This window comes from Sorex araneus, chromosome 4 (assembly GCF_027595985.1).
Source record: "Sorex araneus isolate mSorAra2 chromosome 4, mSorAra2.pri, whole genome shotgun sequence".
Taxonomy (NCBI): Eukaryota; Metazoa; Chordata; class Mammalia; order Eulipotyphla; family Soricidae; genus Sorex; species Sorex araneus.
The window spans coordinates 125,492,496-125,636,674 of record NC_073305.1 but is presented as its reverse complement, the minus strand read 5'-3'; the positions used below and the strand labels follow the sequence as shown (position 1 = coordinate 125,636,674).

Here is a 144,179-nt window from a genome sequence, read left to right as displayed (position 1 = left end):
TCTGGACCAGTTTATATAACATAGAAACAATTTGTTCCTGGAAAGTTTGAAATAATTCATCTGTAAAACCATCTGGGTCCTGCACATTTTTGAGGAGTAATTCTGTAACAACTTTATTTTTTCCCATGAAAATTGATTTATTTAGATTTTCTACCTCTTCAAGGGCCAATTTTTATCATTTATATTTTCTTAGAGTAATGATCCTTTCTTTCATATATTACTCTTTAACTTTATTTTAATTTTTATAGAGTAGTTCATGATAATTTATTACATTCAATATTCCACCACCAATCCTACCAACAATACACACCTTCCCACCAAAATTATTTTGAATTTTTCTACCCCTACACAAGGCTGCCCCAAAGGCAGATCCTAAATAATTTACTCTCTAATGTTTGTTATGAATAATCAACTAAAAATGATCCCAAAAATTCCCTCAGAGGAAAATGTGTGACGATTGTTGTGTCTCAACCTGGAGACATTAAGCTCTTGTATAAGAGCTTACTAACATGCTGTTTACAGGTTGAGCCTTATGTGCTAGCTAATGTATATATATATATATATATATATATATATATATATATATATTTGTTATCTAGATAGGTTGCCTTCTTTACACCCCATCACATGTGGTGTGCTACATCATTGGCTTAGAGAATGTGATTCACAGCTGCACAACTCCAGAAATTCTAAAATTTTAAATAGGGTGATAGAGTTGGAGTTAAATTTTTAACTGGATGGTGACTTTGGGGTCTGGAGGCATCTCTGCAGCTTCTTGCTCTCTTCTAAGAGTTATTTGTGGGTCATGGCCATTAATGAGCTTATACGGTGCCAACAGCAGTCCACAGGTGTGACTGCCAGGCTCCTGAAAGTACAGAGAGATGGTGGAAGGTCACCCATTCCCAACCCCAGGAGAGCCTGTAGATTTCTGTCACAAGTCCCACATACATAGGTTTTTCAGCAAATTCATTCTCATGCATGAGGCTCATTTTAAGTGTGTGGAGATTGGCTGTGGGTTCTGGGGGTTTTGGCTGCTGAGGTTCTGTTGGGGAGGCAGGGTCTTTCATATTTTAATATTGCAGAGATGCAGAAAACGTTTCCTTAAAGTTATTTTTTCAGAGAAATTGATTTATTGATTTATTTTTTATTTAAATTTTTGAATTACCCTGAGATGCAAAGTTACATAGTTATTCATGATTGAGTTTCAGTCTCTTGAAGTTCTTTTACTATGTTTTTTTGCTCTTTTTAATTTATCTGTGTACATGATACTTCAAACAGCATAATTGGTTCTTTTTTAAAAAAATTTTATTGATTCACCATGAGATATAGTTACAAGATTTCATGTCTGAGTTACAATCACACAAAGATCAAACACCCATCCCTCCACCAGTGCACATTCCCCACCACTATCCCCAAAGTATACCCCCACCTTTCCCACCCTCCCACTGCCTCCATGGCAGACAGTATTCTCCATACTCTCTCTCTACTTCCAGACATTATGGTTTGCAATGCAGATACTGAGAGGTTATCATGTTTGTACCTTTATCTACTTTTGGCACATATCTCCCATCCTGACTGATTGGTTGCCTTGGATGAGATCATCATTTTCTTAATGATCCCTTTTCTATTCCAGCTGTCCTCTCCCCGCCCGCTTGTGAGGCAGGCTTCCAACTATGGAGCAATCTTCCTGACCCTTCTATCTACTGTCCTTTGGTGTTGGTCTTGTGTTATACTCCACAAATGAGTGCAGTCCTTCTACATCTGTCCCTCTCCTTCTGACTCATTTCACATAGTATGATAGTCTCCATGTTTATCCTAAATTTATAAGCAAATTTCATGACTTCATATCTCCTAACAGCTGCATAATATTCCATTCTGTAGATGTACCAAAGTTTCTTTAACCAGTCTGTTCTCAGGCACTTGGGTTGTTTCCAGATTTTGGCTATTGTGAAAAGTGCTGCAATGAACATATAGGCACAGGTGTCATTTTTACTGTGCGTTTTTGTAGCCTCGGGATATATTCCCAGAAGTGGTATTTCGGGGTCATATGGAAGCTCAATTTCTAGTTTTTGAAGGACTGTTCATATTTTTTTTCAAAAAAAGCTGGACCAGTCGGCCTTGCCACCAATAATGAAAGAACGTTTTTCCCCACACCCACACCAGCACTGGTTGCTTTTGTTCTTTTGAATGTGTACCAGTCTCTGTGGTGTGAGATGATATATCTCATTGTTGTTTTGTTTTGCATCTCCCTGTGATTAGGAGGTGGAGCTGTTTTTCATGTGCCTTTTGACCATTTATATTTCTTTTTTGAGGAAGCTTCTGTTCATTTCTTCTCCTCATTTTTTGATGGGGTTGGAGGTTTTTTCTTATATAATTCTACTAGTGTCTTGTACATCCTGGATACTAATCCCTTATCAGATGGGTATTGGGTAAATATTCTTTCCCATTCTGTGGATTCTCTCTGTATTTTGGTCACGGATTCTTTTGAAGTGCAGAAGCTTCTTAGTTTGATGTAGTCCCATTTGTTTATGTTTGTCTCTACTTGCTTGGTCAGTGGTGCTTCATCCTTAAAGATACTTTTAACTTCAGTGTCATGGAGGGTTCTGCCTACATGCATAGTTGGTTCTTTTTTTTTTCTTTTTGGATCACACCCAGCATTGTTCAGGGCTTACTCCTGGCTCTGCACTCAGGAATTACTCCTGACAGAGCTTGGGGGACCATATGGGATGCCGGAGATTGAACCCGGGTCAGCCGAGTGCAAGGCAAACACCCTACCCGATGTGCTATCATAATTGGTTCTTCTCAGACTGCATAATTGGTTCTTCTCAGACTTAGTAATCAAGTATTTTGTAGACAAATTCTGCATTTTATCTTAGCCAAAAGGCCGAGAAGCGATTGTAGACAAATTGTGATTGTCCAATAGATTCAATGTTCTAAGATTACTTTGCCTCTGTTCATACTATTAATATACCAGTGTTAACCACAGTACATTCAAGGAAAAGTAGAAACATGCTATTAACTAGAATAATATATATATAATTTATAAAAATGAATATTTAGAATAAATTAGAGATTATAAATATTTCTTGTATAAGGTTTGTTCTCAGTTGAAGTATGCTAGTTAAATTTCATTGTTTGGACTGAAAATTTTTTTCTCTTTCTTGAATGTTTCCAAAAGAAATGAAGATGCATTTTATTGATACAGTTAACGTCATCTGCCTTGGAAATTCCATTTTCCTAAGTTTTTAATGATGAATTCAGGGGAAGAATGATCTTTTCTAGTAATTCCATATAGTAAATAGTAGGGTACAAGGGGTAGAGAAGAATCTGGGGGAGCAGAGAGAGAGAGAGAGAAAAGGAGGGAGGGAGAGGGAGAGAGCACAGATCATAATATGTGTATGTTGCATACAATCTGTAGAATTTGGGGCTAGATACTTTAGGTACTTTATTAACCTGTGGGTTGCAACCATGTATGATATTGAGAGTTGAATGTGGGGTATACAAAAAAAGCAAAAGTAAAAGTTTTCTGAATATGCAACGGTAAATTTGTTTTTTTTTTTTTGGGTCACACCCAGCGTTGCACAGGGGTTACTCCTGCCTTATGAATTCAGGAATTACTCCTGGTGGTGCTCGAGGGACCATGCAGAATTCTGGGAATCGAACCCAGGTTGGCCGCATGCAAGGCAAACGCTCTACCCACTGTGCTATCACTCCAGCCCCGCAACGGTAAAAATTAATTCAAAATCAAAAATATAATCTAGGTGCTTCTGGCAATGCTTGTACATTTATATTTCTCAGGTAAAAATAAGTCATGAGGGCTGGAGAGATAGCACAGCGGGTAGGGCATTTGCCTTGCACGCGGCCGACCCCCGTTCAAATCCCAGCATCCCATATGGTCCTCTGAGCACGGCCAGAGGTAATTCCTGAGTGCAGAGCCAGGAGTAACCCCTGTGCATCGCCAGGTGTAACCCAAAAAAGCAAAAAAAAAACACCAAAAGTCATGAGTGGACAAAGTTTAAAAAACCCTGCTCTAGATATAAAAGATATATATATATATATACATATGTATACATATATACTATGAGATTAATATCCAAGGCCAGGATAGACAGAGGTCAGGAGGATTGGTCAATGGTTGGAAGCTTGCCACAAGAGTGTTGTGGGGGGGACAGGTGGTGAAGGGCAATTAGGATAGTAAAGGAACCAATTGATTGGAAATGATGATTTTGGACAGGAACTGAGTGTTGAAAGTAGGTAAAGAGATATACCTGATAACCTTTCATTATCTATATTGCAAACTATAAGGCCCCCAAATAAAGAGAAATGGGGGGGGTGGACACAGGGACAGGAGGAAAATTGGGACCAAGGAATAGAACACTGTTGAAGGCATGGGAGTTGGAACATTATATGACTAAAATTCAATGACCAACAACTTTGAAAATGTGTATGTCACTGTGATTTGATAAAAAACAAATTTAAAACAACCCTGCTCTAGACAGTGAAGAGCTTTTGGAGAGTTTTAATCATTTGTAATATGATCATATTGCATTTTATAAATATAACTTTAGTAGCAAGGTAAGTCACAGATTGCAAGGGGAGAAAGAGTAAAAGCAGAGATACTAGTAACAAAGACAGGATGTGTATTGGAGGCAGAAAAGGCAGATTCAAAAAATACTTAAAAGATAACATGCATGGATCAGAGTACTAGTACACCAGGAAGGGCATTTGCCTTGCACACAGCCAACCTGAATTCAATCCTTGACACCTCTTTTAGTCCCATGAGCCTGCCAGAAGTGATCCTTGAGTGCAGAGTCAGGAGCAAGCTTTGAGCACCACAGGGCATGAACCAAAACACCAGAAATAAATAAAAATTTAAAGCTAAAAATAAAAGGTGACATGCCAAATCAATTCAGTGTGAGGGTAAAGTAAGAAGAGACATTTAGATTGGTTTCCAGATCACCCGTGGCCTGAATGATTGGGTGAATGATGGCATCATTAATTAAGGTAATTTGGAAAGGGAATAGATTTTAGTCAAAAGATGATAAATCGCTTTGCACATATTGAATATGCAATGAATGTTGTATGAAACATTCAAGAGTTGTGTTTGGAAGTCAGCTTTATATACTAGCCTAAAGTTTAGCAAAAAGGCTTGAATTGGATTACAAGTTTTGGCATGATTAGAATATGCTGGCCAAAGCCATAAGATGGGTTTGCCTAGAGTGTTTTTGGGGAAGAGATAAGAGAGCCCAGAACTAAATCCTGGGAAATACCAAAATTTAAAAAGAATTATGTTTAAATCAATTCTCTGTCCCATTGGGTTCATCTTTTCAAATTTTCAGGTTGACCTTTAAAATATTTTTAAATTTACCAAAATTGTTTCATGCTGCTACCCCAATCCCTCCACCAGTGTGCCAAGATCTTTCCACCACTATTGGAGTCCCCTCAGGTCACAATTCAGTTGATCATGTCTCAGGATTCGTATCCAGTGGGGATTGCTTCATTCCTTTCTCTGTTTCTTTGTACTCCACATTTGAGTAAAATCATCTGGCATTTGTCTTTTTTTTACTTTCTGATTTTTTACTTTCTTTCTGATACTTCACTTAGCATGTCTTCATCCAGTTCCACACGAGTTGTAGCAAATTTCAGGATCTCATCTTTTCATTTCTTCTGTGAGTATTATTCCAGTGTGTGTGTGTGTGTGGGGGGGGGTGCTGTGATGATTTCTTTATCCACTAATTGGCTGGGATGTGGGTTGTTTTCAAATCTTGGCTGTTGTAAATAATGCTGCACTGAACATAGGTAGGCATATGTCCTTTTGGATTAATGTTGTTGTGTTGTGGGGGTAGATGCCCAGGATTGAAATTTTGAAATTGCAGGATTACATACTTTTTAATGTTCTGTATTATTCTGTGAAAGCAGGAGATTATAATGATACACATTTATACATTATGTTACATTATAATACAATGATACATGATACACATATACATATCCCCCAACCACCTCTCTAGATATGTTTATCCTTTCTGTGTTTCAGAAAGATTCATATATATTAAGTTTTTGAAACATTAATAATAATAAGCAAAATTTAATCTTCTTGTCAATACTTCTGCCCCTTTGCTGTAGGTAGAAGAGAGCGAAGAACAGGAACAGAAATAGAACCACATCATACTTGTTCCATTATCTCTCTAGTGCCTTGGGGCTGATTGTGTTTTCCACATATAATTCTGTACTTCGGGTTCTGTGTGTGTTTTAGAACTCTGCCATTTTTCTCCAAAAGTTCCAAAAGACCTTCTCTCATCAAGCCTTAAAAATAGGTAAGAGTTTTTAAACACTTTCACAAGTAGAATATGAAACAGGTGATACTATATGAGTTCCAAATGTCCAAAGGGAATACATGGGACAAATAGAGGTTCTCTTTGTTAATATATTAACAATTATATTAATTAAATTGTTAATTCAATATTAATATATGAAGTTAATAACAATTAACTTCATAACTCTGTTACCATTGAGTTAAACAATTTTTTAGCAGAGAGATACCATAGAAAAGCCCAAGTGGAGAGGACCCACTTATAGCCATTTTTCACTTCAAACCTATGAGTGAATGTATCTAATCAGTAACTTCCTTAGTAGGGAACTTCTACATATGTGGTTATAAAATACCTGATCCAAAAAACATGTGAACAAAATTAATTAATTTTTTTACCACTGACTTTTGGAGCAACTTGTTTTGCTGTCATCACTTGTATCACTTGTCATCCCGTTTACTCATCCATTTGCTCGAGTGGGTATCAGCAACATCTCCATTCGTCCCTGTCGTATGCTAGTGTAGCCCAATGGCGTCTGCTCACTCAGGAACACAAAGAACATCAAGGTGTTTGTTCAGGGTCTTGACGAAGAAGTCTGACCATCTCGTAGTTGGGCATTCTTTTGACGTCCTGTGGAATCCAATCAGTAATGGCTCTAGTCCAGCGGTCGTGTCCAAATCATATTACGTGTCTGGCCCATCTGATTTTAGATGCCTTGGCAAACAAAGCAGCATTGCTGTAATAGTATACAAAATAAGCTCTTTGGGCAAAAAAAGTAGATAAAGAATGTGGTGAATGCTCCTCTTCCCAGAATTTTGGGTCAGAAATAGGAGACAGTACAGTGGGTAAGAGATGTTGGTTGTATATCAGGTACCAAATGGCCTCCCAAGCATCCTTGGGTATGACCACTGAGGCACTTACTCACCACTGGGGTGGCCCCGGGTGGGGTTGAGGGATCCCTGGCATTTCAAGGCTTGAGCACTACTACATATTTAAGCCCTAGCATTCAACATCTGACCTGTTGAGTGAGTATTGCCAGAAATAGCTCCTAAACAACACACACAACACACAACACACACACACACACACACACACACCTCCACCCCACTCAAGTAAATGGATAAAGACCCTCCATTTTAGGATTAATTGATAAATGTTTCTTTTTCCTTTTTTTTGAGGAGTGGTTAGAGCCATACCCTGCAGATCCCAAGGGCTCTTCGCTCCTTAGTGCTGGGATGTGGAGGGTCTTCTTTCTGTGGTACTCAAGGGCACATGTATGATCAGGGTTCACACCAGGGCCTCCCTCAAGTATATTATCCCTTTTGTGCTATGTCCTCTGCTCTTGCTCAGAGTTTTTTCTCCTTTACCGGGTTTTGACTTGAATGTGGTAACTAGTGCCTAGCTTCTTAGTTTTAGCAAAGAGACTTTCACCCAGTGCCCTTTCACACCTCCCTGACCATCTTACCTGTGTATTGATTGGGTTTGTTGGGTAGTTGCAAACACACAATTCTATTTTGGTTACTACTTAACATTTCAATAAATGTTTTAATTTTAGTTATCTTGGGTTTTTTGAAGTAATAAAGTTATTGCGAATGTGTTCCTTAAAAAGCACTTCTGCCTTTTAATTTCTTCATGTATATCTTCATATTATGAAATTTGCTTGCACAAGAAAGGGATGTTTAAAAAAGGACAAGATACAGTGAATAGGAAAGAGGTAGGAGACATTTTGCTACTCAGCATATCTTTCATATCACCAACCCCCAACCTCTTCCTGTTTTATCAACCCCCACTAAAAACTTTTCTTCAGGCTCTCACCTTTGTCTGGAAATCCCTGGAGTTATAGCTGCTTTTTATTATTTTCAAGCTCAATTAAACATGTTAACTTTTTTAAGTAGCCTTGCTTAGTGGTAATCTTATCTACCTTTATGCTGCTACAGAATTTTGTTAATAATGTCGTTAATACCTCTTATCATGAGTAAGATATCCGTACACATGGCTTATGTCCTTGCACAGTGAGGCCCTTGTTAGTCTTTATTTCCTCTACAATAGTTAGTTAGTAATGCTTTTTGCATAATATAATTATTTCACATAATATATCCTCAATGTAAACTTACTGAGTTAAATTTCTATATGAAAAGGAATGGCAGGGCTGGAGAGGTAGTACCAGTTAGACACTTGTCTTGCATGCAACTGGTCCCAGTTTGATCCCAGGCATGTGGCTCAAACTCCTCCTAAAAAACTCCCCAAAAGGGAATGGTAAAGTGTTATATAATAAACCTATAATGACATAAATATACTACATACATATTATATTTTAATGAGCTTCAGAAATTTAAGACTAATTAGAGGTTATGACTAAAATCTAGGGTGTATGTGTGCATGCATCAATATATATATGTCACTGTCACTGTCACTGCCATCTCATTGCTCATCAATTTGCTCGAGCGAGTACCAGTAATGTCTCCATTGTAAGACTTGTTGTTACTGTTTTTGGCCTATCGAATATGCCACAGGTAGCCTGCCAGGCTCGGCAGTGTGGGCGAGATACTCTCCGTAGCTTGCTGGGCTCCCGGAGAAGAATGGAGGAATCGAACCCGGATCAGCTGCGTGCAAGGCAAACACCTTACCCACTGTGCTATCGTTCCAGCCCTGGGATACATGTAAATGTATTTATGTGTAATGTGAGTTAAAATATCATTTTATTCAATATTTTTATAAATTATTGTTCCCATTATTTGGAATTAATATTGTATATGAAATTAGAAAAGTCTCTGAGGATCTTTTATAGCAGAAACAAGATATTTAAGTGATAACAAATTAATCATACATAACTAATATTAACTCGTATGGGATGTATCCTAATTGTTTTGATTAAAGTTTATCAAACCATTATAGCTTCCAAATATGACAAGTTGAACATAAAAGGTGATAAAAATATATAAGAAAAGCACAAAAGAACTCTCAGTGTTTTAACATCTTTCTCAACACAAGTTAAAAAGTGTGTAAGAGGGCTGGGGATGTGGCTCAGTGATAGAGTGCTTGCCTTGCATGAGTGAGGCATAAGATTAAATCATTGGCCCCCCAAAAATCAAAAAGTATTAGTATATTTCTATTGCAAAATATTCTCCAGTTATAGTGAGTAGCTTGTACTTTGGAAGTGAAAAAGCTACATAAAATAATTGTTTAGAATAAATACATGAATGAATTATTCCTTACTAACAACATGATATACATCTTCCATTCAAAGATATTAATATCAAACCTTTCATTATGCAAGATTTTTTCCAGCTACAGCATTCCAATTAGCATACCCATCTATTTCCATATGAACAGGGATCTGTGCTAATTTTATACTAATTCCTAAGATGAATAATTGAGATATTGGATGCAACACCTCAAAAAACTGAATCTTGTTTGGTGCTTGAAGTAACAAGTCCTGAGCTATGAGTTAATCAAGAAAACTATACATAGGTCTTCATTAACATACCAAGAATCAGCCCACCAATAACAAAATCACTGAACATGCACATTTAATGGCATAAAATTCAATCACATTTAACTCAGCCTGAAAATATCAGTATCTTAATAATTCCTTGTATTTATGTAGACTAGAACCATTCCTGTGGAGAGAGAAAAGTTCTTTTGCATATCTTCTTTGATTAACCACATTTAAGAGCAGATGCCATTTTCCATACTTGACAAAATATCAAAAAGGTGAAGTAACTCAGCCAAGGTGACACTGCCAAAGAGAGATCTAAATCAGCTCTAGACAACTTGGCTGCAATTAGCACTCTCTTGAATCCAGAAATAAACAGGACAAAATATACTTCTAAACTTGGATACTTCCAAAATATTGTAAGTCTCAAATGGTGCTGTCACCAACCTCTGCTTTTCTCCCAATGTCATATGCAATGAGTTTTTTTTTTTAAAAAAAGGGGGTGAAAAGAAATGGAGGCAAAATGTCAGGCATTTAGAACCCTTAGTTCAGATCTATGTGTTAACTATTGTGAGATTTATTGTGGTCATAGACACATTGTGTATTTTCAGGGGCTGCTGTAACATTAGTGATCATTGCATCAGGCACAAAGCACTTAATAGTAAAACTGGTCACATTTAGAAATGCTAAAGGGCAAATGTTACTATGGACATGGTTCTGGGGAATACCAGATGCTGGCCAAAGAGGGAATAAGAGTGGAAGAGGCTTTAAGGTGAAAAAGAATTGGTAGACTTTTCTGTCCATCTTGACATGATCTTAATCCTTCCTCAGAAATAATTTTAAGGCCTTTTATTATTTGTATTTAGCGGTTGGAAAATAATTGAAAAATTAAAAAGAAATAAAGTGGAAAAAACCTTATAGAGTAGAAGAAGGTTGATCTGGACTGGAAAAAGAAAAATATCTGCCCTAATTCGTTTGCTCTGTGGCACTGGGATTATTACCCACTTTTCATCCTGGACTAGATGGTCTTTATAAATCCTTTTAATTGGTGAAGGAGAAATTACAGGGTTTAAGGTTCTTGTTGGGAATATGGACAACTCTGGTTTGATCCTTAGCATGTATAATTTTATTTTATCCCCCAAACTCAGAGCTGGGGATAGTCCTTGAACACCCCTGTGTGTGGTCCACTAACTATCAAAAAAAGAAATATTTCTAATTATGTCATTATCTTAGTCTGATTAAGTAAAGAGCTTTTAAACATTATAGGAAAATAAAACTTATTTCCCAAATGTTATACTCTAGTAGTTACTCTCCCTGAACACATAGAGGTATGTTTATTTTTTTAATAAATAAATAACTTTAAAAAAGTAAAAAATAACAAGTTTAATTCAATAGCAACATGTTAAAAAGAAACAGATATGTAACAACAAATCTCACAATGGAGACAGACGTTACTGGTGCCACTCAAGCAAATCAGTGAACAACAGGAGCACAGATGATAGTGCTACAGACAGTGCTACAGTCCTCTATTTAGATATGTGAACAGTATATCTCAAAAAAACTCACAGGAGAAGGTGAGTGGGTTGATTCAACATGTTTCCACAAGATGAAGGAATATCAGAGTCTTGAAGAAAATAAGACTGAGAAAACTTTGCCCATAAATCAGCAATTACTGGTAGGTAGTCAATATCTCAGGTTTGATAAAGTGCCAGAGCGCACTAATGGTAGGTATGAGAACATTAAGTCTTGGTCACAAAGTCACAGCAAGACCTTGCTCAGATTTACTTTGAAGCTGTCTGGGCTGAGAGTTGTTGCTGTGAATAACAAATTTGATGTCTTCTTCTGCCCTCATTTTCAGGCGCACTTGGTAAAAACAAAGTCAGATTTGAGCAGAGCACCAGCTGGAGACATGACATTACTAGTTGAGAACTTTGACACCTAGAACATTAAATTGGTCCGGCTCACGTAAGTCTTGGTATATTTTATCTCTAAAATGAATGGTGGTCGTTGGCTTTCTCAATAACTTTGCTAGATGGGCCAGGCACAGTCTTCTGAATTTAAAGGGTTTTCCATCTAGGTAGCTCCTCACAGTTTTCTTTTTTCAGTAAAATGAAAATAAAATATAGATTACCACCCTTTATTTTCAAGGACAGCTAAAATTATCTAAAGGAGTCAACACATATGTTTAACAAAATTTTATCCATTTATCTTGTTCAATTTTCAATTAAAGTTGAAGTACTGCTTTGTAGCATTCATGTCTATTCAAGATAAATCTCCAGATTTCAGTTATCCATTATTACCTATATTATGCAAGTGACTAGTATAAAACTCTCTACTCAAAGTAAACTATTTCAGCTTAGGGTTCAGAACCATCCTTATCACTTGGGAGATTGTTGTAAATTCAGAATACAGGCTCACCCAGATGTTTGCCATGATTCCCAGGAGATACAAATGCACAATAATATTGGAGAAGTATTGGCCTATTAGCTTTTATTGTTTTTACAATAAAAGGATTCGTCAAGCAGTGTAAGTAAAAGAATATTACTTAGGTACCTGTATTAAGTAATATTCTGTACTTGGAGGCACAGGCTAAATTTGAATAAAAGTGAAATCCAATTCTCAGTCCAAATGAACATAAATTTTGATTAGTGGAAGAATAAAATACTGCTATTGTTCTTACCTCAGAATAGCCCCTCCCATCATCAAAATATGACCTTCAAAGAGAGCAACTCAAAGACCCACTCTTCTGCATTTCAAGTACTGTGTTTGTTCCCTAAAGAGGTACTTTTGATTGATTGCATTAAGCCTGCTTTCTAGCTGCAATAAAAACTATGAGAATAAAATTCATTATTAGGGAAATAGGAAATACAAATATAGAACAAACTCAAGACCTCTCATCCTGTAAAATAGCTCAACACTATATGAATAGCTATGCACTTAGTAAATAGTAAATAAAGTGTCCTGTTCCAAAACAGATCGATCCCAACTGACCATCGTTAAATCTCAGCTGGTCCAGATCCAAGTTGTCTGTGTTGTCCTGGCAGCCACAGCATTCCCAGGAGGCAGAAGGCCAGGAAGCTGGCGGAAGTGGAGAGCTGCCAGCAGCCCATCCTGGCTTCTCAGCCTCTTCTCTTCCTGATTTGCTTTGTGAGTCATTTGATTAGGAGGAAAAGAACCCCTACTCTAAACCAATCAAATGTGTCACCATTTTTTTTATTATTGTTAACAATTGCTTTTAATACACACAAGAGTATAAACTAATTTTTGGATTTTTTTCCATTTTGGCATCCTATTGATTTTAAAAACTTACTAATTTGTAGTTAAGATACAGTAAATATTTGTTGTGCCTATTATGTCAATAGAAAATCACTGGAGACTTTTTAAGATAAAAATTCAGGAGCATTAGCATCATGTTTTATTGTATCTAAGTCCTTCATTTTTTAGAACTGAAGAATCTATTATTTAGATCGATAAATTTATACAACTGGTAGATTGGATACCAGGTATTTTTTTATCCAGATGATAAGTCATTTTGATGCACTTCTAACACAATTCTTTAAACAAAACTTTGTATAAATATACAAATTATCGAAATCTCCAGTGCTTGTGATATTTGACTTCTACATTATGGTAAATAAGGGGCATTTTCAGTTGTATTTAATTTTGTTTTCAATTTTTATATATTTTATTTTCATAAAAGTAGTTCACAGTAGTTCATTACAGATAATATTCAAACACCAGTGCTACCACCGAGCACCTCCCCACCACAATAAGAGGGCTGTGTGTGAAGGTTGTTGTATTTTATCCTCTAACCGTTTAAGCCCGAATATAAGAGAATACAAGCAAGCATGTTAAAACCAAAAATATGTGTGATACTTTTGGTAAGTAAGTGGGGTACTGTATAAGAGGTCTTAAGGCCTTGAATGCGGTATCGTGCTCCAGGACATTCTTTGGCGCTCTCTTCCGGGAGCTTTAGTTTATAGTCTCTGGGTCTTGGCCATTGATGAGATTACATGGTGCAGGGGGCAGTTTGTGGGTGTGACTGCCAGGCTGCTGGAAAACTGGAGAGCTGGGGCTGAAGGCCCAGCACCAATCTGAGCAGGCTTGGAGAACTCAGTCACGGGTTCCCGCATACCTGGGTTTTTCTGCTAGCTCCCTCTTGGGTGAGACTCATTCATTTTTTTTTTTTTTTTAGATATAGACCATTTAATTAAAAAGATTTTACAAATGGTTAATAAACCTTATTATTACTAGTTCTAATACATTAGTAGTTATTTTTTTTTAATTTTTAAATTTATTTATTTTTAATTAGAGAATCACCGTGGGGGTACAGTTACAGATTTATACACTTTTGTGCTTATACTTCCCTCATACAAAGTTCGGGAACCCATCCCTTCACCAGTGCCCATTCTCCACCACCCGTAAACCCAGCGTCCCTCCCACCCTCCCCAATCCCATCTCCCCCCCACCCCACCCTGCCACTGTGGCAGGGCATTCCCTTCTGTTCTCTCTCTCTAATTAGCTGTTGTGGTTTGCAATAAAGGTGTTGAGTGGCCGCTGTGCTCAGTCTCTAGCCCTCATTCAGCCCGCAACTCCCTTCCCCCACATGGCCTTCGACTACAATGTAGTTGGTGATCGCTTCTCTGAGTTGACCTTTCCCCAGAACGTGAGGCCAGCGGGTGAGACTCATTCAATCGTGTGGAAAGTGGCCTTGAGCATGGCAGCAGTTGGGTTCAGGAGGTTTTTGGCTGCTGAGGTTCTGCTTGGGGAGGGGAGGGAAACTCGACTCCCACCCCCATGTCACCAAAGAATACTATGTACAAAGGAGCTTTAACTTTCATGACATTTTGAGAACCCAATAACAATTTTTCAAAAGTTTGGAAACCTTCAACCAATTTATAAGCAGAATGAAGACAAGCTACTTTCAAATTAATTTTCTGTATTTATTTTTAAATTATTGAAACAGGTTTCCTCTCCAGTTCAGAGCCTGATAAATCTAACCCCCAAACTCCAGTTACAGTTTCACATGGATGATATTTAAGGTTGTACTTTTAGGAAACTGGGAAGATTAACCATTGTCCTTTTATAAAATGTGGCTCATTAAAAAAAAAAACAAGATGAAGAAAATACATTGTCAAAGGGTTTGGAGGCAGCTGTATAATACATTTTAATCAATTGCAAAGATTATACTTTAAATTATACATAAATTCTTAAATATTGTGTATTTACCCAGGTGTGTGGGACCTGGGGCTGAGACCTCCAAGGCTGCTCAGATAGGGACTGGGCCTCCTCCGCCCAGATTTCCCATCTCCCAGTAGCTAGGTGGTCACACCCAGGGACTGCCTCCTATGCCGTGTAATCCTGTCAACGGCCAGCATCCAGAGACTTAAAAGCCTGCTCCCAGAACCTATATCTTATAGCCTACTTATCCCTCTGGGCGAACCCAGTAAACTACTGGGAGTTTCCTGCCCACATGGGAGAGCCTGGTGTACTAGTATGCCATGGTGTACTAGTATGCCAAAACCAGTAACAAGCTGGGTCTCATTCCTCTGACCCTGAAAGAGCCTCAGGTATGACATCGTTGAAAGGACAAGTAGAGAGAGGCTTCTAAAATCTCAGGGCTTGGACGAATGGAGATGTTACTGAGACCGCTCGAGAAATTCGATGATCAATGGGATGATGATGATGATGATTATTATTATTTCTGTTAGTTGTGAGATATCTGTGTCTCATTAACAAAAAAAAATGGAATATAGTTCTTTGTGTTCAAGGTCTATAGGAAATCTAGAAAATCATATTCTTAATTTTTTTGTTTTGCACACACAGATTTATTACAATAAGCCATGCAAAGTTCTTCAAGGTGTGATTACTAAGTATTTTTTAAATGCTTCAATTCTATCAAACTTTCTAAAAAGGGAAAAATAATTGTTATGGATTGAAGATTTAGAATTATATGTTCAATCACTTGTATTCCTTGTCATCTCATTGCTCAGCAATTTTCTTGAGCGGGTGCCAATAACGTCTCCATTCTTCCCTGTTACATGCTAGTGTAGCCCAATGGCGTATGCTCACTCCAGGAACAGAAAGAGCCTCAAACCATTCGTTCACGGTCTTGACAAAGAAGTCTGACCATCTCGTAGGTGGGCGACCAGGCATTCTTTGAACATTCCGTGGAATCCAGTCAGTAATAGCTTTAGTCCACTGGTCCTCTCCAAATCACATTATGTGACCAGCCCATCTGATTTTCGACACCTTAGCAAACGAGACAGCATCCCTGATCATTGACGGAGGTTGGAACTCCGGATTCCTTCTGTCACTTGAGTGAAACGTGATATTCCAAGTATAGCTCTTTTGATTCCTCTTTGGGAGACCTGAATAATGTTCTTATCCTGTTTCCGTAGGACCCAGGTCTCTGAGGTGTATGCTAGTGCAGGAAGAACGGTGGAGTCAAAAATATGTGCCTGGAGCCAGAGGTTCTTTGTCCTCTTGACAACTTCTTTGATGCTCTTGAAGGTGTTCCACGCTGCTCTTTTTCCTGAGCAGCTCAGGTGCCAGGTCATTCGTTATGTTGAGTTCTCGACCTAGGTACATATAACTGCTGCATTCGGAGATGCTCATTCCATTGGGACCAAATGGAACATCAGGAACTAGTCCGTTTCTCATGAACGTTGTCTTATGAGATTCAGCTACAATCCGACCTTTCCACACTCGCAGTCGAAGTCAGCCAGCACTTGTGCCGTTTGGCTAATATTTGGTGTTATTAGAGCAATGTCATCAGCAAAGCAGAGGTGGAGTAGTTGCTGACGGTCTATCTTTACTGGCATTCCTTCCCATTTCAGTCGTCGCATGACGTTCTCGAGGGTGGCACTGAAGAGTTTCGGTGAAATGGTATTGCCTTGTCAAACCCTCTCTTTACATCAATGATCACTTCCTTGTAGAATGGTGAGATCCTGGTGGTGAATCCGTAATACAGCTCGAGGAGGATCTTCATGTACTGAGTTTGAATGCCCTGTTTGGCTAGGGCTTTGATGACCACTTCATTCTTAACAGAATCAAAGGCCTTCTTTAAATCGATGAACGTTAGACAGAGAGACATCTTGAACTCTCAAGAAACCTCAATGAGCTTAGTCATCATGTGGATATGGTCAGTTGTGCTGAATCTTACTTGGAACCCAGCTTGCTTGCATGGTTGTCCTTCGTCTAGTGTTCTGCCAATCCTATCCAGGATGATTGGTGTGAATAACTTGTAGACGACAGACAACAGGCAGATTGGGCGATAGTTGCTGATGTTGTGGATATCTCCCTTCTTATACAAAACTGTCCCACTGGTTTTCCATTGGGATGGAACCTTGCATTAAGACAGGTAGCATGTGAAGTGCTGAACCAGTGTATTGATGAGTACTGGCAGCAGATTCTCCAGGTGTTCAGGTCTGACCTTGTCCGGACTGGGTGCTGTATACTTCTTTACTGATGAAATGGCATGTTGGATTTCAGAAAGGGAGAACGCTGAGAATGACATATCCATCCTGCAGAATTTGGTATGTGGGCAGGTAGATATGGCTATCGAAAAGATCCGATAGAAGTTATGGATAACCTTTTCCATTGTCCTTCTGGAAGATATGATAGACACATCAGGATGTCGGAGGGCAGTCATCCTGGTCTTATAGTTGGCAAAGGACAGGTGAGCATTGCGAATACTTTTCCCAGCTTCTGCCGCATCAGCCAACACTGCTGCTCTTCTCTCTTTGAGGTCTTCTTTTATGGCTTCTCTGCACAGCTTTGCGAGCTTAGACGTTAGCTTGTGATTGCCTGAGGCTCAAACCAAACCACATTGGCAAATGAGCTCGAGAGTTTCTGAAGACAGATGTCTTTTTTGTGGATTTCTTTCTCTCAGCATTCTTTGCACAGTCATGGAGGTGCTGAACCAGTTGATCATATTCCTCGTCAATATTTTCAACAACAGCATCTTCCCATATAGCTGCAATAGTGCCAAAGAGCTCCTAGTTGGTTGTTGTTCTGGGAGTTCTCTTCTTAAACTTTGCAGTCTTTCTCCTCACTCCATGAAGTAGAATTTTGCATGAAGGAGACGGTGGTCTGATCCCGTTTGGAATTTTGGGACAACAGCGACATCGGTCAGGCAAAACAATCGATTCAATATGATGTGGTCATTTTCATTGTGGAACTGTATAGCGGTAGACTCCCATGTCCAACATTTAGATTCGGCCTTCTGGAACTGCGAGTTACAATGGATGATCTTGGTCAACATGATGAACTCAATATATGTTCAATATTAGTGTTTATTAGTATTGAAACTCTCATCACGTTTTGCTTTACGTACATGGACATAAAATCTTTAGAGTTTTTCTACCCATTTCCACATCAGTCTGTAAATGTATCATAGAAATGTACCACAGGTACATAGGAATTCTATCAAATAGGTCATCCCATTAGGGCTTAGGGTTCAGTAGTAGAAGGCATTCAAGTTTTGTCTCTGGCAGTACCCACAAATAGAATGTGACAACAGAGACATTGTTGTTTGGAATTCATAAACCATAGCAAAGTGTGTGATCTCCAGTGCATTGCAGCCAAGTATGTGTGAGCACCGCAACTAAAGGCGTGGGATACCTAGTGGGCACTGAAATTAAGTGTGTGACCACCCCAGTCATTGCAACAACATCAAAAGACAAGGGGGAGTTGTCATTTTGAAAAGGGAAAAGATAAAAGAAAAGGAAACTTGGGCCTTGTTCACAAGTTTTATTCTCATGGCAGCATATTTTTCCCATCATAGAATCGTAAGCATGAAATTACCTTTGGAAGTGGTACAATCTGCTTATTGACTCTGCATTACATTATTTAGCTTACATTATTTCTTACTACTGACATCTTTGTATTTTATTATTATTTTAGTAGAAGGTCACAACCTACTGGTTAGAGCTTACTCCTGGCTCTGTGCACAAGAATTACTCTTGGCATAATGCTAGGGAGAACGCATATGGTACCAGGAATTGAATGTGAACAGGCTGCATGTAAAGCAAGCACCTTTTGGCTGTACTATTACCTATTATTATGGGTTTGTTGTTATTGTTGTTTGTTTTTTAGGTCACACCCTCTGGTGCTCAGAAGTTATTGCTGACTTTGTGCCCAGAAATTACTACTGACTTTGGAGACCATAAGTGGTATCAGGGATTCAAATCAAGATTACAGCCAGCATACTAGCATGCAAGGCCGATGCCTTACTTCCTGTACTATCTCTCTGGCCCTACTGACAATTTTTTATTACTATTAAGGGGGGTTATTGTTGTTCTTTGTTTGGGACTTTTGGGCCACTCCTGGTTGTGCACAGAGCTTATTGCTGGCTCTGTGCTCAGGGGTCACTATTGGTGATGCCCTAGCAACAATAAGAGGGTCAACTGAGTGCAAGGCAAGCAAGCATCCTAGTCCAGTACTATTTCTTTGGCTCAATACCAAGTTTTTTAAATGGGGGCTGGAGCGATAGCACAGCGGGTAGGGCGTTTGCCTTGCACGCGGCCGGCCAACCCGGGTTCTAATCCCAGCATCCCATATGGTCCCCTGAGCAATACCAGGGGTAATTCCTGAGTGAAGAGCCAGGAGTAACCCCTGTGCATCGCCGGGTGTGACCCAAAAACAAAAACAAAACCAAGTTTTTTAAATGATTCAAGTTACAGAAAAAAAATAAACTTTAAGACCAAGCAGCACAGGGATTATTTTTTTTTAATATTTTTAAGCATAATTTAGGAGAATTTGGGGTTCGAGTGATACAGTTCAGCAGGTTTGGCTGTTGCCTTGCCCATAGAAAACCTGGGTCACCCCATATAGTCCACTGAGCACTCCCAGGACTGATCCCTACAGAGCCAGGAGTAAGCTCTGAACACCTCTGTGTGTGGTGTAAAAACAAACAAAAAAGACAAAATAAAAGTAATTTTTTTTTTCTTTTTGGGTCACACCCAGCAATGCTCAGGGGTTACTCCTGGCTTTGCACTCAGGAATTGCTCCTGGCAGTGCTTGGGGGACCATATGGGATGCCGGGGATCGAACCCAGGTCGGCCGCGTGCAAGGCAAACGCCCTACCCGCTGTGCTATCGCTCCGGCCCCAAAATAAAAGTAATTTTTAAAAAGAATTCAATTTATCACATACTAGCCATGTAAATACTGTCTAAGGTTTTTTCAGACTATTTTAAATTATTTTATTGACCTGTAATCAGAATTTATTTATCAAAGACTTTGTAAGTTATTCTTTAAATAAAGCTGCAAGTTAGGAGGCAAGAGAGATAGTATAGCTGGGAGGGCACTTCCCTTGCATGGAGCTGATATATTTTAGTCCCCAGCAATATGGTATCCCAAGGCCACCGAACTGATCCCTGAATACAGAATGAGGATTGATTAAGCCCTGAGCATCACTTGGTGTGATTCCTCCCACTCCAAAAACCCCTAAGAACCTGGGGGTGCGGTGTTGCCAGCAGATTAACCTCTACCCATGGGGCAAGTGCATCAGCAGCTTGATGGTGACTTCAGGCTTCCTGATACACCAAAATTGCTGCTGTGCCTTTGGCCAGACCCCAACAACTTGCGACCAAGTTTCCCGAGAAATTAAACAGTGAAAAATTAGGTGTGTGGGAGACACGCCCACAAACCACTTCTAGTTCAGCTGTACAAGCTCATTTATTTGTTTTGCTTTCAAGACCTATAAACAAAGATAAATCTTGAAAGAGATCAAAAACTGCAATTAATCTCAGACTCACGCAAGGCTTAACAGACCAGGTAAATTTGTCCAAGGAGAGCCCCTGACAGTCACTTGCTCTCACAACTCAAACTCACCATCATGCCTCTCACTAGACTTCACCATCTCAGGATGGACCTCACCAAGATATTAACTTTGTTGAAAATTCAGATAAGTGGGTTTTGTGACTGAAATTTCCTGCTTTATCAAAGTTGAGATAGGCTACTTCCCCCCATTTCCCTATACTCCTGCTAGCATTGGCAGTCACCCCCATGAAGCAACTCCAGCGCTATCGTGTAAACTCTTCTATGACCTTGCTTCAGAGACCCTTAAATAAATCTTTAAAAAGGTCAAAAGCCAGAGGGCTGGAGTGATAGCATGGTGGGTAGGGCGTTTGCCTTGCATGCGGCAAACCCAGGTTCAATTCCCAGTATCCCATATGGTCCCCTGAGAATCTCCAGGGGTAATTCCTGAGTGCAGAGCCAGGAGTGACCCCTGTGCATCACCAGGTGTGACCCAAAAAACAAAAACAAAACAAAACAAAAAGGTCAAAAGCCAGAGTTAATCTCAGACCCACACAAGGCTTAACAGACCAGGATAAATTGGAGGAGGGTGGGTCAGCCTAGTACCCGCCCAAACAGAGCATCCCCCTCCCCACCCCCGCCCAGGCAGCCCTTTTCTTCTATAATACAAAATTGCTGCCATGCCCCCAGCTGGACTCCCTGGACTCCCTGTCTCAAGACAGACCTCACAGAGATAAATCTGCTGAAAATTTGGGTATGCAGGTTTTGTGACTGAAATCTCCAGCCTTTCTTGGGGTTGGGATGGACTACCTCTTCCCACCTCCCTATTTCCAGAAGCCAAGGCAGTAATGTCCACAAACCAAAGCTGCCACCCAGTTAAAAATGTTACTCCAGTCTTACCTTCCTGATAAAAGTACTGAATGACCTAAACAAATAGTACCTGTATTGCAAACCATAATGCACAAAAAGAGAGTCAGAAAGAAGGAATGTGCCTGCCATACAGGCAGGCTGGGGTGGGGGTCATGGTGGGAGGGAAACAGGGAACATTGGTGGTGGGAAAAGTACACTTGTGGAGAGATGGGTGTTGGATCATTGTATGACTGAAACTCAATCATGAACAGATTTGTAATGGTCTATCTCATGAACATCCAATTAAAATATCTTTCAAAAAATTTTAAAAATAAAAAAGAAACGACAGCATATTTTCTGTGTGGCATCATTGCCAATTTTCTACAGCACAAGCAGGAATTAAAAGAGTGTCATACATGTGAATTTAAACACTTAAACGTTGTATGTGTTCTGTTTTAAACTTCTGTTTTGGGTGTTATCAAGAAAATGTTAATGAAAAAATATTTATTTTGGCAGAACAAAAATGCCACAAAAAACAAGAAAGAAAATGAACAAAATCTTGCAAGATAGGAGTCATACATTCAAGACTTTATTTCCCATTATCTGGAACTACTCAGTCTTCTTAAACTCTTTAACTGAGTTACATTAGAAGGAGCTTAAAGTTTCCATCCTAACATTTTGAGCTGAAAACTTAATTTGTGTTTTCCATATTTTATGAATAGTATAAATTCATGCATCTGCAAACTGCTTTATAACTCACAAAGTGCTTTCAAATATACGATCTATTTTAAATTTCTCCAATGGGACTAGAGAAATGTTACAGGGATTAAAGTGCCTGTCTGCATGCAGCCTACCCCAGTTCAATCACTGTCAATTCATATGGTTCCCTGACTGCTGCCAGAAGTCACCACGGAGCACAGAACCAATCATGGTCCCTGAACACCATTGGGCCTGGCCCCTATAAAACAAACCGCAAAATAAATAAATATTTCCTGAATTACGCACATTTATAGAAGTGAGAATAAGTTCAAAGAGTTGCTACTTATTAAAAATCACAGTTACTTGCAAGGAAGAGTTGGATAGACAAGTCTTCCTACACCTAAGTTCAATTTTCTTTCAACTACATTAAATTATTTCAAGATTATGATAATATGGATTAGTTAAGTTTTCGTTGAATCAAAGGACATGCTATCGCTTTTTAAATAATTTTCTGAATTTAATGTTAGAAAATGAGGTTTCATTGACAGTTCTGATATTCTCATTTAGGGAAACTATTTAACCTTTTGAGTCCCAGTTTCCTCATCTGTGAAAACAGAAGTTAGATGATATGACTGTTAGGCTTCTTTCTAATTTAAAATCATTCTTTTCTTTTTAATGGCCATGGCAAGTTCTAGATTAATATTTTGACAGAATAATACTGGAATTAAACTTTTTATAGACTGTAGGAGGTTTGTAAAAAAGTACAGTAAGCTAATATTTCTGTTCTTTGGGCACTGATGTGTTAAAAATCCTAGGCTAATATTATTGATTGAACAGCACAGTCCATCAAGCTAGTTAATACTTCAGAGGGGAACATGATTTTGGCTGCTTTATGGAGAATGGTAATGGAACTGCAATTTTGGAGAAGTCTTGATTTTAGAGTTAAGACCTCAGTCAGTCGTGTTCCCCTGCAGTGTTCTGAATGAGAGGTCTACCTCTGTGATATAGTATCTTGTTGTCATACATATCATTGCTCTGAATTGATGACATTTCTTTTTAAGCTGGAGGGGGAAAATTCACTTGAGAAAAGTTGGGAGTATGATGGTGTTTCAAGAGTTAGGGACAAAGAAGAGTTTTGAACCTGCTGCTTCTTTGTCCGCCTCTCTATTTGAGTAGAACAGTGTAACTTTGGAAGCTAACATAGAGGGATCATAACCAACTGCTGAGCTGGTGACTTTTCGCACAATTAAGCTTTGTTGGGACTTTTTAAATTTGTAATAGCACTATTACAGCGTGGGATGCTATTCAGTTCCAAACAACATTCCATTTAATAACTAGGCATTAGTTCATCCATTAAATCAGCACCATCACTTACTGATAAGTATCACCCTTTTCTTGGCCTTACTTGGCTCTTCTGCCTAGCAAACAAAGCATGGCTTGGCATGGCCCTTGAGATGGGAAGGTTGGAGGGTGGGTATATTGAGTAATAAAGACAAAAATTCCATCTGGTTAGGAACATGAAACTCTCTGTTACATTTTCCTTTCCTCACACATAAGATTATATTCTTTCAAAAAAGCACTCTTAATAAAAACAAGAAAACAAAACAATGAAATAATAGCACTGAGTACTATATCTCTTAGATACTGGAGATGAAAATGTATGGAGAGGTGTAGAAAAATATGTACCAAAATATATGAATAAGATGCGTCACAGCAGCATTTGTAAAAGGCAAAAGTAAAAGTTTAATTTTTATAAAGAGTAGAAATCACTTGTATCACTTGCATCACTTGTCATCCCATTGATCCTCGATTTGCTCTAGTGGGCGACAGTAACGTCTCCATTTGTCCCTGTCTCGTGCTAGTGTAGCCCAAATATCTGCTCACTCCAGGAACAGGAAGAGCCTTAAATCATTCATTCAGGGTTTTAATGAAGAAGTCTGACCATCTCGTTGGTGGGCGGCCACGCGGTCTCTTGACATTCCATGGAATCCAATTGGTAACAGCTCTAGTCCAGCGGTCGTCTCTGAATCGCATTACGCACGTGTCTGGCCCATCTGATTTTCGACGCCTTGGCAAACGATACAGCATCCCTGATTATTTTTGTTTTGTTTATTTTTTTGTTTTTTTCTTTTTTTAATTTTTTTAATTTTTTATTGACTCACCATGTGGGAAGTTACAAAGCATTCAGGCTTAAGTCTCAGTTATACAATGGTCAAACACCCATCCCTTCACCAGTGCACATATTCCATCACCAAGAACCCCAGTATACCTCCCCTCCCACCCCCACCCCCCCCGCCTATGTAGCTGATAATTTTCACTTTATTTTCTCTTTACTTTGATTACATTCAATATTTCCACAAAAACCTCACTATTATTGTTTGTTGTTCCCCCTCCAAAATCAGACATGCTGAAAAGGAAGCATTTGGTAATTTGTTTTCCATTGCTGAGAATGAAGAGCTATGAGGTTTTGGATTTCTGTATTTTAGTATTTTTAGTAACTAAGTCCAGGGAAATTTCTGCCAGAAATTGCATCATTGCAAACTCGTATCTCTCTTTAGTGGTCCTTATAAGATGGAGGTCACCATGCCTTTCCACCCCCCTTGTCCCCCCAAAGGAAAAGCGGAGAGAGAAGAAAAACCTTTCCCCTCCTTGGGCAGCATGGGGCCATGGCTTAGTTCACAGTCTAGAGACATTTCTGCAAGAAGCTGCCGGTACCAAAAGTAGTTTAGCTGGCCTCCAGGATCATGGTCATCCAGCAACAGAGGACACACACGTGTGGCCACTCGGGTCACATCTCGGCAGAGCTGAGTCCCTGATTCTTGACCATCGACAAAGGTTGGAACGCCGGATTCCTTCTCTCACTTGAGTGAAAAGTGATACTCCTAGCATAGCTCTTTTGATTCCTTTTGGGGATACCCAAATAACGTTTTCATCCTGTTTGTGTAGGGCCTGTTGGAATATTTCCCCTTTTCCAGCTGCCTTCTGGAGTTTTGTCACAGAAACCTTTTGTCACAGAAACCTAGCTGATCTTTGACCCGCAGATCTAAGGCTTGACTTGACATTGTAGATTCCAGGCTCTGGCCCAGCCTAGTCTTTGGGATGTAAATTTCAGGTGCTGTCTAGTTTGTAATTGACATGTAGATTCCTTGCTGCAGCCCAGCCTGGTCTTTGGGATGTAAATCCGAGTGCTTTCAGCCCAAAGAAGGCTTTGGTTTTGTTTTTGTATCTTCTTTGGGGGGGGGGGCCTAGATTAAGGGCCTGCAGATACAAGAGAATTATGTTGCCTCAATGTTCTTCCGGTAAGATCTTTTGGTGCTTTTGGTGACGTCAATGTATTGCGCCCTTTGGAAGGGCCATGATCAATAAAAGGGGGTCGGAGAGAAGGGGAGGGGGTGGAAAGTGGATAAGGGCGGAAAGTGGATAGGGGCGGAAAGGTGTAGAGAGGACGGAGAGTGTATAGAGGGAAGACTGGAATAAACTGCAAGTGAGACCAATCATCATGGCTCCGTTCCTTCCTTCGCCTGTCACATCTTCGCCATCAACCTCCCCGGGGTGGGGGAAGTGGCCGGAGGCTACCGAACTCAGGTGGCGGGAGAGACAGCTGCTGCCCTAGGCCCTGTGCCTGGCTCGGTGCGGTGAGGTGTCTCTTCCCTCGCCCGCGCCTTTTCTTTTTATTTTTATACAGGGCCCAGGTCTCTGAGGTGTACGCTAGTGGAGGGAGAATGGTGGAGTCAAAATGATGTGCCCAAAGCCGGAGGTTCTTCATCCTCTTAACAACTTCTTCGACACTCTCGAAGGTGTTCCATGCTGCTCTCTTCCTCCTGTGCAACTCTGGCACCAAGTTGTTCCTCATGTTGATTTCTTGGCCCAGGTACACATAGCTGCTGCATTCGGAGATGTTCATTCCATTGAGAGCAAATGGAACGTCAGGAACTAGTTCGTTTTTCATAAACATTGTTTTGCTGAGATTCAGCTGCAGTCCGAACTTTCCACACTTAAGGTCGAAGTCGGCCAGCATTTGTGCCCTTTGGCTAATGTTTGGTGTTATGAGAACTACAAGACCAAGATGACTGCCCTCCGACATCCTGATGGATCTATCACATCTTCCAGAAAGGTAATGGAGAGGATTATTCACAACTTCTACTCGGATCTCTTCGACAGCCACGTCCACCTGCCCACATGCCAAATTCTGAAAAATGGTTATGTCATTCCCAACGTCCTCCCCTCTGAAATCCGACACACCATTTTGTCAGTAAAGACACGTACAACACCTGGTCCAGACAAGGTCAGACCCAAACACCTGAAGAATCTGCCGCCAGAACTCATCAATACACTGGCTTGGCTCTTCACAGGCTACCTGTCTGAATGCAAGGTTCCGTCCCAATGGAAAACCAGCCGGACTGTTCTTTTGTACAAGAAGGGAGACATCCATGACATCAGCAACTATCACCCAATCTGCCCGTTATCCGTCATCTACAAGTTGTTCACTCGAGTTATCCTGAATAGTATAGGCAGAACACTAAACGAAGGACAACCATGCGAGCAAGCTGGGTTCTGAAAAGGATTCAGCACGATCAACCATATCCACATGGTGACCAAACTCATTGAAGTTTGGAGTGAGCTCAAGATGCCGCTTTGTCTAACATTCATCGATTTAAAGAAGGCCTTTGATTCTGTTGAGTTTGAAGCGGTCATCGAAGCCCTAGCCAAACAGGGTGTTCAAACTCAGTACATTAAGATCCTCCATGAGCTGTATTACAGATTCACCACCAGGATCTCACCATCCTACAAGGAAGTGGTCATTGACATAAAGAGAGGGGTTCGGCAGGGCAATACCATTTAACTGAAACTCTTCAGTGCCACCCTCGAGAATATCATGTGACAACTGGAATGGGAAGGAATGGGAGTGTAGACAAACTATACTTCACTAGGTGGGTCGGCAAGTACACCACCTCCACTTTGCTGCTGACTTCATTCTCATAATACCAAACATTAGCCAGAGTAGAATAAATAAATTTTATCATATCAGTGTACCACTACACGCAGTGATGTGAATAATAATCCTAATAATGAGAGAAAAGTCAAGCTCATAAAAGGGATATAACTTAAGCAAAAATAAGAGTAAAACAGAAATTTAGGAGAACAATGGTGGGGGTTGGCGGAACATTTTTCAAAGTGCTCATGTGTGACTACATTAAAGTGTTTTCTTTTTTTTTTTTTTCTTTTTGGGTCACACCTGGCGATACAGGGGTTACTCCTGGCTCTGCACTCAGGAATTACCCCTGGCCATGCTCAGGGGACCATATAGGATGCTGGGATTTGAACCTGGGTTGACTGTGTGCAAGGCAAACGCCCTACCCGCTGTGCTATCTCTCCATCCCCCTTTTCTTTTTTTTAATCCAACTTTACATTAATATTTTGTGTCCTTCTTTGAATATGCTATACTCCATTAAAAAGTCAATGTTAGACATGAGGAACTGTGGCCAGAAGCATAGTATAGCAGGTCAGGTGGTTACTTGCCTTGCATGTTGCAGGTCTTGGGTTCAGTCTCCAGCACCCCAGGCCAGAGCCCTGCCAGGAGTGATCCCTGAGTGCAGAGCCAGGAGTAAGCCCTGAACACTACCACATATGGCCCAATTTCTTTTCTTTTCTTTTTTTTTTTTAAGTTGAATTGCCATGTGGTTCAGTTACAGACTTACAACTTTCATGCTTACGTTTCAGTCATAAAATGATCGAGTACCCATCCCTCCACCAGTGCCCATTCTCCACCACCAATGTTCCCAGTATCCCTCCCACTATGCCCCCATCCCCAACCCCACTCCCACCCCACCTCTGTTGCAGGCGAATTCCATTCCCTGGTTTGCAATGCAAGTATTAAGTAGCCATCATGTTCAGTCTGTAGTCTACTTTCAGCACGCATCTCCCATCCTGAGCGGGCCCTCCAAGCATCCTTTACTTGGTGGTCCCTTCTCTATCTGAGCTATGGCCCAAAGTTTAAAAAATAAAAGTATTTTTAAAAACTGTTTTAATTAAGTGTCTACATACAGGCATCAACTTCCTTAAGTTTCACTGTTTACCTTGACAAGATTAGTCTTACTAATGGATTAATTTGTTTTTTTGTAATACACTTTTGTTACTCTTTTGGCATATCAAATATGCCACGGGTAGCTTGCCAGGCTCTGCCTTGCAAAATTCTGCATCGCTCTCTTCCAGGAGCTTTGTTTTATAGTCTCTAGATCTTGACCATTGATGAGATTACATGGTACTGGGGGGCAGTTTGTAGGTGTGACTTGCCAAGCTACTGAAAAACTGGGGCTCTCATTCTCCTGACCCTGAACACAACAGGGACGAATGGAGACATTACTGGCACCCGCTCGAGCATATCAATGAGCAACAGGAGAACAGTGATACAGTGATAGAGTGAATACACTTTTGATTTTAGAAAAGATTGGGAGTTACAAATGTTCCATGGTACAGTGAGTTCCTATGTAGTACTCATCCCTTTCCCCTTTACTGTTTAAGATCTTACATTACATTTGTATACTTGCTACAACTAAGAAACCAATACTCATCCATTACTATCAATGAAATTCTACTTTTATTCTTTCTGATTATTAGTTTTCCTACTGTAAATATCCTTTACACTTACTAATTAATCCACTAGTAACACTAATCTTATCAAAGTTAACAGTGCGACTTAAGGAAGTAGAGGGCTATATGTTGAGAAATAATTGGAACAGTTCTTCTAAAAAATATTTTAATTTTTTATAATATGCAGGATCTCATTCAAAATGCCACATCACAGTTAATGTCCTGTCTCCTAAATTCCCTCTTTTTTGACAATTATTGTTTTTTAATTTCCCTCTTATTATTTCCTTTACTTGATAATTTATTCGGAATTTGCAGGATATTTTGAGTTTTCTCTTTCTAAGTTTTCTGTTTTCCCTAGGGTAAATAAGGTTTATGGATTTTTGAGGATAAGTATCACAAGATTAAGTGCCTTTCTTTGCGTATCATATCAGAGTGCATTCTATCAATTTGGTTCATCAAGGATGGTATTAACTTTCATCTGATCAAAGTAGGGTAGACCAGGTTTTTCCTCAGTAGTTACTTTCTCTCCTTTCCACATATTTTGGAGGCAAATCACCAAGTGCTACTCACCTTTAGGAGACTCAAGGGTAGTGAGGTAATTCACTTAATTCTTTTTAAAAATTTTCATGTTGAATAATTTTATATCACACATCATATTGTCAGAGTGTGCTTATGTTCTTGTCTTCAGGTAGTCAAGATGGAAAGCAAAGGACCAGAAATGGCCAAATTCAGCAAAACTTGATCTGAGGAAGGGAACAGCAGGGTCTGCGAAGCTGAGCATGTGGTTTCCTTAAATAAGCCACTCTGGAAAGATTTCTATTCCTATATACTGTATTAGTGTCTACATCAGTTCTTGTGTATAATTTACAAATCAAGATCCTTACCATTTTAGATTTTTTTGGGAACTCCATTAAAGATTTTTTTATCTTAACGGAATCTTCATAACTAGATAAACATGATGAAAAGAGTGCTATCACCCTTCTCACATACACGAATTATATATAGGATCACATACGAATGATATAAAGGAGATCATGAGGGCATCTTCATTAGAGATAATAAAGGCTTTCATTAAAGGTTGGGAGAGAACCCAGCCTGCAGGAAGCGTCTGTATCTGAGAGAGAGGTTTGTAAACTTGGTTAACTGTGCTTTCGGAGCGCCAGTAATTTAGTTTTTACTTTTCTTCTGAGATTCTTTACCCTTTGACGATCCCTAATTCGTTCATTCTGGATTGAGGAAACCTAGTGGAACTACAATCCCGACCGCAGGTCAGTGGAAAAGTTCACTCCTACAGTGACTCTACAAACTGGGCTAGAGGAGGAGGAAGCAGCGATTTATAAAGCATTGGGTGGCTGCAAGGCGAGTAAGGAAGTTCCTCCCCTAGGCCGAGGAGAGCGATGCAGAAACCCAGAGGGCTTCCTGCGGGAGTCGCTCCAAGCCTCCCTGCGGGCCTGGCCCCGCCTCCCCAGGGCCTGACCCCGCCTCCTCCGTTTTGACCCCGCCTCCCCATGGGCCTAGCCCCGCCTCCCCATGGGCCTGGCCCCGTCTCTCCTCTCGCTCCGCCCCCTTCTCCCCGGCCCCGCCCCTCCTCCCCGCTTCCGCGGCTTCCTTCCGGGTCGCGCTGGGCCGGGCCAGCTCCGCAACGCGGGAGTCCGGGAACCGCCCCCGCAGTCGGGCCTCCAGTTGACGCCGGGTCGCTGGCGGAGCCCTCGGCGCGCGCCGCTCCTGACCCAGCAGGGTACGGCCCCTTCTTTTTTACTTCTCCCCTCTGCGGCTCTCGGTCTTCCTCCTTCGTCTCTGGGGCGGGGCCGGTCCAGGGCGGGGCGTCGGGCTTTGGGGAGCCGAGGCGCCCGGCCGAGAGGTCCCCGCTGGTCACTGTCGCGCTCGCGGAAAGGGACCCCCGACAACTGCCTGCCTGGGTGCTGCGGGGCCCTGCTTTTCCCGCCCCCGTCTTGGCCTCGGGGCCTTTGGGCGGCGGCGCCCCGGCGCGCGCTGCGCCGCAGGGCTTGTTTACACCTGGGCATCTGCAGGCCGTGCCGCCCCTGCGGACCCTCGTCTGCCGTGCCGCCCTCCCGCGTGCTTGTCGTCTGTGCGTGCTGCTCCAGCCCCCTCCACCTCACGACTTTGGGCCCGGCTCTGTGCAGGCCCGCAAACTGGTTTCTGTGGTCCGAGGTGGCCTTAGAGTGTGGCAGAATGACGACCATCCGTTGGGCCTTTTCTGTTCCCCCTTACTTACCTTGAGACTACTTTGGGCTGCCCCTAGTTTTGCAAATGTTCATTGCCACGCGGCTTCTGTATTGCATTCATTAATTGAAACACGCAAAGGATGAGAAAGTCAACAGATGAGCGAAACCTGTAGGATGGGAGCTGCGTCTGGCTTTATTCCCCGGGGGACTCACGGGCATCCGCCGAGTCTGGCCCTTTAGTGCAGTTTTTGGGGAAAGACACAAGGTACTTGTCTTGGGCAGTCTGCATCGCCAGGCACTCTCGTGTTTAATTCTTTCTTTCCATACTTTCTGATGACCGACCTTTTGAAGCTGTTTTCTCGGAATCTTGTTATTCTGCACTCTACATTTTCATGGGCTTCCTTTCTGTTGCTTTTACCAACTTGAAAATCAGAGGTCAGCTCGATATATAAAATGGTTAATTTCTTTTTAGTAAGTCTATGGTTGAGTAACGCAGCTGTAGCCCTTTGTACAATTGCATCTTGAAGTACTATTTTTCTGTAGCTCACAAATATGACCGATTACCGGGGGGTGGGGGGATTAAAGTTCTCTTCCCTTCTGTATGCTTTTAGTTTCATTGCCTTATTCACTTCATTTTTTGGTGATCAACTTTATTTTAACTTCGTCGATCTTAGGCCTTTTACTACATGAATTGTGCATAAACATCCACCACTGTTGTAATTTAAATGGACGTTTTATATTGAAAAAATGTTATATTCTTCATCAGTATTTTTGTTCTCAAAAGGACGTGAGGCTCCTTTCCCCTCCTCCCCCCACAAGTTGTTGGCCAGTAACCCATCATTTTTGGTCCAATATCATTTTCTCCTAATAATAACCAGTACTGTATTTACCTTAGACCCTGGTTCTTGGGACTTTTTCTGCATACCCTCACACACATGTGACTTTTGTTGTCATTATTCCCTAAACAATATAGTATAACAGATATTTATATAACATTTCTTTTGTATTTGGCACCTTAGGTAATCTTGAGATGATTTAAAATATAAACTATTTGTAAATATTATGCCATTCTATCTTACTGATTTGAGCATGGTGGATTTGGATTCCTGAATCCAATCCCCCAGGATACTTAGGATTGAACATAATGTATTTTAGTATCTAGTGATTTAAAGAGTATGGCCTATTGTGAATTTCACTAAGTATTTTTGTAATGAAACACTTAAGGGAAGTTCTTACTGTTTTTCTATATATGTGTATATATACATATATATAAATTACCCTCTATTTTACATATATACGTATAATTTTATATACACACACACGTCTCTGCCTTGCCTGCATTTGAAATTGTTTTAGCTTGCATTTCCCTTAGCCTATTGAATCATTATTAATAAATCCCATTCCTGACTTCTAGTCAGAACTTCCCATGTAGAGTTGATTCTCAGAGTTGTACATGGGAGAGCAGCTTGATCCAAAATCTACTTGTCTTTTGGTTTTACATTGCTAGATGTGGAGTGTCTTTCCTCATCAGCTGTGGTTCAACGTGTCCAGTTTCTGGTGTTAGCAGCTCTAAGAAATAAGTACTGAACTCTAGTAGCTCCAATTCCAGTTGTATTTCCGTGAACATCTTAAATGCAGTGACTTTTCCAGTGTTGCTATAATGGAAACTTTATTAAGTCATAAGATAAACATATTTAGTCTTTAAAGTTGGGCCAGAGAGATAGTACAATATAGAAGGTGCTTACCTTGCATGAGGCTTCCCAGGCACTACATACTGCCCCCTCAACCCCACAGAAGGGATTCCTGAGCACAGAGCCAGGAATAAGTCGTGAGCACAATTCATAGTGGCCCCCCCCCCTGCAAAAAATAATAATTTAAGTCATAATGCGTAGAAATAGCCAGTGGGGAGTGGGGACATGAACTTGTTTATCTGTCAACCCAGGAACTCTATTCTGCACAGGTCATCACTGCTTAGTCATTTTTTTTTTCCTTCCAAACATTGAACACACATGGATAATTCTACATTTGGACTTTTCATTCTAAGTGTCAAGGTACTATATATCCTTTTCCATAACTTCTGGTTAGTAATAATTGATGAAGGAATGTCATTCATTCTGTGTCAGTGATAACATTACCCTTTTAGACTTAGAGGATAGACTAATCCCATTGATACTTAAGCTGTTCAGAATGCATTTCTGTTGTAAACAAAACTGCAGTACCATCTTCTTAATGTGTATTTCTGCTTTTTTTCTTTTTTTGTAATTACTTAGATATAGAATTACTGGGTCAGTGGCTATATATGCTTTAATTTTGAATAGTGCTGTATTGTTCTTCAAAAAATTGTGTGAGAGTACATTTATATAACTTACAAGAATATAGCTGCAGCCATATTGCCAGGAATTGTCAAAGATCTTAGGTTTTACCCTACTGGAAATCCTATTTACAAGTCTAATGGATTCTTTAAAGACATGAGACTGACTCCTCGGTTAGAGACAAAGTTTGACAATAACAGTAGTCAAAGAATCACTTTTTTCTTGTCCCACTTCCTTGAGCTCCAATTTCCATAGGATGATAATGACCACAAACTAGATGAGTCTGGCACACAACAGGTTATAGTGAAGGAAAGGAACCCCTTAGTTTAGGGAACCTGAAACTTCATCAATAGACTGCAGATGAACCTGCCTAATTTTGGCTCTAGAGAGAAATTGTCTTTGTTTTGCCTGATTGTGTCTGTGCCTTCTGGTTCTTCAGAGGAAGACCTCTCTTTATGTTACAAAGGTGTTAGAAAAAAAATCCTTGGAAAGATAGTTTTCAATGTTTTACATTGTGGACTGGTACCTGTTTGTGGATTATTGGTTGAAAACCACTGGTCAGGAATAAAGGCTATCAGTGCCCCTGATTAAAAGATGTGCAGATGTGAGAGATAAGAATCATCTCAAAATAATCACTGCTAAATAAATATGCTAAATAAATAATCACTGCTAAATAAAACATGTCTTACATTCTGGCAGCTGTGGATTAAAGATACTACTTTATTACTATTACAGAGTTGAGTGTTTGTAAATATTTACTGGTCATTTGGACTGGAGTGATAGCACAGTAGGTAGGGCATTTGCCTTGCACTTGGCTGACCCGGGTTCAATTCGTCTGTCCCTCTTGGAGAGCCGGGCAAGCTACCTAGAGTATCCTGCCCACACGGCAGAGCCTGGCAAGCTACCCGTGGCATATTTGATATGCCAAAAACAGTAACAACATGTCTCACAATGGAGACGTTACTGGTGCCCGCTTGAGCAAATCCATGAACAAGGGACAGCAGTGCTACAGACAGTGCTGCTGGTCATACATATTCTTCTTTGTGTTTACATGTATTTGGATAGTCGTGGTGGGACCATGCTGGCCCTGCTCAGGGGTTACTCCTGCTGGGGCTTGTGGAACCATAAGAGGTTCTGGGGATTGAACATGGGTTGGTCCTGTGCAAAATAAGTGCCCTTTCTGTTTCACTATCTCTCCTGCTCCACTGTTTATATTCTTCACCTAATTTGATGTTGTATTACCATTATTGCTATCTTAGTTTTGCATGTACAGGTTACATCTTCATTGCCCACATATTGTCATTCTGTGTTGCTTTGCTTATTTGCCTTCCTCATAAACAAAATATACATACTTGGACTTTCGTTTATCTTTAAAATGTTCTCTTCTTGGAGTTGGAAGTTTAGTTCTTGCATTAGAAACAAAAAAAATTGTTATTGATTAATGTTTTTATTTTTGGTTTGGGGGCCATACCCAGTAGTTTTTAATTTAATCCTGACTGTGCTTGGGGATCATTTTTGTGGTGCTTGGTTGGCCATCTGTGGTGCTGATGGTCTATCATAGGTCTACAGTCTACAAGGCGAGTGCCTTAGCCCCTGTAGTGTCTCTTTGGCCCAATTAATTTTTTAATTTTAATATTCGATTCACATGATGTTATAAGATATTATACAGAAAGAACCTTTGTATACTTCACTGTGATTCCTTCTATCGAGACAAATTGTGTAACTTAGCACAATACTATACTCAGAAAATTGTCATTGGTTCAATCTACAGATCTTACTAAGATTTTATCAGTTTTCATGCATCTGTGTTTTTGCCTTTTGTTCTCTGCAGTTTTATATAGATCCACCACTAGTTGAAATATGGAGCAGTTTTATAACGCATATTTTTTGTGCAAAAGGTTTATCTTGTAATAGGAAAAAAATTTACCTGTTCATATTTACTTTTCTTTTTCTTTCCTCCTCTGTAAGCTTGGAAGTTCTAAAGCCATGTATAACTGATCTTTGACCTCATACCTCCATTTAATAAAATAAAAACTTGACTTCTGCTTTCTTTACATTCTTGATTTTTATTAGTTTGCTTTCTTTTGTAGTACTATTTTTTCCTTAAATAATCTTTTTCAAATTCACTAGTACTGTACATGTAATGATACAGATTTAGCTAGTTACTTCAATTTTATGTCTGTGCTTTTAAAAGATCATTTTAATTCTTTTGGTTTTTGACTGGAAATGTTTCTTGAGTAATTTTTTTTTAAAAAAAACCTTATTTGAAGTATAATTGAATTTCCAAAAATATATTTTATTTTTTTTTATATAATCAGTTTGAGTCACTATTTCCCCTTAGAATTTCTAAAATATTACATTATCTTCAAGCTTGACTTCAAACTTGAGTTCCATAAGTATTGGTTTCTTCTTAAATCCATTTTATGTAGTTATTAAGTTTCTTGTATCTGTTTTTTAGGTCATTTTTTAATTTAAATTTTGAATTCTAATTTGACCACCAATTTCCAAGAACTTAAATTTTTTTTAACTTTCTTTTTTCTTTCTTTTTTTTTTTTGCTTTTTGGGTCACACTTGGCGATGCTCAGGGGTTACTCCTGGCTTTGCACTCAGGAATTAGTCCTGGCAGTGCTTGGGGGACCATATGGGATGCTGGGAATCAAACCTGGGTCTACTGTGTCCAAGGCAAATGCCCTACCTGCTGTACCGTTGCTCCAGCCCCAACTTTCTTAATTAACTTTATATGGACTACATATCTATTTAATTCATACTAAAATTACTGTTTTAATATTTAAAAAAACTATTATATATTCTTTTAAACTAATTAAAAAAACTATTTTGTTTTAACTTTCATTGGAGACCATTTGCTTTAATTCATTGTTTCCCTTGCAATTTTTTTTTTTTTTTTTGCTTTTTGGGTCACACCCAGCGATGCTCAGGGGTTACTCCTGGCTTTGCACTCAGGAATTACTCCTGGCAGTGCTTGGGGGACCATATGGGATGCCGGGGATCGAACCCGGGTTGGCCGCGTGCAAAGCAAACGCCCTACCCGCTGTGCTATCACTCCGGCCCCTCCCTTGCAATTTAAGATCAAAGTCAACACTTTTTTTCCCCCTTACTCTAGCAAAAAAATGAATCTGTTTTTTTTTTCTTTTTTCTCTTTTTTTTGTCACACCTGGCGATGCTCAGGGGTTACTCCTGGCTCTGCACTCAGGAATCACTCCTGGCATTGCTCGGGGGACCATATGGGATGCTGGGAATTAACCCGGGTCGGCTGCGTGCAAGGCAAATGCCCTCCCCGCTGCACTATCGCTCCAGCCCCCAAAAGGGATCTATTTGCTCTTTTTATCTTTTGCTCTTTTGCTCTTTTTATATTTTCTAGAGTGTCCTATCAAAAAGATTGCATGCTGGGGCTGGAGCGATAGTACAATGGGTAGGGCATTTGCCTTGCACACAGCCAACCTGGGTTCAATCCCTGGCATTTCATGTGGTCCCCCAAGCACCACCAGGAGTAATTCCTGAGTGCAGAGCCACTAGTAACCCCTGAGCATCACTGGGTGTGACCCAGAAAGGAAAAAAAAAAGATTGCATACTAATCATCTTTGGGTATGGCTTTTTAAAATTACAAATATATTTCTAAGATTCATCTATGCATGTTGTCTAGCAGTGATTCATTTCTTTTTTTCTTTTTCTTCCTTTGTTTTTTGGCCCACACTGGGCAGTGCGTAGGGCTTACTCCTGGCGATACTCTCAAGGATCTATGGTGCATTTAGCTTCTAGTGATGCTGGGAGGACTGTATGGAGCGCTGGGGATTGAGCACGGGCCAGACTCGTGCAAGGCAAACACCCTCCACTCTATCCTATTGCTCTGGCTCCTCGTTTCTTTATCTTACTGAGTGCTGTTTGCCCTTTATCCCTATGGAAGACATCTTAGATGTTTCAATATTGGAATGCTTATGGCCAAATTCGTTAATGAGCATCGTGTCCAGGTTTTTGTTTGAATGTAGCCTTTCCATACACTTATGTAAAAACCTTGGAGTAGGATTGTTCAGATGATTTGATGAAGATATATTGAGCTTTATGATAAAAGGCGTGAATTATAGCAAAGTGGCTCTGCCAGTTTTCATTCCAACTGAAAGTATTTGTAGCATCCAATTCGGTATTATCATAAAATTTCATTCACCTGTAATTACTAACTCCCATGTTTAAGACATATAATACTATGTGTTCTTTTGAAACTACACATGATACTTAAGTAAAACGATTTTTTATTTAAAAATACTCCATAAAAGAAAAAGTGAATTCTTAAAAGATAAAGATAAGTTAAAGGGTAAGTTAAAGGACAAGCATAGACTAGGAGAATTATTCGCAAAACATATATGGTCAAGAGCTCATGTGTGTCGGGGCTGGAGCGATAGCACAGCGGGTAGGGCGTTTGCCTTGCACGCGGCCGACCCGGGTTCTAATCCCAGCATCCCATATGGTCCCCTGAGCACCGCCAGGGGTAATTCCTGAGTGAAGAGCCAGGAGTAACCCCTGTGCATCGCCGGGTGTGAGCCAAAAACCAAAAACCAAAAAAAAAAAAAAAAAAAAAAAAAAAGAGCTCATGTGTGGAATGTATAAAGAACTTTATAATTCAACAATGAAAAACAAAATCTTGTTTAAAAATGAATAGCTTCACTGAAGGTTCAAAAGGCAAATAGACACTTGAAAAGATTCTCTGCCTCTATATCAGAGCAATATTATATCACTCAGTATAATTCAATAAAAAGCAACAAACTTCTGATAATAGGGATATATCAAAGATAATAACACAAAAGACTTCATGCATATTTTTCATTTATATCTGATCCTGTGATAAAGTATAATTTGATTTATAGTGGCAGAAAGCAGAGCTTTTTCTCTCGATACAGGTCTTTTGGAAAGAAGGGCTGTTGGAAATATTTTGAATCTTGATTCTGGTAGTGGTTATGTTAGTATATATGTCTTTTTCAAAACTTTTGTCAAGCACAGCATGAATTGTACACTAAAAATAGAGTATTTTAGAATGTAAATCATAACCCCAGAGTTAATTTGACAGTGTCATATCATTTTACTTAATTGTTCTTTCAGCAGAATGGCTGAGGTTTACTGTGATCTTGTCATTGGGTTGTTTTTTTTTACCCCGAAGGCACACTGAAAATTCACTTTTTATTTTCTTAATTAGTTTTTTGTTTGTTTTGGAGTTATACTCAGGACTCATTCCTGGCTTTGTGCTCAGGGAAGCTTCTGACCTGGGCTGTCCACATGGTAGACAAACACCTTATGTGCTGTGCTATCTTTCCAGTCTTTAAATATCTTTTTATTAGGTAGAATATTCTTTAATTTGTGAAATGCATAACTGGTATTGAGCTGTAAGGCTTCTGATATCCACAATTTTTAATATTTTTGTTTTAAATATAATGAATATGTTCATTATATATCTGTGTAATTAGAAACATGTTGCATTTTGAGGAAAATCTTTAATCAGCTCTTTTAAGCATAATTTTTTAAAATTCCTTTCATAGTATTGGGAACTAAGCCTGCAGCATGTGCTCTATCATTGGGCCTCGTTCTGATTTTACTTTTTAGTTTTTAAACATTGACTCCTTAATTTCTACTACAGTTAAAGATTGTTTATGAAATATTCCTTAAATTTAGATATGCTTGCTAAGGTCCAGGGAGAGAAGATGGTCTGGAGAAGTAAGCATTGTCAACCTCTGGTTTAAATTCATTCTAAAACTCATCTATCTCTTGATTTCTGACAAGAACTTTTCAAGTTTGACCTTTTAGGCACTTCTTGCTTAGTCCTTGCCATTTATTCATAAATTCAGCAGAAACTTAGAGAGCCTACCCTGTTCCATAGTAAGTTGTATTTGGTGCCTACCTTAGTTCCTTGAGGAGAGAGGTACAATTTACCAATTTCAGGATTTCAAGACTTTTCCTCTCCTCACTCTCGCCTCACTCTCGTTCTCGCTCTTGCTCTCTCGTTTTTCCTGGCTTTTCTCTTTTTTATTTGCCTAGATTTTTAAGAAGCTGTGAATTTGGATGGGAGTTTGTTCTCCCAGTTCATCCATTTGATTCCATTAAGAGCACTCTCCATTTATTTTTTGTTGGAGCCTTGTTGATTAAGAATGTAATCACAATAAAAGTGTTCTAACTGGAGATGGATTTACTTAGAGAGAGAGACACACACACACATTAAGTAATAGACTGCATCCCTATTCTCTCCTTGCTGACAGCTGTTACTTTTTTTCAGCATGGTACATTGGAATGTAAATGATTATGTCATTGGAAATGGAATGCTTTTGCTCACATAGAATCCTTGCTCTTCTCTAGCATATTTAATACCAGAACAATATTAACATGTCTTTTTTGCCTTTACGCTGATACTGTTGCCTCTTTTGGCCTGTCTCTTCCCTCTTACTCTAAGGTTGTCTTTTTTTTTTCCTCTTTTAAAGCTTTCATTCAGTTTTTTTTCCAGTTCTCCATCATCATCCAGAGGTTTTAACATAGATTTAGTGTTATAAAAAAAAAATCATTATAGTTAAGAAAATAGCTTTCTTTTACCTCTCCAATCATCTCTTTCATGAATCTTTCTTTAATTTCAATCAGAGTTTCTTTGTGTCCAAGGTCAAGTCTCTTTTATGTATTCAGGGGCAGCTTTTATACTTACAGAAGTTACCACTTTTTTACATTCTCTTTGAACAGTAAAATTTCAATATATATACTATTCCTTATTGGATGGCTTCAAAGAAGTTCATACATTTGATTCTTACCTATTGTGTTTCGGTTTTTATTATCAATTCTTTTTCTAATATCAAGATACGGAACTTTTTTCCTGCTTTTTTGGGGGCAAGGGTTGGGGGGAAGTCTACATGTGCCTTAGTCACTGGTTTAATTTCTGTGTTCATTAAAAAACTTGTTTATTTTAATTCTCTTCTACCACCTACTCTGCTAGTCTTCGAAAAATAGAACAAATGTTTATTGAGCACATATTGGCATATGCTAGGCCCTAAGGGTGTAGTTATAATTAAGACACAGTCTCTGAACTTGAGGAATTCGTAGCCTCTTAAAGAAATAGCTTCACATGTAAGAAATGACACACAAAAAGTTAGAGTAAAGAAAAAGTGGGCTAGAGCTAAGGTGTGCACCTAACCTTTAAAGGAAGTAAGAGCATTGCAAACAGAGGAGTGAGAGCATTGCAGAACAGACCCACCTCCTTGGGACAGCTGAAGCTGCTGAAGTGCAAAAGCTTATGCCAGGTTTGTAGTGAAAGTGCTGGTTTTGTGGAAATGGAAGGGGTCAAGAGAGAGGTGTCTAGGTAGACGATATCATGTTTCCCAAAAGAGAGCCATGTATGGTAGCCATGTATGTTTGGGGAATGAAGAGGAAGGATAACAAAGATGAAGAGACATAAGAACAAGTGGTGACACAAAAGTCACTTCAAGACCTTTTTGATCAGTCTTTTCCCAGATGGGCAATATTCACAGCCACCGGCCCCACCCCAGGATGCTGGAATGACCTAAGGGAAATGTACAATTTAAGGCCACTTTTTTGCTTAAAGTCAGGGGATGCAGAGTACACGGGTGTTTTTGTTTGTTTTTCTGAAAAGTGGTGGGTCAGATAAGTTTGGGAGGCTCTGCTAGAGAGAACAGTTTAGAAAGGGAGCTTAATATGAGTTTCAGTTACTTCATACATTCAAATATAATTACAGTGTTTTTTGTTTATTTTGGGCCACACGCAGCAACACTCAGGCCTTACTCCTTGCTCTGTGCTTAGGGGTCACTCCTGGCAGGACTCCAGGGACCATATGTGATGCTGTGGATTGAGCACAGTCTGCTGCGTGCAAGGCAAATGCCCTGTCTCCTGTATTACCTCTCTGGCCCTGGTAATTCCACTCACTTGGAGTTTGTTTGGGGTGAGGGGTTGTTTTGTTTTTTTGGGGGCCAGATGCAGTGGTGCTTACTCCTGGCTCTGCACTCAGGGATCACTTTTTTTTTTTTTATTATTGAATCACCATGTGGAACGTTACAAAGCTTTCAGGCTTAAGTCTCAGTTATACAAGGCTCGAACACCCGTCCCTTCACCAGTGCACATATTCCACCACCAAGAACCACAGTAAACCTCCCCCCCACCCCTCAAGCCCCCAACCCTCCACCCCGCCTGTGTAGCTGATAAATTTCACTTTACTTTCTTTTTACTTTGATTACATTCAATATTTCGACAAAAAACTCACTATTATTGTTTGGAGTTTCCCCCCCTCCCCCAAAGTCAGACCTGCTGGAAAGGAAGCATTTGATAATTTGTTTTTCATTGCTGAGAATGAAGAGATATGAGGTCGTGTGGCCACAATAGTGGCCACGAGGTTTTGGATTTCTGTATTTTAGTATTTTAGTAACTAAGTCCAGAGAAATTTCTGCCAGAAGTTGCATCATTGCAAGCTCGTACCTCTCTGCTACTTTATATTCCACATATGAGTGCAATCTTTCTATGTCTGTCTCTTTCTTTCTGACTCATTTCACTCAACATACTTTCCATGTTGATCCACTTACATGCAAATTTCATGACTTCATGTTTTCTAACAGCTGCATAGTATTCCATTGTGTAGATGTACCAGAGTTTCTTTAACCAGTCATCTGTTTTGGGGCACTCCGTTTTTTTCCAGATTGTGGCTATTGTAAAAAGTGCTGCAATGAACATAGAAATGCAAATGTCATTTCTACTATACCTTATTCCCAGGAGTGGTATTGCTGGGTCAAATGGGAGCTCAGTTTCTAATTTTTTGAGAATTGTCCATATTGTTTTCCAAAAGGGCTGGACAAGTCGGCATTCCCACCAGCAGTGAAGAAGAGTCCCTTTCTCCCCACATCCGCGCCAACACCGGTTGCTTTTGTTTTTGTTTTTTTGGATGTGGGCCAGTGTCTGTGGTGTGAGATGGTATCTCATTGTTGTTTTGATCTGCATCTACTCAGGGATCACTTCTGATGGACTCTGAGGACCATCAGGTACCAGGGAAGCGACCATGGTACAGAGCACCCAAGGCAAATATCCACTGCGCTATCTCTTTAGCCCCCAATTCCACTCTTACTCATATTTTTTTCATTTCCCTGTATCTTGATTTCTAGTTTTGATCAGTCCTTTCTTCAAGTTAATGTCTCCTTCATTAGGATTCAGTAATGGTTGCACTCCTTAATTTGTTACCGTTTTATGCTCTCTGCCTATGGGTACTGTCCTGCAAACCTGTCTAACTTCTGTCATTTCCTACTACTTCATTGACGTCGGGGCCACTTTGCAAGTAAGTACTGTTATGTTTTACCTTCGGTATATGATTGATTGATTTTGTCTGTCCGTCCATGTTTGTCATTTCTTTTTAAACAGAAGTTGAGAATCCTTCTTTGAGTTTTCAACTCGTTTTCCAGGTTCTTTCATCACACTGTGAACCCAGCCTTTCATTGACTGACTCAAACTCATTCCAATTGCTTCCTTTTGTTTATATCGTGAAAGTCCTTTTCCTTCCTTCTTCCTCTGATGAAGCGCAAGCCTTCTTCTCTGCAGTTCCTGCCATCCTGCTTCTCTCCGCCTCATCGACTCCCTGTCTCACTTCAAATCTCAGTAGAAAACATATGTTCTCCCTTGTCTATACCTCTTAATTTCTCTTTTCCACTGTTATTGCTTCCTCTGTAATTGTATTATTTAACTTGGTTAAACATTTTATAATATGAAAGATGTGTTTGAAAATGACATCGTATTACAATAAAATCATGTCCTATATAGCAAGTTGTCTCCCAAGGAGTATGAAAGTCTCATGATACAAGTTAAAATGGCTTTTGATTTGTATTCTTTTATTGTGTGAGTATAAAGGTTCAGTGTGCTGCAGTTTCATATCTCATGATCATTTTGGTAAGTGATTAGTTAATAAAGATCACCCTGTTTTAATTCTGACTTTATTAAAAAGAAAATCTTACTTTTAACATGTTGTGAGCACCTTAAAAATTTTTGTTTTGAATGAAGTGGGGAAAAGCTGAAAGTTTTATTTAATATTCACCTTTCAAACAAATTTTGTGTACCAGAGTGTACCAGAGTAATATTTATATATTTGCACCAGGTGGGGAAACCATTTTGTCGTTGAATCCCATTATCCTCATAAAACAGAATTCTTGTATCTTTTTCATTTGGTTCAGTGCCCATTGAGATATTCATTGCTTATCACAAATTGCCTTCATGCTTTGGCAAAAGTCCAGACAGTACATGGACAATTTGGACTTCTGTGTTGGTCGTTGCTGCCCAAATGAGTCCTGAGACTAGGGCTCTATTCCCTTTTTCGGCTTCATTTCCCAGGGAAAAGTAGAGGGAGCTATCCTTTCTTCCCCATATGTTCTTGCCCATCCCTAAAACACTTGATATGTCATCTTGGTAGATTAGAAAGGAGTTTGGAATCGATGAAGGATGTTAACAGTGTGTTTGGGTTTGCACATTTCTCTTTTTTTATGTTGAAAGTAAGTTTTAGCTTCATTACATTTATGGGATAATATGCTGGAAAGAATACATGTTTTTAGTATACTATACATTTTTGTTCTTTATTTCACAAAAACTAACTCAAAAGAGGATTTTTATCCATGGAGGAAAGACCCAAAACATCCACATATAGTTCTCTTCTACAGAGAAGAAATTTTCAGTTTGTAACTTACCTTCACATATAGTATCTCAGTATAAATTTTTACTTAAATACAGCTTTAAATTGATGTTGCCTGTGTGACCATTGTTTACTTTCTATATTATCCCATCACCTACCATGGTAAAAGCTGCCTGGGATGGATTTACAGAGTTTGTTTAATAGAATTTGACTTTCACAATTTGAATCTTTTCTGTAGGAAATTATTGCAGTAGTTCCCACCAAAAATCTGACTTTTTGCAGATTTTTTTTGTTTTTATAAAATTTTCACTTTCCAATAAGTGCAGTTTTATAAAGAAGGTAAAGAAAAGGAGCTTAGTTGAAGCACTTTATAACCTGTAGAGCAAGAAGTAATGTCCTAAGATTGATGTTCAAAGATAATATGGTCAAACTCATCTAGCCACCTTAGCAGATGATTTTCTGTCACTGAAAATTTCCAGAAATAAAATCATTCAAATTAACTAATCTGCTCATTCAATTGTATATTTGTATTGTTCTTTATTTCCTAAATTTAATTTTTTAGTTTAAATTTATTTTTCAGAAGGAGAATGTGTATATACATATTCATATATTAGTAATATTATATATTGAAATTAGCACAGTGGGTAGGGCGTTTGCCTTGCACGCAGCTGACCCGGGTTTGATTCGTTCGTCCCTCTTGGAGAGCCCAGCAAGCTACCAAGAGTATCCTGCTCGTACGGCAGAGCCTAGCAAGCTACCCGTGGCGTATTTGATATGCCAAAAACAGTAACAACAGGTCTCACAATAGAGACGTTACTGGTGCCTGCTTGAGCAAATCAATGAGCTACGGGATGACAGTGATGACAGTGATACAGTAATATTCATATATATGTGTATATATATATATTTTAAATCATTCTCTTGATCTACCTGGTTTAACCTATTTCATAATAAAGTATATATGATAAAATGAATTGTATACAATTAAAATTTTGTGTTAATGTGAGATTTGCACATTTTATAAAAATTATTTTTATTTGACACAATGGCATGTTTGAATTAAAATGTAAAAAACTAGATAATTACTTTTTCCCTATTCTTACTGCATGAATTCAGCACATGTTGTTACTGTGTTCTGAAGTGAGTCATCAGTTCATTAAATATCAGCTCAAGCAACACACTGCTGAAGTCCCTTATTTAATACATGCTTTGTTCTTATTTAGATTTTTCTGTCATTTCTTGTTCTTGAAGTACAAATTCCTTCACTTAATGAGTCTGCTTCCTGATTGCTCCTCCTTTTGCACTTCATTTTCTCCCTTGGTCTTTGTGTCTTTTACCAGGTTACCTTCCTCCTAAGGTTTTAGTCTGACCCATGTAGAAACAATTCTGCAAATAGATTTTCTCCTGTTCCATATCCTAAACTTTTGCCGATTCAGAGTAACTTTTTCTCTGTTGATGTTTGACCTGGGGATTGGTAGGGCTATTAAACTATGATGACAGTGTGAATGTGCCTAAAGAGGGCTCTGGTTTTCCTCTTACGACTTCTGTTGCACTTGTGGTGTCTTGATTCCTCTGCCTCATGGCCAGTGAGCTAATTTTCGTATTCCTGGTTTCAAGGCTGGGGTCTTGATTTCTGTCTTTATAGAGGTCCTTCCAGATGTGACCTGTGGGTTAAAATAACCTCCAGCATGAAAAGGTCTGATGGTTCAGGCCTATCACTGACTGAAGGAGTCGTCATTGCTCCTGCTCTCACTCTCTGCTCTTTGACTTTCCTCTTGGTTTTTCACAGGTCTGGATTTCCCTTGTTTCAAGCTCAGTTCTTTACTCCCTGGCTTGCTGGTTGGACTTGACCAAGCGTTTCAGTGTGTGTTAGAATGTAGCTGGGGTTGAGAAACAGAAGTATGCTGTTATGTAATTCTAAATTATTTTAGGCTTTAGTATTTCTGTTTCTTTCCTCATTCCTTCTCGTCACTGAATGTCAGATATTTTATGCCTTCTTGTGTGCTGAATACTTTGAGAAAAGAAGATCTTTGGCCAGATCTAAACACTTATCCTTGTAGAACGAGGGTATATACCAGATACAATATGGTGGTACCACTCTGCCAGTAGCTACGGAAGCATGAAATAAAGTGGTTGGGAAAGGACTGAAAGAGGTAGAGACTTAAAGTAAAATATGAAGGGTGTTTAGACTCGACTGTGTTTTCTGGGTTAGATCAGAAGAAATCAATCTAGCCAGAGAAAATTCTTGAAATGGTCACTGTCACTGTCATCCCGTTGCTCATCCATTTGTTCGAGCAGGCACCAGTAATGTCTCTCATTGAGAGACTTATTGTTACTGTTTTTGGCATATCCAGTACGCACGGGTAGCTTGCCAGGCTCTGCCGTGCGGGCTCCATACTCTCAGTAGCTTGCTGGGCTCTCCAAGAGGGGCGGAGGAATCAAACTCGGGTCAGCCGCGTGAAAGGCGAATGCCCAACTGCTATGCTATCGCTCCAGCCCCTTGAAATGGTAATGCTAGGAATTCAGATTCTCTTACAGGTAAGAAAAAAAACAGTAGAAGGCATTTTGTATTTTTTAAATTTTATTTTATTTATTTATTTTTTTGAGGGTACAGTTACAGATTTATACATTTTTGTGCTCCCTCATACGAAGTTCGAGAACCCATCCCTTCACCAGTGCCCATTCTCCACTACAAATAAACCCAGCAGGCATTTCGTATTTTATAAACCCAGTTCTAGACTTTTGAGAGATTGTTTGCTTTCTAAACAGTCTTCTAAAACTCTACTGAAAAGATTGGTAAGTTTCCTTTCCTTTATTTAGGAGAAGTTAAACTTTAGACTTTACTGTTCATTCATACCCCTTCCCCCAGACCCCCGAAATATTTCCTTGTTTGTGTAGGTTTAAGAGGCCACCTACTCACTGTGGTGGGTCAGGACTGTGTTGCAAACTGCAGAACTGACTGGGAACAATGGCAGCCTCTGAGCTCAGGCCTTTTCTAACAGGGCTTCTCAGTTATTAAAGATTGCAAACTAGTCCAAAAATTTAAAAACATCACTTGGTCCCATAAAATATATATGCAGTCATAGTTTGACCCCCAAATGGTGGGTGTAATCTCCTTATATAGAAAGTTCATTAAAAAATTCTAACATAACATAAAAAGATATATTAGTTATTCAAAAATGTTTACAAGATTCAGGAAATGTGGCCCCATTGATTGGCTCGAAAGTTCTGTACCTCGTTAAAAGCTGCTTATCTATAGTATTTTTGTAGTATTTGACTCTAAGTTATAAATCTATTTTTCTAACTTTCTTGTATTACAGGTAAATATATGTCTCATTTCAGCATTAGCTACTGAATTCGACATGTAAATTTCAGGCCACATGGATGAGTGCCAACTTTGTATTTCCTGTGTGTATCCTGTGATCATTCTATTTTGGGTGAGTGATTTCTAACAGTAGTTGGCAAAAAAACAGATGCCAACCAGCCATGGACTGACCTAACAAATAATGCTAAGAGTTATAAATTAAACACTGTCTGGTGATCTGTGATGTGTAAAGTGGTTAATTTAGTTGGCTTGGATTAACTGTCAGCTTCGGAAAGCTGTATTCTCATAATGTGAAATCTGTACTTAACATGTTTGGAAGAGTAATTAATAGCAATATAACAAATGTCTAATATAGTACTAAAATAACTAGTAGAAAATACCAATAGTAGAAAATCATTTGTTGAAAGTAAAATTATATCAGTGTCTAATATTCCTTTTGGTATATAACAGTATTTCAGTTCACCATATATTTAAAATAATTTTAATCTTAAAAGTTCAAGGACTTAGTGTTTTCTGATGGTTGTTTATAATTTCATGTAAAATAAGATTTTTTGGACCATACATCTTCCATTGCCTTCGATCTGTTTGCGTCCCATTTAGCATAAAATTGTATGCATTTTCAATAAGATTTCTTAAAATTACATTACATGAGTATAGCTTCAAAATTACAGCTTAAAACTCATTTATTTTCTGTTTCATTCTGGGAAATTACATTGTTTAAAATGCCTGTTATCATGCATTATTTTCTGCTTATTTAAATTATTTTTTTTTTTCACTAAGCCATTCATTTTTTTAGAACATTCTTCAAAGAGTTCATGCATCTTGCTGAGGACACCTGACCTTTTGAAGCTTCATAATTCACATCTAGCTGTCACCAGTCTTTCCCATGTTAACAGTTTTGACTATGTTTTATTATCTATGCCTTCGGCGCCAAGCCAGGATAGCTACAAGAGGAGAAACGATGAACAACCGTAGAACTATAGAATCCAACAGCCGGACTTCTCCTCTCAATGCAGAGGTGGTCCAGTATGCCAAAGAAGTAGTGGATTTCAGTTCCCATTATGGGAGTGAGAATAGTATGTCCTATACCATGTGGAATTTGGCAGGTGTACCAAATGTTTTCCCAAGTTCTGGTGACTTCACTCAGACAGCTGTGTTTCGAACTTACGGAACCTGGTGGGATCAGTGTCCTAGTGCTTCCTTACCGTTCAAGAGGACGCCGCCTAACTTCCAGAGCCAGGACTATGTGGAACTTACTTTTGAACAACAGGTGTATCCTACAGCTGTCCACGTTCTGGAAACCTACCATCCTGGAGCAGTCATTAGAATCCTGGCGTGTTCTGCAAATCCCTATTCCCCAAGCCTTCCAGCTGAAGTAAGGTGAGACTCATTTTTTTAATGATCTAGTTATGTGGATGAAAGGTTTTGGTTGTTTTACTATTGGAGTTTTTTATTTTATTTATTTGTAGAGAGGTCGTCTCTCTCTCCTGGTTTCATAGTTCAGCTTTGTGAATTTTTTTTTAAATAATAATTGGACTAGGTAATACATACTTATATGAAACAATTGTCAAAGCTACATAATGCAATCTTACATGAAAAAAATCTCATTTTTCATGTTCCTAGAATCCATCCCGCCCTCAGAGAAGCCTCTAATAGCCACTTAATTTGTATTTTTCCAGAATTTCTTTATGTCGATAGAAGCAAATACAGTTGTTTCTATTTTCTTACGTCCTGTATGTATGTAGATTATAGATCTATAGATGCATAATATATAATTTTCTGCCCCCCTGCCTCTTTGAGAGGAAAAGCAGTACTTTGGGTAGGATTGTTTTTATACGAGAATTGATGTATTGGTCTCTCTCATTTCACTTTCTTTGTGCTATGGGAAGTTATCTACTTTTTAAAAGCGCTAGATGGATTTGGGCGTGAGATCTATGAAATATGTAATTTCTTTCCTCAGATCTAAAGTTTAACATTAATATAACTGATTTTGTGTATAAATCATATGTTTGGCTTATTAGCTTGAGGGTTGTAGTGAGTGTGATTAAAGAAAAACTTTATTTACACATGAATTTCTAACTTTCCTAACTTATTTTTAGCTTTATTCCATAGAAAATACCATTATTTTTCAGAGAAAAATACTCTGCTGAGCACATGTTATAGCAGTAAATTAAAATGGCCTTATTAGTTTCAGTGATTATGAAATCAACAAACGTTTCATTGTTTTTTAAAAAATGTTAAAAATTCACAAGAGAAAAATATACAGGGAAAAAGACTGCGCAATTCTTTGGCTCAGTTTCAGTAACTGTTAACCTTTTAATGCATTTTTTTTTTTTGACTGTCAGAAGCATTATTGAACTCAGTTCACTAACTGGGAGCAAAACATGGAGTCAAACATGGATGGTTCTTATTCTCAAGTTTGCAGGCCAGTCTGGAGGTGAATCATGTGATTTTAGGGCAGAGGGAAAAACTGCCCCATCTATGAGGCTCAGATAAGTCTTCCTGGAGGAAGTGACTTAACTGAGAGTTGATTGAGGCTTTATAGTTGGGTAGGAAAAGTGGAGAGACTAAAGCACGTGGGAATGCGAAGCTGTGAGTTAAGATCTTGGTGTTCAAAGAAGTGAGAGGAACCTGCAGCAAGCATCAGACTAATTCTTTTTTGTTTTTTCTTTTTTACCAAGGGGGCCTCACTTAGCAGTGTTCAGTTGGGCTTTCTCCTGGCGAGTCTCAGGGGACTGTATTGGGTGCTGGGGAGTAAACCTGAATCTGCTTTGTGCAAGAAATGGAAGCGCCTTACCCACTGACAGGAGCTGACTATCTGTCCAACTCCCAGAGTGTCATTCTTAAAGTCTAGACTGGTAGTTTTTAGTCTTTGAAATTACATAGACCTCTTAGATCCATTCCTCAGGAGCAGAGCAGACCTTGAGAGGTTTATTTCTGTGGTTAATGATTTACTATGAAGGTGCTTCAGGAGGAAAGCAGTCAAGGAGCGGTGGAGAATGTCTTGTAGGGAAGGAAAGTCAAGCAGAGATATGATTTCACTTGAAGTCCAAATCTGCCCAAAGGGTTCTCCCACTCCTGCACCCATTTATCTTGGAAATGAACTGAAGAGTGGGAAGGAAATGGAAATCCTCTGGCTGTGTCACTGTCACTGTCTGAATCAAGAGTGTCGGGGAGCCCAGGTAGTTCTCTGAAGAACTGACCAAGGCTACAGGTAGAAGCTCATGGGAACTAAGAAAGCACATCTGAGAATAAACACACAAAACTGATCATATACTAGTAGAGCACGGGTAGAAAAAGTTGATTGTGAGAAATTAGTAAACATAATCATAAGGGAACGAAGAGTATTGTCAGATTATTTACTTTGTCAAACAGATTAAAGACAAATGAAGTGCCAAGCCAACATCATTTATCATTACCATCATTTCATAAGTAGATCTCAGTTTATACTGGAAAATTGGCATACGAATTTTGAACAAGGAACTGTTGACAGTTTTACAAGAGATAAATGTGTGTGCATGTTTTGTAAATTCCTGCTTTTCCACATTTAGTTTTGGAAAGCTTCATCTCACACATTCTGTTTGAGAACCACTGCACTCTACTGCCATTATTTTAATTGAGCACAGTTTTATGCCGACCTTAGGAGTTAAACAAGAAAGTGTTATTGGGTGCTGGGGAGTAAACCTGAATCTGCTTTATGCAAAAAACGGAAGCGCCTTACCCACTTTATTTCCATGAAATGAACTTCTCGTTCCAATACTTCAGAATTTCAAAACAGTATTTTACTCATTTCTTCCTCCTCTATTTCTTTGTTCAATGAGTAAAATAGAAAAGTTACAGATAGTTCTAGTTGAGCTCAAAGTCTTCTAGTTTCTGGCATAGTGCCCTATTAAGAAGGAAAGGATAAAAGGTATATAGAATGTCCTGACCCTAAAGGTAAGATCTTAACCAGGATTGTGTAAGAGTCAGAAGTCAGGCTTGGTTGGGGTCATGCTTTAGAAGATACAGAGAAGGTAAAGAGGAGAAAATGGTAAATTGAGACCGTAGTAAAGAAACTCATTGGGATGTTATTTGGGTAGAAAAATTAATGGCACGGATTATGTGGGTGTTAAGAGTATTTTAACTACTTAACAGTGAAGTGAAGAAAATACAGAAAAAGGTGGTTAGCACAGAAAATTTATTGCTTTAGGGTATTGGAGTTTCTAAAGCCATACTTTTACAAATGTGTCAGGGTCTGATTTCCTTGACTTTTGTGGACCAAGAATCAGTGTAATTTAATTCAAAATTGACCAGACTCTTGTTTAAATGTTTTTCTTTTTGTTCTTTCAAAAGGAGGTGCTAGTTTGTTTCCACTTTGGGAAGGTCTGGGAGGCAGGAAATAAGTAGGTGTACATATCATATCAGAATACTTTTATAATGCATAGCTATGTATTACATGTTCATATTAGATAGCAGTCAGAAGCAAAAATGATGCATAAGTAGCATTATTCCTAAGGTGTTCAAACATAGTAAAATTGACACAGTATCTTGCCTTGCTTATTTTGCAAGATAGATAGAACTTTAGTAGATTAAATATAATTAAAATGAGTTTCTCCTCTAATTGATATTTCTTCCCTTAGAACTTCTTTACCTGATTCTTTTCTTTAAACTTGAATTTTTACTTTTATAATTTAATGTATATCATAATCCAATTTAAGTTGCACTTGAAGAGCATATGTTGTTTATGCATTTATTTATTGCAGAGCACCTGGAAGAGGTTGATTCCTATTTTACATTCCAATGTTTGTAGTAAGACTCAAATTCACTGATGGTGAACAGTAAAGTAGGCTGGTTTAGTCTACATGTAGTTTGAACCAGCATGGCAGTTATTTCACAGAGTTCTGAGTGGCCCTTATTTCTTGGACTTGAAGCATTCCTCCAGTATCAGCTGTTATATTGCAGTAACCAAAGGATAAGTTAAACCAAAGTTAGGATTTTTTCATGCATTCCAATATTTGCCCCAAGATTTTAGAAATATGTTATGCAAAATTAGGCATGTGTGTTCCCACGAAGAGGGCTTTTGTTTTCTCATACTTTTGTTCCTTTAAGCTAACTCTATAATTTTAATTTTATATATAGATGGATGGTAGAATGTTCAAATCAATGTTTGGTTAGGAATCTTCAGGAGTCCTCTTTCTTAAAAAAAAAAAAACGTACTGAGGCATCTTGATTTTCAATAGTACTAATATTAATGTTTAAGGTACACAGTGTTTAATTTTTGGGGTGGGGGCATACTCAGCAGTGCTTAGGACTTACTCTTGGCTCTGTGCTTAGGAATCACTCCTGGTGGTACTGAGGGGGTTTTAACAGGTGCCAGGGATCGAACTGGAATCAGCCATATGCAAGGCAAATGTCCTACAGACTTTTTTTCTGACCCCATGTAGTGTTAAATTTTGTGGTATCACCTTTACCATCTGAATACTCATATCTCTCTACCACTGCCACTAAGTCTCTTCATTCACCTCCTCCCTACATTCCCTCCACTTGGCAGACCCAGTTTTGTTGGCAGAACCCATTGGACATGTCTATTTCCTTGTTTTGTGTTTTTGTATTCTACAGATGAGTGAGATTATCCAGTATTTACCCTTCTTCTCTTTCATTTTGCTTACCATGGCATATCCTGGTTTTGGGCTGGAGTGATAGCACAGTGGTTGGGCGTTCGCCTTTCACACGGCCAACCCCCGTTCGATTCCTCCGCCCCTCTCGGAGAGCCCGGCAAGCTACCGAGAGTATCGAGCCCGCGTGGCAGAGCCTGGCAAGCTACCCGTGCGTATTTGATATGCCAAAAACAGTAACAATAAGTCTCTCAATGAGAGACCTTACTGGTGCCCGCTCGAACAAATCAATGAGCAACGGGATGGCATGACAGTGATCCTGGTTTTATCCAAGCTGTAGTGAAATGCAGGATTTCATCTTTTCTTTCGACTGAGGTGTGTTTGTGTGTGTGTCTATGTGTATGTTTTTCTCTGTTAGTGAGTAAAGGAAATGCATAATTTCTTTATCCACTAATCTATTGTTGGGCACTGAGTTGTTTCCAGATCTTGGTTATTATGAACAATGTTGTAATGAACATAGGTGTGCATATATCTTTTCAAATTAATGTTTTTTTATTCTTGGGATAGATGACAAAGAGAGGAAACTCTGGGTCATATGAAAGTTCTATTTTTAATTTTTGGAGGTGTCTTTATATGATTTTCCATAGAGGTTGAACGAGGTAACAGTCCTACCAATGAATAAGCTAGGGAATCGCCAAAAATCTTGCAATAAAGTTCTTAGCACACTTTTTAGGTTTAGACTGTCAACCCCAGATTTGCTTTTTTGCCATGTCACAGGAAAAAGTAGATTCCTAGCTTGCTTTCCTTCTTCTCTAAATCTGCTACAACCTATCATGTTCTTAAGAAGTCTCTGCTTCCCATAGTTACTTATTAGCTGGGACCAGTCTCTGCTCATGTTGTTTCTGATTATAAATCAACACTTACAGGCTCTTTTATTACTAATTTTCTGAGAGACCAGCAGAAGTTAAAAAAAAATGTGGGGTGATAACAAAGGTTCTGGAAACTGCAAACATTGCCATTATTGTGATTAGTCATATATTTACTAAAATCCTCACTGAGTTTCTACCATATGCATTTAATCCTAAAGCTAGAAATGACCACATTTTCCTTGACTTGTCTATAAAAATCAAGACAATTCAAGGAAAGTATATAGCACTGAGGTTAGTGCTATATGCCCCTATTGCCCCCAGGTTGATCTAGCAACAATTACTATATATATATATATATATATATATACACACACATATATATACACACACACACACACACACACACACACACACAGAACTTTTATAGTCTAAGTTCAGATTTCTCCCTTGAGTTGCATCCCCTCTTACATATTTCAGTTTTCTAAATGCCTTACCATAGCCAGATTTTTTATTTGGGTCTTTAAAAGCCTGGCAAGCTACCCGTGGTGTATTCAGTATGCCAGAAACAGTAACAACAAGTTTCACAATGGAGACGTTACTGGTACCCGCTCGAGCAAATTGATGAACAATGGGACGACAGTGCTACAGTGCTTTAATTTCCGAGTTTTACTATTTTTTAAAATTTTATTAAAACACTGTAATTGGTAAAGTTACTTATAGTTGAGTTTTGCACATTCAGTGTTCAGCACCGATACCACCACCAATTAACTTCCTTCCATCAGTCTTCCTAGGTTCCCCCCCCCCACCCCACCCCACCCCTGCATCTTGACAGGCACTGTTTTAAGTTTGGTTGCTAAAGTTTGAGTCTCATGATTTCAGTGTTGTTGACTTTGTGGTTTGGATATTTAGCTGTACCACTCCTTTACACCACTGAAGTATCCAGGTACCCTTGACTTCTTCCCTCCATTGTTTCCCGTCTGTCTCCTCTTTTCCCCTCTGCCCCTGATTTCTTTCACCTCCCCATACTCTGGGACCAGGTGTGATCCAAACATTCACCCTTCCCCGCTTAAAACATTGCATTCCCTCATCCTAATTATTCTAAATGTCATGTAAGTGAGTTTACCCTGTGTTTGCCTTCATTTAACATGATATTTTCAAGTTCCATCCATGTTAAAGCAAATTTCATGATTTCATCATTCCTTACAGCTGTGTAGTATTTCATTTTGTGTGTGTGTGTGTGTGTATCACATCTTCATGATCCACTTATCTATCCTTGGACATTTAGATTGATTTCATATCTTGGCTTTTGTACTAAGTGCTGCATTAAATTATGGTGGGCCTATGTCCTTTTGAAGAATGTTATATCCAAGAGTGAAATTGTTGCCTTAAATGGCAGCTCAATTCTAAATTTACTGAGAATTCTCTGTACTATTTTCCACAGGATTTGAACCAGACAACAACCGTATCCCAGCTAACACAGATTGTTTCCATTATTTTTGAAATGTGCCATTCTTACTGGTGTAAGATACTGTTGTTGTCTTGATTTGGATTTCCGAAATAACAAGTGATGATAAGCCTTTTTTTATGTGCCTGTTTGCCATCTACTGGACTTCCTTAGAGAATTCCCTGTTCATTTTCCCTTCCCATTTTTTGATTGGGTTTTGGATTTTTTGGGTTGTTATTGTTGATTTTTTGAGAGTACTTTATTTGTTCTGTATATTAGCCCTTTATCTGAAGTGTTAAATGCAAATGTTCTCTCATTTAGTTAGTTCTTTTTCAGTTTTAGCCCATGTTTCTTTTGCACTACATGAATTTCCTTCATGTAGTCTCATTTGTTTATTTTTCACTTTTTAGCCTTTTCCAATGCCATCATTCGTATCAATGAAGACACCTATGAGGTCAGTCTTAGAGCATTCTTCTCAGTGTACTTCACAGATTCTGGTCTGATCTCAAGGCCTTTGAATCACTTTGAATTGACTTTGTGTAAGGCATCAGATACAGATTCAGCTTTAATTTTTTACACGTACCGTTAGTTGTAGAAACTGTCTTTATTCCATTTTATCCTCTCAGCTCCTTTGTTCATGTTTTTCTTAGTTATTCTGTTCTGACTCCATTGGTCAGAGATTCTGTCCTTTTCCAATACCACACTGTTTGATCACTGTGGCTTTATAGTATAGTATCCCATTTGGTAATGAAATGCTGCCCAGTTTCCTATTTTTCAGTATGGTTTTGTCTATTTGGAGTATATAATAATTTTACACAGGCTTTATTTTTGACTGATCTAAGTTCTTGAAAACTGTTTTCTGAATTTGGATAGAGATCACATTGATTCTAGTAGTTTAGGTAGGGTGGTCATTTTAACTATATTGATTCTGACAGTCCAGTATTATAGAATGTTTCTTCACTCCCTAAGGTCTTCTTACATTTCTTTCTTAAATATTTTGAAGTTTCCATGTTATAATATCTTTTATTAGGTTGATTCCTAGGTATTTGATGTTTTTGACTATTTTTAATGGGATAAATTCTTTGAGCTCTTTCTTTGATTCATTAGTTGTATATAGGAATGCTATTTTTGTGTATTGACCTTGTAGCTGGCCGCTTTGTTGTATTGGTTTATTTCTAGGTGCTTTTTGTGAACTTTTTAGGGTCTTGAGTATATATTTACATGTTTTCTTCAAATTTGGATCCCTCCAATTTCCTTTTCTTTTCTGATTGCTATTGATAGGACTTCTAGTACAGTGTTGAATAGGAGTGGAGACAGTGGACATCCTTGCCTTGTGTTTGATTTTGGTGGGAATGCTTTCAGGTTTTTATCCACTAAGAATCATATTACCATAACTAGTTTTTATTCAGATATTAATGTGTCATTGGACCAAAGTAATGAACTCTAATGGATTAGAGGGGAAATACTTTATATGACTGACGCATACGAACATATTAATAATAATCAATTTATAAATTATAAGGAGATAAGACTTACTATAAAGTAGAGATTATTTTAAATAATCCATTCAATAATCATTTTTAGAAAATTCTTTAAATTGTTATTTCTTTATTAAGACATGATGATTTCAAAGTTATTATTCATAGTTGAGTCTTAGGCATACAATATTCCAGCACCAGTGTCACCAACGGTGTCAGCTTTCCTCAATCATCATTCATATTAATTTCTTTGGAGCCTTTAAGAGGCTTAAAAATATTCTTAATTTTTGCCATAAAATATTTACTGAAAAGTTTCTGTTAGAGTAATTAGAATAAAATATTTTGATGAAGTATTTTGTCTTTTTTAATTTTTTCCCAGCACTCATTGAAGATTTATTTATCCTACCTATTTTATTTCTTTCAGTTTCCATTTTAATTTTTAAATTATTATAGTATAGGTCACAGGTTTACAGTAATACTTATGATGTACAGTTCATGCACTCTACCACCACCAAAGTGCCCAATTCTCCACCACCCTATATTAACCTAGTCCATCTCTTCATTCCATTCCCTACATCCCTTCTTGCCCTTGCTCATCATTTTGAGTTTTGTTATTCAAGGGCAAGGGGCTGTTTTAAGATCACCTTTTCGATTTTTTTTTTTCCCCTATGTACCACACATGAGTGAGACCATCTGGTATTTGTCCCTTTCCCTGTGACTTAATTTGCTTAACATAATTCCCTCTGGTTCCGTACAGGATGCAGCACACTACAAGATTTCATCTTATAGCTGCATAGTGTTCCATTTATGCCACAGCTTCTTTATCAATTCATCTGTTATTGGACATTTGGGTTTTTTTTCATATCCTGACCATTGTATTAAATAAGTGCTGCAATGAACAGGATGTGTATATATCTTTTGAATTAATGTTGTGTTTGTGGGGTAGATGTGGGGCCATAATCATATTTAACAATAATGCATTTTAAACTGTATTATAGGGAAGTTTTTTTCTTTGGCAGATGGGAGATTCTTTGGTCAGAAGGACCTACGAAGGTGAATACTTCACAGGCTCGTCAGTTTAAACCTTGTATTAAGCAGATACATTTCCCCACAAATCTTATACGACTGGAAGTAAATAGTTCTCTTCTGGATTATTACACTGAATTAGATGCAGTTGTATTACATGGTGTGAAGGACAAGCCAGTGCTTTCTCTCAAGACTTCACTTGTTGACATGAGCGATCTAGAAGATGACTATGAAGGAAAAAATGGATGTGGAATGGATAGTCTGAACAAAAAGTTTAGCTGTACTGCCCTCAGAGAAGGGCCAAGTAATGGATATTTTGATAAACTGCCTTATGAGGTAAGCCACAAATATTTAGCAACATTCTAATATTTAAATCTTTAGGTTATCAACGTTTACTTTCCTAGAAATTATAGAAATAGGATTACTGGTAAGGTGCACATATTTTGATGTCTGTTTTGACTTTGGAACATGTATACATTATATAATTTGACCACATTTGTTTTGGATTGACTTCAGTGATCCTTAATAAAATATTATCAATAAGTTGATGTATTGATAAATTACCAGTCAGCAACAACCCAAAGAGATAAACCGTCATTAAATTATATTTCATTTTGATTCATAATTTGACAAAAAACATGGGCAGTATTTCTAAGACATTTTATTTTAGGCACCGTGATTTGCAATATGACAATGGCAGGGTTTCATGCAGAAGACATTCCAACACCACACTCTCCACCATGTCTCAGTGCCACCCACTCCCTCGTACTTCTTACTAAAGATCAGTTCTCAGTTTCTGTTGCCTTTGGGTATTTACTTGTTGTTTCATTATGGCAGTATGTGCCTAAGTTTTTTGCCAGTTATGTTAAAGATGATTTGCTGTTTTTTAAAGAAAAAAAGTGTTAACAAAATTGTGAGAGGAACATTTTTTGATTCAGTACTCGACAGTTTTCCCAAGTGTTACAGTACTCACTCTTCTATATTCTTTTAGCTGTGATTTTTTTTTTTTTTTTTGGTCCAGGAAGGTAAAGAGTGCCTAAAATCTTTGCAGTTGCAGCACTGTCATATTTACTGTCCCTGGTTCTTGTTCATTAAATGTCAGTAGCACCCCTGGATGTATGAACAGGAGCAGACATTATATGTTCTATTGAGTAATGCTGTGTATAGTTTAAAATCATATAAAATTTCTCTTCCTCCTCTCCCACCTCCTCCTCCTCTGTCATACTCACAGGACACTCCTGACACAGTATGCGGGAGTCATTTCTGGCAGTGCTCAGGGGACCGTGCAATGCCTGGGGAAGTGTATGATGCTGGGAACTAAAACTAGGCCTCCTTGATGCAGAATATGTTCACTGACCTTTTGAACTGTCTCTCCAGCTCCTAAAATTTTGTTTGGAATAATGGTTTGGGCCATACTTGTTGGTGCTCAGGGATCACTCTTGGTGGAGTTCAGGGGATCTGATGGGGTGTCAGGAATCAAACTCGGTTTAGTGCCTGCAAGGAAAGCACCTTACCCACTGGATTATCTTTTCACTACCCCCCCCCACACACACACACAAAAGGTTTTTTTTTAAAGATTTTATAAACTTGGGATTGGAGATGGTAGAGTGGGTAGGGTGCTTGTCTTAAGCACGACCAACCAACCCCAGGTCCTATCTCCGGCGTCCCATCTGGTGCCCTGAGCACTACCAGGAGTAATTCCTGTGTAGAGAGCCAGAAATGCCTCTCAGCCTCATCAGGTGTGGTCCCCCCCAAAAAACAAAGCATATCAATGACAAAAAAAGATATTTTATGACCCAGATTTTAATGAATTCAACTAGCCACGTTACAGATTGGTGGCTATTTCAGGTTTCATTGTAGTATCACAACTAGCTTGGCTTCCATAGAACAAATAGTAATCATGCCTCTTGAATGCCTGGGCATTTTGAAGTTCCTTTTAAATGCTATGGCATATCCCATAAAATACTTAAATTGCTACACAAGAGGAATCAAAGGATTGAAGATAATTCAGTCAACAAGTCATGGGACCAGGAGCCAAGCAAAATATTCCATGTCAAATCATTTTTTCTGGAAATGAAGCTTCATGGTTGCCTGAGACTCTGTGGCCCTTAGTCAGAGAAGGGAAGACAGATGAGGAATTGAGTTGCAGGGGGTGTTGGGGACGGATAAGGACACTGTTTTCCCTGGGACTCCAGGGAGGATCCATCTTAGCATCTGTGGGGGCTGTTCACTTGGAGGAAAGCAGATCACTTCTGTGTTTCTTGCCCATTTCCTTAAGTTACAAATTTGAAATTTAAGTCCAGAAAATATATTTTAAACAGTCTGTTGAATTTCATCCAGTCTCTGTAAGAGCCTCGACACATAGCACCCAAGTGACTGAAAGAAGAGAACTGCAGGTAGAGGAACGAGAATATATAAAGGCAGGAGGACGTGAGACAGTGTAGCCTGGATAGTTGAAACAGGGTTTTATTACTGAAGGTATAAGAGGTGAATTTGGTTGGTGGCTTAGGACCTCCTCAGTGCTTAATTGATGGGGCACTGTTTATTTGAATGACAATGATTAGGATAGCCTGCAGTGACAATGTAGTTTCAAGTGTGCTGTGTCACAGGGGGCAAGATTTTACTATGTTTGCATTTCATCCTCAGCATGTTCTAGTACAGAGAAAAGCAGTAGGATAGAGTTACAGATATTTTAAACTTTATTAAAAAAATTTGCTTTTTTTCGGGGCTGGAGCAATAGCACAGCGGGTAGGGCATTTGCCTTGCATGGGGCTGACCCGGGTTCAATTCCTAGCATCCTGTCTGGTCCCCTGAGCACCACTAGGAGTAATTCCTGAGTGCATGAGCCAGGAATAACCCCTGTACATCACCGAGTGTGACCCAAAAAAGAAAAATTTGCTTTTTCTAAAAATAAAGCCAATTTAAATTTATATATTATAATTTTATACTCTCAATGCCGTTTTGTGTTTCATATGCTTTGTTTTTGAGGGAGGAAGGTATGGTATAATAGTTAACATTCCAGCACTTATGCATAATATGCAGGCCTTTTTGCACATGCTTTGGTTGGCTTTTAAAAAAGAAAAATTGCCCAAGGGCCCAAGTGATGGTACAGCAGGCCAACCCAGTTTGATCCCAGCATCTTATATGGTCCCCTAAGCACCCCTAGGAGTAATTCCTGAGTGCAGAGCTTGGGATAACCTCAGCATTGCTGGGTATAGCCCAAAAAACAAAACAAGTAAAAAATTACCCAAGTGCTCTCACTTATGTGAATTCTGTCTTCTCTTTGTGTTATGGTATAAATTGTGTAACATTTTGTAGTCAGTGGGGAAATTTGGTGGGCTTTCCTGTTTTACGTATTTTAAAAAGGGAAAAACGCAAGATGAAATTTGTGTTTTTAATAACTAAGTACATGAAGATTAGACCAAAAGAAGGTCAGAGTGGGAAGCAAAGACACCAGATAGGTAACTTCTGCAAATAATTTAGTCAAGAATTGATGAAGCTCTGAAAATGGGAAGGTTTGGAGAGGAGATATCTGGGAGAAATGTTCCAGAGATGCAAATAGGAGAACTCAAGAGCAACTAGTAGGTGGTGAAGCAGAACATCAGAGGGACTTTTTTGGTTCTTGGTTGAAATAACTTGGTAGATGGGCTTGTCATTGATCCTAAAACAGTAGGTAGCAGTGGGAAGATTGTTCTAAGGTGCCTTTGACTCAAACAAGCAGAATTTTCTGGTTGAGGACACAGGTAGTTGTGTTTATACTCAGGAGGAAGGTCTGAGCTTAAATTTGAGTGTGCTTGAAAGTGAGAGGGGGCATGGTGATAGGTGAGTTGACCTTGAAACTCTCAAGTGTGGACAAACAGCTACAACTGGAATCTTGGGAAAACTTAATTATCTAGCAGTTCCACAAAGAAAAGACAAATCCAGAAGGGCACCTGGGACAAAGATGGGTGAGTCTTATTATAAGTAAAGTGTTGGAAGACAGAGAGATACACAAACGTGCAGGATGAGGGGGAGAATGCAGGCTGGCACATTGCAGCAGAGAAGTAAATTAGAAGTACTAATCACAGAGTTTTGGTGTTTGGGAGATCCATTGATTTTCCTTTACCAATTTCTGTTTGGTGGACTATGACTTAGAATGAGGATGAGAAAAATAATCATATTTGGTTAAGACATCAAGGAAGAGGAAAGAGAGTGAAAGGGGATTGAGTGAGTAGAAACAGAAAAATTTTATGTTAATATACTCAGCTGATGGCAGCATGGATAAAACTGTCCAAAAATAATGAATAACAGCATTCTAACGCTGTACGCCTTTGTGTCACACAGGAAAAGGAGAGTATCAGAACATGGAATTTTATGAACTTATTATAGCTCCTCCCTCTTCTTTTCCCTTTCAGAGGGGAAAAAGGGAGTCCAGTGAGTGCACAGAATGCAGCCAAGTGGAGATACAGACTAGGAGAGATCTCAGCCGTTCATGCGCCTTAGGAAAGGGACCAGTAGAGAGGAAAACTTCCAGTACATGCTAAAAAGCTTAACTGACCCAAGATTCCAGGAGATAATAAGCCTTGCTTATGGGGACATTAATTGGCCATGATAAAAGCGCAAGATTGGGTAAAGAGTTATTCCTGTGAAACTAAATCATACCACAGCAGTTAAGAAGAGGAACTTAAAAAATATTTTACCCATATTATTCAAACAAAATTAATTTAAGAAGGAAGCCCCATTTAATGCTAAATGATATCATTGCCATTGTTTAAATTAATTGAATAATTGGGGGTATCGAATGATACTCTGATACTTCAGGATCCCCTTATAAAAACTCATTTTGGGGCCAGAGAGGTAATACAAGGGGTAAGGCACTTGCCTTGCATGTGCCCGAAAAGGGCTCAGTCTCCAGCACCACATATGGTTCTCTGAGCCCTGCCAGGAGTGATCCCTGAGTCCAAAGCCAGGACTAAGTACTGAGCATTGTCAGATGTGACCCAATCCTCTCCCTCAAAAACAAAACCAGTACTTCCTATTGATAGACTAAATACTAGATGAGTAGTGATTAGTGACTATATCTTATAAAAGGAGGAGAAATTTTTCTTGTTTGTGTTTATAATGTCTTACCTGAATTAATTTTGTTGTTGATATATTTTACATGTACACAATTTACTTATCAGCAGGATGATAAGAATTTTATTTGGGGGTCACACCAGGCTCTTGATTCCGGCTGTTTGCTCAGGGTTCACTTTTGGCAGGTTTTGTAGTTCCCTGCTTTCTCGCTCTCTTGCTCGATCTCTCTCTCTCTTTCTCTCTTTCTCTCTCTCTCTCTCTCTCTCTCTCTCACACACACACACACAGAGTGCTATTACTTGAAAGTCCAGTTTAAATGTTAAAAATAAGTATCAAAACTATCCCAACTTTGCCATACTTAATACATGTATTAGTTTAAAGTGCTCATAATTTTATATACATTCCTTGAACATTCTTAAAGATTGTGGTGTTACCGTCTTATTTTGTAAGACTTTGCTCTAAAACACTGAAATTCTAACTTGAAACAAACATAGGGCTTTCATGAACAAACCAATTTATGAAGAATATTTTAGTTTAAAGGGCGTGTAAACAAAACAAAAACTAGAGCTAGATAAATATACTAGATTCCTAGAAGTTCAATCTTGGAGGCTGAAGCGATAGTAGAGTGGGGAAGGCATTTGCCTGGCATGTGGCCAACCCAGATTCGATCCTCAGCGTTTCATATAGTCCATATAGCACAGCTAGAAGTAATTCCATATAGCACAGCTAGAAGTAATTCCTAAGTATGGCCAGATGTGACCCCAAAAGAAAAAAAAAAAAGGGCTGGAGAGATAGCACAGCGGGTAGGGTGTTTGCCTTGCATGTGGCCGACCCGGGTTCAAATCCCAGCATCCCATATGGTCCCCTGAGCACGGCCAGGGGTAATTCCTGAGTGCAGAGCCAGGAGTAACCCCTGTGCATCGCCAGGTGTGACCCAAAAAGCAAAAAAAAAAAAAAAAAAAAAAAAAAAAGCCCAGTCTTCCCTTTTGTTTGAAGGTTTTTAGTATTTAGTGAATTATTTTTATCTCAGTTCAGAACAAAGCTGTTTATTGGCAGTAAGCTAATTCTGAAGCCTCCACGTACTATTTCATCAAATAAAGAACCAGAGTGATAGCACAGCAGGTAAAGTGCTTTTCTTGCATAGGGCCAATATGGACTCTGTCACCTGCAGCCGATATCATCCCCTGGGACCTCCAGGAGCGATCCCTGAGCACAGAGCCAAAAGTAAGACCTGAGGACCACCAGATGTGGCCCACTCTTCCCCTGCAAGAATGAAAAAAATCGGGGCCGGGAGATAGTATAGCTAGGGCACATGCCAACCCGACATTGATCCCTGGTACCACACGACCCCCTCCCCCCAGCACCTCTGAGTGTAGCCCTGGTGGTCCTTGGCACCGCAGTGCCTAAGCAGAGCCACATCCTCCAGGTCTTGCATTGAAGCACGCTGGAACATCTCGGGGTGGCCCCCTATCCCTTAGTACAACTTGGGAGGTCCCCACAAAAAGAAAAGGGAAAAAAAATAAAAGCATATCTTGGGGCTAGTTTGAGAAAACTTTTAAATTAAATATAAAAGTTTTTGTTTTTAATTGTATTGCTTTCATTTTTGGTATTTGCCACTCCGTCACCTGGATTAGTTGTTTTAAATAGCTCTATTTTCTCTTCCTTGGAATTCTCAGTTACCTCTGGGGTTCATTCCTTTCCTGCTTCCCAGCATCTAGTAGTCTCCCCAACAATGACCTCTGTAAAACACAAGTCTGACCGTGTAATTCTGCAGTATAAACCCTTTCAAGGTTCCTCATTGGTTTTAGGGTTAAATCTCAGTTCCCATGTGAGGCTATTAATAGCCCACTCCACAGTACAAACTACTCTTTTCCTTTTACCTTTCACCCCTTAGGAGCTGAGCCTTTTTTCATTTTCAGTTTGGGGTTAGCAGATTGCTTTTGGATCTCAGTGAATTGTCTAGTAGCTATAATAGTTGGGCCTTTGTCGCCTCTCTATCAATGCTGTATAAACAGTCATAATTAGCAGATTTAACAGATTACTAAAATGCACCTTTGCACTTTGAAAAACTGAGTATTGTTTACATTCATGTACATTTAACATTTATGCCTTTACGTGTTCATTTTTACTTATCTCACGTAATGTACAATTTTGAAATTAATGCAGTCTTTTGTCTATGTTTCTTTTCTGAATGCATTATTCTGTTGAGTGTTGATTCATTTCGATGTGAAAATATCGTAAAATATTGTTTTTATGACAGTATATTCTGTGCTTGATAAAAATGATACTTTAAAAAAATCTTAAAGATCTTGGTTTCTCTGTTTTATTAGCTCATTCAGCTGATTTTGAACCATCTGACGCTCCCAGACCTGTGCAGATTAGCACAGACTTGCAAACTACTGAATCAACATTGCTGTGATCCTCTCCAATATATCCACCTCAATCTGCAGCCGTACTGGGCAAAACTAAATGATACCTCTCTAGAATTTCTACAGGCTCGCTGCACTCTTGTCCAGTGGCTCAATTTATCTTGGACTGGCAACAGAGGCTTCATCTCTGTTGCAGGATTTAGCAGGTTAGTGTCACGTCTTCCTGAGGTTATTTTACCAGCAGGCTATATTTACTTGCCATAGTAAAAGTTGTAAGAGTGAATGAATTTTATCATCTTCTTCAGCTAAATTTTGTAGTACTATAAAGAAAGCTCTGCCCTTTACTTGGTGTTTTTTTTTTTTTAATCCCAGTAACTTCCAATAGAGATGCTTTTTTTCTTTCGTATTTTCAGCACATATGATTAACACATTTTAAAAACTATTTCCAAATCAAAATCTACCTCTCTAATGTGATTTGTCAGAAATGGAAAACAATTTATTATAGAACATTTTTAATTAAATCTTAATTACATGTGCAATACATCACCCAAATTTAGAAGCTCATTTAAACTAATTACATTGAAAACGCAATTGCATGCTAAATGGGCGACCACACTTGTAGACCTGCCCAGGTGTTTCTGCTCCTTTCTATTTAAGCATTTAGTTTCTTTGCTATTAAATGTCACCTGTTAAACATTTGAAAGCTTGCACAAGTGCATATTCATTTAGTAACGCCATCGTAATTTTTCTCACGATACAAACAGGTGCTTTTCTCTTAACCTTGATGATGGTTATTCTCATTGTATGTTACAGCATAATCCTATCATTTCATTAAGTTAAATAATAAAGGAATAGAAACTTTAGGGAAATTACCTGTTATTTTTGATTAATGAATAATCTTTTGTGCTGATTTTAAAAGTTAAAAATGGTCTATGGCTCTTTCTACACATGTCCCATTGGATACATTTTTAAGCAGTGCTTTATGAATTAGACATTTGTATATTGAGCTTTGTTTCCCCTTGACTCTGATTATAAAAATAAAGATGCAGTTCAAGAAATAAATATTTGATGCCATTAGATTCAGATGAAGTACTAATGTTTGAAACAGTGGCAATGTGTTCAAAATGCTAATACTGATAGTTTATGCATCAAGGTAAAAAATAAACATGAGTAATAAGGTTTACAGCACATGTTGAAATGATGCCTTGAATTTCTTTGTTTTTTTGCTAGAAGAAGATCCAAGGAAAGCGGTTCTTAGATAAACTGTTACAGCACTATGAGTCAGAAAGTCTTGTTGATTTTTATAGCATGCTAATATAGAATTCTTTTAAGCTATGTTAATTCTGAAGTGAGAATATCTGTAGTAGAAAAGGAGTTCTTTTTGGACAATGTGATTTCAGTGAATTTGTATATAATATTTTTAAAATTTTTTAAATTGCTGGGCTTGATTGCTATTCAGTGGAGCACAACTTACTCTCTCCTTCCCTTTATTTTCTATTTTCTTTATTTGCAGTTTTTCCTTGAGTCGGACTCTAAGAGCAGATGGAACAATTTGTGTCATTATGCATGATTTTCCATGTTAAGGACCTTTGTGATATATTAATTACCCTTACAACTCTTTACTATCCCCCCGATACAAATTTATTGCTTGTGGCCGGAGAGATAGTGTAGGGATTAAGATGCGGCCAATTCTGATTCAGTTTGGGCACCTCATGGTTTCCCAGGCATTGTGTGGGCGCAGTCCCAGGGACTTCTGAGCACCGCCTGGGTGGCCCACGTAATCTCTGGCAGGGCAAGGATTGACCAGCATTATATCCTGGGGCTCCAGCTTTGAACTACTGGCCTGGTTGGCCGGTAATTGTCTGAGCACTACTTGGGACCCCTTGCCTGCTCCTTCCCACCACCCCAAGAATTTATTCCTTTCCCTCAATTATGTGTAAAAGACATGATACAGTTGTTACTGCAGGCTACAGAAAAGTTAGACTTAAGCACAGGGCCCAGAAGGTGGCTCAGTGGTTTAAGTACTTGCCTGGCAAGCAGAAGGTGACAGCATAAGACTCTGGTACCACCTGCATGTGCAGGAATGATTCTGACAGCCTCAGTGTCAGGTCAACCCTGGTGAGATGAAATGAGATGAACATAAATGTCTATTTAATGTATTTTTATGAAAAAGAAAATGACATAGACATTATAAACATAACATTAAATAAATCATTGTATGAATTGTTGTAAGTTGAAATGCTGCATAGGACCATGATATAATGAATAAAATGTAAAGATGACCTTTTTTGTTTCTTTTTTGTTTTGTTTTGTTTTGTGACCACACCCAGCGCTGCTCAGGGCTTACTCTGTGCTCAGCTATCACTCCTGACAGAGCTCAGGGGACCATATGTAATATAGAGGATTGAACCTGTATTATCTCTCCAGATTAATCCTTTTTTTTTTTATTTTTAGCTCATTCTAATGCATGAGAAGAAACATAGGTTGTTAGATAAAAACTTAGAAACTTTTTAAATGTTAGACTCAAGCTGGATAAAGATCTTTTTGCAAGGTTAAAGCTCCAATCTGTTTTCTGGCCAGCAATTTCTCTTCTATTTTCAGTTCACCCAGGTTAGTTGCTGTGGGGCTGTTTGAATAATCACAAAAGTGCATGCATAAATTTAAGTTCTCCATATTTTAGATTTCAGCCAGTGAAACCATAAATCTTGATAGCATTCCTTTAAGCGTAGTCATTTTTCCCATTAAAAGAAGTTTAAATTACAGAAGAGAAAGTCTTTTGGGGTGGGAGATACTGGAGTTTTGCCTGCTGATTGCTGTTGGCCCCCTTCAGTTGACTGCTGAATTGAGAGTCATCATGGCTGGTAGGCAGCCTTCCCAGAATAAACAATAAATATTCATGGCTTGATTATTAATGAATAATCTATGAATAAGTGTGGTCTATTTATGCTCATTACTGTGAGGTAGACTTATTTATAATACTTTAAAGAAAAAATAAGTACAGTTTAAAAACTAGAGACCAGTGATGATGAGCTGCCTTTTTTGAGCAAATCTTCGAAGAAGAGTTTGAGGTGGCATATTTTGTTGCCTAAAAAGCTTTCCTCACATGCTAAAACAGTTGGCTTCCAAAGAACTTTTTAGGAATTTATGTTATTCAAAATAACAGGGAAATAGGTTAAATTGGAATAACAACAACCTAAAACTTAATCAGTTATTAAAATCCTATTCTATCTACAGATTTATGATTTGCAACTTCAAGTACTGCTCATGCATATCATTATTCATTAAAATTACATATATTATGATTCCACTTTTATAATACAGATTCCAACAGTCTTAGATGTTCCTTTGCTTCTCTGCCTGTTTGTACTTTCAGGCTTTATCATATCCTGGTGTTCAAAAAAGACGTAGGATTCTTTCTCTGCTACTATTTTGTTTCTCAAAGAGTTGAATTAATTACCTTTAGCTCCACCTCAGTTGTGTAGGTTTTTATCCCTCTCACTCCTGTGCTTGTTTGCTTTAGAAAATATTCCTCAAATCCTTTCTAAACTCAAGAATTTTCCTCACTTTTTTGGCACAAAGCTACAGTTTATGGTATAAAGAGCTAATTGGCTACTTAAATATTTGTTTAATTGCATAGCTGTGTTTTATAAAGTTGTCTCTTAGATTGTCAGTTTCTGGAGATTAGAGACAATTTAAGACTTTCCTTCTCCCATTGGTGGATAGAACCATACAGTAAAATAGGAATTTTTTAAAGGGCTTTATTTTAGATCACATATATTAAATACTGTTCTAAGTTATTTAGCATTTAAGTTATATTAAGCATGCTTTTTTATGAAACAACAGGGTCAACTAGCAAAGCATAAAGTTAGGATCAGAAGACATAGATATTTATACCGAGGTCTCCTCTTCCCTTTATATGTAGGGCAGGCTGTAAGGATTAGTGCCTTTTATTTTGTGATGCATAATTTCATATTAAATCAGTCATTTATGTGATGTTAATTATTTTAAGGTCCAAGTTGCCATTTAGTAAATTACTTCTTATGTACTTGCATTATGCTAGACAAGTGAAGTCACCTCATAAGGATAAGCAATTTATTTCTCCCTCTGGAGACTTCTTTTTTTCTTAGAGCAGTAGACCTAGTTTAGGATTGTTTTTCTGAATTTAGGTCTTCTCATAATACTCTCCATATTGAGAAATACTTTATAAGAATTTATAACATGGAATGAATAGACCACTAAAAAGTAAAGAAAATGGAGGAAATATCGTTTTCTTTTCAATTTACTTTCAAGTGATAAATGTTGCAGTTAAGATTTAAAATATATATGTAATTATGCATTAAAATAAAACTTATATAAGGAACATTATGAAAAGAAATTAGTTGTATTGACCTATATAAAAAAGCATTCATTACTTACTAGCAGGAAATTCAGAATCTAGAGTGCTAACCAGTACACCATGGAACCTCCCTGTATCAGGGAAATTCAAATCCACTGAGGCTGACATACACATACACTGAAATCACCAGTGCTGGAAGATATGTGGAGAAAAAGGAACCCTCATCAACTGTTGCCGGGAATGTCTTCTGATTCAGCCACTACAGAAAAGAGTATAGAGACTTCCCCCCAAATTAAGGGTGCAGTTTCCATTTCCATGTGATCAGCAATTCCACTTCTTGCCATCTAAACATTAGGATCCCAATAGCACAGACACATTAATTCCAAAAGATATTTGCATCTAGTAGTAGCAGAGTAATAGTAGAGACACATTAGAGGAAATACAGGTTGAATGTAATGAAGGTTAAACGTAACGTTTCTGGGTTGCTGTTTTCAAATACTGATTGGTGTTCAAAATGGTGAGACTGTGTGGTGATGCGCCTGTATATTTCTGGTCTGCTATTTACAGCTGAGACAAGGCTGAGACACAGGTACATGTCTTTTCCAGTGTCACATATTAGGAATAAGGTCAAAATCCATCTTTGACTTAGAAGTTCACTGTTAACTTTAAATTAAAGTTGTCACTTTGTGTGCCATGTTCAGTTGTCCAGTATGGAATGAGTACTGTTTTAGGAGTTAGAGTTTTATTATGTTTTTTTGTTGGTTTTTTGGACCGTATCTGGCGGTGTTCTGGGCCTACTCCTGGCTCTACTCAAGGATCACTCCTGAAAGAGCTAGGGAGATGAATGATTTGTGGTGCCAGGGATTGAACCCGGGTCAGCCATGAACAAGGCAAGTGCCTTAACTCCTGTACTGCCTCTCCAGCCCTACTTTTGTATTATACCTCAGCCCTCTTGGAGACAAGGTATAGGTAGGGAGTAGAAATAAGCACTTTGCCTTCTTAATTTTCTACATCGTAGTAGTTGACATTTACATGCTATGAATCCATTTTTTCAGATTGTACTGATTGAGAGTTTATGTGAAACAAGTTTTATATAAAGAAAGTTTATTCTTTTAAAGGTGTCTTATAGTTGGTATAATTCCAAAGTCCTTATAAAAGTTTACCAAATTAACACAGAACATTGTTTTTACAGATTTCTGAAGGTCTGTGGATCTGAATTAGTACGGCTTGAATTATCTTGCAGCCACTTCCTTAATGAAACTTGCTTGGAGATTATTTCTGAGATGTGTCCAAATCTACAGGACTTAAATCTTTCATCCTGTGATAAACTACCACCTCAAGCTTTCAACCACATTTCCAAATTATGTGGCCTTAAACGACTTGTTCTCTATCGAACAAAAATAGAGGTGAGAATAATTCATAGTTTACACCTTTGCTGGTGTAATACTAGCTAATATTTAGTTGCTTGCAATTGCTCATCATAATGTGATTTTAGATTTTAAATGAAGTTTATGATGCCACCTGAGTATTCGAAAACCACTAGGGCTGATTCAGTCATTTCAAATTATCTGGAATCTATTTTTTTTAATTATAAGAAAAACATTTTCTCTATTTCAAAACTTTTGCGATTTCATATTCCCAGGTAAAGAATAAAGCAGGGAATCGATATGAGCTGAAATGAATTAGGGAAAAAGATAGAGAGTATACAAGAGGACAAGAGGATATTTTCTTTGGAGGAGGAGGAAGTAAAGTGTAATTTATCCAGGACCAAACTTGGAGCTAAAATTCCTGATACCATAGTTTAGGGATCTCAGTAAAGAAAAATGAAATCCTGTCTTACGTGATCTATTTGCTTTATTCACATAATACCTCTAGGATGTCTTTCCAGGTCAGTTCACATACCATGGACTCCTCATTGTGTAGTGGAAGTTACAATATGATGTATTCCTTTTCTCCCCAACTTTTAGAACTTTAGAAAAATAGTTTATTCCTTTTTTGACTGTCTAGCAATGTCATTCTTTTTGTGCTTTTACTTATACGTGCTATTATTGCCAGAAGTTTTAGTAAGTCCTGGAATAGAATTGTGGGTCAAAAATATTTGTCTGAAGGCTGAAACATATGCTTTGCCCACCAGAGTTCTTGTTCAGTCCACTGAGCACCTCCATCTGGGAGTACCCAGAGATAGAGATCCCCTGGGTGTGGGTCCCCCAAATAAGTAATTAATTACAGTCTTTGAAGAGAAATCCTCACCTCTGTTGAATACTTATTCTCTCTACTACCAGCATTTTTCCTCTCTTCTTTGCCTTGAAAATTTTCTGGTCCTAGCTTAGAACTTACTTTCCTTCTGAAATATTCTGTTATTATACAACTAAGACTGGAGTGATAGCACAGCAGGTAGGGCATTTGCCTTGCACATGGCTGACCCGGGTTCGATTCCTCCGTCCCTCTCGGAGAACCTGGTAAGCTACTGAGAGTATCCCACCTGCACAGCAGAGCCTGGCAAGCTACTCGTGGCATATTTGATATACCAAAAACAGTAACAACAAGTCTCAAAATGGAGACATTACTGGTGCCCGCTCGAACAAATTGATGAACATCGGCACTACAGTGCTATACAACTACACTTTTCTTAGAACAATATTAAGCTTAATTTTTTTTCAGAGATTGTTTTTTGGAAGTTGACAAAGATTGTGAACTTGTAGTTTCTTTTGTATCTCCCAGTTTAATTTCCTTTTTAATGTATTTTTTTATTCTGAACTGATAATTTGTTTTCTTTCTTATTATCTGTCACCTTACTCTGACCTATTATGTTTTGTGAAAAAGGAGGCATGATTTATTTTTTACTGGTATGTTTTCATCTGGAATAGTATTTGTTAAAGATTGGCCATTTAATAAACATTTGTTCAATGTACAGGTGAAAGCAACCAGCTTTCTTTTCAGAAAATATAGACCATTATTTTCCCACTACAGTAACCTTTGCCTATGTTAGACAATCTTAGACAGTTTTTTTTTTCATAATTTTGAAAACTATTCTGATTTTATGGTAATCCTATGCTAAGGGAAGCAGAGTTCTGTTTTTAAAAATCATAAACAAACCCTAAACTTTACTGAAAAACACAGAGGTACATAGCAAAATAGAAAGCATAATAAAACTTTTTAATTTGATTTTTTAAAAAAAATTTTATTAGTGAATCACCGTGAAGTACAGTTACAAACTTAGGAACTTTCATGTTTGCATTTCAGTCATACAGTGATCATTTATCCATCCATCCACCAGTGCCCATTCTCCTCCACCAATGTTCCCAGTATCCTTCCCACCACCCCACTCCATCCCCTACTACCCCACCCTGCCTCCCAGCAGGGCATTCCCTTTTGTTCTCTCTCCTTTTGGGTGTTGTAGTTTGCAATAGAGGCATTGAGTGGCCATCATATTTAGTCTATAGTCTACTTTCGGCACACATCTTTCAACCCTAATGGGTTCTCCCAACATCCTCTACTTGGTGTTCCCGTCTCTATCTCAGCTGCCTTTTCCCTCAGCATGTGAGGCCAGTTTCCAAGCTGTGGGGCAGACCTCCTGATTCTTATCTCTACTACTCTTGGGTGTTAGTCTCCCACTCTGTTACTTTATATTCCACAGATGAGTGTGATCTTTGTATGTCTCTCTCTCTTTCTGACTCATTTCACTTAACACGATACTTTCCATGTTGATCCACTTATAGCCAAATTTTATGACTTCATCATATCTAACAGCTGCATAGTATTCCATTGTGTAGATGTACCAAAGTTTCTTTAACTAGTCATCTGTTTTTGGGCATTCTGTTTTTTTCCAGATTCTGGCTATTGTAAACAGTGCTACAATGAACAAACAAATGCAGATGTCATTTCTATTATACTTTTTTGCCTCTCTGGGATACGTTCCCAGGAGTGTTATTGCTGGGTCAAATGGGAGCTCAATTTCTAATTTTTTGAGAATTGTCCATATTGTTTTCCAGAAGGGCTGAACCAGTCGACATTCCCACCATCAGTGAAGGAGAGTCCCTTTCTCCCCACATCCATGCCAACATGGATTGCTTTTGTTGTTTTGGATGTGGGTTAGTCTCTGTGGTGTAAGATGATATCTCATTGTTGTTTTGATCTTCATCTCCCTGATGATTAGTGATGTAGAGCATTTTCTCATTTGTCTTTTAGCCATTCAGATTTATTCTTTGAGAAAATTTCTGTTCATTTCCAGCCCCCATTTTCTGATGGGGTTGGATGTTTTCTTCCTGTAGAGTTCAACCAGTGCCTTGTATATCCTTGATATCAACCCCTTATCAGATGGGCATTGGGTGAATATCCTTTCCCATTCTGTAGACGTAAACAGTTTTTTTTTAACCATTTTGATACTTCAATTTCCTCATCTCTAAAATGGAAATAATGAAAAATACAGATTTGGCACCAGAGAGATAGTACAGGGGGAAGATCGCTTGCCTTGCTTGCTACTGATACTCTTGATCTCCAGCACTCCTCACAAGTGACCCTCACAAGTTACCAACCAAGAGTGACCCCAGAGCACAAAACCAATTGTGGTCCTTGAATACTTCTGACAGTGGCCCCATACCAAACATCAAAATCCTATACTGGAAATGTTTGATTATTTATGTGCCAGGCATTGTTCTAGTCACTATATCTTCAGCAGTATCTTAAACAGGTAACTCTCCAAGAAGTTTGCTAATTTTATGGGGTTTTTTATTTCATTTTACAGCGAGTAGTCATTATCACTCTTTTTTATATTTTAGTTAGATACTTTTAATTTTTAAGCCTTCATTAAAACATTTTTGGTATTTATCTTTTTATCCTTTTAGTATTAATATAATGACTTATATTGAATTATATTTTATTCTCAGTGTCATCCTTACTTGCTTTTAGTCATCAAAAAGATTAGTAAAAAATTTTTTTTAATGGCTTTTTGGGTCACACACGGCGATGCACACGGGTTACTCCTGGCTTTGCACTCAGGAATTACCCCTGGCAGTGTTCAGGGGACCATATGGGATGCTGGGATTTGAACCTGGATTGGCCGTGTGCAAGGCAAATGCCTAACCCGCTATGCTATCGCTCCAGCCCCAAGATTAGTACATTTTTTAAAAATTAATAAATTTATTAATTTTGGAGATTTGGGCCACACCTCTCAGTGCCCAGGGATTATTCCTAACTCTCCCAGGTTGGTGCTCAGGGATCACTCTGGCAGGACTGGTGGACCATATGTGGTGCCTGGGATGGCAGCCAGGTTTACGGTGCACAGGCAAGCGCCCTACCCACTCTGCTGGTCTCCAGCCTCATAATCACAGCATTCTTATGGTGCATCATAAACAATAATGACAAGCCCTTTTAGCTACACTTAATTTATTTTCATAAAAATGAGTCTGTTAAAATTTTCTGTTTGAAAAAATACTATTTTCAGTTGTATCTGGAATTGAACTTAAAGCCTCACACGTGCATGGCAGTGCTCTCTACCAATGTGGCACATCCCTAGCCCCTCTGTAGAAGTTTAACTCATTCAATAGACTTTCAAATACTGGAAATTTTTTATTTTAAAATAATTTTAGGCTAATAGTATGTACTTCTATATATATAGTTATTTCCTCTACTTCCTGAAGTAGAAGGTACATTGTATCTGCAACCTGCTGAATTCTTTCTCTCCCAAAATCCTGTGATGAAGTCCTAACTCATGTACCTTAGAATGTGATTGTATATGGTCTATCAGTGGTTAATTAGGGTTAAATTTGTTTATTATGATGATCCCTATTCAAATAGCTGGTGTCCTTACAAACAGATTAGGAAGACCATACGAAGACACTGAAAAATACCATATTTAAGCCAAGAAAAGGGAATCTGCCTGATACAGAGGTGGGAGGGGGTGGGGGGGACATGGGAGGGATACTGGGATCATTAGTGGTGGAGAATGGGCACTGGTGGAGGGATGGGTACTCGGATCATTGTATGACTGAAACGTAAGCATGAAAGTTTGTAAGTCTGTAACTGTATCCCATGATGATCATGAAAAAATAATTTTTTTTTCAAAAAAAAAGGAAAGGAGTCTTAGAGTATACTAATCTTGTTGGCTCCTTCCCTTGGACATCAGATCTCCCGAATTGTTTTTGAAAAATCTGATTTTTAAGCTACAGGCCTATGGAACTTTGCAATGGCAGCCCTAGAAAACTAATACTACTTGTATAGGATGGCATAAGAATAGCTTTCGATGCATTGCATAAGAAGTGATGTGCGCTTGTTAATAGGATCTGGATTCCCATTAGAAGTTTGAACCCATTTACCTTTTCTTTGTTTGGTAAAAAGTCCTCTGGAGTAGGAGGTTACAGTGGGGCATGATAGGTAGCTCAGTAAGAATGTCATTCTGTTGCTTAGCAGCAGGCAAGAAAACCAAGAGTGTTTTTTAAAAGTTGGAGTTATAAATGGAACACCTGCATCCAGTTTTGATTGCCTCACTTCAAGAATGATAGAGCATAAATTGAAAGAATCTGAAGAAGTGAAAAAACTGATTATAGGTATTGAAGGGAACTAGTATTTGACAGTAATCTGTAAGTATGGTTCAGCAACTATTTACTTGGCCGACTAGGCTGGGACGACAGTTTCAAGAACCCCACTACCTTCATCATGAGCAAGAAGACAATAAAGGTAGTTGATCTTTGCTTCTGTTGGATATCAGCAGTCTCCTCTTGTTTTCTATTTTTCTGTGTTAATCAGAGTCTTTAAGCAAAATACATACTACAATGTGTCGATGAAGGCACCTAGTCTTTCCTACAAATGATACATGTTTAAAGCTATTATATGAAAAGGGTATGATTTGATTTAGTGCCATAAATGCTTTCTGACATGTTGTTATGGAGGTCTATCTCAAAAACACATTATATTGGTAAGTAGAAGCAAGGATGGCAGTTGTTTTTAATAGTGCCAGTACAAATCTCAGATTGTAACATCAAACTATGACAGATGAAAGGGGTTAGCCTCTTTACCGAGTCAGTGCTGCCAAGAGAGGAGAGGAGAAACTAAAATGAGAAAAACATGATTAAGTCACCTAAATTGACTAATGCAGTCTAATTGTCACCTAAAATGTCTGTTTTCAACAGATTGATTTAGCTAGATTACACAAAAGATAATAATACATTCTTGTTTTAAATAGAATCCAGTTAAGATTTGTAATAATTTACATTTATTAACTGTCATATTATGGGCTGGAGCGATAGCACAGTGGGAAAGGCATTTGCCTTGCACGCGACCAATCAGGGTTCAATTCCTCCATCCCTCTCGGAGAGTGCAGCAGGCTACCAAGTGTATCCCACCTGCATGGCAAAGCCTGACAAGCTACCTGTGGCATATTCAATATGCCAAAAGTGGTAACAAGTCTCACAATGGAGACGTTACTGGTATCCGCTCGAGTAAATCCATGAGCAACGGAATGACAGTGATACAGTGACAACTGTCATATACCAAAACTAACAGATTTTAAGTATTTGATGCATGTTTTCAGGCAAGAATATACTCATCCTTTTCTATCTTGATTGGACTTGTAGGTAATTCGGAAGAAAACTGTGAGGGTTTTTGGTGGTTGGGTGTGTGGGATCTTAGGTTCCATCAGGATCCAGAAGCCTGACTTACCAGTCCAATCATGAGGAAGACCCATCTTTTATCAGACTTGTTATCAATCACACTCATGACCTGTTCAGTGATTTTAGATTCTCACTGAGATTAGTTGTGTGAGTTAAATGTGTGAAGGCACAAACACAAAACAGGTTGGTGCCTCCATCTTAAGAGGAAGGGAGGGAGTGCTTCTGAAGAAGATAAAGCCTTTGCACCATTGTATTCTCAGCCGGACATCATTTAGTTGTACGATGCAAACCATCATTTGCTTCAAACTCCTCATGAGCTTCCTTGACAATCCATTTTGTACCTCTCTGACAGAAACATTTTCTTCATGTATTCTATAAAGTTACTGTCCAATCCAACTAGTGTGCAAACTGCCATGGCATTTTGACTGTAGGTCTTTGACACTCATTATCAGTTAATTAGTTCAGTTTAGTCATTTGTCAACAAGGGTATTCTCAACTATTGTTATAGGAAATGTTTACCATAATAGTACATAGGCTCTGAAATGAGACCTTGGGGCAGAGTTAATGTGTGTGTGACTTACTCTTTGATTCTCTAAAACACACATTTTTTTAAATTTTAAATTCTGACCCTATGCTGAAACTCATACTATAGAACCAAATTTCTGAGTGTTGTGTTTTAAACACAGGAGGTAGGTTTAGAGTATTCTTCCCTCCCCCCCCCCAGGCATATATAAAGCTTTATTTATATCATTTATGGTATTTAATCATTAGGGGAGGCCACAAGTGGCTCAGGAGTCAGTCCTCACAGTGATGGGGACAATGCAGTTTTGGTGATCAAACTCGGGTTTCCTGCATTTGTAGCATATGCTTAGCTTATTCAGCTTTAAGGCCCTTTTTAACGTTTTTTCAGAAAAGTCTGATTTTTCTCACTGCCATATTGGTTTCAGAGTGGTAATTAGGTGCCAGTACATGGCCTATAACTTACATATGTAAACTGTATAAAGCAATTTATAGTAAATATTTTATAATAAATCTCTACAAAGTAATTGAATTTAAATATTCTGGAATGATTATTTCTACATGCAGTTCATTTCTTGTACTTTAAGTAATCTCAAAATTTTCAACTTTTTTTTTCTGTACTCAATACTTCCCTAAATAAGTCATTATTTCCTAATGACTTTGGGACACTGGGACCAAAAAGAAGAGAGAAATTTACAGATGTGAATCATCTTATTATATATAAAAAAAAATTGAGCCACACTTGGAGGTCCTCAAGGGTTATTCCTGACCCCTGGAGCTCCTCATGGGGACCCTCTATAGTGTCCGGAATTGAACAGGGCCAGCAGAATGCAAGGCAAGTACCTTAACCCCAATGTCTTTAAGTCCTTACTGTATTTTATTATATTTAGGTATTCTAAATTCTGATAAGTGGTTGTGTACTTGTTACACATATTTAGGAATTTGTATTTAGTGAACATACTAAAATCCTTTCCCATTAGTAACAGATATTGCTATGTGTTAAAAATATATCATGATCAGTGAAAGTACATTGATGTGACAAGATGATATCAATAGTCTGTTTAAGCTAGTATATGTCTAATATATAAACATTATATTTCCCTTTAACATACTTTCTGGGAACCATGTGTCAGAGTATAGGATACTGATTAGGAGCCCTGCCTTTGGACATTACAAGCAGTCTCATTCTTTATTGCAGATAAGAGTAATTTTAACTGAACAAAAAAATGTCATAAGCTGAATTATAGCTCAGTGATAGATCCCCTTTCTTGCATGTGTCAGACCCCAAGTTTGATCCCAAGTACCTGTCCTGTTTGATTGACTATGACCCCTGACATGCTACTTGTATCAAAAGAACTAAATCAGAAGCTAGTTATAACATTTATAAATCTATGTTAGTCTAAATATGCTATGTACATTTATACTTAGAAATGTACATACTACTGTGTACCTTGATTTTTTTAGGGTCTCACTTTATTATAAAGTGTTCCTGGTATGCATAAATATGACTACTAAACCATAAATCTGGGCTTTCTAAAAGTTATATATGAGAATAAAAATATAGATATTTTATAAACATTTTTCTTAGCATTTTAAAAGTCTGGAGGGTGGGAGCTTCTGGAGTTTATGAGTAACTTCCCTTTAAAACGCTTATGAAAATTTGAACTCTTCCCTCCTTTTACTTTTAAATGAATTTCCTTGTAAAAGGATATGATAATAGTTCTCTATCACAAGATATCCATTGGACTTTGAAGCTGCTTAACAGGGTCAGTAGGTAGAGTGCAAAACGATTCATTCTCGTGAACACATATTCTACTAGATGACAAGGTTCACCTATAGTATGTCTTGATAATTCTGTGGCAAAAATTAGCATGTATAAGTACCCAAAGTGAATTCTTTTATATTGTGATTTCAGTAACGTTGTTTCTGTGTTCAAAAATGACAGACTCACTTGAAAATGAATTTGCTGCATTGGCATTATTAAAACTGCTATTTTAATTGTATACTAATTTTATAGAACTACTCTTGCACTTCTATTGAATGTGTTTGTAAAACTAAGCAACAGAATTTGTGAAATTGGGGATTAAAACATTCTTAGGTTTCAGGTGGCCTGGGGACCATTCCCTGTGACTCTTAGTAGACTGGTAGTTCACTGCTAGGGCCCAAGGATCTGGTGCTACTCAGGCCCTGGATAATCCTACAGGTATGATCCAAGCCACACCAAAAGTGCTCAGAAGCTGCTGGGACCACATTTGGCCACACTCTGGGGTCAAGGTCTGTACCTGGTGCAGGTGACAAGTCTTATATGGTGCTTGGGATCAAACCTGGGTCTCCTGCATTCAAGACATACCTTAGTCTGTAGACTCTTTCCCGCCCTCATTTTTATTGTTTTACTGTCTTTTTTCATAATACATGTAATGATATACTGTAGTAGAATTCCATTTATGTGTTCTAGATGCATGTAAGTGCTCCAAGTAAGTACTCATTATGGTAGAATTGTTCTCTTAAGTAAGAGTGGACAGATTTTTCTGTGAGGGACCTGATGGGTACTAAATTTTTAAGCCTAGTAGGGCCATATTGTCACTGTCATAAGTATTCAGCCATGCTTTTGTAGTCTAAAACAGCTGTAGGTATTAGTAAATGAACAAATGTACCTGTAGTCTAAAGAGTGTTTTACAAAAGCAGGTGGAGAGCCAGATTTAACCCATGAGGAATTACCAATTCCTGCTCTAAATGATTCTCTGGTCATTCCAAATTCAAGCTCTTTAATATCTGGACAGGAGGTATCAGTCTTGCCTGAGTTTTTTCTTTTTTTGTTTTAGCATCAATAGGAGTGTTTTATTCTGAATACTTAAAAGGTAGAGAAAAATATCCTAAAGATTTTATAAGAGAAGATTGGTTAACAAGATTTAGAGGGATTATAAACTGATCTGGGTGCACCCACAGTCCCTGGTTTATTATGAACACTGCTGGAGAGAGTCACGAAACTGTTCACCTCTGCTCCCTTACCTCAGTGCTGCCTGTCAACCCTTTTATTTATCTCTATTTGACTCCTTGTTACATTTCTTAAAGCATCTCTTCCAAGGTCATCCTTTTTTCTTTTAGCCATCACCTCCATCTCCTCATACCTTGGTCTGTGTGTTTGATCTCACATCTCTTATTTATCAGATATGTGATGTTATTTAAGTTTCTTTCGTTCTATGGTCTTTTTAAAGGTGGTTGTAAAAAAAAGATTGTTACTAAATAAATTTTAATTCCCAACTTAATGTGCATTTTTTTAAATAAGTGTAAAATATTTGCCCGAATAATTGTTGTAAGCCATGATTTCTTCTTCTACAACTTGAAATTTCTTCAGAATTCCCGTGTTCTGATATGGTTTGTTAGCTATATAGTATGTAATTATTCTTCTATATTATATACAATTTTATTTATTATATGCATTAGCTATCTAATCATCAAAAGTTAGTTAAGTCTGCCTCAGAGTTACAAATTGAAGACAGACAGTGCATGGCTCCTCTAAAGGACAGTTAACATGGGTTAATATGGTGTCCCTAGAAGTACCCTTATTTTTAATTACAGTAACCACTTCAACAGGGAACTATGGCTTGACTGCAACCGGAGAATCAAATCAGCCTCTAAGCTCATATTGGAGATATTGGTAGAACTGTTTAGCTGTTAACTTTTTAGTTTTTAATTCCTCCTATGTCCTCTGTAGTTGCCTGAATGTCCTTGCGATGGGCAGCTTGCTTTCCCCGAGTGAACAATGTGGGCTAAAATCCAAGGAACCCACGACTGGAGCCACAGCCCTGTAAAAAATAAATAGTTGGGACCAGAGAGATAGTATAGTGGATAGGGCATTTGCCTTACACATGGCCAAACTGGCGTCCCTGGCATCTCATATGGTCCCCTGAGCACTGTTTAGAGTAATTCCTGAGCACAGCACCAAGAACAACTCCTGAGTATCACTGGGTGTGGCCCCAAAACCCAAAAATTGTGTGTGTGCACACACGTGTGTGTGTATGTGAAGAATATCTCTAGAAATGGGAATTATGAGTATTGTAGTAGTATATTTTTCTTATTATTGTGACTGAGGTGACATGGTTCACAGTAGTGTTTATGCTTCTGTTTTTAGCATAGTCACTACACTTTCACCATCACCATTACCATCACCAAAGTGCCAGAAGCTACCCTCTACTTTGTCATTTTTACCTCATTCCTTTCTTCTCTAAGCCCCTGCCTGGTAAACCTCAATTCTGTACTTAAGTCTATGACTTTGTTTTCATTGATCATGGCCTTTTTTCTTTTGTTTCTTTGTGAGTGAAATCTAATATTTTTTCTCCCTCTGACTTCTTTTACACCCTCTAATTCAATCCAACAGCCAAAATTCCCTCACTGGTTGTTGCTGTTATTGTCATTGTTAAGTTTGTGAGTAGTGCTTTTTATATCTTCGATTTTAACCATTTATCATATATATGGTGTACAAATACTTTTCTTCCATTTGGTAGGTTGTCATTTTATTTCTTGTGCAATGTAGAAGGTGGATATAGTCCTATTTGTTTATTTTTTTCTTTGCCAATAGAGTCTAAATTATTGAAGATATTTCTGAAGTAAAAGACATGGAAAGTTCTGCCTACTTTTTACTCAGTGTGTCTTGTGGATTTGAGTCTTATATTAAGGGTTTTGCTCTATTTTGAAATAACGTTAGTGTATGATGCAAGATAGAGGCCCAGGTTCATTGTTTTTGCGTGTGACTATCCAGTTTTTCCAACACCATTTGTTGAAGGGCTTTCTTTCCTCCACTTAATATAACTTGTTCCTATTGTGCAAATCTACTGTCCATTTATCTGAGGGTTCCTTCTGGGCTCTCAATTCTAAGCCATTGGTCTAAAGTCTGATTTTAGTTTTTTGGGTTTTTTTTTTTTTTTTTTTTTTTGCTTTTTGGGTCACACCTGGTGATGCACAGGGGTTACTCCTGGCTCTGCACTCAGGAATTACTCCTGGCAGTGCTCAGGGGACCATATGGGATGACTGGGATTCGAACCTGGGTTGGCCACGTGCAAGGCCTACCTGTTGTGCTATCGCTCCAGCCCCTAAAGTCTGATTTTATTCCCCTACCACATTGCTTTGATTGCTGTAACCTTCTATTGTGGCTTAAAGTTAGGGAATATGATTCAGTGCCTCTTTTTTTTTTTATTCAGAGTTGCTTTGCCTTTTGGGGGAGTTTATGTTTCATGCAAATTTCAGTAGTGGTTTTTCTAAGTCCTTGAAGAATGTGATTTGAATTTTAATAGGTATTCCATTGAAATGTGTAAAATGCTTTGTTTAGTATGATCAGTTTAACGGTGCTGAATTTTGGATTACTTTCCCATTTTTCTTGACCACTTCTATTTCTTGAATGTGACTTACAGTGTTGGATTTACAAGTATATCACCTTTTATTAGGCTGATTCCTAGACACTTGATGTCTTTAGACAAAATGATAAACTTTTTTAAAAATCTTTCTCTTGTTTACTGCTTTATCTATTTTTGTGCTTCTGATTTTGGTGCCACCCTGGTTGAAGTCAGAGGCTACTCTCGGTTTTGTAGCTGGGGTTCACATTTAGAAATGCTCGGGGGACCATTCTGTATCAGGGGTCCAACCTGGCCCTCCTGTATATGCAAAATATGCATATTATCCCATTGAGTTATCTCTCTGGCCTGTCTTCTAGTTTATTTGTTTAAACATGGAAATAAGATTGATTTGAGGGAGGCAGTGGAGGGGTACCCAAGTACTGTTTGAGGGGCCAGAGAGGTCACTCCTGGTGAGATGGTTGCATTCCACGACCTTAGAACATGGTGCTGTGAGGGTCTGATGAAGTCCAGGACTACTGGGGCCATACCTGGCAATGCTCAGAAGCTGTTTAATGCTGTAGATTGAACCAGGGTTCCATGCATGCAGGAGTAACCCTGCATTGTGGAATTTCCCTAACCCCTGATACAATGTCCCTGACACAGATTTTTTTGTCTCGGTGTTGTAGCCTGCTGCTCTGCTGTATTTGTTCATTTCTAAACATCTTCTAGTAGACTTGTTAGGGTTTTCTGTGTCTATTAGGCAATCAACAAATAGTGATAATTTAACTTTTCTAATTTGAATCCATTTTTTGTTTATTTGCCTAAGTGCTGTGGCTAGGACTTCCAGTATTGTGTTGGAAATGTTGGTGTGTTGCAAAATATAGTGAAGTCCAAGCATATCTAGACAAATTAGAAATCCTCTGGTTGGTATGTGCTCTAAGAGGAAAAGTCTTCTGCAAATGGGCTAGGGATATGCATTAAATGCTTATAATATAAGAATGCTTATAGGCATAGCAATGATGGTTAGAGGGCTTCATGATGGTTAGAGGGCTGTAGGGGCAAAAGAGATACTACAGGCCAACCCTGACTTTCTCCCTGGTGTTCTATATGGTGCTACCAGGCGTGGCCCAAAGATAAAAAGAAGAAAAGTAAATAAACAAAATCCAAATACTGAACATATGAGAGTCCATGTTGGATAATATTTGCATAATGGAATAATATATAATAAATTTCAAAATATGTGACCAGAACTATAAGGTGAACCAGTTTCTCATGCACAGTGTGTTCAGGAAGAGGCAGATGAGGCACATTACAATACTAATGTATATAAAAACCACATAGAATTTTTTTAAGTTGTATTTATTTATTATTTATTTTTATTGAATCACCATGGGGAAAGTGACAAAGCTTTCAGGCTTAAGTCTCAGTTACACAATGCTCAAACACCCATCTCTTCACCAGTGCACATATTCCACCACCCAGAACCACAGTAAACCTCCCCCCCACTCCCCAACCCCCCAGCCTCCCACCCGCTCCACATAGAATTTTTTTAACAGTAGAACAATTTTTACTATTCATAGGCCCAAAGCATATAGTAAAATATTATTTTTAAGCATGTTTTTAAACACTAATTCAGAAAGGTTACTTTGAGGAAGTATGTGAATAAATGAAGGGATATATAGATAGAAAAGAGAAGCGAAGAGGCTAATGGTTTTTAATTTAATAAATTTTCTTTCTTTTTTTTTCTTTTTGGGTCACAACTAGTGATGCTCAGGGGTTACTCCTGGTTCTGCATGCAGTAATTGCTTCTGGAAGTACTCAGGGGACCATGTGGAATGCCAGGGATCAAATCTGGGTCTGCCACCTGAAAGGCAAATGCTGTGCTAACTCTCCCGCCCAATCTTTTTTGTATCTTTTATTATTGAACCACCGTGAGGTACAGTTGCAGACTTACAAACTTTCGTGCTTGCATTTCAGTTATACAATGGTCAAGTACCCATCCCTCCACCAGTGGCCCATTCTCCACCACCAATGGTCCCAGCATTCCTCTCCCACCCCCACCCCACCCTATCCCACCCCCACCCCACCCCACCTCTGTGGCAGGGCATTCCCTTTTGCTCTCTCTCTCTCCTTTTGGGTGTTGTGGTTTGCAATAGAGATATTTAGTGGCCATCATGTTCGGTCTATAGTTGACTTTCAGCCCCCATCTCCCATCTCGAAAGGGCTCTCCTAGCACCCTTTACTTGGTGGTCTTTTCTCTATCTGAGCTGCCTTTTCCCCCAGCATGCAAGGCCGGCTTCTAAGCTGTGGAGTAACAAAATCTTGAGTAATGTCTACATGGGAGTTTATTACATCAAACATTATACTTGTCCATATATTTGGAATTCTTCGTTGTAAATAAATATATGTTATGAAACAAGTTTCCTGAATGAGGGGTTGTATGTGTATGTGTGTGTGTAATTTTTTGTAACTTTTTATATTTAAGAATATGTAGAATACTCTAAACATTCTGTATGTTCTGTATTGTACTCATTGGAAAGCATAATACAATCTTTTTGTTGGGAGAGGGGTGAGTTTTGGGCAACTCTGGTGTTGCCCAGGGTCTATTCCTAGCTCCTGAGCACAGGAGTGACCCCTGGTGGTGCTCAGAGGACCATATGTGGTATTGAAGATTTGAATCAGGTCAGCAGGATGCAAGGCAAGGCATGTGCCTTAATCCCTGTAAGAGTTCTCAGGGCACTACCCCACCCAGCCCCGCCACCTACCTCAAATAAAACAGTCTTCCAAAGCAGTTTGGTTATAAGGATCTACTACTTTCATTAAAAACAAGCCGCATATAATTTTCCATCTGTTAGTAAGTTAAAATAATTGTTGCTGACACTTTTTCCTTACTCCCAGGTGACATTTTTTTAGTTTCTGAACTCTAGGTCTATATTAAATGGAGATTGTACAGTAGGTCCCTAATTTTGTTTACATATGATTTAGTTCAAATATTTGAAAAACAAATTTTGTCATATAATTTTGAGTTACAAATCTGAGTAGCACTTTTCTTTGTTAAAAAAAAATAAAGTTTTTTAAAAGAAGTTTATAGTATAAATAAAATAACAGATGAAGCAAAATTATATACTCGTTTTAGGTATAGTGTTACAGGGTTAATTAGTAGAGTAGCATGCTTTGGGTTTCTTTAGTGGTGAGACCATTTTCATTGCACAGGATAGATGGGCTTAAATGGCAGGAACATGACTAGAAAGTGCACATTATATATGTTTTAGACCTCTTGTTGCTAGTGACAGGTGCTCAATGGTTGTTGATATCCCTGTCAGCAAAAAGAATCCTCTGACATTAAAGTCACTAGTTCAGTCCTGATTTGGGGCGACTGTATTGGCAGTTCCATCAGGCTGCGGCTGATTAGTGAATGTCAGAGCTGCTGCTGTTTTTCAGTGTCACCAGTTCTCTCTGGATTGTGGTTATTGTTTGGTTTTTTTTTTGTTTGTTTTATGTTGGAGGGAGGAGTTCTTTCATTTGCCTTATTGTTTAGTCTTAAGCAGATTTTCAAATTGCGTACTTTTGGGAAATGAACTGAGAGATCACAGGGAATGTGGGTATCTTTAGGGCATGCAAACGGTATACAAAGTGAGGACTTACATGGAGCCTCGTAATGATTACCTTGACTCTAAGCCAATCAATGGTGGGAGCACCTGGGGACTCATTAAGTGGCATTTGTGGTGTCTGTAAAGTAGGTTTTGAGCTCTATTTCAGGAAAAGCAGTGACAGCCTTTAATGTCTAATTGACCTCTTCTCTTTGTTTCACTTTCTTTCACTTTCCATATTTGCCTCTGATGTGGTCCCTCATGGCAGCAAACAGCGCTGCTCAGCATTTTGAACTTCTGTTCAGAGCTTCAACACCTCAGCCTGGGTAGTTGTGTAATGGTAAGTATTTAAAAATTCTTTATACTCAATTGCTTGTTCTCTTTTGCTTCCCTTGGGTAAATTTCATCTGACCCTCCCCACCTCAAATCCACCCATAGCTTTTCATATTTACGGTTAACTACTCTGTACCTTATTTAGAAACGTTTTGCTTTTTTTCTTTTCAAATTGGAAACTTTTTGAAAGTCGATAACTATTTATCCATGAGATTAAGAGAAGTATAGTGTGGTGGAAAGAGTAGTTCTGCCTTAAACCAGCTGCTATTGCAGACAAAGCGGTTTACCTCTGATTTCTTAAAAAACAAAACCAGAACAGAATTCTTGGGCCAGAGAGATAGTACAGCAGGCAGGGCCCTTGCCTTGCACATGGTCAACCCATGTTCATTCCCTGGAACCCCATGTGGTCCCCCAAGTCCCACCAGAAGTGATCCCTGAGTGCAGAGCCATGAGTAAGCAGTTATGTGTTGCCTCCCCCCTCAAAAAAAAATTTTTTTTTTTTTACCATATCCAAATGCCTGTTTTCTGGACATTCTCAGAAATCTAATTTTAGTTTCTAAAATTGTGATTGTTTCTTGAGAATGTTGATCATAGGTTTAGTTTCTTCTTGTTTTTTTTACTGCTGTTACTGGGTGATATTAAAGGATGAGTGGGCCCCTGATGTTGGAACTCAGATTTTTTTTTTTAAGTTGTATATCACTGTATCACTGTATAATTTAAGTTGTGTAGTCTTTGAAATTCAGAAGTCTAGAAGACAATCCCTGAATGTGCATCCTTGCTTATCTAAGGACTAATCTTTAAATTTCTTTCAAATTTAACATGATGGAGCCAGAGAGTTAGGACAGGGGAGGCATGTGACTGACACTGTGTCAATACTCAGCACTGTATATGGTCCCCAGAGCACTGCCAGGAGTGATCCCTGAACACAGAGCCAGGAGTAAGCCCTGAGCTTCTCCAGGTATTTTTACCATGGCCCAATGGTAAAAAGAGTCAACAGTAAAAAATTTAATTTAACAATTATGATTTTATGTCACACTGAGTTTGTGGGACATTTTTTGTTTGTTTTAGTACAAATTATGTAACTTACAAATGATTCTAAAACTCAAGGGTAAATAGAACACTTGGGGGGGTGTAGAGAGTTTTGGTGGGTTGTATGCTTATGGGAATTGAATCTTTTAATACAACTGATTGTAACAATTCATTACTCTTTTTACCATTAACTCCTGCACCCTACCCTACACATATTTTGCATCTCTCCCTCTCTCTCTCTCTCTCTCTCTCTCTCTCTCTCTCTCTCTCTCTCTCTCACACACACACACACACACACACACACATTTATCTCTCTCATACCACACACACACACACACACACTTTGCATCTTTTTCTCTCTCTCTCTCACACACACACACAGACACACACACACAGACACACGCCACATATATTCTCAATCCACTTACTAGGAAGACCTGAATAAGCAAGATAGTTGCAAGATGTCAGAGAAGTTTTCACCATGGTTTATGCTTGCAGTTAACAAGCACAGCCCCAGACCTAAAATAGATCCCATGTAAACATCTTTTGGAGCTCAGCAATAAATTCAGAGCTGTCCCAAGATTTTGATATGTATTCTACAGACAGCTATTATATTACTCCCATGGATTTTAATGAGTGGTTAGACCCCAATTAATTAAACTCCTAGTAGCAACTCAGGCCCATCCAGATCTCTGAAAATAATCTTTAGAATCTACTGGCCTAGTATTAGGTTTTCCTCACCTCTGGTTGAATTCTTAGTAAATTGGACTTCATTAATCCCTCTCTTATGCCCAGGGACTTTCAGTAGGAGTTTTAATAGCAGCAAACTAACCATTTGCTGGCATTTGAGTTCATTTTTATTGGTAGCCTATCCCCTTTAGTTTGAATAGGACCTCCTAACTTTGCACATATTTTACTGTCAAGCTACCCGGGGTATATTCGATATGCCAAAAACAGTAACAACAAGTTTCACAATGGAGACATTACTGGTGCCCGTTCGAGCAAATCTATGAACAACGGGATGACAGTGCTACAGTACTACACTTCCCTTTAAACTAGAGCAACTGTTTTTCAGGAAAGCAGATACCTGTGAAGAGACACTTGAGAGTTGGAATTCCATATATGCCTATAAATGGAATTGGGTGTTTTTTGTTTTTAATTTGAATCACCATGAGGTACACAGTTACAAAGTTGTTCATAATTGGGCTTAGGTCTACAATGTTCCAATACCTGTCCCTTCACAGTGTAGTTGACCACCACCAATGTCCCTAGTTTGCCTCCTACCACCCCCATCCCAGTCTGTCTTTTCTCTCTCCCTCTCCCTCTCTCTCTCACTCTCTCTCCCTCTCCCTCTCCTTCTCCTTTTGGACATTATGGTTTACAAATATAGGTACTGAAAGGTTATCATGTATATCCCTTTACCTACTTTCAGCATTCAATTCTTGTGATAATTTCCAACTAGCATGATAGTTTTGGTGAATGAATTTACTTTGAAAGATGTAAGGAGAGAGAAAGTGAAGAATACATGTTCAAGAGAGAGCATGGGCTTTTGTAGAGTGGAAAAAACAAACAGAATGAGAGATGTGTTCAAGGGAGAATGTGGGCTTTAAAGATCAAGACTTTTTTTTTTTTTTTTGCTTTTTGGATCACACCCAGCGATGCTCAGGGCTGATTCCTGGCTCTGCACTCAGGAATCACTCCTGGCGGTGCTTGGGGGACCATATGGGGGACCATATGGGATGCTGGGAATCGAACCTGGTTGGCAGCATTCGAGGCAAACACCCTACCTGCTGTACTATCACTCCAGCCCCCAGGACTTTATTTTTATTGTATTTATTTATTGAGTTTGGGGCCATCTGAAATGGTTCTCAGGGCTTACTGCTTGCTCTGTACTCAGAGATCGCTCTTGGCATGATATGAGGAATCTTTTGGGGTGCTGGGGATTGAACAACCCTGATCAGTCATGTGCAAGTCAAGTGTCCTACCTTGTGTACTATCAATTCTGCCCCAAGTAATTAGGCTATTTCTTAAGTTAGAACTCGGTGTTACAAGTAACATATTGTTGACATTGATTATTTGTTTGCTCAGAGTGAGTTTTAATATTGAGTATCAGAAGTACTATTAATAATGTTGATACTGGTACAGTATCAACTGGTACATACTTGGTATAGAAATACTATTCTCCACCCCTAGGCTCAGAATTTTCTGGGATCCTGTTTATATCGGTTTTAATTTTCTGTCAGTTGACAAAAAGGCAATTTCACCTTTATTTTCATTTTATTTTTTTAAAGACATTTTTAAAAAAACAATAACAAGTCTCACAATGGAGACGTTACTGGTTCCCGCTCGAGCAAATCGATGAGCAACAGGATGACAATGACAGTGATTTATTCAGTATCATAATCAGACTATAATATTTAGCGATAATCAGCCTGGGTGCCAAAAAAAAAAACACCTATATTAAATTCCTTTGTTGAGGCCGAGGGATAGTACAGCGGGTAGGGTGTTCGCCTTGCATGTGACTGATCAGAGTTTGATCCTCAACTTTCCATATAGTCTCCCAAGCACAGCCAGGAGTAATTCCTGACCACAGAGCCAGGAGTAACCCCTGAGTATTGCCAGGTGTAAGCCAAAAAGCAAAAAAAAAAATAAAAAACCTAAACCCTTTGTTGGTTTTTACAGGGCAGAAACTAAAATAATCTACTCTGTATTAGTCACAAATAAAGTCCTCAAGGTTTTGCCTATGTACATGCATATTGTGTAAAGCAAGTCTTCTTTGTAGCAGCTTAGGCCCTGCCTCCACTGTGCATGGTGAGTTCACAGATTTACTGTAACCTGTAGCTTTCCTATCACTTGTCTTGCTCTCCTGTCCTGCTAATCTTTGTTTCCCTGCAGTTGAAACTTCCTGTCACTGCCACAGCTATTGCTACTGCTGGAACCACCATATCCATCTTGGTTTTGTGGTTTGGCAAAGTATTTGCCACTATATCCATACGGACCTGAGCTTTGGTCTCCAGAGTTCCCTCCCTTCATAAGTGCAAAATTTGAGGACTGATTTTATAGTTGCCAAAATGACTGTAGCTTGAGCATATCCTAAATTGATTCCACAACTGCCAAATCGATTATAATATTATAATATTGTTGCCACATCTAGTGTTACTCAGCTCAGCTAATGATTAAGTATTCTGGCCTTTACAATGTTATATGGGCCAAACAGTTCTAGAGATCACTAGGGTCGTCATACCCTTTGGTGTTTGGGGGTGCCGTGCAGTGCCAGGATTGAACTCACATGCAAGGCATGTGCTAGATCTTTATGCTTCTAAATCCCCCTCCCTCCTTCCTTCTCTCTCTCTCTCTCTCTCTCTCTCTCTCTCTCTCTGTCTTTCTCTTTCTCTGAATCGCTCTCTTTTAATGAAGCATTAATGATCAGTTGGGGTTTCATCTGTGTGTGTGCTTTTGACTCTTCTTTTTATTATAATAATTTGTACAAGAATAAGAATTTTCCAGAGGGTCTAGTAGAATTATTTTAAAGCTGGCAGCCAGTCATTGATTACAGTAACCAATGAAGCACAAAAACCACTCTTTTTCACTCACTCCCAGCTCTCAAAATTTTTCTTTTGTTTCCTTTATTCTTTTTATCTCCTTTCTTTTATTTCTCCCTTCGTCTCTTCCTTTCCTCTTTCGTTTCTTATTTTGGGGAGTGATGGGGGATTTTGCCTGGCCAGGAAGTGCTCAAGGCTCTGCCCAGAGGTCAGTGCTGGTCATATTCTGGGAACTATCTTGCAGCACCAGGAAGATGCTGGGGATTGAATCAGGCTCAGCCGCACACAAAGCCTTAACCTTTGTACTATCTCTCTGGCTCTTCCTTCCTTTTATTATTTTTTCTTTTTGTATTTTTTTGGGAGCACCATACTCAGCTGTGCTCAGGGCTCACTCCTGGCAGCTTGCAGGATTGTGTGTGTGTGTGTGTGTGTGTGTGTGTGTGTGTGTTGTTCAAGTATATTGACTTAAGTCAGTAGTTATATTCTCCTACACCTGTTTCTGGTAATCTTGCATAAAATTCTACTGTACAGATTTGCTGAAGACTAGAACCTAAAGGCCATCATTATCTATCAGCTCCGTATGGTGACTCAAAATATAGTTCCAAATCTGTCTCATTTTTCCAGTTCCATGCTAGCACCTTAATCTAAGCCTCTCATGGGTTCCTCCTCCTTTGTTTGAAGTACCGCTGGAACTTCGCCTCCTTTCTTAACCACCACAGACCATCCTCCAGGTAGAAGCCAGAGGTTTTGATTTAAATGTGCATCATATTTATCTCAAACTCTCCATTGATTTCTTTCCTGCTTAAAAATTTGAACTCAGTCATGGCCTGTGACCTGACTTGTGCATAATTTTCTGCCCTCCCAGTCTTTCCTCAACCTCCTATCACTCTCATTCCTGCTTCTTGAATGCACAGAAGTGCATTGCTGAAGCACCAACAACCACCACTCGCTTCCTTAACTCCTGACGCTGATGACTGTCGCCATCACCCTGGTTTTCTATTTTCACACCACTCATCACTCCCTGTATTTATTCTGCTCATTTGTTTGTTGTTCCCCCAAATGTGAGCTGAGATTTTGGTGTTGTGATTCTCAGTTGTCCCTAGCATTCTCCAGTGGTGCTGGCACATAGTAGTGAAAAGTATGAATAAACTACCTGAGCAAAAGGAAATAAGCATTAGAAGACTTTGCTACTTTGTTTTCATCTTGTTACCTGATGTTGACAAAAACCAGAGAGCCTGTGTAAAGAACATTATTTGTGTGTATGGGCCCATAAATTGAAGACTTTTTTTTTTTTTCTTTTTGGGTCACACCCGGCGATGCACAGGGGTCACTCCTGACTCATGCACTCAGGAATCACCCTGGCGGTGCTCAGGGGACCATATGGGATGCTGGGATTCGAACCCGGGTCGGTCGCGTGCAAGGCAAACGCCCTACCCGCTGTGCTATCACTCCAGCCCCCATAAATTGAAGAATTTAATCCTTGACTAGCAAGTCTTATTGTGTGACCATCAGGTAGATTACATTAGATAGTCAGTAACTGACAATGATTAATTGTAATAAAATTATTTTCCTATTGAATAATGATTTCCCAAATGTCTCATTTAACAAAAATATATTATCCCTATAAATACTGCCAACGTATTCATATATTTTAGAACCTAGCAAAATGTGCATCATTATTAGAAACATGCTTTATAAAGTTTATTATTCGTATATAAAATAGAAGAAGTTAGACATTGTCCATTAATGTAGCATCAACCAGGTCAAAATGGGCAGCAAAGAATAATACATAATCCTTGAGCTCATGAGAGAGACAGGATTTCAGACTGCTTTGGGTTTTAACTCAGTCCTCTGTTTTGAGTTCTGTTCAATAGATTGTTAAATAGATTTTTAAGTATGTGATTACTCTTGTTTGTATAAAAATGGCAGATCTGTAGATGAGTGCACCAATCTCTGTTAACAGGCACGTGGGTTGTGTACATGGAAGCAAACAGTAGGAGATGCTTGTTTCAACTGGCTCGAAGCAGTTTGCATTTCTGAACATGTCTAAGAGGCTGGAATTATTTTATTTCCAGATTGAAGATTATGATGTGATAGCTAGCATGATAGGAGCCAAGTGTAAAAAGCTCCGTACTCTGGACCTGTGGCGGTGCAAGAATATCACCGAGAACGGGATAGCAGAGCTGGCTTCTGGGTGTCCGCTGCTGGAGGAGCTCGACCTCGGCTGGTGCCCGACCCTGCAGAGCAGCACTGGGTGTTTCGCCAGACTGGCACGCCAGCTCCCAAACTTGCAGAAACTCTTTCTTACAGCCAATAGGTCTGTGTGTGACACAGATATTGAAGAACTGGCCTGTAATTGTTCCAGGTTACGGCAACTGGACATACTAGGTAAGGAAGCCGTAAATTAGTTTTACAGCCTGTTTTCATGACATAAAGCTTAATCTGAGCTGTTTCACAAGCTTTTTTTAAAAAAAATGTGGTGGATGCAATGAAAATCTTGCCCTGATAAGACTCCTTGGTTTGATAGAAAGTGCAAGATAGGTCAGTTGATATAGATAGCAATTACATATCTACTTAAGTAAAAGAGTGAGGATGATAACAGAATTTTATAGTCAGACTTATCAGAAAGCTCTAAGTCATTATCAATTCTTGGTCTAGTAACAAGAGTTAAAATTTAGATTGAGCTGTCATCTCCATTTTTATTATGGTCAGATAATAAATTCATTTTCTAGTGGATTAGGGATACACAATTATACAAGATACAGAGTTTATGATGTTAAACTTCTAAAAATTATATTTGGTTATCAGGCATTGGGGAATGGAGAAAAGTTTTAGTGTGCTTTGTTTTGTTTTGTGGTGCCAGGGACTAAGACAGGATCTCATGTGCTCTGCCACTGAGCCATGTCCTGGCCCAATGTTAAACGTTTCTGTTTTGTTTTAGTTCTGTGCCGCACTTGGCATTGCTCAGGGAATACTCCTTGCTCTGCACTCAGGGATCACTCTTGACTGGACTTGAGCTACCATGTGTATGTGGTGCTGGGGATTGAACTCAGGTCGACCACAGCGAGGCAGGCGCCCTATCTGCTATACCATTGTTCTGGTCCCAGTGTTAAATAAAATCTTTACTAAGTAGTTCATTATCCACCTCTCATAATTGTTCTTGGGAATAGCTCTGTCCTAGAAGGCAGCTTTCTTGAGCTTCTTTTCCAGTTCCAGAATTCTCTCTGTCCTCATTATCCCCTGGATTTTATCCTCCAGGAGCACTGTAAGTACGGCTGTGCTCCTTCCCACTGTCGTGAGGAGTGCTGAGGGAGCCACTGCTCTACTTGCCTGCACAACGGCTACTTTGTGAACCTACAGACCTCTTGTCATGGTGTCCTCTGGAAACATGCTAGAGTTCAAAGATACAAAATTGCTCCATGAAGTCATTATAGTTGAATTAAACATTCAACAAAAGGAAAACCTGAAGGTTTTCTGCACTTGGTTTGTGAGTCTGTTAAGAATCTCTCCACAAGGGCCAGCTCGGGATGGGAGATGCGAGCTGAAAGTAGACTATAGACCAAATGTGATGGCCACTCAATACCTATATTGCAAACCACAAAACCCCAAGGGAGAGAGAGCAGAAGGGAATGCCCTGCCACAGAGGCAGTGGATGGCGGGGCGGGGGGGGGGATACTGGGACCATTGGTGGTGGAAAATGGGCACTGGTGGAGGGATGGACACTCGACCATTGTACGACTGAAACGCAAGCACAAAAGTTTGTAAGTCTGTAACTGTACCTCACGGTGATTTATTTACAAATTAAAAAAATATAAAGGACAGTTCAGGCTATGGTGCACTTGTAGATAATGCTTATATTGTTGTATGTTAACTTGTTTAAGCATGTTTAGCTAGAAATTCTTGCCTGAAGGTTTAAGGAGAAATTCTTGACCACCTTCCTGGGGAGTTGTGAAAGCCAAGGAGTGGAGGCTGTACCAAATCAAAAAAGAGTTATTCTTGGGTTTAGTTAGGGGAGTGAGTGATTTCTTTGAGCTGTTTTAGGAATATTATTCTGGAAACAAATACTAGTTGAAATGGAGATCAACATAGATTAGATTAAGTGGTTCACCTAACAGGGGTCCAGACCAGGGTGATGAAAGTATTAGGATGTTACCCACCGTCGACTTACCATTTCATTCCGTACACCCATGTTGAGTGTATCCTATGTCCAGAGTTGTTTCGGTTTTTAAATTACTTTAACATTTTTCTCTCCCCTTCTAGCTTGATGTTACCGGCATGACTAGGAGTCAGACATTTGTGGTGCTTGTGCATTTGATTGTGATGCTTTCTGGGAGCCACATCTGGTTTCTGTGCTTTTACTCTTGGCTGTGGTACTTGATGGGGGGGGATGGTGGTCACACTTCTTCAGTCGCACTGTTCACAAGTGTGCTGGCCAAGAGGTTCTTTTCATGGCCATGGTTCTTACATGTCTAAATAGTTGTGGTGCTTGCCAATGACCCTCCCTCCCCACCCCACCCCCGCACTCCTACCTTATAGTATGAGTACTGTGTTCACACTCCATTGTAATGTAGCCCAAAATGATTTGCAGCACCAGGGATCGGGAAGAGCAGAGCTGCCAGGCACATAGAGCAAAGCTTCTAGGCTCTTGCATACAGTGGCAGCACCAGGCATCAAACTCATGGTCTTGTCCTTTCTGGCTTTTGTAACTGCTGCACCATCTTGTGTGTGGGGGGAGGGGGCACCAGGTATTGTTATGTAAACAAGATAGATATGGACCCTGCCCACAGGAGCAGGTTAACTGAAAACAATTATATTGTAAGTGGTAAGAAAATCAAAACCCGAAGTACTTAGAAGGCATAGTCAGTAGACTCTAGCTGCTTTTAGTGCTCTGTCTCTAACTTCCATCTCTGGCATTTGCTTAGGCTTTATGCTTTAGAGATTTCTGGTTTATCTAGAAAGTTGGACTTTAATGACCAGGATTGGCAGGTAGCTGATAGTCACAACCTTAGGCGAGAAAACATGAAACTAAGTCAAGGCTTCTGATTTTATATAACCAAAACCCATTTGATAAAGTAAGTAGTACAAGAAAAATAAAATTCTGATGAAGATATGAATGTGCCTCTAAGATCTCGTGAGTAGGAGTTAGTTACGCTATGATCAGAGAGGCTGGGGAGGTAGTACAGCAAGTAAGGTACTGTACCTTACTTGCCTTGCACGCAGCCAACCTGGGTTCAATCCCCAGCCTTCCATATAGTTCTCCATGCATCACCAGGAGTAATTTCTGAGTGCAGAGCCAGGAATAATCCTTGAGCATCACTAGATGTTGCCCAAAACCCAAAAAATAAATAAGTAAATGTCCAGGAGAATCTGTTTAGGTCAGTGTGGGACCATACTCAAGCAGGATTAGAACTATGGTTTAAGCTTCAGGAGTTCATGGCAGGATGGGGAGCAGATGGAGTCACAGAGAATAAGGCATAAGTTAACTTTTTCAGAGCCATGTATCAGTTGCTTTACATAATGTATATAATTTAGCTTCTATCTAAGTATTCCATAATCACTTGAAATTTAGCATAGGCTAAATGGTACTCATCATACATCATCTATCTTCCAGTAATGCCCTTGTTCTATCCACCACTTACCATAAAACTTAACAGATTGCGGGCTGGAGTGATAGCACAGCGGGTAGGGCGTTTGCCTTGCACGTGGCTGACCCGAGTTCAATTCCCAGCATTCCATATAGTCCTCTGAGCATGGCCAGGGGTAATTCCTGAGTACAGAGCCAGGAGTAACCCCTGAGCATAGCTGGATGTGACCCCAAAGAGCAAAAAAAAAAAAAAAAAAAAAAACACTTGACAGATTGTGTTGTAGTCGTTCGCTTCCAATCCTGGTCAATGAATTCTTTAAGGCAGGCACATGTCTTATTCATCTTTTTGTCTACAGTGCCTGGAACACAAGTTTCTATAGGATAGTTTTCTCAGTAATTACATTGCTTGGAATTAGAGCTTGAATCATTGTAAGCAATGCTGCCTTATTTGACCCATGAGCTAAGGAAAATGGGATGTGAAAACCATTTTTGAACTGGGATAACAGAAATAGAAAAAGTATGGAGGAGTTGATTCAAAGAAGCTGAAGGCAGGAATGAGGAGAGTGGGCAGAGTAGGCAAAATGCAGGTCCTAAAAGCAGATTGTCTGGTAAGATTCAGTTTATATTTTTCAGGACTGTTTCAATTTGAAGACTTCAGATATATATAATAGCTTTCATATTTTTAACTGTTAAAAGACAATTTAATTTTCAATATATTTCAAGAAATAGTAAAGAATTCTTTTACCAAGATCTTAAGTAAATGTTATACTGATTTTTTGTCTCTTTTTAAAAACCAGGAACAAGAATGGTAAGTCCTGCATCCTTGAGAAAACTCCTGGAATCCTGCAAAGATCTCTCCTTACTCGACGTGTCCTTCTGTTCACAGATTGATAATAGAGCTTTGCTGGAGTTCAATATGAACTTTCCAAAAGTGTTCATAAAAAAGAGTTTTACTCAGTGACTTAATCTACATTCTACAATAAAAATTAATGTGCTTTGTGGGGTCCCATTTGGGAGGTGATTTTTGTCTTGTTTAATCCCATTAAGACGTGTATGTCCCATTAAGATATTTTTTGATTCTAAAGAAAAATATAAAATTGTCTATTAATAAATAAAGTAAACATGTAAAGAAATGTTTTCACAAAACAATAACAATAAGCACTTTTCTTCAAGTGTGAGTGGCTGCTATTATTTTTATTTTTTGTTAATCAGTGTATTATGCTTTAGTCAGTATTTATGTGTTTAATAACAGTAAAACGTGGAAGCATTTGAACTTATTTTAAAGAAACAGTAAACAAAGTATGATATTTATGCAAAATAAAATTAATTTTTCACACCTCCGTGTAAAGGTACTTCTTTAATAAGTCTGTGTTTTATTTGGTATGTACAAAATTGACTGAATTAGGGAGTCTTACTTGTCATCTCCTAAGATGATTCTTAAAGTGGTACTTCCATCCGTTTGAAAATTTTTAGTTTTTCCACTTTCCTTTTGGTATATTTATCTTTTTCTATTACTGTATTATAATGTAAAATTATACCACCATCAAAAACAGGATATGAACTGCTATACACAGTACTGCTGCTGTTGAGGAGATGCCTGAAAGTTTTGAGGGGAAAACTCTAAGATGTCTGAATTATGTGTGGATTTTATTCCTTTTTTTCCCCTCTGTGCCCCGGTAGGTAGTTTTTTCTAACTAAAAATCAAATATAATGGAAAAAAAAAAGTAAACACTGGTTTGATAGAGTGTGAATTCATTTCATTCTACTGCTAGGAAAGTCGACACCATTTTGTGTCATAAAAAGAATAGCAAGTGCTGGAGTGATAGCACAGCGGGGAGGGCGTTTGCCTTGCATGTGGCCGACCCAGGTTCAATCCCCAGTATCCCTTATGGTCCCCTGAGTACTGCCAGGAGTAATTCCTGAGTGCAGAGCCAGGAGTAACCCTGTGCATTGTTGGCTGTGACCCAAAAAGAAAAAAAAAAAGAATAGCAATCCAAGTGTATGGTGTCAAATGTGTTCTTTCATACAGGTTGAAATGTTAATTCAGGCATCAGTAGGTCCCCCAGTTATGGCAGCCAATTGCCATATGTGACTATTTAATATTATTTTACACATAAGTTAAAAACTCCACTCCTCGGTTGTACTAGCTAAATTTCAAGTTCAATAAACATCATAGGGCTGGGGAGATCATACAGTACTTAAGGTGTTTGCCTTGCACGTGCCTAACCTGGCATCCCATATAGTCTCCTGAAAACTGCCAGGAGTAATTCCTGAATGCAGGTGTGCCCCCCAAAAAAAGAAGAGTTCAGTAAACACCTAATGTAAGCGATTGTCATGCTGGATTTCTCTACTTTCAGATTTCTTTAAGATATAGTCATTTGAGAAAATGCAGATTTAGTTTAAAAATAGCACAGTTCAAGGGCCAGAGAGTTGTCTTGCCATCCATTGCCTTGCTTGCAGCCGACCCTGACCCTGGTTTTATCTTTGGCACCAGAGCACGTCCAAGGAGTAGTCCCCAAACACAAAAGCAGTTTATATATGTATGTAAATGTATGAAAGTATATATTTAAATGTGTTGTATGTAGTACTGTCTTCCCATTGTTCATCGATTTCCTCAAACGGATACCAGTAACGTCTCCGTTGTGAGACTTTTTGTTGTTGTTGTTTTTGCTTTTTGGGTCATACCTGGCGATACACAGGGGTTACTCCTGGCTCTGCACTCAGGAATTACCCTGGCGGTGCTCAGGGGACCATATGGGATGCTGGGAATCGAACCTGGGTCGGCCGCGTGCAAAGCAAACACCCTATCCGCTGTGCTATTGCTCCAGCCCCATTGTGAGACTGTTTCTGGCATATCGAATATGCTACCTGGAGCTTGTCAGGCTCTGCCATGCGGGTGGGATACTCTAGGTAGCTTGCCAGGCTCTCTGAGAGGGACAGAAGAATTGAACCCGGGTGGGCTGTGTGCAAAGCAAACGCCCTACCAGCTGTGCCATCGCTCCAGTATATACATATATAAAATGAAAATTTTTAATTATGTACTGTTTACTTTTTATTTATTTATTTATTTGCTTTTTGGGTCACACCCAGCGATGCTCAGGGGTTACTCCTGGCTTTGCACTCAGGAATTACTCCTGGTGGTGCTTGGGGGACCATATGGGATGCCGGGGATCGAACCCGGGTCGGCCGCGTGCAAGGCAAATGCCCTACCCACTGTGCTATGGCTCCGGCCCCACTTTTTAGTTTTATAACAAAAATTTTAATAGACCATTACATAGTTATATAATTTCAAAATTTTTCATAGTACAGTATCATGGTTGTATACTTGCAGTGCGGCTGCACCCTGCCCAGCATCAGAGTGCTAGGATCCCCGTAGCCCTGCCCATCCTTAGCAGCCTGAGATCCCCCGCGTACTTTAGTGTTATGTATAGGAAAGCGTTTCCCCTTCAAATTTCCTAGACGAGGGCAATTTTTACATCTGACAAGTGGTAGGTAATCAGTGAATATTTATTGAATGAAAACAAACATATTGAGTTAAGTTGCTGTGTGGGAGGGCAAATCAGGATCCCTGACAAAAGAGAACAACTGAAGAAGTAAAGTGAAAATCACCATTGACATTTCCAGTTCAATAACAGAAGATTAAATCAAATATATTTCACAGAGTACCTGCTGAAGAATAGAGTAAATAACCAAAGGTTTTCAGTCACATTTTCACAAGCTTTGTAAACTTGATCAACATAGTTTGTTTTTTTTTGACACACATATTTTCACCGTGACCACTATGTAATACATCTGAACAGACTCTGCTCTCAGATGAACTGACTTGTTTTCTTCCTAAGAGATAGTGCTCCCTATAACTGTTCCAGGCAAACTATCCATAGAAATGGATATCAGTCATCACCACCCTGGCACTGACTCATCAAATAAACACCGTTAACAAGGCAGTATCAGCAACATCTGTTGACTCATCAAGTGCCAAGGAAAACCACTCAGAATCGTTTACCTTGGTTTCTTTTATTGGCTACTGCTGTTGTTCCCAATATTTTCAATTCTTCAAGCAATTGTTCTTGCCAAAAGACTGATTTAATAGTCTCAAGCAAGTGTACTTTGGACGTGTTTCTTCAGTATGGATCAAAAACAATTTAATTAACTCACCAATGGTAACAGGCTTTCCTTGTTTGCTTGAAAAATGAACCACTCAGAAACCTCCTTCAGGTTCAGCTTTATTCTTATTTTTCTAAAGATATGCAGCTGTGGGGGGCTGGAGAGATGTTCAGTGATAAGGTGTACAATGATGGGGACCTGGTTCAACCACCAGCACCACATATAACCCCGTGAGCCCAGCCAGGAGTGATCCCTGATCACAGAGCCAAGGAGCAGGAGTGAGTCTGAGCATTGCCAGATGTGGGCCATAAAAAAAAAAGAAAGAAAAATTGGCTGTGGTGAGATACATTGTTTCAGATTTTCTTGTTTTCATGGTTACTGCATTCCTAAGTACTGTAATAAGTGCTTAAGTTGATAACTACATAGATACAATTTTTTCAAACTAACTAGTATTCTTGCACATTGGACACAATGCCATTTCGTTTGATAAAATAATTATACCTACTGTGCTATGCTTCAAATACATGACACTTGATGTCTACCTTTCTCTCTGTTCCAACATTAGGGGTATGAACTTGTAATGAAAAATTTTTTTAATATTAGGGAGTGACAATAGGTGACATTCAAAATGCTGGTAGTTATAACTGCGTCACTGCAATTTATAAAGTGTCATTCTGAAGTACAAAATGATGAAAGCAAAATAATGAGTAAGTCTTTTGCACAATGCAGCTCTGTCACTGTAATTGGAAGCAACCATATAAATATAAACAAGTGAATGCAGAGGCATTATAATAAGTCTGAATGTTTTCAGTTGAATTTAATGTTTATGTCACAAAATATTATTTAGGGGCTGGAGAGAGAATACAGGGATTAGGTGCTTGCCTTGCTTGCAGCCGATCTGGCTCAGTTCCCGACACTGCATGGTCCTGCATGGTCCTTGAGCAGCACCAGAATTGGTCTCTGAGCGCAGAGCCAGGAATAAGCACTGGTCACAGCTCTGTTTGGCCCCCCAACCTCTCTCTCTCTCTCTCTCTCTCTCTATATATATATATATATATATATATATATCACTATATATATAGATATATTTATATATAATATATTTAACTTTTTTTGTTTGCTTTTTGGGTCACACCTGGCGATGCACAGGGGTTACTCCTGGTTCGTGCACACAGAAATTACTCCTGGCAGTGCTCAGGGGACCATATGGGATACTGGGAATCGAACCCGGGTCAGCCTCGTGCAAGGCAAACGCCCTATCCGCTGTGCTATCACTCCAGCCCTTATATTTAACTTATAACCCTTAAAAAATGTAAACACCATTTTTGAGGGACAGGATGGATTTTGCTTATGGGCTAAATTTGTGACTCATTGTATGGTAAATTCTAATAAGTTGGTACCTAGGTTTGCCCATTCCTTATTTTATAAATTGCCTCAATCTTTATCTTTTCCTTTTTTTGTTGTTTGGGGGCCATATCTAACACTGGGTCTGTGCTCAGGGGTCACTCCTGTCAGGGTTCACGGGACCAGGGTTGGCTGTATGAAAGGCAAGTTCCCTACCACTGTACTATCACTCAGGTGCAAAACACTTTTCATAATCATTACGATTTTAAAATTAAGAATAGTGTATTTTTGGCTAAGAAAAATCAAAATATCCACCTTAGAATTTTAGATTTTCTGTTCTCGCAAATATATGACAAAAATTGTTCATGAGATGATTTGATAGACATACCATTATAGAAAAAAATCACATTAAAGTTAATGTCTTTAGTTTCAGTTATCAGTTTTGTTGTTGTTTATTTTTTATTTTTTTAATTTTAATGAATCATCGTGAGACACATTTACAGACTTACAGACTTTCATGATTGCATTTCAGTCAAACAATGTTCAAGTACTTATTCCTCCACCGGTGCCCATTCTCCACCTCCAATGTTCCCAGTATTCCTCCCCCCACACCTATTATCAGTTTTTTGTGTGTGGAAAATATATACACACCCAGAATGATATTTCTGATTTGTGTGTTAATGGTTTCTTTATGAAATAAATTATGTAAACTGCTCGTTAAAAATAGCACAGCGGGTAGGGCATTTGCCTTGCACTCGGCCAACCTGGATCCTATTCATCCGTCCTTCTTGGAGAGCCCGGCAAGCTACCTAGAGTATCCCGCCCCCATGGCAGAGCCTGGCAAGCTACCTGTGGCATGTTCGATATGCCAAAAACAGTAACAACAAGTCTCACAATGGAGACGTTACTGGTGCCCTCGAGCAAATCGATGACCAACGGGACCACAGTGCTACAATGCTACTCATTAAAAATTGGAACCAAATGATCCATTATTGTTAGTGTTGCTGACTTATTTTTATGTTAGCAATATAGTAAGGTAAATTATCTTCCTAGTGACTCAGTTTCTGAAAAAATCTTCTCAATTTAAATTGCTCATTAAAAAACACAAGAGAGCCAGAGATGTAGCTCAAAGGGCTGGTGTGTATGTTTTGCATGCAGGAGTCCCAGGTTCAATCCCCGGCACCACATAATCCCTCAAGCACCACCAGGAGCGGAGTGAGCCCCAAGTAATGTTCCAGGACTGGCTCCCTGAGAGCCACCAAAAAGCTCATTATTATATTGCAGAATACTTAGAAGTTAATATCTTTCCTCCATTCTAGAGTGATTAGATTTTAGTCACTATATAACAAAGAAAAGCTGACTTTTTTTTTTTTTGCAGTGGTGTTTATTTTTGGTGTTTCCGAGGAACTGATTAGAGACCGAAAACTCATATTTGCAAATATAACAATACTAAGGAAAATACATTTGGTCACTGTGTATTAATAATATTTTTCATATTTTTTTTCTTTGAGGGATTAAATAATTCCTTTTACTGACAGTACTTTTTATTTTCAAAACCATTTATCACACATTTTTTGACACTGCATTTAGTTTCTCATTCATTTTGGTACATTTAACATAGCTACTTCAGAAGAACTTTTCTTTCTAGCTACTATGAATATCCTGTCAGTGACCTTTAACAGAACATTAGCTGTTAACAGAAATCTACTCTAGGACTCTCGCTTCCCATTCGCAGCTTAGTTCTGTAGTGGTACATTGATGTCAATAAGGAAATATCATGACAATTGGTAGCAGTGGCTACAAGTCAAAATGGAAAAGAAATTTCTTGAATCAGGAGTATGATTTATTATATATTTTTATAAATATGGATGGAGGTATTAATAGTTTCTCTTTGGCACAAGAGAAAGTAAGTTTAAGATTTGGGTTTCTAAATCTGGGTTTTGGATTAAATTTTTGTATACACAAATAATATTTGATGACATTTCAGAAGAAAATTATATTAAAATTGACAATCCCAGAGGAAAACATTTTATACCATATTTAGGAAATTAATAGTCTTAACTATAAAATTTTTAAGTGCACATGTTCGAACAAAAAAAACAGATGATCAGTAAATCAAGTAGATTTGCACCAGTTAAAATAACAGCTACAAATGAGAATCTGTATAAACATCTGAGATGTTTATTTGTATAAACTTGCTATTTGATGTCTAATGATTTTTATTGTTTGTATTATTTTGCATTTTGGAATGATACGATAGTTTGAGTATCTCATTAGCTCACTTTCAAAGCTGATCATCTGAGCACACAGCTGAATATAATGGAAGGTTTGGGTAAATGGCTTTGTGTCACAGCCTCTGAAATTAGATGAGGAGAAGCTCAGAGGATGAACCATGATCTATGTGTTGAACACTAACAGTCTGTCTTTATGCTGTGATATGATATTAACTCAGTTGCATTTCAAGCTCTAAATTATAAAGCTTTCTAATTAATCTGTAAACTACATTCACATTGTTATTTACTTCTTTGTACTTTCTCAGTAATTTCCCCCAATAAAATTAATTTACCTAAAGCTTGTTGGGTTTGTTACTTAAAGTCTAAGACGGTTTCCCGCTTTGACTTAGAAGGTGTCAGGTATTTATTTATTTGTGGAATCCATTTTCTTAATTACTGATTATCTCCTGAATGGTTCCACAGTTTTTGGTTATGCCTAGATTATGCCTGGTGATCTAGAAAAGAATGACTAACACAAGATAAGACACATTCAACCATCCATTTCAACAATGGCATCTATTAATAACAAATAGATATTGACACACAGATGAGATATAGATTGGGCAAAGAAGTGCTATAGAATGTATATGAAAAGCTAAGAGCAATTTTCAGAAGTTTATGTCCCAAGAAAAGTTTCTATGGTGGAGTATGCATGGGGACCATGGATTCAACAAAGCTTTTTTCACTGTGAAACCTCGGTCCTTTAATATGCCAATGGTTATTGTGTTTGTGGGATGAGTTAGATTTGCAATATTTTCCTATTTTCTATGGAATACTTGACCACATTTCTTCTTTTTTTTTTTCCTTTTTGGGTCACACTCGGCGATGCTCAGGGGTGGCTCCTGAGTCTGCACTCAGGAATTACTCCTGGTGGTGCTCCCGGGACCATATGGGATGCTGGGAATCGAACCTGGTCGGTCATGTGCAAGGCAAACACCCTACCTGCTGTACCGTCACTCTTGTCCACATTCCCTGGAAGTTTTATTTTCATAAGAGCTCCGTGGAAAATGCTGCAAAACAACTTTTTGTGTTTTATTATTATAAACAGTACCCACTCCAGTAGATTTTCACACCCTTGCTAAAGACTATAAGTAGGGGGCTGGAGCGATAGGTCAGCGGGGAGGGCATTTGCCTTGCACACAGCCGACCCAAGTTCTATTCCCAGCATCCCACATGGTCCCCTGAGCACCGCCAGGGTAATTCCTGAGTGCAGAGCCAGGAGTGGCCCCTGTGCATTCACCGGGTGTGACCCCCAAAAAAGAAAAAAAAAAAAAAGACTATAAGAATATTTGTTTCTGTATCGCTGTATCACTGTCATCAACTGCTCATCGATTTGCTCGAGCGGGCACCAGTAATGTCTCCAGTGTGAGACTTGTTACTGTTTTTGGCATATCGAATACGCCATGGGTAGCTTGCCAAGCTCTGCCTTTCAGGCAAGATACTCTCGGTAGCTTGCCAGGCTCTCCAAGAGGGGCGGGGAGGAATCTAACCCGGGTTGGCTGCGTGGAAGGCAACCACCCTACCTGCTGAGCTATTGCTCCAGCTTAATATTTGTTTCCAATAAAAATATTTTTAGGAGTAGGAAGTTGAAATATACTTTGGTGATAAAATTTTAAAATTATTTCTAAACATGATCACTTTTTGTTTTGGCTCATATTTCTATCTTTGGGCTGGAGTGATAGCACAGCGGGTAGGACGTTTGCCTTTCACACATCCGACCCAGGTTCGATTTCTCTGTCTGTCTCGGAGATCCCAGTAAGCTACCGAGAGTATCCTGCCCTTACAGCAGAGCCTGGCAAGCTATCCATGGAGTATTCAGTATGCCAAAAACAGTAACAAGTCTCACAATGGAGACGTTACTGGTGCCCGCTCGAGCAAATTGATGAACAACAGGAAGACAGTGCGACAGTGCAATTTCTGTCTTTACTTTCTTTCATTTAAAAAACTTTAGGGTCAGAGCAATAGTACAGCAGCTAGGCACTTGCCTTGCATACAACTGACCTGGGTTCAATCCCCTGCATCCCATATGGCACCCTGCCAGAGCACAGAGTCAGGAGTAAGCCCTGAACACAGGCAAGCGTTCAACCCTAAATAAATAAATAAATAAAGTTAAAAAGTTTAGAACATGTTTGCTTCTGATGGCCTAAAATTCTGTGAAATATGAATCATAGTGGAATCATTGGGAGTAGTTAAAATAAAAACTGCCCTAGTATCTGATGATTTGTAATATTTGTACATAGAATTTCACTGTCAAGTTTGTTTAATATTTATATTTAATATTAATGTAATATTTATATGTTAATATCCATATTTGGGGGGGTTGGTTTTGGCTCTGTACCAGGAAGTTCTCAGGGTTTACTCCTGGCTCTGTGCCCAGGGATGACTCTTGGTAGGGCTGATGGGGTCATCATGGAGTGCCAGGGATCAAAACCAGGCCTTCTTCGAGCAAGTCAAGCACCCTACCCACTGTTCTGTTGCTCTAAAATCTAAAACATTTGTGACTCCTGATAATCTGATGTATTTGTAAAGTTGAAATACCCCGAGTTCCCCTCAGCATTTATCAGCATTGTATCTGGCTATGTGTATCTCTACAGAGAAGAGAGACCCAATCAGGCTATCAGACAATGGTTCTACTTCCCCCAGACTCCCATCTGCTTTCCCTTCGGTGTGTGCTCCTTGCCAGGATCGAGGATCTCGTTTCCTGTTCTGCTTACATCAGTTTTGCTAGGGCCTAGAATCTGGGCAGAAGTGTTCTAGAGCCTCATCAGGTCTCATTTCCGAAATGCCTTTGGCCCTCCCTAAGTCCTGTAACAAGTCACTAGCATAATTTTCAACTCCATGTTTAAATCCTTCCTATTTCTAAATCTGTCATTTTTTTAAAATGCTCTGAGCATTTAAAAGAGTAATTTTTCTTTTTCTCATTTTGGGGGAGAGGGTAAAGGGGTTTGAGGTATTGTTTGGGCTACTTCCTGTCGTGCTCTGGGCCAATCCCTGCTCTCTGGCAACTACACAGTCCTGGGGATTGAACACAGACAGCCCTTCTGCAAACAATGCATGTGCTCTGCCCTTTGAACTCTCTCCAGCCTCCAAATGGTTACATTTCAGTGGTAAAACTACCTAGTATCTCGGTAAATGTTTGGTGACCAACTCTCTGATGGGGCTTAAAGACCTATTTTTTAGTACTTTCCAATTTTTATCATATAAAAATTCAATCTATCTGATTTCAAGCTATCAAATAATAAATATACCTCCAAAGCTTTGTTGGGATAAGATGCTGACACTTTGCTCACTAGTGTCAGATGAAGTTATTAAACACTGACTGCAGCTTCTGGAAAATAGGCATAATAAACTAGGGTTTTAAAAAATAAATAAAAATAAACTAGAGTTAATTTTCTTTCAGAGGTGGTATTGTGGTATCTGCAGTTGAGTGATCTTTCTCAATCTATGGAGTTTTTCCTCATCACCAAATACATTAAAAGAATAAGATTAAAATAAAGTTTTCTAAACTAATATCCAAGAATCATAGGAGCATTAAGAATATTATAAGGAAAAGCCCTGGAAATCTTGTACAAGGAAAAACAACTTTTGCTTTTTCTTAAGCTGACTGCTCATATAAATTTTGTTCATAAATTTAGAGCTTTGTGTCTGTGGGATTGTAATTTTTTAAAAAGTCTTCTATATATCCATGGACTTAGAGAATTATATCCCCAGATATATTGTGACATTTCCCTTCTGCATGTTGGTACAATTTCACATTATGAAATTGTCATATAGATTAATTATACCTGTTTTCCAAATACAAATGACCATAACTCAAATATGTACATATCACATACCAAACTCTAAGCTGCATAAAAAGCATTCTGTCACTAATGTGTATGCAGACACATTGATAAGATATTTGCACATTTTTATAACTAAGATTTTAAATTTGGGAATCTCAGGGTTCTTACATTTGTTTCTCAAGTACAAGACTTTGAGTCTAGAGTTGGGAGTGTTTATGCCATTCATATTTATTAGGCTACAATGAATATCAATCTCAAAAAAATTGTAGTGGTTTCCAGTACCATATGTCTCACTTGTTTGGCAAATTAGCTCATATGGGTGGGTTGCTATGGCTGCCCTCTGGCGTATGGTTCAGAGTTAAATTTGCTCAATCTAGGACCCAGGCTGAGCTAGAAGTTTGGAGTGTGCTGATTCTAGCTGCAGAGGGAACTGATACAAGACACCTGGAAGCAATGTGGGATACCTTTAAAGTATGTAAGTGGATATACTACTCATCAAGCCTGTTCAATTATGTTCGCCAAAATAGGTCATGTAGCCAAGCAAGATCACTCTTCCATCATAAGACAGAGCCAAAGGTATTGGGAACTAGTAATTCTGCATAATACTAATACTCCATGTACTGCAATATACCACAAACAATTGGGCTCACTATGAGTATCCAGAATTTGTCCGATTAACATGAAAAAAAAACTCACTTTAAAAAAAAAATGTGTGTATGGTGATGTTTGTCTTAGATTAAAAAATTTTAGAAGGATCCTCACTCGTTGTAGTTTATTATTTGGGGAAAAGAGAAAAAAAGATTTTCCCAACTATCTCTCATCACCTAATTCTGTAGAAAATTTCAAAAATGAAAAGCCAATAGAAATGTTGCTAGATAATTGGTGCAGTGATGGAAACACTGTGGGGAGCAGGCGTCATGAGGAGGCCGTAGCTTTACTCGGCTACACAGGCTGTTGGTTAACTCTCCAGACTTCCAATTTCCTTAACTGTAAAATAAGAAACTTGTTCCACAAACTTCCTGAGGTCATTCTGACTGTGAAGTTCATTCTAATGCATTTTTATTGTCATCTAATTAACAAGGCATACCTTTCCACAATTGTTACTATGGTTAATCTCATTGTTTTTCTGAGAAGTATGCCATGGCAATGGAATTTTAACTTTCTTTTATTTATATCTCACTCTGCTCAAAGATGGATTTGAGATATAGTAATAGACTACAATACTGTTTATATCTTAATATTCCAGCTAACACTTGTCTATTACTCTGAGATGGTTTAAGCATCTTCAAAAATAAGAATCATCTGGAAGCTCACTTAAAATGTAAATGCCAGGCTGAGGAGCTAGCTTCCATGGTCAAACACATGCCTGGCATCTGCAATGGCCTCACCCAGCTCTCTGGCATGCCCTCGCCAGTGCTGCTATGTGCCCTGTGTACCCTCAGCACTCCTCACTGTAGCCTCTTTTTTTAAAAAAAATGTAAATTTTTAGGCCTCAAAGTCTTGGAAATTCTGAAGCTTCATAGAACCCGGGAAAATATATTTTATTTTATTTTATTTTTCCTCAGCTTCTTACCTTTATTTAATTTTTAAAAAGTTAATTTTAAAATGTTTTGTTTAAACCTACCGCAAGCATTATCCTCAATGGGGAAAAACTAAAGTCCTTCCCACTAAGATCAGGGACAAGACAAGTTACCCACTCTCACGGCTTCTGTTCAATATAGTACTGGAAGTACTTGCAATAGTGGTTAGGCAAGAAAAAGATATTAAGGGCAGCCAGATAGGAAAGGGAGAAATCAAGTTCTCACTATTAACTGATGATATGATACTACCAAGAAATTCCTAAAAACAATGGACTTGCACAGTAAATTTGCAGGCTATAAAATCAATACCCAAAGTCCATGGCTTTCCTATACACAAATAAGGAGACAGAGGAAAGTGACATGAACAAAGCAATCCTGTTCACAATCATGCCACAGAAAATCAAATACCTCAGAATCAGCTTAACCAAGGAGGTAAAAGGCCTGTACAAAGAAAACTACAAAACGCTACTCGAAGAAACAAAAGAGGTCATGAGGAAATGGAAACATATCACCTGCTCATGGATTGGGAGAATTAACATTGTCAAAATGGCAATACTCCCCAAAGCATTATACAGATTCAATGCGATCCCTATAAGGATACCCATGACATTCTTCAACGAATTAGATAAAATATTCCTGAAATTCATATGAAACAACAAACCCCCACAAATAGCTAAGCAATTCTTGGGAGAAAGAAGATGGGAGGCATCACCCTCCCCAACTTCAAACTACTACAAAGCAGTAACAGTTAAAACAGCATGGTACTGGGACAAAGGCAAAGCCAGAGACCAATGGAACAGGGTGGAATATCCTTACACACAACCCCAAAGGTATGAACATCTAATCTTTGATAAGGGAGCAAGAAACGTGAAGTGGAGCAAGGAAAGCCTCTTTAACAAATGGTGCTGGCATAACTGGACAACCACATGCAAAAAAAGTACTTAGACCTCGACCTAATACTATGCACAGAAGTTAGAGCAAAATGGATTAAAGACCTCAACGTCAGACCAGAATCCATTAGGTACATTGATGACAAGGTCGGCAAAACACTCCACAATATTGAAGCTAAAGGTGTCTTCAAAGATGACACACCACTGACCAACCAAGTGGAAACAGAGATAAACAAATGGGACTATATTAAACTAAGAAGCTTCTGCACCTCAAAAGATACAGTGACCAAAATACAACGACAACCTACAGAGTGGGAAAGGATATTCACCCAATATCTATCTGATAAGGGGTTGATATTAAGGATATATAAGGCACTGGTTGAACTCTACAAGAGGAAAACATCCAACCCCATCAGAAAATGGGGCGAAGAAATGAACAGAAACTTTCTCAAGGAAGAAATACGAATGGCCAAAAGGCACATGAAAAAATGCTCTTCATCACTAATCATCAGGGAGATGCAGATAAAAACAAGTATGAGATTTCACCTCACACCACAGAGACTGGCCCATATCCAAAAGAATAAAAGCAACTGGAGTTGTCATGAATGTGGAGAGAAAGGGACTCTCCTTCACTGCTGGTGGGAATGCTGACTGGTTCAGCCCTTTTGGAAAACTTTTCAAAAAATTAGAAATTGAGCTCCCATTTGACCCAGCAATACCACTTCTGAAAATATATCCTGGAGAGGCAAAAAATTATCATTGAAATGACATCTGCAATTGTATGTTCATTGCAGCACTGTTTACAATAGCCAGAATCTGGAAAAAACCCGAGTGCCTGAGAACAGATGACTGGTTAAAGAAACTTTGGTACATCTACACAATGGAATACTATGCAGTGGTTAGAAAAGATGAAGTCATGAAATTTGCATACTAGTGGATCAATACGAAAAGTATCATGGTAAGTGAAATGAGTCAGAGAGAGACAGATAGAAAGATTACACTCATCTGTGGAATATAAAGCAACAGGATGGAATATAAAGCAGCTAACACCCAAGAATAGTCAAGATAAGTACCAGGAGGTTTGTTCCATGGCTGGGAAGCTGGCCGCACATGCTGGGGAATAGGGCATCCCAAATAGAGAAGGGAACACCAAGTAAAGGGGATTTGGAGGATCTGCTCGGGATGGGAGATGAGGGCTGAAAATAGACTGTAGACCGAACATGATGGCCACTCAATACCTCTATTGCAAACCACAACACCCAAAAGCAGAGAGAGAGCAAAAGGGAATGCCCTGCCACAGAGGTGGGGTGTGTGTGTGTGTGTTGGTGAGGTGGATGGGGTGGGGGTGGTGGGAGGGATACTGGGATCATTGGTGGTGGAGAATGGGCACTAGTGGTGGGATGGGTACTTGATCATTGTACAATTGAAATGCAGGCACGAAGGTTTGTAAATCTACAACTGTACCTCATGGTGTTTCACTAATAAAAAATTTTAAAAAATAAAATAAATTAAATGTTTTGTTTAATCACTGTGAATTAGGGTTCTACATAATTTAGTTTCAGGTATACAGTTTCAGGTATACAGGTATTCAGGTATACCCATCCCTTTACCGTGTTCACTGCCCTCCACCAGTGTCTCAGATTTCTTACCTGCCCACCAGTAAGAAAACTACATTTTAAATAAACACCTAAGAAACACAAACTAGACTAAGAACAAGCACTATCAATTGTTTTGCTAAGAATAAAAAGCCTCCACATCCTGGGATACTTTATGTTCAGTATACTTTTATTAAAAATAGTTATTATTACCATGTTTCTCAGTTATATATTCTTTGGCAGGGGTGTGATGGGAGGTTGGGGGGAGGAGGGCATGAGTCCTTCCAAGCAGTGATCAGGAAACCTGGGGCCAAAGCAGTCAACTGGCTTGAGTTACTAGAACTCAAGAATATGGTGCTGATTGGGCCTTGAGGTACCAAATACCATCAAGGTTTAACCCAGTGGTTCTTAGGGGCAGTCAGCGTTGCATCCGGAGATTCTCAGAGAACCATGTAGTATTTGGGATCAAATCTACATCAGCAGCATGCAAACATGCACTTTACCCTGTGCTATCATTTCTCTGGTCCCTGTTTGGTGTTTGTATTTTGTTTTCATGAATTTGTTTTTTTTTTTATTATTGCATTTCATATAATAGAACTCTGAGTGGTGGGATTGAATGCATGTATAAAGTTTACAAGTGTAGAAACCAAAGTATCTTATTCCTTTGATGTAAAAGTGCTTTGATTTGTATTAACATTCTCTAAATGTATACAGAGTAGAACCATCTCAGAATGAAATGCAATGTTAGACCTACTGTTGGATTATTAGATTCCATTTTCCTGTCTCTTAGTTTACTGACACGCTTATCTCATAACCAGGCTACTTCTATTAAAACATGTTTAAATGATGTCCTTTCCTGCTTAAAATTCTTTAAAATAAAAATCAAAGCCCTTATCCTGGCTACCACTTTAATCCTGGCTACCTCCTAGCTCTCTCTTTCTTGGGTCTCTGCTTACCTGCTGCCCACACGGAGAGGCCGTTATTTGGGTGGTTACCCAAAGTACAATAGCATATTTCCTTCCATCCATCAATCACTAGTCTGTACCTTGTCATAGTTTTGCTTGTAGCACTCATGATCTGTTGACTAAACATTTAATGTTCTTTAGGTTAAGCTCTATAAGCACTGTCAGGACTTTCAGGTCTCTGCAATGTCTCCAGGGCTTTAAATAATACCATACACATAGTAGGTCATCAATGAATATTTGTTGAACAAAGTTTGCTGATTATTGATGGTCTTGTCTGGTTCAGATAGAAAATGAGTCTCCTGGGCTGGGATGATAGTACAGTGGGTAGGGTGCTTGTTTTGCACACAGCTGACCAGGTTCGATCACTGGCACTCCATACGTAACCCTTGAAAACAGAGCCAGGAGTGTTCCCTGGACATAGCTGGTCCTTCCCCCAACCTACTCCCCCAAAGAAAACAAGACCCAAGTGTTATGTTTTTAAAGGCTCAAGGCAATATTTTTATTTGTTTGTTTTTAATTTTTTTATATTGGATCACTGTGAGATAAACCCTTACAAAGCTGTTCATGATTAGGTTTCAGTCATACAGTGTCCCAACACCCATCCCTCCACCAGTGTACATTTCCAGCACCAATGGCACCAGGCCTCAGTTCCCCCTCCCCCCGCCCGTCACTCTCCTCTCTCTCTCACTTCCCCCCAGCCTGCCTCTATGGCAGGCAATTTTCCTCTCTCTCTCTCTCTCTCTCTCTCTCTCTCTCTCTCTCTCTCTCTCTCTCTTTCTTTCTCTCTCTCTCTCTCTCTCTCTCTCTTCCCCTCTACCTCTCCCCATCTTGTGAGCATTATAGTTTGCAATACAGATACCAAAAGGTTATCATGTATATCCTTTTAACTACTTTCAACACTCAGTCCTTGTCCAGCACGATTATTTCCGACTATCTCAAGGCAAAATTTTTAAAAGCAATTTTATTTTCCCTTTGATTTCTCTCAGGATTCTGTCATCCTTTTTGCCAAGTTTCTTCTTTCCATCTTTTTCTAATCTGTTTTCAAATTATGTGTGCTAGCTTATTTTGAATTATGGCAATTTAAAATTGATATTGCATTTCAACAAGTTTTAATTATTGAATCAAAACTTGAAACTCCAGCAATGAATTCTCATTTACGTTCTCATAAAATGAGAATTTTTATTTACATTCTCATAAAACTGAACACTTACCTGCATGTAACACATGCATGTGATAGGTAGTTAAGCTGCTAAAAACCATCAAGTTTGCCTGTGACAACTAGAAATCTTGACTAAGTAATTAAAAGTGTAATTTATTCTTCAGTGTCCTCTGTACTGAGTTTTCTTGTTTTTGTTTTTTGGGCCACACCCAAAGGTGTGCAGAAATTACTTCCAGCTTTGTGTTCAGGGATCAATCCTGGCAGGACTCAAGAGGTGCTGGGGATCAAACCTCTGGGTAAACCGCATGCAAGGCAAGCACTCCACTTGCTATACTATCTTTCAAGTGTCCAGTAGAGGTGTTACCATAAAAATATGCCCATGCTTTATTAATAAACAAATATTTTTGGAATTTTGCTTATTTATGATCTTGATATGCAGGATATATAAATTAAATATTTATTAGTGCAACATTTTTATAAATTCCACAAGTTAACATATTACTAATATGCAGTGAAATGTTATTAATTTTTATATAATGCCAATAATGATAACTAATTTCTTGTAAAATCACTGTCATCACTGTCATTCCGTTGTTCATCGATTTGCTCGAGCGGGCACCAGTAAAGTCTCCATTGTGAGACTTGTTGTTACTGTTTTTGGCATATTGAATACGCCATGGGTAGCTTGCCAGGCTTTGATGTGACATAATATTTGCAGATTGAATACTACTAGTAAGAGAATAATCGAATGTAAATATGTTGGGTACTATATTTATCAAATCAACTGCAAATGCTATTGGGCCACATGAAAAACAAGTACAAAGTTAAAGGATATATTGTCAGAAACTTTTGCGAGACAGTGGAACTCTGTAGAATACTTTATAAAACAACATACAATACATTAAAGTATAGTTTTTGCTAGCAAATTGATACCAGAAAAAAAAGCAATTTTTTAAAAGTTCTTTCAAGGGCAAAAGATAATGGATGATTTTATAGTTTGCATCTGGACTAACTCTATTAGCATCATTAGTAGTAATGTATTCCAGAAGCCATTCAATGTAATTATGCAGATAATATTTTTTCGTTAAGAATGTTGTGGAATTTCAAATAAGTACATTTTTAGATGAAATATTTTAATCTTCTAAGAGTAGTTTTCTAGAAAGGTTGATTATCTCAACAGTAAGACATATGGAAACTGTAGGTGAAGCGACAAATAATCTTCACTTTAACAATTCACTTAAACACTAATATAACTATTTAAGTATCTAAGTCAAGACAGAAGAAAAAAAACCAAAAAACTCTCCAGATCCCCTTACTTTTAGGTCTTAGTTTAGAAATGTGTGAAAAATCATCACTGTATATTGATTTAAAGTATGTTGATAATTATAGTAGAGACCTCTTATTTGTCTTCATTCCTTTCTGCTTTCCTTTCCTATTCAGCTCTTCTTGAACCTAGAATTTCTTTGGTAAAACAACTCTCAAACCCTCAAGATAAAGGCTGGAGTAATAATGCAGTGGGTAGGGCATTTACCTTGCATACGGCCAACCCGGGTTTGGTCCCTGGCATCCCAGATGGTTCCCTGAGCCCTACTAGGAGAGATCCCTGGGATCCAGAAGTAAGCCCTGAGCACAGTCAGGTGTGACCCAAAAAAGGGAGAGACGGGGGAGGAGGGAGAGAGAAAGAGAGACACCCTTAGTCACTCACAAACATGAAAACATGCATATTTTGAATTTACTAACTGTTTAAAAAAAAAGACAAGTCACAATACTAATTCTGGATTCAGGTGGAACTCAGAAAAGTTCCTTGCAGTACAGGATAGAAGCCTAATGGAATCCATCAAGTCAGTGTCTAGTCTCCAGAATAAATTAACCTGCCAGGAGATGAAAGCCAAGCTCAGTTCTACTGATGCTGAGTACTCAAGATAAAGTCAGTCAAGGTGTTTTATGTTGCATGAGCCAATAAAGTCTCTTTTACTTGCTTGTTTTTGATTGTTTATTAACCCTATTTGGTTTTTGTTGCAGCTATTTGCAAATGAATGGATTCTGAGTCATACACTGCTACTTTGAAGAAAATAGTTTCATAAACAACTCCTCCTCCAACCCATCCTATAAACAGCAAGTTCTCTTAGTCTGATCCAGATGTTCCCTTAGGGGAATACTATCTCCTCTTCTGCTGAAACATGTCATCTTTTCATTTTATCAAACATTCTCCAACTAAGAATTCTAATCAGGGCAGTTTATGTATAATATTCATATACTTTTTTCTAAAATGTGTACATATTTGTATACTTATATTATAAACTCCCTTTGGAAATTATAGATAATACTGTATAAGAGAGATGGAGTGATAGCACAGCAGAAGGGCGTTTGCCTTGCACGTGGCCAACCCATGTTCGATTCCTCCGCCCCTTTCGGAGAGCCTGGCAAGCTACCAAGAGTATCGCGCCCGCATGGCAGAGCCTGGCAAGCTACCCGTGGCGTATTCGATATGCCAAAAACAGTAACAATAAGTCTCACAATGAGAGACATTACTGGTGCGTGCTCCAGCAAATCGATGAGCAACAGTATCACAGTGACAGTGACAGTGACTGTATAAGAGTAGTTCAGTTTCCCCCACTCACTGAGCACTAAATATAGTGTCATTTTGGACAATGACAAATGAAAATAAATGGTTGGACTCTGATGACAGAACTGGGATTACTAGGAGGATTTGTGGAGTAGGAAGAGATCAGAGCACTACAAGTGACATAAGGACAGTGGTCTAAGGTTTTAGGCACCCTGGTGATGGGGGCGATCCAGTAACTTTCACACCTAAAGAATTAACACTATTGTAAACCATGTTACCTTAATTATAGTGACACTAAAGAAAATAATCTTTTTTCTTAAAATGTAAAGTCTTAAATTCACACTGTACATACTTCAAAGGATTGTGAATGGATGCAAGTGGACCCCAGGAACTTTTAAATATTGACCTTTGAGCCAGAGAGATAGGTTAATGGGCTCAGTGCATGATTTGACTACTGGAGACATGGATTTTATTTGTAGCATCATATTTTCCTCTGAGTACAGACCAAGGAGTAGTCCCTGAGCACTCCTGGGTGTGCCCCAAACACAAATGACTAAAAATGAATTATTATTGTGTTTATTATGCTGCAAACTGGTGACAATTTCCTTCTGTGAACACATGCATATGAATTCCCCTTACAGTGCAAATATGTCAAACCCATAACACAAACCCTTTCTTTAAGTTATTTATTGAAGCACTGTAATCAGCTCAAAATGTATGACTCAAAACTAAAACAAATTTCGTATTTTTCATGATTCTGTGGACTTGTTTTGTTTTCGTTTTTGGCAAATCTGTTATTGCCTGAACTCAATTCAGCTGCATTTAGCTTTCTGATCTGGTGGGCTAGTATTTGTCTGGGTTGATCTGGTTTGGCTGAGGCACCTCCTCTGTCTCTCCTTTTCCTCAGTGGTTCTCGGCACAAATACAAGTCACAAGGTATTAAAACTTAGCCTTGCAATTTATGTAGAGTTTCTTCTTCTATGGCTGAGTTTTTTTGATCAAAATAATGACCAATCCATCTTCCATTTTTAGTAGGACTGATGCAGGAGGTGGGGGTAGGGGGGCTTGCCACTGGGGCTGGATAGTACAGTGCACATGACCAACCAGGTTCCATCCCTGACACCTCAAGTCCTGCCAGGAGTGATCCCTGAGCATAGCTCTGAGCACAGCCACATGTAGCCTCAAAATAAAAAGATAAACAAAATGTACAACACTAAAAACTCTACCACTGACAACAGGAGTGGCAAGATCTCACTGTAGAAAGTGTATAAGATAGGGACTATTATTATTATTATTACCATAACCATCACTAGAGACCTTATCTCAATATTTTAAATTATAATTGGATAAAGAAACAAATATATCTTCTTGTTTCCAGATCCTCTTGATTCACCGGTAAAATTCAATCTGAACTTGGTATTCAAAATGAAAAATAAAGATTTGTATCAGGAAGTAAATATTTCTAATGTAGCAATACCAGGACATATAGTATTATAGGCATACATAGGTACAAATGTTTTCTTTGCCTTAAAAGCAAACAAATTTCATAACTTGTAAAATACGTAGAATTTGCTCTTATTGAAAAACACAGCACATAAACATTGTTATTCTATGCTCCAAATTTTGAAAACATAACTGAGAAGAAACAAAATATTTGAAACCAAAATATTACACTATGCAACTCTGAAAACTGTAGCAGTATATCCAAGATACCTCAATTTTGTATATATTTTTCTATGAAGTATAGTTTATTAAATAGTTTTATATAATTTGTATAAAGTTTAAAGCATAAAAATCACTTTATGAATAAAAATGTGTTTAAAAAAAAACCAAGAGTTGGGGAGATGACTCAAAGGGTTGGAGGTCCTAAGTTATGCCTCATGGCATGCGTGAGGTCCTAAGTTAAATCCCCAGTACTGCATGGGCCCTGGTTGTTGTAGCCATCAGTTGGGGTGGGCCTGGTGGTTCTGAGCATTACTTGTGGGTATCACTGGGGGTGGCTCTCAGCACCCCTGAGCAATGCTTAGGAGGTCCTACAAAATAATACAAGTAAATTCTATTAACAGTCAATAACAAACTTAGGATGGTTATCGCCAATGGTGGTAAAAGGACTAGATGATCATCTCAGATTCATAGCTAGGGGCTAGGAGGGCATTATGTATCTTCAGTGTCTTATTTTGAAATATTATAATAGGCATGCAGATATTTGTTATATTTTCTCTGAGGTATTTCTATAAAGCATGATTATGAATTGTGTCCTTTACATTTATCATCTGATTAAAGACATAATTCAAATCTACGATACTTGAAACTCAGAAACATTTTGATTGTTTTCTGTCATGTTGCCTCACTATACAGATAATGCTGATAATTTAGTCCCCATGCCGTATCATTTTGCAGTTCCCTTTACTGCTCTTTCAAATGAATCACGGTCATGACAGACAGAGAAGCAGGTAGCATTAGGCAGCCTCCACCACTCACAGTAGTCCTGATTTGGAACTGAATCCAATTACTTGCAGCTAAAAGGTTTTTTACATGGTGCATTTTGTATGTCTACTTAAGTTTTCTTCGTTTTCTTTGTTTGGAGACCACACCGGGCAGTGCCCAGCTTCTAGATCTGCACTCAGAGGTCACTCCTGCTGGGGCTCCAGGGACGCCGTGAGATGCTGAATCAAATCCCTGAAAGGCAAGAGTCCTACCCACTGTAGTACGTCTACTTCTCTTAAAATAAACTTTGAGTATGTCCACTTTTTTAGTTGTTTTTTGTTTGTTTTTGAGCCATACCTGGCAATGCTCAGTGGTTACTCCTGGCTCTGTGCTCAGGAGTCACTCCTGACTCCTTGCAGTGCTCAGAGGACCATATGGGGTGTCATGGATCAAACCCAGGTCTGCTGCATGCAAGAAAAATTTCATTAATAAACCATGGTTAAAATTTTTTTCTAAAAATTATTGCAACTTTTCTCATCCTCACCCCCTACTCTGTCCTAAAATTATTGATTTCTAGCAAAGATTTTCAGGAGAAAAGTTATTTCCTGAATGGAAGAGGGCTTCCAAGAAAAATAAGTCAAGGTCTTCTGGTTAGCTTGATTTTATATAGGAACTGAAAAATAGAACCAATGTAACTTGACTATCTGACACACAAGTGAGGAAGAGAAATTATATGGGAGCTACGCATGCTCTGTCTTTAAACCAGGCAATCTCAGGTACTTTCTACTATATTCAGGGGAATATTGACATACTTGAATTCCACTGGCTTCTATTCAAATTGCCTTCCTTTCTACCTGGCTCAAAGTAATCCAGAATACCCTGCCTATCTTTTGAAGGCAGAACATCTTAAAGAAGGGCTTTTGCTCTTCAATTTGGGAGCAGTAATAAACGTAAATAAATATATTATCTCCAGATATATTTTTATTAAATTCAATTAATTGATTTGGGGTGGGGGGTGAAGTCAGACCCGGTGGTACTCAGGGATTACTTCTGGCTCTGCACTCAGGGATCATTCCTGGCAGGGCTCTAGGGACCAAATGCAGTGCCAGGGATCAAATCAAATCAGCCACCTGCAAGGTAAGCACCAACCGTACTATCTCTTCATCCCCTCTAATCTCCAAATTAAATGCTCATAGTTTAACAAGTCAAATGTTAAATCAGGAAAGTTCAGTGACTGTCTAAATTTCTTTACAATAGATGCCTCTGTTTAACTGACTTGGATACAAGTAATGTTTGAGTGAAAATATATGGTAAGAGATACAGGAGAAAGAAGAGATTGTTCACGCAGGGCTCTTTCTGGGCAGTTACAAGCTGCCTGACTGCAGTCCTGCTGTAAAGGTTTCTGGGCACCATGGAGAGCGCCTGCTACCTATGAAAAATGTGTGTGGCCTTGGATTTCAATTCATTTTCTCTTCCTTCATATTCTCTCCAGCTCTGTTTCAGAAAATACCACCCAGGAAAAGGCCTAGCATATTATGTGACACGGGCTTAATAAAATATGAAACAAAAACTCCCGAATTCAAATCAAGCTGATTTAACTAGGAGAGATAGTTTCTGTAAATAGATGTAAGTTGCTGTAAAACCTGATCCCGGTGGCCTTCTGATTCTGTGCAGTGGGAGGGGTTGGTGAAATCGGAATCTAGAATATGTAAGAACAACACCATTTCTGCACTTCTCCTTTGTTTCCGTTTCTCCCTTCTTTTGCTTTGTGGCCATATCCGGGGGTTCTCAGGGCTTACTCCTGACTCTGAGCTCAGAAATTGTTCCTGGTAGAGAACAGGGGGCCACCTGTGGTCCCTGATATGGGGTGTGGGTCAGTTGCATGGGGGACAAGCACCTTACCCACTGTACTATCTCACCAGCTCCCACTCCTGTTATTATAAATCCACCATTTCCCCTCAAATGCAACCAGGATTCAACATTCCTTACCTCTCCCTTTGAGCCTCTGCTGCAAAAATTGCCTGTCTTTCTCAGAGTTCTCTTAACACATTGAGTCAGGACTACTCTGGCAGACTCCTAGCTAATCTCCCCGTGATTCATCCTCATCCCTCTAGGATCTATGCAGTGCCCTGCAAGAGCTCTGTGCCTTTTTGAAGCATTATTTCCATCGGATCACTCCTCTACAATGGCTCTTAATTGCTTTTTAAATCTAATTAGAACTTCTTCGAGACCTTCCACCAATTAACTGTATGCACAGGCTCTCTGAGCAGCTCTGCCTTGCACCGGAGGCCAGCCCTTGTTCTTCGGCCCAGCACACGGAACCTGTTCATCCTTTGCCTTCTCCTGCTTCCTTGCACCTCGCATGGTGCCAGCTGCCTCCTCTAACCTGGTTTCTTCATTGGTTTCATTGTCTGCCCAACTTTACTCCTCCCTCTATGATTGCCGAGTTACCTATATCTTACTACTCTGGTTATTTGAACTAAGTATGCTAATGGATTTAGTTTGGGTCTTGAATGTGTGTTCATGTGCCTGCTTTAGCAATGCCTTGTTGCAGGAAGTAGTGCCCATGCCCCTTGGTTCAGGGTCTCCAGCATGTGGCAGGTAGGGCTTTCCCCACAACTAAATGAAGGTGCTTGGAGTTTGCAGTCCTTGGCTTTGGAGAGGCATGATCACAGACAATCTTGGGGTTGTCCCTCTTCTTCCCCTGCCCCTGCTGGCCTGGTCAGGTCCCCCAGGGGTGGGGGTGGCAGCCTCTAAGGTTCCTCTATCCCCACCTCGTGCAGTGGGACAGAGGGAAGTTCAGGGCTTTTAGCTATTCTGAAGAAAACCACCCAGGCTTGGAATGATGACCAGGGTGGGGACGAGGTGGCTTCTCAGGAGTTATCTTCCTCCTTCCTCCTTCCTCCTCCTCCTCCCCCTCCTCCTCTTCCTCCCAGGAGGGGTCTTTGATGCTGGGGTCCTGCTACTGTGCTCCAATTGATGGGTCCACTCTGGCCACCTTATAAGGGTTCTTGAAGGAACTAAATGTCAGATGGGAGACAGGCACAACCTGGACTGTCCTGTGGCGTCCACAAGAGGAGGGCAGGTAGCCTCGGGTAGCCAGGGTTAACACCCCCGCCCGCCTCTGGCTGCAGGAGGACGCGGTGGGGACTGCTGTCATTGACCGGAGCGTGGATGCCTCCTCTCCTGCACCCTTGACGCTCTAGCTTCTCAGCTGTTGGGGTGGGGTGGTGGGAGACTCTCCCACTCCCTGTTCCAGACCAGCTGGGCACCTCCAGAGGATGCACAAGCAAAGGAAGGGGCTGACCCGGGTCACCTGTCCGTCAAACTTGATGGGAGGGTCTGTTCTAGAGGGGCAGAGGACTTGGGGAGCATCGAGATAGTGGAAGCATGCTCTCACCGGGCTCCCAGAGATTGGAAGTAGCCCGAGTGCCACAGAGAGCCTGTGGGGTGCCAAAGGTCTCTATTTCCAAGACCCGTGGCCCCGCAGCGCTGGGGTGCTCCACGAACAGGAGGTGAGGTCTGCAGGGATTCACACGTCGGTCGCTCCTGCTTTATGTGTGTGTACTCGCCTCTGGACTAAGGCCGGCTGCTGTAAATGACACCCAGAGAGGGACGCTATAAATGTCAAGAGGTTGTAAGATGTTAAAGACATGAAGTGGTTCTCAGGAGTACAGGGCTGGTTGGTCTTCCCATGGCATGGAGCTACAATCGCTGTGATTATTGGTTTGTGGCCTGGGGGCCCTGGTGATGTTTTAGCTGTAAGTCAAACCTTGAACACTTGAAACACACACACACACACACACACACCACCTCTGTGCAGTTGGAACCCTGGTTTAAAGCTAATCAGAATCAGAGGCGCCTTTCTGGGATCGTGCCATCCAGAGAGCTGCCCCTGCCTTTCTCCTTCCCTGCAGTGATAGAATCAAGCTGCACCGTTATTTTTAAATTAAAGAAATTTCTTGCTGGACAGTCAGAGCCAAAGCCTCTGCTGGAGTTGACAACAGCAAGTTACTCTGGGCTTGCCCTTCAAATGTGTTCATGCACATTATTTAATTTGTGCCTGACTTCAATCCTGTTGGAAAGAAAGAAATGGTAGTATCTACATGGCACACGCAGAAACAGGGTTGGAGGTTCCGGCTGACTTCTCCAGGTTGCTCACACAGAGCAGGCCTGGTGCGCGTGCGCGCACACACACACACACACACACACACACACACACACACACACACACAGAGTTGCAGCTCCAGTTCCCTTAAGCAGCAGAGTGTGGTCCGTGGTCCCAGTCTTCTTCTCTACCTTGTCTTGTTACCTGGGGTGAAGGCAGAGGGTACAATGGCCTTCTGGGGCAGAGGACTGATTTACTGGGCTGGGAAGTTCACTGGGATCCATATGCTCCACTGTTGCCAGGTGCTAATGGATAATGTGACACTGTGACCACTGTTTGGGGGGTAGGAGAGGGATGGTTTCATCATTCTGGAAAGTTCTTCCAAGTGGTCACTATGGTGGAAACTCATTTTTGATCTCTAAAACTGAGCAAATTTACTCTCCAGGAAGAAGTCAAAGAGGAAGCCCTGGGTTGACTTAAGATAGCATTCACTGCACTTCCTTTTTCCTGATGAAGCGTTTTCTTCTGGACTAACCATCCCTTCTAATGTGGTATTCTGGCCTTTTTTGGGGCTGTCTCCCCAAAGCTGGGCACTAAGACCCTGAAATTTTATCTACCACAGTGGAAGAATGACCGTAACAAGGACCGGAGAAGTTGACCTTTGGCAATTTTTGTGGGGTCTAGAGTATTTTTTGGTATAGAATGTGTGTGGTCTTTTCAGGCAAAGCTTTCATCTCCCAACCAGGACCTACCTAGAACTGGATGTGTAACAATCTTTGTATGAATCATATGCTTCGTCACCGTCATAACTCTGTGGTTTGGAGAAATTGAGGAAGAGAGTAGAGTGGGCAGTGAGCGGAAGAGCAGGGGTGGGGGCGGGGGGAGGGTAGAGAGAATTGGATCTGAAACAAAACATTGGAACAGATTAGGCTGTAAAATCAAGGGCAATTCCGGACCAATGCCACTGTGGGGCGCCAAAGTTCTACTCGGCTAAGGCCTGCAGTCTTGGGTGCAAGAACTTGGGTCCCGGAGAACAGATGCACTAGGAGGGGGGGGGGGGGGGGAAGGAAGGAGGGAAGGCAAAGGAAAGGAGGGGTGGGGTTGGGGTGTCCTTTATTCTCCCGTTAAATTCGCCTGGGAGACTTTGTTACATAACAAGTCTGTGCGTAGCCGAAGAAGACTTTGTTAGAAGGAAAGGAGGGTGTGAGTTAGGGGGAGGATCTTAGAAAAGAAGAAAACCTCAGACCACTGAGCTGACCGGGGCACCGAGACGCTCGTCTTCGCTTCACAGATTCTTGGACTTCTCAAACTGGGGTCGCGACCTCTCTTAAAGGAGGCGTGCAAGGAAGGGGGGCGGGGGTTGGTGGATAGACTCGGGGAGGTTTTGCTCCCCACAGCAGCCACCCTGAGCCACCTCCCGCCTCCCAAGGGCTGGGGGGCGTTGCTGCCTCCGGGAAGCCGGGTTCTTTCTCCACCACATCCCCACCCCACCCCCCGCCCTACCGCCAGCCCCCGGGAGCGTTGGGGTTGCCCCCGACTCTCTCTGCGGGGGGCCCCAGGACTCCTCCGCCGGGACCACGGGCGGCCTCCCCCAGCCGGCGAGCGCCCCGGATGCTCCGCCGCCCGCTGCCAGGAGGCGCTGATTTCCTTCCCGCGCGCCCGGGCGCAGGCGGCAAGGGGCCGCGGGCGGGGGCCGGCGGGGCCGGGCGCGGGCGGGAGGCGGGAGCTGCGGCCCGGGCCGGGGGAGGCGGCACGCTCCGGCCCCGCACGCCGGGGTTTATTACATCCCAGCCGTCGGCAAAGGTTAGGAACGCGCATGTAGAGACGGCATAATCCGACTTTAAATATTAACAGTAAAAGCAGAACCGGTGGAATATTTACCTAGAAACTGAGCAGATCTCCTTTTGCCAGGGGAGCTGAGCGCGCAGGCAGCCCGGCTCCCCGGCCTGCGGCGCTGGCGGGGCGCATCCCCCTTGGCATCACCGAGCCAGGCGAGACCCACTTCCAAGAGCTTCCTCCCGTCGCAGTGGAGGCAGGGAGGGCCCCGGGACCCCCTCGTTTCCCAAGTCGATCGGAGTCTGCGGGGCTCGGTCCAAATCTTCTGCTTTGTCATATTCTCCCTTTTTTAAAAGGGCCTCGCGGACCGACACAAAAGGTGGCGGAAAGTGCGTTGGATCAATAGCAAAGATTGTTATTTAGATAACGAATTAATCTCCCTGTTAGAATACTTTTTATAGTGAACTTTGCACCCCTTCCATAAGAAAAAGGAATTTAAAGGGAAAAAAAGTCTCAAACGGGATTAAGGTTTTAATTACAATTCCCTATCGAAATAGTATGTTTGATGAGCTGATCTTATCAATTAATAGTAACATTAAAGCTCAAGAAACAGATTCACGGAAAATATGCTTAAGGGCGTCTTTTAAAAGTAATCACACCCGGGAAAGTCGCGGGGCAGCGGGGCAGCGGGCCAGGCGCGCGGCGACCCGGGAGGTTGGTTTCGGATCTGTGTCTGCTCGGACGCGGCCAGTGCGGGGCGCGCATCGGGGACTTCCGAAGGGGCGGTGGCGGCGGGAGGGTGGGAGGGAAATAATAAATAACAGAAGCCTCTTCCAAGCCAAGGCCCACATCAAAGTTGGGGCCCCACAAGGGCCGTGCAGTTCACTGCGTTTGGGTCAGCGTTATATTCCAGGGGCAAATAAAGTAATTTGAACATGCACCAACAGTTTTCCATAAAATACGAGTTAAAAGAAGTAATAGAACTAATCACTGTCTCCTCAAATCAAGTAGAAAACATTTCAATGCACTAATTAGAGTAATTAGAATAATAAGCCTCTGCCTATATGTGGTAAGACAATGTGTACAAACAACTTTATTTAATGTATACTGGTAATCAGCGATGCGTGCCTGCTTGAATGCTTAGCGCAATAAAACTACCCTCCGTCCGCCCAAACAATCAAATACAAATTAGTTTAATGATTGTGCTTGCTGAATGTCTTAGAAATCCACAGGCAGAGGCGAGTAAATAGAAGCATCCTTGTTTGCGTGCGTCCCCGCCCCGGCTGGCCACGAGGCCCGGTGAGTGTCCGCGGGCGGGCGCGGCGGGAGCAGGCAGGAGGCCCCGGCCTGCCGGGCGGAGGCCGGCCCCGCGCCAGCACCGGCCCGCGCCCGCCAGAGCCTCTGCTCGCCCCTGGCCGCCTTCCCACCCTCATCAGCCAGCTTCCCGCCTCCGGGCCCCGCCGCGCACCCCGGCGGCCCCCAGAGCCTCTGTCCCCTGCTAGGCCTCCCCTATTCGGGAGGCAGAAGGCCGCGTTGGCAGCCCCAGCGCCCCTAGACGAAGGTTTTAAGGACTTAATGGTATCTCCCCACTACTTTCCCGTCGGGGGGGCTTTGGGGAGACCACGGGGGCCCATCCTTTTGCGTTAGGAGCGCCCAGAGCGCGGAGGAAGACTTCAGGACCTCGGGTCTTGGGGCGCGGGCAATCCCTGTTCGCTGCGCCCCTCCCCCCAACTCTGACTTGGAAGAATGGGGTGCCCAGGTTCCTTTTGCTGGGGCTCTAATTTCCCTCCGGTGCAGACGTAGCGACATTAGGCCAAGCAGGGTGTGGTTTGCGGGAGAAGGTTCGAGGCTGGTGTTGCCGGGCACTTCAGCGCCGGGAGAGCACCTTCCTCTCCCCAAGAGGCAGTGAGTGGGGCGCTCTCCAGGGTCCGTGTGAGTCCGAAGTTTGAGGTGGGCGTGGGGGGGCCAAAGGGGAGGCGCTTCAAAACTTTGCTTACCACCTCTGCTTCCTCTCACTCCATTCCTGGGTCCCATTCCCCCGGGCGAAACAAAACAAAACAAAACAAAACCCTCCAGGAAAAGACCAACTTGCTCTAATTCACTGTCCTCTTTATTCTTCCTCACTTTTCCTGCGGTCGCCTCTTCTGCCCTCTTCTTTGCGGGGGGGGAGGGGGGAGAACCTTTGCCCACTCCTGCTTCCTCCTGCAGAATGTCACGTCCTAGGCCTAACTTGACAGAGTCAAGGGGGAACGCTGCGGAGGCGGAAACCTAAGAGGTTCGCTGGCCTCTAGACCCTCAAAACTCAGGCCCCCTGCGCCCCATCCACGCGCGTCCCAGAGGCCCGGCCACCTCGCACCGTCTAAACCCAAGTTCCCCAAGGACGGCGCCCCACCCCGTTGCCCAAGGCTCCTACTCTACTGGGGTGGGCGACCCCACCGATCCCCACGACCCCCCTACCCTACCGGCTCTCCTGGAAAGGGCAGAGGGCTGCAACGGGCCGAAACTGCAGGCTTGGCCGTCCAGGCCGTGGGAGCCGCCGAGAATCCGCATTCCTGGACAGCTCTCCGGTGGTGCAGTGCCCCAGAGCGAAGGCCCAGCAGGAATACAGGGACTCCCGGCTCCTGGCTCCTCTCGCTTCTCTTCCCTTCCCGAACGGTCCAGCGGGGCAGTCTGGGCCTTCCTCTCAGAGGCCTGACTTCCCACGAGGCGCGGGCGCACCCTCGAACTAGGTGCCTTATTTGTGTCCAAGCGAAGAGCAAGTGACAGCTCAGAGAACGTTCTCCCGCCTTTTCCAAGCGCTTCACCAACTTTAGAAAGACTATTTTGTTAGGGGAGTAAACAGACAAAAAGTTATTCATGGCATATCTTTCTCCCCAGAATCCCAAGTACTGGGACCTAACAATTCCTCGGGTGGAATTTGATTTCTGAACAGGGAAGAAAAGAATCCCGACTCTTCACGAGGGTTTGCCTGAACCCCCAAAGCCCAGTGATTTACAATGGTCAATTTGTGCCACAAACCTGCAAGAAACTCCTCACCCCCTACCCCCATGTCCTGCCAAACTCTGACTAATATTTTTTGTGTATGCATGTGTCCTTTTTTTCCCCTTAAACAAGCCCAGAGGAAACATTGGTGGGAGGAAAAATATGTGGCCCAAATCAAAAGGACGCAGATTCAAATTTACTCCACAGCGAGGTTTTCCTTTCGCCGTCGCTCTGCACACAAGAATTAATCGTAGACAATTTATAACAATCAAAATCCCCTCCATATTGCTCAGATGGGGTCCTAAGTCTCTCCTGTCTTTCTAAAAATCAGTGACAAGTGAGTCTTTGTGGGGCATTTATTTCTCCTCCCCCCCCCCCAAATGACAGCTCCCCATTCTGAGCAGAGCTGTTTGCCGCCAGCTACAAACCACTCCAGAGCCCGATCCTCGCAGACCAACCACATATGGAAGTCCCACCCCCACCCCCAAATCCCAGACAAAGAGCTATAAAAACTCAGAAAGACGTGGAAGGAATAAACTTTAAGATATAGATGCATTTTTACTGGTGTATTAAATAACATTTCAGACATTTAAAAAAAGAGAGAGAAATACATCTTAATGTTATTAACAACCAGAAATCTAGGAACAATAAGAGGCCAGGGTTGTCTTGTTAGGATATGATATTGTTTCTAAAACCTCTAACAGCTAAGCCAAGCAGAGTTGTTATTAAGGGAAGGGAAAAGTGCTACATGATAAAGTTTATTGGCTTTTCTTTTTTCTTAAAATAAGGAGAAAACACATCTCCTAGCTTCCCTCCAAACACCAGAACAATCTGCGTGTATTTTGATCATATATCTCTTGAACCAAGCAAAGAGTTTGAAGAAAACTAATGTCATTTTCTGGTGCTCCTGTAGCTAGTCTAGATAATGGGCATTGAAATAACTCTGGCTCAAGTTCTACAAACATGGACAAGTTTATTTCGGGATTTGTGAGCCGAGTGTGGTAACCTCCTGCCACTTTTGCATTATTTTCTCCCCTGAAACAAGTGGTGAGAACAGTTATCAAGCAGACTCCCACCACCACCTGCCCCCCTCTATAAGAGATTATGTGTCATTGAAAAAGTTAAACTTTCCTAAGTAGGGAAAATGTATAAAATTTATCTGTATACTCCATACTATCACTCATAGTACTTTGAGATGCATCTTTTTCTTTCATTTTAAATAAGCTTTTGCCTCACTGAAATATACAAGTGGATCTCAAGAAACACTTTTACCTTTGACCCTCACTTGACCATCCTTTCGCTTTCTGTACATGCTCCATTCTTTAACTTGTCTAGGAATTCAATAGAATCTAGAACAGAGTTCTATAAACTGATCGAAAAATCAACAAAGACAAATCACAGGGACCAGTGATAAAAAGATAATATCTCTCACCCAGTCACCCAGCACTACCTAAGCTGCTTCCATAGTAAGGCAAATGAAAGGCAAATGAATGCAGCATATAGACATACATGCACAGGTACCAATACGCTCACATGCCAACCCCCCATTGTTGCTGCTGTATCTCTTTATTAGTTGCTTTTAGAGGGAAAAAAAAAGTAGAAAGGTTTTATCTTTACTAAAGTCATTTCACTAGAAAATTTTGCCAACCACTACGTGTCTCACACTGGTAGGAGGAGGGGAAGGAAGAGAGGGCTTTTGTTGCTGCCTTTGAAAAATAAGGAGGTAACTTCGTGGGAAGCGAGAATGTTTCGATGTGCCAACCATAATATTATTTGTGGCCATTCCCTCCATCTGACCTTCACATAACTCTCCCACATGATCACCCTCCACCCTTCATCCTGCACCATAAATTTTAAAAGTGACACATTGTGAGGAAGCACATGGACTCTTTCAGACAGCCCTATTCAGCACTACTGTCTTGGGGGGAGGTGGGGAGGTTTGTCATTTTGACTAGTCCACATCTTAGGAGTGACTGCCGCACACATTCTCCCCAGGAGCAGTGATGGGGTTTTTCCACCTTGCACAGTCCCCAAACTGGCATTAAAACTGTCTGAGTAGCTTTAGAATTGGAATGGCAAGCGTGGGTCAGAACCATGGCATGACCATTTAGCACGTGATCTTTTCCAGTCAGTAGCCCCTGTGGCTAACAACAACAAACAACAACAACAACAAAAACAACAACAACGTCTTCTCAAGGTCCACTAAAATGCCCTGCAGAGGGCAGATGCTGCTTGTTTTCTGCCTACACTGAAGGAGGATATTGACCCAGAACTTAAATCTATACCCAGCTTAAACATTTTACCCATCAGCATGTCTGCGGTCACAAAGCACTTCTTCTTTCTGTCACTTCTTGTTCAGCCTATTGATAAGATCATTTGGCTGAATCTGTTTGGGACCTGTGTAATATTGACCAGGAGTTAGAAAAGATGATCAGATGCAATAAGCCCAGAAACTACCTTTCCAAATAGACATTTATACTTAAACCAATGTTCCAAAGAAAACTTTTAAATATGTCAGCAAACTTATAAAGTAAGCCAACACTGCTTTGATTTCTCATTTAAAATGGAATTTTGGGTAGTGTAGTAAAACTATCTGAAATAATCTATATTAGCATTAGGGTCTTGCACCATAATACTAAAAGAAGTTCCCGTTTGTACCTTCTTTTTATTTTTTTTTTCAGAACCCATTTTCAGAGACTTAGAGAAGACTGTTTAAACCATTGCAAATGCATCTTTTTTCTCTGAACCTAACAGGAAGAATACAAATACATAGGACCTACCTCTATTCATTTAGTAAATGCACATTGCATATTACCAGAGTTATTCTCTGTTGAATTGTTAATTAACAAGTATAATACCCTTGACTAAGTCTTGCTTTCCTGTAGGTACCAAATACTGTGTGGACATGTGGTAAAGATTAAAGTCTACCTAGTTCCAAAGATGACTTTTCTCCCACAGCGCAGTTGGGAAGGTAAAGCTAACTTGGAAGGAAGATACAGGAATATCTGTACATTTTAAAGAGGAACAAACATCTCTTTGTTGGACCATGAAATGGCAAACAAATTGAAGCTAAAACCCAATGACCATTTCGATTTAATGCTACAGACATAGTGCTGAAAGGTTTGGCACAGATAGATTTTGCACAGAAAAGTGAATCAAAACAGTCAGTAGTCTTCCTTTAAAAAAAAAGCCTCTGAAAGTTATAAACATGAAACCTGGCAGTATATCCATAAAATTTATTCCAAAACTTTATGAAGTATAAAGGAAGGGAAGTGTTTTACACACAACTCAACTCAGTCAGTATAAGGTCTAGGGCATTCCCCCCCTTAAAACTTGGCACTATCTTTTAAAATAAAATAAAGATATTTCAATAATTAGAACAAACTATGAAGGTATTGTGCATTTCTGTTTTATGTAGATAATAAAATATTACTTTAACATAAATATATAAGGATCTCTGCGTTTTTATTTTCCCCACAAGCACAACCAAATGTACCAAAACAAAGTTATTTTTAAAGACTGAACAAAAAAAATTACATCCCATATAGATTTTGCTCACCTACTCATTTAAAGCTACAGAAAAACAGTTTCCAGAACCTTTTTGCTTTTAAAAGAAATAAATATACATTGAGGCAGGCCACTTAAAAATGATATGAAAATATTTCCCTGGGTAGCATTAAAAAAAAGAAAAATAGACAAAGAAACATTTAAACTATTTCTGCATTTCAAAAGACAGATATTAAACATATATACATAGTGGTAAGGTTCAGTGGTAACTTTTGTCTTAGTAAACCTATGAGAGTTAGAGGAGCTAAAAGACAGCCCCTGAACTCCAGTTTCTCACCTTACTCACTTGGTAATAAGAAGCTGAAAATTCATTTCCTCCCTTTCCCATTGGCTATTTGCCCTGCTCTGGATTGCTTCACTAAAGCCAGTCCTCACGCCTCAGGGACAAGCAGCGTGATGCACCCGAAGCAGCTTCGTGCCCCATCTCCTTGTGACATTTGTTGGGGGAAATGAAATACAGGCAAAGAAATATGCCCATTGTAAGTCATCATTTATCTTGCAAAAACATTAAAAAATGAAACAATCACAGGTGTTTGAAAAGACAATATAAAGCATATTCCCTAAAACCTTAACTACTAAGTGCAATGCTAAACTGATGCGGAACCATAATTTTATGGTAGTGAGAATTTAATTTTTAACATAAAATTTTTCTAACACCTAACCAGGAAAAAAAAAAAGCCCCAAAGTTTTCAGATGAGTAAAAAGTGTTTTCCCTTCTAGCGCCCCTTTGTGCTGATTGCAATTTTTTTTGAATCTTTGAACTGATCACAGTTTAATGGTATTTATTTTCAGTGCAGTTACAAGTTTTTTTCACCTACACTCCCCAGTAAAGTCTTTTGTCATGGGAGTTAACACAAGAAGATAAGGTAGAAATCATACTTAAAATTATTAACAAAGGGAGAAAAAGAAGGATTGAAAATAGCATCTTCCCCACTTCATTTGGCTTCCTTGGTGAGAGAGGGGGTGGGGGAAAGCTGTCCAAGTCAAACTGGGTAATTTGTTTTTGTAATAAATTACATGAGAGAGGGTGTGGGACCTTAAATATGAATTGATAAACACATGAGCTAGTGAAGACAAAACCAGTCTACAGTGGAGATAATCCCTGTATGCATGTGGGTATTTGTGTGCTAAGAAAACAGTCTATGCATACAACATTAAGTTCCCGCATAATTTTTTAAAAAATACTATTAGAGGAACACAGTATAAATGCTGCTGTCAGCACAAATAATTTCTCATAGTTAAGTTATTAAAACAGAAGGCAGAGAACTATACAGGGGCATCTGAAGAAACCTATTTCTCTAGTTCTCTTCAATGTGCCACTTTCTGTTGGGCAACTCTGGAAATATATTTCACCTCCACATTTCCTGAGTTCCTTCACAATGGACCTGCCTGATAAAATGAATTATCAGTCATTCCCCATGGACTTTTCTTTATTTTTTTTCCTCCCCTCCATAACCTCCCCCAGAAACACTGCCTGAAAATGAAGTTTACTTTGTGGCTGGGCACAAAAACCAATGCTGGATTTTTATTTTTGTATTCCAAACTGGATTCTTGCCTTGGACAAAACGGGGAGACCATGCACATTTCCTGAAAGCGGAGAATTATTTATTTTGTATGAAGCCAATCATTTTTGCTTTGGTAAAAGGAGTAAATAAACATTACACCAGTGTGAGGGGTGGGGTGGAGGGGTGGGGGAACAGAAGGAAACCAAAGTTCACAAACAGCAAGAAGAACAAGGGGTGACACAAGAAGGTTAGAAATGGAGGGTGGCCAAGAGCTGGCGTCAAGTCTCTCTGCTGAACAAAACAAAACAAAACAAACCCCAGCAATTTCTAAATTAATGGTGGGAGAAAGAAAAATATGTTCATGAATTTGTCCATGTAAACTTCAATTTTCTTGCAGTGCAATTTATTGTGGTTAAATTTTTGCCTACATCAAAGAACGAACGCGTGTATTCTTTCTCTCTCCTGATGGGGATCCACATTAGATAAACACAACAGCATGTGCCAACTCCCAGCCTCAGGAAGCTGTGTTTTTGTGTGTTTATCACGATTTGGTGGAATTTTATTTTTCTTTTTGGTCATTGATCTAGTTTTGCCAGGTACTTATCTCAGTGCTTGCTACTATCTCTTCCTCTCTCTCTATCACACACTCCTTCCTCTCTGAGACACTCCACTCCATTGCCTGGGCTAGCCTGTAAAGGTCAAAACACATCATTACACCTGCTACCGAAAACGATAGTCCAGTGCCTTAGTTGCTTTCCTTATTATTATTATTATTATTTTCTTTTTAAGGGACGGGGCAATAATAATTAAAAATAAAAGAACAATCAGAAGTTAGAGAGGAAACAAGGGGACCGGGAAAGGGCCATGGACCGAAGGGGAGGGGGAGCCCCGCGCTCTGCCCCTCCCCCCCGCTCGAGTTCACTGGACGGGCGTCTGCACCCCGTGGTGTGGTGGCGTGTCCCTACTCCCCCCGTACACATCCTCGGCGCCCGGCAGAGTCCCTCCGGGAGGGGTCATCCTTTTCTCTTTCTGTCTCCTGTTACAAAACCAAACTCTCACCACCTCCTTCTCCAGCTGTAAGCTGTCCGCGAGGGAGGTGATCTCCTGGGCCGAGGGCTTGGGGCATTTGAGGAAATGGCTCTCCAGAGCCCCTTTGACGCTCACCTCGATGGAGGTCCGCTTTTTCCGCTTGCGCCCCTGCGCTGCGATCTTGTCTATGCTCGTGGGGCTGCCCGAGGACGAGTCCGCCTCCTCCAACCACTTGTTCAACAAAGGCTTCAGCTTGCACATGTTCTTGAAGCTCAGCTGCAGGGCCTCAAACCTGCAGATGGTGGTCTGCGAGAACACGTTGCCATACAGGGTGCCCAGAGCCAGCCCCACGTCCGCTTGGGTAAATCCCAGTTTGATCCGTCGCTGCTTGAACTGCTTGGCAAACTGCTCCAGGTCATCCGAGGTCGGCGTGTCCTCGTCCGAGTGCGGGTCGTGGTGCGCGCCGGGGTGGCCGGGCGGACCCTGCGGGGGCGGCGGCGGCGGCGGCTGCTGGTGTGGGTGCGAGTGCGGGTGCGGGTGGTGGTCGGCGTGGTGCGGCTCTTCATGCGCGTCCCGCAGGCCGTGGTGGTGCAGCCCCGCGGGCTGCCCGCCGGCGCCCAGCATGCCGTTCACGGTGAAGCTGGGCTGAGAGTAGAGCAAGCCGCCGTTGGACGCTCCCATGGAGGGCGGGAGGTGCGCTGCAGCGGCTGCGCTCCGCCATGCCCCGGGCCCCGGGTGGTGGTTGGCTGCGTGGTGCACCAGATGCGGCGGTCGCTGCTGCTGCTGCTGCTGTTGCTGCTGCTGCTGCTGCTGTTGCTGCTGCTGCTGCTGCTGCTGGTGCTGCTGTTGGAGGGCGCCCGGCCCGTGCAGCTCGTCGCCGCGGCCGCCCTGCTGTACCACCACGGAGGGCTTGATGTCCGGCTGGCCCAAGGGGCTGGTGGACCACGGGGAGCCGTCGCCGCCGCCCCCGCCGCCGCCCCCGCCCCCGCCGCCGCCGCCGCCCCCGCCGCCACCGCCGTGGGACAGCGCGGTGATCCACTGGTGAGCGTGGCTGAGCGGGTGCCCGTTGCTCTGCAGCGAGCCGTAGTCGCCTTGCACCAGGCTCTGCGCCTCGCGGTAGCCCCCCGCGCCCTGCTGCATGCCGCCCGGCGGCTCGGCGTGCACGATGGAGGCGCTGGAGGTGAGCAGGCTGTAGTGGTTAGACGCTGCGGTCGCCATGACTCTCGGAGCCGGACTGAGCGCTCCGGTTAAAGGAGCCGCGCATTTGACAGTTACTTTTTCGCCTCGGGCTCCTCTCTTCGCTCGCTCTCTTTCTCTCTCCTCTCTCTCTTTCCCCCAGCGGGCAGCTCCGACGCCCGCTCCGACGCCTTCTGTTGCTGCTCCAGCTATTACTGCTTCTGCTGCTGCCGCCGCCGCCGCCTCCCGCCCGCCCTCGCTCTCTTTCTCCTCTCCCTCCTTCTTGCTCTCGCTCACTCTCTGACTAGCTCGGAGCTCCCCCCTCTCCCTGCTCTCTCCAGCTCTCTCCCGCTCTCTTGGCAGCGCCGGCTCGCAGCGGCACGCGCCTGGGCCCCGCCCCCTCCGCCCCCTCCCATTGGCTCCGCGCCCTTTGATTTACGTGGATACCGCTAGCAACCTCCCAGGCCGGCGCCGCTGATTGGCGCAGAACTGCCCCCCTCTCCGTTCCCCCCGCCCAGCCGCCGGTCGCCGAGTCCTCTTAGCCCTCCTCCAGTCCCCTCCCAGGCCACTGATTCAGATCCTGAGTTCTCACCTCGCCTTGTCCCCCACCCGGGGCCTCCTCCGCCCCTCTAGAATGGGCCCCGCCCCCCATCTGTCTCCCCTGCCTAGAAGCCGGGCGGGGACGGCCCCAGCGCTCTTAGAGACCACAGCCACTTGGAAGACTTGGGGGGGCAGTCCTTCTCTTTCTTAATACCCTGTAGGGCGGGTGTGTGTGTGTGTGTGTGTGTGTGTGTGTGTGTGTCTGTGTCTGTGTGTCTGTGTGTGTGGAGTGGTGGGGGGGGTCGAGGGGGCATGAAAACGGAGGAAGGAAAGAAAGGATGAGCAGCACTAAACCAGGAGTCCAATTTTTATGCATCTTGGAACAACACAGAGACGCACGCTCGCGCTCACACACACACGCGCGCGCGCGCACACACACACACGCACATATACACACACGCTAGCGACTCTTAAACCTAGAGCCAGAAGCCAGTTTTGTCATCCTAATGAAGTCCCTCTCTCCACACCCCCTACTCCGCCCCCCCGGTTGGAATTTCTGTGCTCCGATGCTGATGCTTCTTGTTTCCGGGTGTGCATACACTTTTGCTCCAATAAAGATTCTTCTCTTCCATCCTGCCTCCACCACAGGCTCTCTTCCTTTTTGGTTGAAAACCCAATTGTCTCCCAGTCCCTCAGAGATGGGACGCCGCGAGAGGCGGGCTCAGTTGCGCAAAGCGGTCTGTAAGGGACTCCCGCTAAGGCGCAGAGTTGCCTGCTCTGGCCGCGCGGCGGTCTGGACTGAATACAAAACAAAACAAAACTCTCCAAGTCGCTGATTCGCACACTCGGGCGCGCTCCTAGCTTTTGGTTTAGGAAATTGGGAGCGGGCGCGGGCAGACCTTCACCTTGTCGGGGCGCGCGCGGGGTGTGCTCGGCCTCCCGGCGCGCTGCAGGCGGGCAGAGCGGCTCCGCAAACCGAGCCGCGGGGGCGGCGCGCGACCTTCCCCGCCAGGAGGGCGCTTTTCCATGCAACTTTTCCCTTGACTGTTCCTAAAGGGAGGACGAATACGTGGAGCAAAGCGGACTGAGGCCGGAAACCCTTCCTCGCCTGTAACTTCGGCGGGCGCCAGCGGGTGGGGCGGTTAAACTCTCACTTTCAGGCGCTCGAGGGCGAATCCCCCTAGTTAGTCATTAGTCCTGAACTACAGAGCAAGACAGCTGGACCGGGGACCGGCGGCGCCGCTTTAAGAAGCTCTAGCGCTCCCAGTACCGAGCTCCTTTGGCCGTCCGGAGCAGGTGCCTGCAGCGAGTTTTGGAGCCTGAGACCGGTATCAGAGAAACCCGGAGCTTAACCAGCCTGCAGCAGCGGGATCACAACGCAGGACCGAGCGTGCGGGTGCCCAGACAGCGAATCCAATCAATGGAAAGTTGCCGCAGGAAAACGGGGGTGGGAGGAATAAAGGCCCCAGAGGACATGGAAAGAACCCATCGCCCACCCTTACTCCCGCTCGTGTAGATCTAGCGCTGGCGCTGCTTTTGGTGGTGAGTTTGTGAGGGAAGCCAAATCGACGCTCAGGGGAAGTACTTTGGGGCCTCTGAGCATCTTAATCTAGACAGCAAAGTGGAGTGGGCCAGAGAATTCATCATGACTAACGAGGAGCGAAGCTCTTTGGGGAGTGGCTGAGCTGTTTATAAATCACCACGTTGAGCACCCGCCCGGGCAAGGCGCTTGGGTGGAGGATTTCCACGTGCCCTGTGTTTATGAGGCAGCGTGTGCGCGCGCGAGAAATGGGGGTGGGGAGGGACGAGCCCACTGGCCGCCCGCGGGACGGACATGCCTTCCCCCACGCGCGCACCCGCGCGGCCAGGCGAGGACACACAGAGCGGGGCGCCCGCCGCCAGCGCAAGCGCGGAGCCGCTCGGGCCGCGCGCTGAAGGGGTGCTAGAAATCCCGGAACTTTGCCCGGCTGGGGGGAAAGAGAAACACACCAGACCTCGGGGCGCGTAACCACGGCTCTTCGACTGCGAGCAAAGGGGCTGGGCGGTGGACGGGACCGCCTCCTCCCGGGTGCAGCCCCGAGCCTCCGGCGACAGGCGCGCGGTTCTCCCGGGGCTTGGAGGAGCGCACAGACGGCTAGCCAGCCGCGTCCAAACCTAGCCCCCGGGGTTCTTGTCCCCCACCCCCCACCCGCATGTTTTCTGCCATCCACGCCCCTGCCCGCCCTCCCCACCCCCTCCCGCCCCGCCTCTCCTGACTCAGAACTGAGAGCTCCCCCAGATGGAAGAATCCAACCGCCGGGAAGGGTCGCGTCCGGATGCTCAGTCCCTCCCCCCTACCCCCCTTCCGGGGCAGGTGTCCTCTTTTCTCTGGATTTGATTTCTCATTTCTCAAGGGACAAGGCCCTTTGCAGCCCGTGGGACGATACAGTCGAGGGAAATAAAAAGGTTTCCAGATGCCTCTCCGAGGGAACCGAGGCGGCTGGGCTCGGAGTCAGTTTATAGTCGTCCCTTTACCCTCCTCTCTTCTGCCTTCCACCCCCGAACGCCCGGTAGGGGTGTAGTTGTATGGGGTGGGGGTGGGGGAGCAAAAAGAGACTTGCTCGTGCACAGCCAAACTTCCTGTCTGTGACGGGACAGCACTGGCGATCCCGGCTCAGAGACTATCCGGTGTTGGCTGCCCAGGTCTACTTACTCCCAGTCCCTTCCATCCACTTTTTGCTGGTAGACCACAGAGCTGAGTCGTTCCCAGCGGGGTAACCCCCGGTGGTTCTATCGGGTTGATACACCCAATAAATCCCAGGCATTACACCAGACAATGCTCTACCCCTGGGCCCTAGCCGCAGCATCCCACCCCCATCCCCGGAGCTGGACCAATCGCTGGGCGTGCACCGTAGCTCAGGGGACCGACCACCTCCCCCAGCGCCAGCCCGCGGGTAGCCGGAGGCCCGGTTGGCGCGAACCGGGTCCTGAGCAACCTCCGCCTCCCGGGAGGGCGCCTCCCCAGGGCTCCAGTAAACCAAGGATCTCTCGGGGTTTAACTCCCGATGGGGCTCCTCTGTTCGTTTACCCCTTCCCACCGTCACCGGCGCGTTTCTGGGCGCTGACCCTGCCAGAACCCACGCCGCTTGGAGGTCAGTTTTTCTCCACCCGCTTACAAACACGTTGAAGGTGTCTCCGGGAGACTCCTCCAGGTTTTGATTCAGCTCATTCCCTTTCTCTGTTCAAAGCAGCTGTTCAAATACAGAGGCTGCTTACGTTGACGTGGAGAGGATTTCAAACAACCCTAAAATGCTTTGAACTGACAAGGTGTCTTGCTAGCTCCCTCGCTCCAGCACGGCTTCCCAAGATCACTCGCTAGGACAATGGCTGAGCAGGCGGTTCACGCAGGCCTAGCCGCCTGGGGCACAGACTGCAGGGCGGGGGGGGGGGGAGAGGGGGGGTGTTGTTCTCCTCGGGCCCCATCTGCGAAAACAGACCCGAGGCAGCCCGAGAAGAGATCCTGGGGATGACGCCAATGTCTCTTCTTTGCCGAGATGTTGATGAAGGGGTCTACCGCGTCCAGTCGGCATCTTGACTGGTCCGGAAAGGGTGTGGAATCCCACCTCCTGGGGTGCACTTGGAGAAGAAACAACTCAGTTTATCAGAGCTCTATTGGAAAGACCCTTACTTACTCCCACTGTGCCACTCTCCTGGCAAAGGGAGAGGAGTCAGCTTCTCAGAGCTCTCACCCCCTACCTTGTCTTTGCTCTAAGGCCCCCAATGTCATCACCTGAGTAACAGTAATGCGATCAACCTATTCACTTTAACTTGAACTCTAGTTTATTAACTTGTTCTCTAGTAAACAAACTTATTTCATGTGTAATGTATCATCTATTTCTATGCGCTGGTACATGGCAGAAAATGCACAGTAATCACTCTCATACATAAAGCTGGAAGGACAGTTATTAAAACAGAGGTGAGATAGTATTCATCTAATAGATGCTTGTGTGACCCCCTCCTTCTTTCCCCCTGTGGTACTATCATAATATGATTCAGAAACAAAGAGCTTTTGTTTTTTTTTCCCTCACGAAGGTGAAGACTGGTTTAAGCAAGGATAAAACTGCTTAGTGATATTTTCTTTTTAACTTATCCACCAAGAAGGATGATAGTTTGCGTTCCTGTTTCTCCTCCTCGTTCATTCCTGAGCTTTCTGCTTCCCAGCTAGCCCTCAAGCAGCAATTTATCTGACCAAGAAAGAGCTTCTCCACATTTGAATGGAACTTCTTTGCTGAAGGCCTACAGACTGTCAAAACTGAGGCTTACACTTCAGAGCTGCAGTTTTAAAAGCCAATCGTCACAAAGAGGAGGTTAACTACTTCAATGAAAAATGGCTTAAAGCTTCAACAACTGCAGGCGGGAAATGCATTTATAAGTAGCATAAAAAATGAATATCCAAATTTCTGTTATACACAATAAACCTTTATTTTATAAAAAGAAAAAATTAATATCTCAATTATGTAGGAGCACATTGGTTCCTGAACAGAAATACTCCTAAGATATAAAAGTCACCATACATCCATTGTACAAGTTCCTAAATGTGCGTCCATCTCCATGTGACAAAAGATCTTGGGGGGGGAAAAAGTTTGTTGAAAGTTGAAGCTCAGATTCTTACTGTGGCTGGAAAGTCCGTACTTGTCCAAATCACATACAAACAATTCTAGTTTACCTTCACTGCTATGTCAGCTAATGAGATGTAAGATTTTAATTTTAGTATTTTAAATAAGATTATTTAAAATACTTGAATCCCTTGATACTAATCTCTTATTTTTCCTCCCAGTTCAGAATCTCATTGTTAAAAATGACACCTCCCTTTTGTAGTTCTCATGCAAATATTTTAAGGACAGACATGGCTTGTAGACTTTTAAAATCATATCACCCAGGCAAGTCTAGCTGTTTCAAGGATTGCTGTGAGTAATTTATCAAAGGAAGACTGCTAAATTTTAAGTGTGCTAAATTTTAAGTGTGCGTATGAGGCCTTATGGGGAAATCATTCCATCAGTGTGCAAATAAATTCTATTTGGAATTAATACAGTTTGCTTATGTTGAAATATCAGGAACAGAGCACAGGCAATTGGTAGCTCCTAGCTCCCTTCCTGAAATTTCGTTTTCAAATGACTAACAGTTCAAGGGCTTCCTAATAATGGAGCCCCAAGGTGTGTCCCCACTCCCCTTACAGTAGGTGGATAGTTGGCCACCAGGAGGTGATGACATCTCTTTGATAAATTAAAGTGATTTCTACAGAAACCTCCTTAGCTCTAAAGCATTTGGAATTGTTCTCAGATAAAGCTCTTGCCGCAATCTCTTCCCTCTCTTATCCTCTGGAGCAATTTGAGAAGATGAAGGAGCAGGGCGAGAGCCCCCCCCTTCCGCCCCCCCCACCTGTGCATAGGCGCGGGGTGAGGGGGGTTGGGGAGGGCATCCTCAACCATTTCCCAGGCAAGGTGTCCAAAGGCTAGGTTTCCATCTCTGGGGAAACAAGGCTGCTTGGGGTGGGTAGAGATTAAACTTCGGTTTTCTTATTCTAGCTGCAGAGAACACGAATGCAAATCCCTTCTAAAGTGTACGAGTGCACTTAACAATTGTGCTGTTAGTGACGGGGACCGCAGCCAGCGGGGGAGGGGCGCTGCCCCAGAGAGAATATTTTTCTTCTTCTTCTCGAAAACAGCAAAAGCAGTAATAGCTGTGGGCCAGACCCTTCCCAGTTTCAAGACTGTAGTTCTCCGGGAACTTGGGACTTCAATAAAAGTTTGAGATGACCGTTTTGAAAATGCAGTTTTGTGTGTGTTTGGGAGGGGCGGCGGGGGAGGGGGAACCTAGAGTCTGGCATTAGCCGCCAGAAGTCGCTGGCTGAGCGAATCTTAGGCAGGTTGGAGCACTGAGGGACGCTCCCTCTTCTTGTCTTTTATGCGAGTTTTCGATGGTAATCTGGGGCAGCCAGGTCCCAGCATTAAATGCAAAATAGGAAAACAGGACACGGCTGAGTCACAGGCCTGATCATATTAATGCCCTGGGTCAGAGGGAGAGCTTAATGAATAGGCGCTGGGCTCAGTTCGAGGAAGGGAACTTAATTAACCTTGGAAGAGTGAAAGAAAGTCAGAGATCATGTCTAGGAGCGCGGTTTAGGATGCTTATATTTACGTTTGTGTGGAGGAGTGAGGAAGAGAGTAGTCTGCGCTGTACATGATAATAATAGTTAATTTGGGTGTTTTTTTTTTAAGCTCTTTAAAGAGCCGGAGTTCGTGCTACTCTGGGCCACACTAGCATCCATACAATCCCGCGGGGAACTCCGCAGCAGGAGACCTTGAGCGCGGTGGGAGGTTCTATGTCCTGGCCTCGGCCATGCGTGGGGGATCCGCCGGGCTGCGGAGCAGCCGCTGCTACTCTCCCGAACCCTGGTCTGAACTCAGTTGGGGGCAGCTAGGGAACAGCGCGGGGTGGGGGTGGGGGCAGGCCCTGCTCGGAGCCTCAGAACGCCTAGGCAGGTCCTGGCTGCGATCCGGGGGAGGAAGACGAGGGCGAGAAGCGGGAGGCAGGCCATTGTCCAGGGAGGGCGCATTTTTGTCCGGATGCTGCTGGTTGCTATAGCGAGGAGGGAAATCCAAACAGAAGGGCTCAGTTCGCCTCTTCGGGCCTGGGAGCGGCGTTCCCTCCTCTCAGCCAAAATAAAAGTGCCGCCTGGGGCCTGGCACCCCTTCCTGAGAGAGCTGCCTGCAGGCCCTAGGAGCAGGGTCCAGAGGAGCCAGGCACCTAGCAAAGGGAGGGGGCAGTGGCAGTGTCCAACCCCAAGGGGACCGGTCAGGCAGGTTACAACTGGAGTCCCCCATCTCTCTCTCTCTCCCCCCTCCCCACCCCACAACCCCTCTTCCCCCTTCCTCCACTTTTCCTGCTGTATTCGACTGAAGAAAAATCTCACAACTTTCTCAAACTCATGAAACCTTCCGAGTGGGTGAACCTCGCTCTTCTGCGCTGATGGATGCGTTTCGGCGTTGGAAGCGCCGTCGGAGGACAGCGACCTGCACGCGGCTCAGCGCTGTAGCGACGCTGTCCAGGGAAGGAAGTACATCACCCCCAACAGAATGACCTATTATGAGAGTTTAGAAACCACTCAAAGGGAAATTTGTCTAGAAAACAATGTAGATGCAAATTTTACACATTTAAAGGAGACTCTTATTTTGCAGTAGTTTTTTTTTTTTAATGTTTTAGCTATTCAACTTTGAAATCAGTGTGTGAAGGGAAGGTTACAATAAAGGCTTTTCAAGGCTTGTAATTTCTCCAATGGTAGAGCTCAGGTACCTAGAGGAAAATTGAAATATTAAATTATTAAATTATTTGAGAGCTGTTAGCTTTTGATTTTTTGAGTTGGTGTTTAAAAGGGGAGGTATTAGTTTACTCTACCTATGAAAAACTTAGGATTTTCATTTGTAGGGACTAGTTTGGGTACTAGAAAGGGACCAGCCAGATATTACTTACAAAAATTAAATCTCTCTTATTCTCTTGTGACTTTGAAATTCTCTTTCTCTTCAATGTCTACCCCTGTCTCTTGCCTAGACACTTCCTGAAAAAAGAAAGAATTTTTATTTGACTAGAGGAAACCATTTGAAAGGCATAGTCAAAAGCATTTCTCGCTCCCCTTCATATATCCTTTCCATCACAGTGACAAGTTCCTTTAAAAAAAGTTCACATAACTTTGTAAGAAGTTCTTTAATTCATAATAATATTCACATTTTAAAAATGCTTGAAAGAAATCATGTTAATGAAGAGAACATTTGCAGTAATTTGGTGATAATTATCAGAATCGCCACATATTCGCAGAGGCTTGAACAATACGTGTTCAGAGAAAAGCAAAACACATTATTTTAATAGTCTGATATGCAAACTATGGACCGTTCAATTACGTGGCTTAATAATGCATACATGATGTGATCTTGTTATTGGGCTGGGAA

The 144,179-nt window shown here is 40.6% G+C and overlaps 2 protein-coding genes across 7 annotated transcripts; one reads left to right on the top strand and one right to left on the bottom strand.

Moving 5' to 3' along the window:
* The first annotated feature begins 30,248 nt into the window (after positions 1-30,248).
* Positions 30,249-99,511, top strand: FBXL4 (F-box and leucine rich repeat protein 4). 4 transcript variants are annotated; one of them, XM_055137043.1, is made up of 9 exons: positions 30,249-30,385; positions 47,117-47,233; positions 48,269-48,501; positions 57,526-57,868; positions 64,918-65,162; positions 70,485-70,698; positions 86,607-86,678; positions 93,318-93,630; positions 97,624-99,511. In XM_055137043.1, exons 2-9 carry the CDS (start codon positions 47,177-47,179, stop codon positions 97,785-97,787), a joined length of 1,641 nt encoding a protein of 546 aa, XP_054993018.1. In that variant the 5' UTR covers positions 30,249-30,385; positions 47,117-47,176; the 3' UTR covers positions 97,788-99,511. The 4 variants fall into 4 exon arrangements, with proteins under 4 accessions (XP_054993018.1, XP_004605740.1, XP_054993017.1 ...); XM_004605683.3 differs by having other exon boundaries at positions 30,363-30,385; positions 47,918-48,501; positions 97,624-99,510; XM_055137042.1 differs by lacking the exon at positions 30,249-30,385 and having other exon boundaries at positions 48,057-48,501; positions 97,624-99,510.
* Positions 99,512-126,229: 26,718 nt separating this feature from the next.
* On the bottom strand, positions 126,230-136,282 carry POU3F2 (POU class 3 homeobox 2). 3 transcript variants are annotated; one of them, XM_055135745.1, is made up of 2 exons: positions 134,617-136,281; positions 126,230-128,216 (listed from the first exon to the last, which is right to left on the bottom strand). In XM_055135745.1, exons 1-2 carry the CDS (start codon positions 135,697-135,699, stop codon positions 128,208-128,210), a joined length of 1,092 nt encoding a protein of 363 aa, XP_054991720.1. In that variant the 5' UTR covers positions 135,700-136,281; the 3' UTR covers positions 126,230-128,207. The 3 variants fall into 3 exon arrangements, with proteins under 3 accessions (XP_054991720.1, XP_054991719.1, XP_054991718.1); XM_055135744.1 differs by lacking the exon at positions 126,230-128,216 and adding an exon at positions 128,901-130,777 and having other exon boundaries at positions 134,617-136,282; XM_055135743.1 differs by lacking the exon at positions 126,230-128,216 and having other exon boundaries at positions 128,901-136,268.
* Between the last annotated feature and the right edge of the window lie 7,897 nt (positions 136,283-144,179).

Excerpts from the sequence above, each read along its gene's own strand:
- FBXL4 (XM_004605683.3), top strand. The coding sequence starts at position 48,008 with ATGTTAACAGTTTTGACTATGTTTTATTATCTATGCCTTCGGCGCCAA. Across the intron at positions 57,869-64,917 it reads TTGATAAACTGCCTTATGAG|CTCATTCAGCTGATTTTGAA; the intron begins GTAAGCCACAAA and ends CTGTTTTATTAG. Across the intron at positions 93,631-97,623 it reads ACGGCAACTGGACATACTAG|GAACAAGAATGGTAAGTCCT; the intron begins GTAAGGAAGCCG and ends TTTAAAAACCAG.
- POU3F2 (XM_055135743.1), bottom strand. The coding sequence starts at position 135,699 with ATGGCGACCGCAGCGTCTAACCACTACAGCCTGCTCACCTCCAGCGCC.